The 144179-nt window shown below is 47.5% G+C and overlaps 2 protein-coding genes across 2 annotated transcripts; one reads left to right on the top strand and one right to left on the bottom strand.

Moving 5' to 3' along the window:
• Positions 1-4318: 4318 nt before the first annotated feature.
• On the bottom strand, positions 4319-97686 carry SUSD6 (sushi domain containing 6). The gene is made up of 6 exons (XM_060095933.1): positions 97401-97686; positions 54510-54715; positions 15163-15360; positions 14028-14166; positions 10369-10787; positions 4319-8411 (listed from the first exon to the last, which is right to left on the bottom strand). The coding sequence occupies exons 2-6, from the start codon at positions 54628-54630 to the stop codon at positions 8386-8388; spliced, it is 903 nt and encodes a 300-aa protein (XP_059951916.1). The 5' UTR covers positions 54631-54715; positions 97401-97686; the 3' UTR covers positions 4319-8385.
• Positions 97687-137640: 39954 nt separating this feature from the next.
• On the top strand, positions 137641-139734 carry CCDC177 (coiled-coil domain containing 177). Its single transcript, XM_060095201.1, has one exon. It carries the CDS (start codon positions 137641-137643, stop codon positions 139732-139734), a length of 2094 nt encoding a protein of 697 aa, XP_059951184.1.
• The last annotated feature ends 4445 nt before the right edge of the window (positions 139735-144179 follow it).

A 144179-nucleotide genomic window follows, 5' to 3' on the forward strand; every position in this document is an offset into this window, starting at 1 on the left:
TGTGTGTGTGTGTACATGCATACATGCATTACATCTATATTTCTATATCTATTTATGTAGATTGAAACCATGAAAACCTACCATTCCAATCTGACACTGCAGGGTTCATTGTGTTTGTTCTGTTTCCCATTCTGATATATGCAACTCTGCCCCGACTTAATGGCATTAGAATTGTTCAGTAAGAGAAGGGAAGAGGAGCTGCACTGTAATTTGATGGTTGTTGCCAAATTGCTCTCCACAGAGAATGTACCAATTTACACTCCCAGGTCTCTACAGTCTGGAGAGTCCTCTTCTTCATACTTCCCACCCCACAGCTCCTTGGGTTGTTTGTTTGTTTGTTGTTGTTGTTTTTTAATATTTAAAAAAATTGAACTATAGTTGATTTACAATGTTATGTTAATTTCTGCTATACAGCAAAGTAATTCAGTTATACATATGTACATTCTTTTTTTCATATTCTTTTCCATTATGGTTTATCATAGGACATTGAATATAGTTCCCTGTGTTATACAGGAGGACCTTGTTGTTTCCACAGCTCCTTGTTGACTTACTCCCCTACCTGTAGTGTTAAAACACAATTCATCCTTCACGATGCAAAGCAAATGGCACCTTCCCTAGGGAGTGTCTGCTCGCCCCCCAAAGAAATGAACTCTTCCCTCTTCACTCCCCAGGCACTTGGCTGGTGCTCCATTAGATTTCTTTCTTTAAGTTCTGCCTTAAGTTTCAGGCAGCTATTTAATCTCTTTTCTCCCCTGTTAGTCTGCAAACTCTTAGAGGGCAAAGACTGAGTCTTAGTCACTGCTGTGCCCCTGGAATCTAGTATCAGACTTTGTGTAAAGCGAATCCTAAAAAAAAAAAAAAAAAAATTTTTTTGGTTGACTTAATTAGCAAATGAATGAATGAACAAATGATTAGAGCAGGAGTGGGAATGGCCATCCCATAGAAAGGCTACAGCACCAAAGTCTCTAAAAGTCTTTGGAGCCGATGCTGAAGGGCTTCAAGAGGCCACCCCAGAAGCCACAGCAGCCTCCATGCTTGGTGTGTTTGTGTGGAGCCGAAGTCCTTCCTTTACACACCCCAAATCACCCCAGATGTTCAGCCCCAGCCAGCAGGCTGAACCTGCAAGCAGGCTGCCTTTGTTGGAGGCTGGACTACCTGCTCCCACAGGAAGCTCTGCCGTGGGGAAGTCCACACTTGCCAAAACCTCCTCAATTTTCTGCCAAGTTGGGAATCGTCTGCCACCCCAGGCTCAGGGACAGTTCAAGCTGCCCCAGATGGGCTGCTCAGGACATTCCTCTGTTGTGAAATTTCCTTTTCTGGGGGCCGTAGGGCATCATGGGAAATCTGAAATGCCAAACAGCTGTTCACCTCTGGGCGTGGGACGGGATGGTCCCCAAGCCCTGTGATCCTCCTCTACCACCGCAGAGCTTAGAGCAGCAACCCGGGCCTGTCTTGGGAACGTGTCATGTCTTGCCCAGGTTCAGATTAATTCTTTTCCTCAGGAATTTATCTATCATCCATCTTTTTCTCTATATATAATGCATTATTTAATTTAGAAGAGGAATCGCGGTTTTGATATTTCATCTCAAACATGGATGCCTCGGACGTCAAACTTGGACAGTTTTCAATATATGTCTTTGTTACAAAGAGTAAGCCAATTATATTTTAAAATTCAACTTCAGGAATAATGATACAAGTGTGAATCAAAGCACCATTTTCTGTCAACTGGCATATTTTTAAAAATGATAACTCCCCATGCTGGTGAGGTTGTTTAGGAAAATGAACACTGCCAATGACAACATAATTTGGAATAACTTCCTTGGTGGGCAATTTGAAATATATCAAAAGACTCTAAAATGTGTTTCTTCTGATCTAGCAGTTTCATCTCCAGTAGTTTATGCCAGAGAAATAATTTAAAATACTATCAAACCACTGGTTATAAGAATTAAAAAAAAATTTTGGCAACCTAAAAGTCCAAATTACCAATACGACAGAAAACTATACAACCATTAAAAATGAAGTCAATGAAATTTTATGAGATTAGAACAACATTGCCAGCAAGAGGTGGAATTCTGGGTGATTGTAATGTCCTTTTTAAATTTTCTCAAATGCCTATGTGTTACTTTGGCATACTGCAAGATATTTTAAGTAGTCTGAGAAAGCCCTGCCCTGGAGACTGTTACTACTTTTGTTCTTGTCTAGGGGTCTCCACTTTCCAAATTGGGAGGCAGGGGTTCAGCAGCAGGGCAGGAAATTCTTCTGCTCTCCTCCCATCCACTTTCCAACCTGAGGCAACCACTTCAAAGACAGCCCTTCCCCCAGCAGCTCTGCAGGTTTTGCGGGCTGTTGCCTTTGTCCCCCTCATCTGTCATCAAGAGAAAGGCCGCAAGCCTGCGGTTGACCCCGTTTTGACAAGACTACCCAGCATACCTTACCTGATGGGACGTGTTTCTGCACCTATTTCCCAACGACAGAGACGACTTACCTCTCACTGAAACAAGCAATCTTTCCTGGGGTTTTCTTGTAGAGGAACAACTCCCACCGCTTTGTGAATTTATGTCTTATCACATTTCTGCATAGCTTAAATGCCTCCTCCCGACACCGTGATGGGTACGTCCCATCCTTTGAGATGAGAGTAGTTTATTATCCTCGTGAACAGTGTGCCATTTCCCTGCCCCCAAATTAGTGTTTTTCCTCTACCTGAAGCTCACTGGTGAGACAGAGACTCTGAAAGACAGAAAGAAGGGGGTGAGGTCCTGGAGAGGCAGGCAAGAGCCTGATGGGGTAGCAACGGGCCAGGGCAGGGGATCGCTCCAGCAGGGGCATCTGGGTTTGAATTCAATCCTGGCTCCGCTTTGGGCGAGTTAGTTCACCTCTTTAGGCCTCACTTTCATTCTATATCGTCTGGGGCTCTGGGCAGGGATGGTACCCGCCTTGTAGAGCTGCTGTGTGGGTTCCATGAGTTTATACACACGGAGTACTTAGAAGCCTGCCTGGTACAGAGGAAGTGCTTTTTAACGGTCAGCTTTTATCACCATTACTCTTATTGGTACAATACTCTTCTCTTCCTCTCCTTGCAATTAATGTCAGTGATGTCTGTGCGGACCCTTCTGAGGACTGGTGCTCTGAGGCTGAGACTGGGTGTTTGGCACAGATGCCCCTAGAATGTTTTCCCACCTGACACTGTTAGAGAAACACATCCTGACCATTACCCCGAGGGCAAATTTAAGGGTGGCCTGGTTTTCAATCCCAAAGTACCCTGTACATCTCTCTACTCACACCCTTTACTTTACTACCTGTTGCAACTGCTCGGGTACTGTCGGCCTCTCCTACCTGGCAATGATGACCTCTTCACCTCTATGTCCCCTGCCCTTTCATCTCTAGATCTCCATCATTTCCCCTCCCCAAACTGTGCCTTCCATTTCCCCATCTCAGAGGATGGTGTTGCTGTTCACCTAGCTGCTCAAACTGCCTTATTTCCCACAAGACCAACAACTTCTTACACGGTCTCCAGGTACTTGTTATATCCCCCTAAATTCATTCTTCTTAAGAGACGGAGATAGCTTCCAAGAAATTTTTTAAAATTAAAAAAATAAATAAAAATAAAAAAAACAGAGCTTACTAAGTCATTCTATTACTTAAAACCATTAAGGCACTTGTTGCCCTTAGGATGAAGTGAAACTTCTCAGCTTGGCTGGCCGGGGCCTCCTACCACTGGCCTCTGCTTACCTCGCTCAGCCCGTCCTGAGCCACTCTGCCCTCAGCCCTGCCTGCGGCGGCCCTAGACTCCTTTCAGTTTCTCAAACTAAATGTGCTTTTCTGCTGCCTTCACACACACACACATATCGTGTCCTGCTCCGCAGCCTCACTCTTCCGGGCCTTCGCATCTCAGCTCACGTGGCATTTCATCCAAAAGGTGTTTCTGACTGTCCCCCAACATAACTTCGGTGATCACAGCCATCACTGCATAGTGTTGTGACTGTCTGCTTCCCTGAGACGTTAGGAATTCCATGCAGGCCCCAAACTCACGGTCTTGCTCACTGCCAAATCCCAGCTTGAGCACAGTGAGGGGCACACTAAGAGCACTACAAAAAAGAGAGAAATGATGTATTTCCACTTATGTTTGTGGTCTCCCTTCCCTGTACCTTCATCCTGTCTCCTCTTACCAGGTACCTCTCTCCCCAGAGCTAGCGCTTCATCCCTTCACGAGCTCCTGCCCATAGGAGGGCTGCTGCAAAAACTTTCTGGAAGGATGACATCTCTCACAACTGCCTTCATAAGAACTTTTTTTTAATTATTATTATTTAGAAATGCAGTTATATACATAGAACAATTAAAATTAAATTAAACTTTGTACAAATATTAAAATACTATCTTCACACCCACTGCAATGTACAGGATACCAAAAAATATATATATAAAATAAAATAAAGCAAACCCAAACTGATTGACATCCTGCACAGTCAATGATGCGTGTGTCATGTGAAACCATTGCAGAGATTCCATAGTGGTGTGATGAGAAGCCTGGGCAGGGTGTGGTGGGCTGCCAGGCGACCCTCCTCGTCCCTCTCTCCTCCCTGCTTGGCCATCTGAGTGCTTTGCCCCTGCATCTTCCCCAGCTCCTAGCAGAGGGCTCAGCCTTGGGGTTCTCATTCAAAATTCTACTAGATTTCCAACTGGTGGTTAAGAGGGGTCGCTTCCCAGGAAAGCTGAGCCTGCCTTTCCCTCTCCGGGGAACTGGCTACTCTACCACTCGGTGCACCCATCTGTCAGACAAAATCCTCTCGGAGCCCCTCACCGGACACCAGTAACGACAGGCCCTATGCCGAGAGCCAGGAGCCCTAGCAGGCTCCATGAGAGACGCTCCCAGCCTCTATCCTCAGCAAGCACATCTGGAATTAAGCTGTCAAGCCTGTGTCCCTTCCCTCCTGGGCCCGTTATTCTCAAGGTGGGGGGCGGGTGGGGGGGAACAGGCAAGGATCTAGAAATATTTGCAGCATTTTCCATTCTCTATGTAAAGACGTTCCCTGGGAATGGAAGTGACATTGTTATGTAGAAAGCAAGTGGTTTGAGCTCCTCTGGGATGGGGAGGGGAAAGGCCGAGTGCTAGGATTCCTGTGCCACCACTAACTTAGCAGGAAAAGTGTACCTTTGTCTGTCTTGCCATCCAGCTTCTCCAGAGCTTTAAAGCTGGGGGAGGGCCTCCCTGGTGGCGCAAGTGGTTGAGAGTCCGCCTGCCGATGCAGGGGATACGGGTTCGTGCCCCGGTCTGGGAGGATCCCATATGCCGCGGAGCGGCTGGGCCCGTGAGCCATGGCCGCTGAGCCTGCGCGTCCGGAGCCTGTGCTCTGCAACGGGGGAGGCCACAACAGTGAGAGGCCCGCATACCGGAAAAAAAAAAAAAAAAAAAAAAGCTGGGGGAGGGGGAGAGGAGGAGGGCAGGAAGAATGGGGATGACAACATGAGTTCTGTTTGCAAATGGAGTGTTAGTAGGATGTACATTGAAATACCTTATAAAACCAAAAGAACTCACAAAGTGGCCAGGACTCGGCCCATTTCACGGTTCACACCCAGTGAAGTGGGAGCATAGCACACGAAACTCAAAAATGGCAAAAGATAGAGCCTACGTGCTGAACTAAGGCGTTGAAAGGGATGGAAATTTTAAGTAATTTTCACCATATACTGGCCCTTGAAAGTCACTGGAATGTGACTGCAAGTTGCCAGGATATAAAACCTGCACTGAGTCAGCTCATGTAGGCAAAACAAACAAACAAAACAAAACACCCCTTTTTAAATGTCCTTTGGTGCCAACTGTTCTCCTGGGCGAGTCCTCTGCTGGACTCCCCTGGAGGGGAGCCCGGGAAGCCAGACCATGGGCAGTTTTCCCCACCTGCTCCAGGCCCCCCCAGCACCACCTTGTCTCTCAGCCAGGCCCCACTCCAAGGCAGCTGTGGGGGGCCCTGATCCTTTGCAAGGGACAGAGGCCAGAAGCTCTAGAAACAGCAGCGCATGGCTGACGTGGGAGCAGAGAACTCGCTGTGGCAAGCCGTCGTGGGCGTCAGCAGCACTGAGGCTGGCTCTGCACCCACAGGCCAGGGGACTCCGGGAGGCCCCAGCAAAGCCAGTGACATGGGGAACGTGGAGGGGAGGTTCCTGACTTTTCTCTCTTCCCTACCGGGTGGCAAGTCTGGGCTTGTGATCCCCAGGGCGGGCAGGCAAAGTGGAAGAAGGGTTCAGAAGGCAGGCTTTTCTTTTTTCAAGGGCCAGGCCGGTCACCTCTGTGGCTGAATATACCGCAAACAAAAAGTGCAATCTCTTGGGTGAAAAACCCAGAGTAATTAGATAAAAAAAGGTAAGAGCTTCCATTTAAAGAAAGATTCTAGACTAGAATTCAGGTGTTGGAAGATTGGGAAACGAAAGCTGCAGGCTCAGCAATGAGACTTTGGATGCCTCCCCCCGGCCCCCACTGGTCCCTGATCTCCTTTGGAGGAAGACAAGGGCAGCCGGTGGGTGGAACAGAACCTGTGCAGGGTGAAGCGGCGGGGCCGGGGACCCTGCCCTCCAGATGGGCCCCATGCCAGCAACGGCCAGCAGGCACATCTCCGAAAACGGCCTCTTCTGAGGCCAAGGACAGCCCTGCTCCGTTCGGTCTCCCTCCCTCCGGCTCTCGGGCCAGGGCTGAGGGCACAGCATGCGAGGGCTCCCACGGGGAGGAGCCCGACGGCACGCAGGCGCTGCCCTCACCTGAGCCAGAGGGAAGACTACAGGGGCGGCGAGCCCCCGGCAGAGCCCGGAGTAAAGTGCGTGTGTGAGAGTGGAGGCGGGAGGCTGAGGGCGGGCCATTCGTTCCTCTCCTCTTGGAGGCCACCCGCAGCCGCCCCCGGAGCTACCCTGTTAGGTCAGGAACTGAAAACACATCGGGCTCTACTATTTTCACCACCCCAGACAGAGGCTGGGGGAAGGAGCGGAGGCGCGGTGCTTCCGAAACAAAACAGTAACACGCGCTCCGTGGTGCCACATCTCCTGAAGAAGCAGCAGCCCTGTCAGCAGGGGACACTCAGCCGAGGGAGCGGCCCCAGCAGGGCCCCGGAGCCAGGCTGCTTCCAAACCATCTCCACCAACAAGCTGGGGCGGGGGGCGGTGTGCCCACTGTGTCTTGGGCCCTCCCGGTGCCGGGAAGACCAGGGAGTCGTCTGCCAGCTGTGACGAGTGGAGGGGCGGCAGGGGAGGGCGGAACGAGGAGAAGCAGCAGCGAGGCAAGCAGCAGGATGCTTCCTGGGCACAGTTACTAAGGCACGTGACTGTGGTGAGGAGGACCCTCAGGACCGGGGCGGAGCTGCCTGCAGCTGCCTGGGGACACGGTCGGCCGGCGCCTCTCAGGCCTCCTTCCCTCACCAGGAACCCAGAACAGGGCAACTGGCCCCAACTGCCAGTGACCAGACGGGCATCCCATGGCATCTCAGCAACACTCCCGTCCCATGGATGATTCGCCTCAGGCCTCGGCCAGCAAGGAAGCCGGAGCTTCGCAGGATCAAACCCAGGAGGCCGCATGCAACTCCCCGCTATGCTCCAGGGAAAGAGAAAAGACGGAGGCCAGGAAGGCCAGATGCTGGAAGTAGGAAGTGAGAACTTGCATATGCGGAAGACGATCATTATCAGCCACCGTCCTCCCCTCCCTTGGGATCTTCTGGATGCTTCTTGGAAACTTGACAGGGCCAGGTGCTGGCACCTCTGCGCTACGGAGCCGGGCGCTGGGACGGCTCTGGCCTGACTTCACACGGCCTCCCTGCTCAGCCAAGCAACGCGCCCCCAGCGTCCACCAAGGGTAGGCCAAGGGAGCTACACTCTCGCCCCAACTCGAGCCACTCTCGGACCTGCTCCTGCTAAGGGCAGCGGTGGCAGCCCCCAAAGGAGACAGGCCAGACCCAGGCCCGGCCCCCTGTGCGGCAGAGTGCCGCCACCAAGGCTTGCAGGACAGCAACAAGCCCGCATGACAGGGACACTGGACGGGCGGGAGGAAGGCACAAGTAAACGCAGCGCTCTCGGGCCCACGGGGGCTGCCGCCCAAGCGCTCGCTCGCTGGAGCGGACCCGGAGGGCTCGGGGGAAGGAAGGGCTCAATCCAGCACATTCAACGATGTCCCCGACACAGCCGGGAAGGCTGGGCCAGGCAAAAAGCCAGCTCCTCCAGCTGTCCAGCAGGCAGATGGTGAGAATCTTCCTTGAGTTTCCAGCCAAGGTGGGCCTGCAGGCCCTCAGAGACACACAGATACACAGATACACAGGTGGCAGCTCAGGTATCCGGGCAGGGCAGCTGGAGTACGTGGTGCTCAAACCCACAGGGAGAGGGAGGGAGGGCAGAGAGGAGAGAAGCCAGCGGCAGCCCTCATGCTTCTTTCAACAGTGGGATATCTGCGGGCAGAGGAGGATGGAGAGCACAGTGGTTAGCCCGTGTGAGTGACTCTGCAGCGCACCTGACCCCGTCGCAGGGATCCCATGTTTAAAGAAATAAAATGCCCTACACACAGGCTTCTAGGTAGCCTAAATCCCTCGCCCTTTTCTAGGCCTTCCTTGCTCATCTCTCCCTCTGCCTGTGTGGCAAAATCTGAACATTCAGTCGGCTATTCAAACCCCTTCTGGTCCTACCACCTTGAACCTTCTTCTCTGCTTTAACACCGATGTTTTAGTTGCTTCTCTTTCTATCCTTATTCTTGCCCTATGAGGCTCCTGAGCCCTGGTAAGTCTCACCTCCTCCTTCAAGCCATCCTCCAGCTGTGTGATACTGAGTAAATCACTCCCCGTCTCTGGGTCTTAGTTGACTCATCTGTCACCCGACTTAGACTGACACCTTAAGGGCCTGGCTTCCTTCAGTACTGTCAGCCCCAGACAGCTCAGGCTTAGCCTGTAACCGACTCGATAACCTGTGTGTCTTGTTTTTTGCACTCCTCATTCTGACATGGACCCCACCATTCTTGGTTCCATTTTTTCTCAAGTATAGGCTCCATCTTCCCAACTGACTGACAATCCATGTGGGCAGAGAGCATGTTTCACAGTTCCTTCCATCCATCACACCTGAAACCTAATCCAGCACCTGGCACAAGACGGGCTCTGAAAAACGCTTGTTCAATACATGGAACAATCCAAGGGAGCAAGGAGGAGAAAGGAGAAGAGCTGGCACCACCTTGGCTCCTTAGGAGGGATAAGGGCTGAGGCTTGTGTCAATACGTGCAGACACACAATATGTAAAGCTGGCTGCCCAGGGGGTCACTGGCTTCCACCTTTAAACCCTGGCCACCTATTTAATGGCCCCTTCCTAGCTCTATATCCCACCAAGAAAAAAGGAGGCATGCTGCTGACAATGAGGAAACCCTACACCTGATCTGCACTTAAGAATTTCCAACTTCTTTGCTTTCAGATATTCTAAACCACACACATTAACTGTGCCCAGGACTCCCAGGAAACAGTTTTCTCTAAGGCTCCTTTGCGGGGGGGGGGGGGGTTGGTAAGTATAGAAGTCCTCACTTTCTAAAGGGAAACATCTAGATTCGGTCTGTATCCTGAACCACAGTGGGATTTTACATAAAGATGTTTTTTAAAGTGACAGAGTCAGTCCCAATGTTCGACTCTCCAGGCTCCGGTAAAGGCAGAGGTGTCAGGAGGGGGCAATTTTGTTCGCTGGCTGGTTTGCCACAAAGGACCTGGAGTGACCTGGGAGGCAGCATGGCACCATGGGGCTATAACGCAAGTTTGGGAGCAGATCCATCGGCTTCAAATCCCAGCTCAGCCACCTACCAATGGGCAAGTGACTTAACCTCTTTGAGCCTCAGTATCCCTATCTGTAAAATGGGGCTGGTAATAATACCCACTTCTCAGGATCACTGTGAGGTTTGACTGACACAGTGCAAGAAAACCAACTAGCACGGGACCTCGCATGCTCCTATTTAAAATGAAGCAGCTGGAATGCTCTGGGAGAGGCAGGCTCCAGTTTCCTCTGTCATAAGACCCCACACCTTCTTGTCATTCCTGTTCTTTCAGGAACATAAAAATTATGACAAGAGGACAGGCCCCACTCCACCTCCAACCGGCTGTCTACCCTTTGATTTAGCATATCCCTGAGGCCATGAATAGTTTCGGAGACTCCAAACCTATTAAAATTCACAGACAACAGTGAAAAGCCTCCCTGTACAGAGCCCAAAGGCCTACCTGGGGCTCCGAGGGTAAAATTCTGTTCTGTAGGATAATCCCCCAGGTATTATCTTTCTTTGCCGCCAGATACACCAATTATCAGAAAGGTTCGCAGTCCTTCCTCACTCCCAGCAAGGACCCTGAGCAGATAATAACTTACGATCGATCAGCACAGAGCACCTACCATCTGTGTAGTCCTCCGACGTGAGGCTTTGTATGTCACTGTTCTCTGAATCCGGGGCTTCTTTGTGTGCCACTCGGCTGTTCCCTGAGCCGGCCACCCAGGAAGAGGGGGCTGCCTGATGCACCATCACAGTCTCCGAGCCCCGAGAGCCCCGGGCTTCACACAGTCCAGACTGGCCCGGGGCCTCCTCCTCTCCGCCTGCGGAGGAGCAGGCCCCCTGGTCCTGCAGCTGCTGCTCCCTTGGCCCGCTCCTCCCACTGGGCCCAGACCCTTCTGACAGCACAATCTGCACTCTGGGGTCAGCGGGCGGCACACAGTGACCGGAACTTCCGTACACAGCCTCCTCATACGATGGCAGCGCAACCTGGACTCCATCCACCATGATGGACACCTGGTCCCCGGACACCCCCTGGTCACGCCTGCATCCGTAGGAAAGGACAAAGGAAGAATCAGAATACACACACAGGTAAATATCACAATATCAACAACACCAACCGTTTCTGACCACTTACTATGTACCCGGCATGGCACTAAGGGCTTTACACACTTTACCCCACTGAGTCCTCACCTGACTCCTTTCAGGTAGATTCACCAAGAATGCAGATGAGGCTCAGAGTAGTTAAGTAACCTACCCAGTCGCACAGCTGGTAAGGGACGAAGCTAGGATGTGAATCCATTCCACCTGCTTCCAAAGACTGTGTTCTTAACCTCTGGGTACACAGGCACCTAGCCCTCTGGTCCTGTGCAAAAACTAGGAAGCTAGAGACCCAGAAATAAAGCCATTCACTCAGCACAGCTAAGATAGGAAAGTGGGAGAATGATGGCTACAAATACCCGTGAATACACCCCTGCCTGCGCACTTCAAGCGGGTATACTGTATGGTATGTAAATGACATCTCCATAAAGCTCCTTTTAAAAAGAGGAGGAGGAAAAGAAGCACCGTGGTCTTGAAATGGGACACTAGACTCAAAAACTGAAGAATTTTATTCTTTTGACTCAGCCACTTTGCTTGCCTTTTATTTAATTTTTTTAACTTCGTAAACTTAAAAAATATGTGAATTATAACACAAATATTAGACAAACATCGAAAAATGTACAGCTGATTTATTCCAGAGGTAACCTGGCATACAAGCCCTAGCTGGGTCAAGAAACAGAACACTGCTGGCACCACCTACCCCACCCCCACCGTGTCTATTCCTATCGCCTCACCACCAAAAGTAACCACGATCCTGACTCTCATGAAAATCGTTCCTTTGACTTTTATTTTAGTAATTTTACTGCCTAAACATGAATCCTTCAGCACCAGTTAATTTCTGCGTATTTTTGATCTTTATATGAATGGGAAAGACAATAAGTGTGTGTGTGTGTGTGTGTGTGTGTGTGTGTGTGTGTCTGGCTTTGTATTTAACTCAACATTATAACATTACATTTGGGAGATTTATCCATGCAAATACTTCTTTTCTGGATTACTTTTATACACGTACTTTTTTTTTTTTTTTTTTTGCCACTGTGAGGCTTGCAGGATCTTAGTTCCCAGGCCACAGATTGAACCCAGGCCCCCGGCAGCGGAAGGGCAGAGTCCTAACCATTAGACCACCAGGGAATTCCTGAACCATTCTGAAAATAAGTTATTTCTTACTAATTAAGACAGTAGTTAGCACACACCTCCCAAGAACCTCTTTTCCTATGTAACCACAACAGTATTTACATCCTGGAAATAACATTGGTATAAATACCGTAATACAAATGTTCCCAACTACCCAAAAATATATCTGCTTCAGCTGCTGTCTTGTTTTCATCCACAATCCAATTATGGATCATGCATTGCACTTAGTTGTCCTGTCTCTTGCATCTCTTTTAATCTGGAACAGTCCACTATCATTTTCTTTCAGGACACTGATGTTTTTTATAAAGTCCAAGCCAGCTGTCTCCTAGAATGTTCCATGATTTGGACCTGTCTAATCATTTCCCTGGGGTTAGAGTCAGGCCAATCTTGGGGAAACTTTGATGGCAGGGTGGCATCCGAAAACAGAGTGCACTCTGGCATGTGCTTAACTTTTGTTATTCAAAATAACATTTTTTGTTTGTTTGTTTGTTTAAAAAGTAATAGATAGGGGCTTCCCTGGTGGCACAGTGGTTGAGAATCCGCCTGCCGAGGCAGGGGACACGGGTTCGTGCCCCGGTCCAGGAAGATCCCACATGCCGCAGAGCGGCTGGGCCCATGAGCCATGGCCGCTGAGCCTGCGCGTCCGGAGCCTGTGCTCCGCAACGGGAGAGGCCACAACAGTGAGGGGCCCACGTACCGCCAAAAAAAAAAAAAAAAAGTAATAGATGTACAAAATTTAAACAGGGTCTCTAATGAAACCCAAATCTCCCTTCCACTTAGGCAGAATCAGTTACTTTGAACACACTGACTAGTTAACTACCAGGGGAAAACGATCCCTAATTTGGATGAAATGAGGAACAGCTCGCGTTGACTGAACGTGGCAGTAGCCAATTCTTTCCAAAAAACAGTCCCTTCCAAATCTTCTCTAGTCTACTGATTAACTACCCTTAAAAATAGCTGCTACCCCCTGCCCCAAACAAAACAAAATAACAAGAAGAAAGAAGAATCACACACACGGTACACAGATATTAAACTGGTCCTCCAGACCAGGAGCATTTAACGCAGTTTAGTCTGTTCCTTCGTGCCAGTGCCTGACAACAGTCACTGAGGAAGGGGTGTGGATGGACATAAACTGTTTTCTTCGGAGGGACCGAGGAAGGGCCAGGGCAACCCAAGCAGGTAAGGGGGCCACGCCAGCCTGGGAGAGCCCACCTGAGGGACCCACCTGGGACCAGGTCCCCACCATTGGCCATCCCCACCCCAACCTCACCTATCCAGTCTGGGATGATTTGTGGCTGGTGCACTCACCTGGAAAAAGGAAAGTGACAAAGGTAGGCAGGAAAACCACTTCCTCGGTTTCTAGTGCGGTATAGTGCAGGGCTTGCCAATCCTAGCTGCACGTCAGAACCACGTGGGGAGCTTTTTAAAACACTAATGCCAGGCGCCCAGCCCAAACTAAATAAATCAGAACTCATGGGGATGGAGGCCCAGGTGCTGGCGTTTGTTTTTACTTTCCCACAGGTGCCTCTATGTGCATCCAGGAGAGGGGAACAGGGAGACAGGGCAGTGGCTCACAAACATGAGTCTGCATCAGAAACGCTTGGAGGGCCTGAGAAACAGAGTTTCTCATTCTGTTGGTCTGGGGTGGGGCCTGAAAAATCTGCATTCCTAACAAGCTCCCAGGTGATGCTGATACTGCTGGGACCACACTTTGGGAACCACTGATGTAGGGGAAATAACATGCCACTAGAGTTGGACAGACTGGGGTTTAAATCTCACCTCTGTCATCACCTAGAGGGAGGACCCTGAGTGAATGACTTAACCGCTCTGAGCCTCAGTTTCCTAATCTGCAACGATCCTGTGAGGACGAAGACAATGTATGCAAAGCAAAAGCACAGTGCCAGGCACATCTGGAAGTTTCACACACGGCAGGGCCCTCCCCTTTCCCTGGGTGCACACAGACCAGCAGAGGCCAGCAGGCCCACCAGCACCCCTCTGCCAGCCAAAGGCCAGCCTCCACCGTGACGCACGCCGCCCGCTGCCGCTGGCTCACCTGCTGTGATGGAACGACTTCAGCTTTGGCTGCAGCAGCACAAACAGCACCACGAGGAGGAGAATGAGCGCCACGGAGCTGGCGGTGGAAGCCACGATGGACAGCGTGGGGACCCCGAGCGACGTGTGGGCGTCTTTGTCTACGGGAACAAGCCATCGTCAGACGTGTTTTGTACCCTGACACACGGAACGTGAGCCCCACAGCTGACCTTGTCAAGGGCCCCCTGCACAGTGCCACGCTGAGACACGCTACGTATGGCCAGGGCCACTTTTGGAGTAACGGTGCAGAGTGGCTTTTACATCAGGGAAAGGGGACATTTCCCTATTCTGTTCCTGAATCTAAAATTCCCTTCACTTTGGACCTCTGAGGACCATCTAACACCTAAACTCACTTACCCCTAGAGATCTTACCTTTATAAACCCCATCTGACCCTGTCCTCAATAGCAGGCTGGAAGACATGAACCATCCAAATGCACACATCATTCCACCATCTGAAGTCCCACCCATGTGGCAGGAAAATTTATAAGAACAGGGCGGTAATAACAATCTGTTCTAAGATCCTGCAGCTTTAGTTGTAAACCTCAGGCCTGTCCCCACCCTTCTCTGGGGTGTCACGGTCTTGAAGCTCGAGTGAAAGCACAAAGATGGCTGCATGACACACTTTCCCGCAGGCAGCTGGATTTCCTGTCATGCATGACAGGAGGAGGTGGAGGGGGATAGGTCTTCTGGCCAGCTGGACTGCAGCTCCGTAACAAAACAGTCCACTTCCATTCAAGGAAAAATAATACAAAAGAGACACTACAGAAGGTGCTCGCACCGTGCTCATGGGTTAGCAGAACACAGTCAAAGGTCACCGGCACTGGGCTAGGCAAACAAGAGGTCCGGTGCATCAAAGGGACTTTACATAGCACAGCAGATGCCTCGGTGGCTCGGCTGAAATGCGCTGGGACACGCACCAGCAATCCAAATGTCTTTCACAGAGACCTGAAATCCCACAGGAAGGGAGGCTGCAGGGCATCAGAAGGGCCATGCTGCCCCACAGCACAGGGCGCTCCAGAGGGAGCAGGCACCACTTCCCGGGGGTCAGAAGCAAGCAGAAGCCCAGCAGCACCCCTCTCTCATCTGCCAAACTGACCCTCGTTGAGATGGCAGCTGATCTCCATGGCTGGCTTCCACTCGCCATTCTTACACGTCAGGTATTTGTAATCACCCTTCAACATGTAGCCTTCAGCACACAGGTACTCGATGACGCTGCCCGAGTTCAGGGGGTCTCTACAGGGCCGGGGGTGGCAGATGTAGCCACCATTCTCTGGCTCCGGGGGCAGGGAACACACTGCAAAGACAGAGAGAGCAGAGGTACAGTGGTGAGGTTTTCCAGCGAGACTGCCGTCAGCGACAAAGAGGGGCAGCTCTGAGGGCTTCGGCAGGAAACACACCAGGAGCAAAGAGCCGGCCCCTTGGAAGGGCAGCTGGCCAAACTCTGCAAGTTCAGGGTGCCAATGACAGAGGGAGGAGCCCTGGCAACAGGGGAAGCTTGGCCGCTTGCAGCACTTCCCCTCGCCCTCCCTCCCCAGCACTGCGCCTCAGGACAACTGCATCCATCACTGAACAGTAGACTTCGACAAAGCTGAACTTACAGAGATCTAGTGCATGTGGGGTTTTTTTTCAGCATTTTGTTTTTTTATGATTACAAATTGTGTATTCTTTTTTTTTTTTAACTCCCAGTCTATCCCTCCCCCTGCCACCCTTCCCCCCGGTAACCATAAGTGCATTCTCTAAGTCTGTGAGTCTGTTTCTGTTTTGTAGATAAGTTCATTTGTATCTTTTTTTTTTTAGATTCCGCATAAAAGTGATTTATATTTGTCTTTCTCTTTCTCTGACTTACTTCACTTAGTATGATAATCTCCAGGGCCATCCATGGTACATATGTACAATGGAATATTACTCAGCCAATAAAAAAGAATGAAATAATGCATTTGCATAATGTGGTTTTAATAAAACTTACTGAAATACACAACGAATCAGAGTGACAGGTGATAAAACACCGGTAACCTGCACAGGGGAAACATTAGCCTCGTTTCCAACAACAGTACCAGAAAGGATTCCTCCGCATAATAAAAATGTGACTTCTTGGCATCAGAGGGGATTTCTGATGCATTTCCTGGGAGGCTTCCCAAGCCCCCGTGCACCACCCATTCCCTGACTAGAGCGGTCACTGGCATCACTTGTCTCTATCCCACAGTAACGCCCATTATTTTTCATTCAGGTAGGACTGTTTAGTTTTAAAAGCGCCTTCACTGACCTCCTATCTTATTTATTCCTCTGACAACTCCGTGAGGTAGTTATCCTTTCTCCCTTTGAAGATGAGGACACTGGCCCACAGAAGTTAAATGACTTTTAGCCAAGTCAGGCAGACCTGAGAGCAGAGCCAGGGCTTCCGATTCTAACACCTGTGCTCTTCCCACCAGCAGACACGGCTTCCACCCCGGGAGTGAGCGGGCCTTTTTTTTTTTTTTTTTTTGCGGTATGCGGGCCTCTCACTGTTGTGGCCTCCCCCATTGCGGAGCACAGGCTCCGGACGCGCAGGCTCAGCGGCCATGGCTCACGGGCCCAGCCGCTCCGCGGCATATGGGATCCTCCCAGACCGGGGCACGAACCCGTATCCCCTGCATCGGCAGGTGGACTCTCAACCACTTGCGCCACCAGGGAGGCCCGAGCGGGCCTTTAAGGAGTGCGTATATGTCAAGGTTGCCGCCCCTCTGAACAGGTCAGTTAGGGAGATGGCAAGTGGTGCCTAAGTGTGGTGGGAACGCTGGTGTATAGGTAAGTTGCAGTCATACAGCAGAGGAGCCGGAAGGCCTGAGCAGCCCAGGGAGAAGGCAGCCTCCCCTTCTGAGCCTGGACAGACACTACAGAACTGAAGTCCCCGGGCAATGGATCATGGGGTATGCCTAGCAAAAATAGGAGGGGACAGGAGGGGCACTATGGGATCACTGTGAGGAAGGCTGGGCTGGGGGAGAAGACATGCTGACAGGTGGCCAGGCACCCACAAACTTCAACCTACCACAAGCCTTACCAAGGCAGGAAAGATGAAAGTCTCTAGAGGACATTGGATTTTGCTGACGAATACCCTGTCCCCATTGTGACTACCACAAGGACATCAGTATGAGAATAAGAACTGCTGGGTTTCTTTTCTTCACTTCCTCTAACAGACCTGGAGTCTCTGACTGTCTGAGATAAGGTGCTCTCCCTTCATGGGACCAGCCACCACTCTCTCACCAAATACCACTTCCCTTCAACCTGCTATTAAGCAAGATGACTGCCAGCCAGGCTGTGGGGTGGATACTAAGTCGAAAAAGAGATGGTGGCTCCCTGCCCTTGGGCTGCTGATCACTGAGACTGGGAGAAAAGACTCCATATTTAAAGTTATTAAAACCCTAGGGTAGGTCCACAGGGATCCAGAGAAGTCTGGGCAGCCTCTCTGAAACTGGCAGATGAGCCCCAGTAAGCCCCCTCAGTCCCCTCTAAGCACACACCTCCTCCTCCTCTAGGCTCTTCCCACACCACCCACCTCGCCCACCCACCAGGTCTTGGGCAGGAGGGAGACACAGGCATCACATTCCTTCTGGTGCCTCTCTAAACTCCGGCCAAGTAGTTCAAAGAGCTGCCCAGCTGGATTTCCAAAGGAACCTCAGCAGACTGCTTTGCCCTTTACACTTACCCTCTTTTGTTCAGGGCAACAAGCCTGCCACAGATGCTCCCGGCTCCCCTTGGGTTGTGTCTAATTGGTTCATTTCCTCGGGGTAATTAATGATGAGCACCCGGGGGGCAGCTCCCGAAAACAGGCAGGACCCACTTACAGGTCCAGGGTGCTGGGGAAGACAGTCCCAGGGGAAGGGCTGCTGATTCTAAAACCATTCCCGCTCTGCTGGGTACTTCTGCCCATAAAGCCCACATCTTCACGGAATCTCTGAGAGGGGCCCTGGACATCACCTGGTACCCATTTTGTATGTGCAAAAAATGAGGTCTACAGAGAGGCGACTAACAATTCTATTTCAATTCAACTAATATTTACTGATTACTGTGTAGGGATCACTGTGCTATGCTCTGAAAAAGATAAGCACTTCAGGTACTTGTAGCCAAATAGGGGTATGACAAGTAAGTCCACACATATATATTTTTTAATTAATGAATTAATTAGGTTGGTTGCAGCAGGTCTTAGTTGCAGTAGGTGGGCTCCTTAGTTGCGGCTCGCTGGCTCCTTAGTTGTGGCATGCGAACTCTTAGTTGCGGCACGCATGTGGGATCTAGTTCCCTGACCAGGGATCAAACCCGGGCCCCCCGCACTGGGAGCATGGAGTCTTGACCACTGCGTCACCAGGGAAGTCCCGACACATATATTGTAAAAGTGGTTTTCTTCATGGCTTCTGGGTTTTGTGTCTTGGGTAAGGACATTTTCCTAAACATACTCTCCAATATCTTCTTCTAACGTTTTATAGACTGGGTCCTTTGTTATGCAAATAATACCTTCATAGAAAAAAAAAAACATAGGAAATATATACATGGTACAAAATCCAAAAAGTAAGAGGGTGAATGTGGAAAGTAAGCCCTTCTCCTTTCCTAGTCAACTCAGTGCCTCTCTCCAAAGATACTCCACAAAGATTTATTCTAATGCACGTCAAAGAAAGGGATTAGTGTCACAAGAGAGGGAGCTCAGAGCAGGAGAGACCAACCTTGTGTGGGGAACGGCTGGGAACAGCTCGTGGAGGAAGTGGCGTTTCCAATGGGGTTTGATTTCAGCAGGAAAGGAGGTGGTGGTTTGAAGCTAATGCACCAAAGTAGGACAGTGTAGATTAAGCCCAGAGAGCATCAAGTAGCCTAGGTTAGCTTGGTTGCATAAGAAAATTTGGCCAAATAAATAAATAGATAAATAAAATACAATGATAACAGTAGTAGCAGTAATAATGATATCGTGGTGAAACCATCTTGTAGAGGGGCCTTGGCTGCCACAGGAGGTGTTTATACTATCTTCGATGGGCAGAATTACAAGAGGAGCTGCATTTGATAGAAGATGGACAGAAGAGGAGAGAGCTTTTAGAGTAGGTCAGCAGTAGAGCAACCCTTGCATGGTGAAATAAACTGGACAGAAGCTCTTTTATGTTTGTCTATGAGGATCATACAAAGGAAACAAACTAGAGTACATTAGGTTCAGCGTCACAAAGGGACTGCCCCAGGTCCGAGGAAGAAATAAGGAGGCCTTAGAAGGAAAAGTCAGAAAAAGGCAAGATTGTTTTAAGACGCCAAGAACATAAGGAAAAAAATACGGCCCTCTTGCCCAATCAAAGAGCACAGTGGGAGAGCCATGGCAAAGAACAGGTGTTGGAGAGGACCCTCTAAGTGACGCCTGGGGTTCACAGGAACGGGAAGAACATCAGGAAGAGCAAATAAACCATTCAGTGGCTTCCGGAAGCCCCTGTTCTGGGCAAGAGGCTGACCTAATCGGGCTTGCTCTCTGACAACCCCAGGTCCGCAGGGGGAGTTTCTAGCCCTGTTCCTAGCCCCAAGAAGACAATGAACTCATCTGATTTGGCAAAGCTGCGAAATTTTAAAAAGAGAAGGAGAAAGCCAGAAGCTGGAAATTTTACAGAAAAAAATCAATTAGCTCTCCTTAGCTTCCTTCTCCGCTTTCCGTTATCTCTTACACCCACTTAGGCCTCCAGTGAGAACAGGAAGCAGCGAGGTAATTCTCCAGGGGGCCCCTCAGAGTGCCTGGAGCACAGCAGTCATTGAGCGAGAGACCATGTGACCAGCTGGTGAGGGTGCAGACGGAGGAGATGCAAAGCGATCTGGCTGATACTTCTAACCCAGAGTCCCCACAGCCTAAAACCATTAGCAGAAACCAACAAGAACCCCCAGTCAGCACTTCTAAATGTGTTTTGCTTTTGCCGTTTTGGGGACCAGACTTTTAGCAGGAAGAGACAAATTAAAGACAAAACAAAGTCTTATAAGATTCCATAACAAGGGAATCAAAACAAGCTCCAGGAATGGCCCTGGGGTCAAAGTGTTCAGTTTAACAAACTGAACAAATACTTGAGCCCCTTTAAAATGAGGTGTGGGGCACAGGGAGTGTGAAGATCAGCTTGAGGAGAGGAAGCAGACATGTAAACACCTAGTGCAGTTAAAAAGACTCAACCTAAGAGGTGTCCATCTGATGTCACTTATCAAGAAAACACTATACTCCCACACACGGGGCCTGAGGGCTTAAGAAACTGTGTCAGTGTTCACTTGCAGGTTTGAAATAATGTCGTTTTACACCAAAACCAGTGCACTGGCATTGAGAACACAACTGAGCACAGAGAAATAGGTGCTCAGGGAAGGTGTTCAAAGGATGGCCAGAGAAAAGCTTCCCTGGGAACTCAGGGGAGAAGGAAGTGGTTCCCCCAAACCCAGCACACCAACACGGCAGCTGTGGTCATCAGGGACACGGCTGAGGCATTATCAGACGTGTCCCTGTGTGGCTGTAACTCCATCAAACAGTTAGAGCGAGCCTCTCCTCACAAGACGTTCTAGCAGGGCCACAGGAGTAAAGGAGACAGGACCATGCCCTCAGAAAGTTTACAGTCTACAGGACACAGACACATGCACAGCCAACTCTGATGTAAATGAAAGAAGGAAGTGTTCAAAGGTGAGCTCTTCTATTGGCCTGGGGTGACCTTCTGGGTAGGGACATCTTTTCTGTTCATCTGAGAACCGCTGGCGACCAGAGGAAGGTGAGAGCCCAGGCAAAGAGAAACGGGAGAAAGGGGAGGAAGGAATGGATGGCAAGCACACACCTAGCACAATACTGTCCAACAGAAATATGATGCGGCCACACAGGTGATTTTAAATTTTCTTTAGTGGCCACATTAAAAATGTACAACTGGTGAAATTCATTTTAATAATATATTTTATTTAAGCAATATATGCAAAGTACATTTTTGATAGCTCAATGCATAATCAATATAAAAATTTATTAATGCGATATTTTCTATTCTTTTCTTCATAGTAAGTCAACACTTACAGCACATCTCAAGCCACACTAATCGCATTTCAAGTTCTCAATAGCCACCTGGGGCTAGTGGCCATTATACAGGACAGCACAGATGCTAGGGATCTGAGAACAGTGGGAAGGGTTCAGACCACACAACTGAGTGTGAGACAGGAGGCTAACAGCAGATGAAGACACCATGGAGCACTGGGGGTCCCTTCAGGTTGTTTTTTATTTTATTTTATTTTTTAATTAATTTATTTATTTATTTATGGCTGTGTTGGGTCTTCGTTTCTGTGCGAGGGCTTTCTCTAGTTGTGGCAAGTGGGGGCCACTCTTCATCGCGGTACGCGGGCCTCTCACTATCGCGGCCTCTCTTGTTGTGGAGCACAGGCTCCAGACGCGCAGGCTCAGTAATTGTGGCTCACGGGCCCAGTTGCTCCGCGGCATGTGGGATCTTCCTAGACCAGGGCTCGAACCTGTGTCCCCTGCATTGGCAGGCAGATTCTCAACCACTGCGCCACCAGGGAAGCCCCCAGGTTGTTTTTTAAAGCACTGTTTATGTGCTTGCTCTCAAAGCCCTTTCTTGATATATGAAGGTCCAATTTCTACTTCTAGCCCTCAATGGTTTGCTAGGAACAGAGAGAGCCAGAGAAAAAGCAAGGCAAAAACAGGAAAAAAAAAAAAAAAAAAGGCATTCAAACGTGCAGATTTCTTTTTGCACATAAGACAAGGAAAATAATAATTGCAAACAGCGTTATTACATGTGCCAGGCACTCTTCTGAGCTCTCTCTTTACACGAAGCAGGTACTATATTTTCTCCATTTTCTAGATAAGAACAATGAGGCTTAGCTGAGTTGAGTCATTTGCTCCAAGCCACACATCTCTAAATGACTCAACAGGCCCTCTGGCTCCTGAGCTGCAGGCCTGACCACGAAGCCAAGGTGGGCCTGCAGAGGAGGGCAGGACACCAGGCTCCATTCTGTGGCTCCTCCCCCGATGGACTAGGCCTAGGGCCTTTGGAACATCTAGCCTCTCTGTGAAAGGTGTGAGCTTGCTAGTTCAAAGGGGAGATGATTCTCCTCAAGAAAGCCTCCCCAGAAAGCTGGTACTGGGCATTCCAGACAAATGCAAGGGGGGATGGGGTATCACATCTGACTACAGTCTAAAGGTTCCTTCTGAGGCCTCCTTTAGAAATCTCAGTAATTATAGCTCCTAGTCACTGACCATCGACTATATGCCAAGTACCAGTCTAAGCACTTTACATGTTTAACTCATTTAAGCTTCACAGAAACCCTGTAAGAAACATTATTGTAACATTATACAGGTAAGCAAATTGAGTGAGAGAGGTTAAGAAACTTGCTCAACGTCACCCAGCGGGTAAGAGGCGGAGTCAGGATTTGAAGCCGGGAGGGGTGGCGTCCCACTCCACGGCACTCCCTGGGCAGCAGCAGGGTGCTGAGCCCAGCTTCTCCTCCCACACCCGCATCTTGGAAAGGGAGCCACAGAGAGAGGAGCCCAGTGACAAAGACAAATCTGGGTGCTGCCCGTGGACACTGGTCTCTCTGGGACTCAGTTTCAGTACACGCATGCACTGAACCAGATGGCCTCCGAGTCTGCCATTGGCAAATCTGTGTAAGCTGGGTGGACGGCCAGCCTCCCCACCTCCCGAGATTCCTTCATAAAAGCCCTACAGCCACCGCAGTCTTGAACTGAGCACAGGGTGTGAGAGGCTCCAGGAAAAGCATCCTGTCTGTGCAGAGCTCCTGCATCCAGCATCAGGGCAGATTTCTACCTTGGGCACGTGGTGAGGTCAGAGAACCAGGCAGGCAGAGGTCAGTTAACTCAAGAGAGAACCAAGGGCTGCTTCCGTCCATGGCTTTCCCTGGCTTTCTGCCTTCCTGACCCCACTCAAATAGTCAAAAGTCTAAAACAGGCTGCAGCGAGAGGGAAGAGAGGATTTCTCATGCCATTTGCAACCTTCCTCTCCTCTAAGACAAGCCTTCCCAGCAGTCAGACAGGAAGCCCATTGTCCAGCCAGGATCCCTTTTCTCATGAGAACTTTCCACATGCCGGGAGGAGGGCCAGCTGCAGGGCGCTCAAGCCCTTCCCAGGGTGTGGCCCTGGAGCCGGGGTGGAGGCTCAGTGGCAGAAGCCACCACGGCTTAGGCTGTCCCCACAGCTCCTCGCAGGCCCCCAGCACCACCTGCCTGAGAGAGGCCCAGCCCAAGCCCTGCTCCGGGGGCCTGGCAGCTCACAAGTGGGTCCGGCTTCAGAGCCTGTCCCTCTCTTGTCTTAGGCCTGAGTCCCTCACTCCCCCCACCTCACAGGAGAGGGGACATGCCAGCCAGCAGGTCAGAGCCCACAAGAAGGAAGAACATTTTCTTTATTGAACCCTGCCCCAAACATAAAAACTCTTGTCACCTGCAAGTAGCCATCAAAGTCCCTAGTCATTCTGAAAGAAGAAGTGCTAATCCTCTGCCTGGAAACCCTGACCTGAAACTACAACGGGGTCAACTGAAACCCAGCCCATCTTTCAAGACTCAGTTCCAAGGTCGCCTGCTCCAGGACACTGTCCCAAAGAGAACTAAGCAGCACAGGGTAGAGATTACCAGCCTGCGCCTACAGTGAGAGCACCCGGGGTGTGTACCGCTCTGACAGTTTCCCACCACGTGGGCTCAGGCAGATCTTCCTACGCACCAGTTCCCTCATTTGTAAGATGGGGACACTAAAGGTATGTACCTCACAGGGGCGCTGTGCAGATCCATCACAATCATGCAGGTAAAGTACCCGGTAAAGGGCCTGTCACACTCCACGTGTCCAACAGACAGCAGCTTTATTCCTCCTCCTCTGTTTTCCCCTAACATCTTCACACCTCTCTATAAACATCACTGTATTGTTGTCTCTGCAATTATTTTCTCACAGGTCAGTCCTTCCCCCACCTCTCCATTAACCCACCCACCTACCCAAGCTGTAGGGCAAGCATGTGTTCTGCTTCCTGTTCTGATTCTTGTATTCCCAGAACTCGGCACAGAATCTGGCAGAGAGTAGACGCTTAGTAGAAAGCTGACTTGACTTGGAAATTTTTGCCCACATTTCAAGGCACTACCTTGTTTTTAAATGCAAAGGGTCACATGGTTTCCGATTTGAGATAAGTCAGGAGCAGGTAACAGCTGAAACAGGAGGGAAGGGGGTAGGGCACAACCTTTAAAAGAATGACATAGCCATAGGACAAGACAAAACTGGTTAGAACTAACCAGATCCACTAAGGCGGAAGATTCCACTTCCAGTGGACCTTGAGCCTCATTATACGCTCATTGTAATGCATTAGCTAAAAGGTACACCCACTAGCGCCATGACAGTTGAGGCCAACCATCATAGGTCAAAAAGTGGGCGGTGGCCCAATTCCTGGAAATCCCCGCCCCTTCCCCCAGAAATAGTTGGAATAATCCTCCCACTCATTAGCCTATGAAATTACCCCACCCATAAAAACTAACCACCCCATATTTCCGGAGCCTCTCGCCTTCTGAGATGGCCCACTGTCTGTGGAGTGTGTTTCTCTCTAGATAAACCCACTTCTTACCTATCACTTTGTCTCTCACTGAATTCTTTCTGCAACAAGACATCAAGAACCTGAGCTTCATTAAGTCCTGAAACCAGGTGTGTGATCTCAATTAAAAGACCTTGGGTTCAAGGCCCAATCTCGGTTTAGGCTGGGTTCGAGTCCTGGCACATGGGTTCAAGTCCCAATCTGAGCTGCACGGTTTCACAGCAAAGAGACTCCCTCTGCACAGCACATCTCATGTTCTCTAAGTTGGCATCTACTGGTGAAAATATTCTCCCAGCCAACCAGGACCAGGGGCCACAAAGAGTCAGAGCACGGTCTGATGGATGAATCTGGGTTTGACCTAGGGGCCTGCCCTGCAACCCTGTCCACTGCCTGAGCTCTTCTGAGCCCTACTCCTGGACAGCCAATACCCACCTCCGTAAAGTGTGTGAGGGGACAGATGAAACTGTGGACCTGAAACTGTCTTGCATCATGCCTGGCACACAGTAGGCACGGGTAAATTCTTCACATTTCTTTTCACATTGTAAACTAAATTCCTACCTCTGGCTTTTGGAATGGGGTAGGGCAAAGACTCTGGCAAAGAAAAGAAAAAGGACTGCTTCAGAAATTTCTGGTTATCTGGAGAGAGGACAGGCAGAGAGCAGAGAAGGATGAATACTCTGGAGGGGCTTGCTTTGCTCCCTCTGCCTCCAGCTCAGTAATATGCCAGCCCCTTCCCCACTTCTCAGCAGAGACCGGGCTGCTCTTGGCTGACAAATGGCCTCCATATGGCCTGTTGCCCCTTCACCCCCTCTTGTTCTCACAGCTCAGGGACTTGGGGGACATGCTGTCAGCTGGGACTGCACGCCCTACCCCACCCCTACACTGTATGACTGCTATAAAACGGGCAGGCAGGAGGACCACTCTCCTTCTCCTGCTGTTCCAGGCCTGGGCTGTACAGCATCTAAAGCCCGCCCCCCCGCAATGTAGTGACCTACAGGGTAGCGCCCACAATTGTCTGCCGCCCCGCCCCCAGGATGTTGGGACACAAGCAGAGGTAGGGAGCCAGGCCATTCCACAGGCATTAACAAATGATACTGTGTTCCCTTGAGAGTGGTGGTTAAAGGGTTAAAGGGTTAAGAGAAAGCAGATGTTTATTTTTTTCCTCATCAGCAATTGCTACTTCCTGGTCTCATCTCCTTCATCCTATCATCTAAGGAAGTTGCACATGAGTCGGCTCTCGCCCTCAGAATTCCTCACCTCCAGGAGGACGCAGGCTGGTCCTCTGGAGGAAGGCCCCAGTCAGCTGCTTAAGGCACTGTCCAACCTCAGAAGGATAACTGATGAGCGAGTGATAATTAACTTAGGAGTCGGGCTTGGAGTTTACAACAGGGTTGGACTCTTGGGTACAAAGCTCAGAGCTGTGGTTTCATTTCCAATCCTGCCATCTAATGGAAATGCTTCATGCCAAGTCTGGTGCCAGGCACACACAGTAGGCCTTCAAGAAACACAAATTTAAGTTTAAAATAAATTTAGAGATCTCTGTTGTCCAACAGGGTAGAAGTGACTAAGGGAATTAACACTTATCACCAGGCGCTACACTAGGCACTTAAAGTTGCCATCCTAATTAATTCTCCCGTCCTATGAGGAAGGAAAGTGAGGCTCTGAACAATTGAGTAGTGGCCTGAGGTTACAGAGCCACCCAGTAGTAGAGTCTGGATTCAAACTCTGGCTTGCCTTTCTCCCCATTATAGGGAAGCTCCCTGTCTACAGATGCCACCAGGAAAACTTAACGCCAAGACCTACAAAAGTATAGCATGGGGGTGGGGTCCATCTGACACATGTTATAGTAATTCCTGTTTGGAGAAGAATGTGGACTGGTGAGTTTGCTTGTGCCCAGAGGACTCAGCTCGTATCTCAAGTGGGGCCCCATTTTTTCCAGAGAAGTGGTGGGGGGAAGGCAAGACAGGGTCCTTCACTAAGCTCTGAGCATTACAAACAATGGAGCTATTTAAGGAGGACAGATCCCAAAGCTGCAAGTGGGAGAGGGTATGGGGGCATTTTCAGCTGGGGACACAAGCCTTCCAAGAGGGATATATGAGAGGAAGCTTGCCACTAAACGCAGAACAGGGACACGAGCTAGAGTAGACAGAGGGCTGCCCTCCTGCCAGCTGCCCGGAATACACAGAATCACTGGGCCAGCTCTGCCGAAGCCCAAAATAAACAGCCTCTGCCGTGTACCTCCAAACAGTGAGTCAGGCAGCGTCTTGCTTATGCCGGGTGCTCAACAAGCCACTGCTACTTACTGAGGCCCACACAACTGCAAAGAATGAAAGGAAACAATCAATAAACTCTACCCACGGACGGTGGCAGAAATCAGCTGAGGTGGCAGAAATCAGCTAGGGGGATGGCCTAAAACCAGCAGGCACCACACTTCTTTGAAAAACACTCACCAGTAACTGAGGGGTAAAGGCCTGAATAATCTTTCCTGAAAAAACAGATGTGACTGGGTCTCCCTGTGACAGACAAGGTGCAAGTAACAGACTACGAGTCTAAGGCAGGCCACGAAGTGAGCCCTGTATATTCTGTAGGGGCTTGTGTCAGGCTGATCCTACCACAAGACTAAAGGAAATATAAAAGGGAAAAGCTGTTTTTTTGGAAGGGGGTGGGTGGCATGGGGAATGAAGCGAGGGCTAGGGGTCTTGTCTTTATCACCTCTGAACCAACAAGTATAAGGAACACTGTGACAAATGGACCATGGGAAGATAAAGTCAAAAGTTACAAAGTCCACTCATCTGGAGAGTCTTCTCCGTCCTGTGGGGGATGGGATTCTCTTCTTTAAACACTTCATCTGTTTAAACCACCCTGTCTCACATAACCAGCACAGGAAAAGGAGCTTGTCAGGCCTTCTTGGTTTCCTCTGCATCTCCTAGAAGGGGAACTTATCAGCCTGCGCTATCATTAGCTGACCAAAGGCAGTGAGGAGTCAAATCCGCCCAGAGGTTTTTTTGTTCTTCCCTACTTTCAACTTGTGGATCTTTCTAAATTTCTGGACCAGATGGAGCCAGGGTACTCCTGGCAGATCCCTTTCCTCCCCACCAGGCAGCAAGGAAGACAGGAGAGCCTCTCACCTCCTGTGAATCCACTCAAACCCGCTGTTAGGTCCAAAGCAGGGCCCCTGGCCCCCAAGGTGCTTTCTCACACGTCTGGGACTGGCCTCCCCTTTGATTTTAGCCTGAGTATTTATTAGCCTGACTCTGACATATTGTCAAGACTCATTGATCATTAAACAGAGCCACCCCAAAAGAGATTGCGGAAGCTTTGGAGACAGAGTCTCAACCATGCTTTTATTTGTCACACTGAGGCCCACGCTCCTGTCACCTCCCCTGGTCTCTCTCGGTCTCTGGACCCCTGACCCTGGCAAGCCACTTTTGACCAGTCGAGATTCCTGGTCAGAGGACGCTGCCTGCTGTAGCCTCACCCATTCTGTGCCTCAGTAGATAATCTTTTGTTTCCAAAGAATGACTTTCACCCAGAAGAGAGGTAAAAAACATTTGCAAGCATTGATTCTTATTCTCTCTGGATTTCGCTCTCCTAATAGGAATGCCTTCCTCAATGTAACAAATAAATATCTATGAGCAACTACCAATGTGCCAGGTTGGTGCTAGAAATTCAAGAGCAAATAATACACAGTTCTGTCCCCGAGGAGACTTCAGACTCTTTGGGGAGATAGATGAGGAGCCCCAAGTACCTTATAATAATAGTAACATCTACGCTGTTTATCCCCCAGAGTTCACGTAGGGATTACATGTATCCATTCATTCTTTCAACAAGTTTTTACTAAGCACCAAAGCACTATAGCCGGCAGTGGGAGAAGGAGGGTTGGGAAGATGGCAAAGATATCGGCCCTACCCTCTGGGAGCTTACTGTCTAATCAATAATCACAATAGACACATGTTAGAAATCACTATGGGCTACAGTAAGAGGTTCTAAAGAAAGATTAATCCAATGAGGAAGAGATCAGAAAGGAAGAAAGAAATGATAACAGAACTCCAATTCTAGGGGAAAACTGGATTGTGACCATGGGATAAAAGACTGTGACTATGGGATCGTGACTGGGCTAAAGGAAGGGGGAAGAACACGCAAGGGGGAAGGTAAGGGCATATGGGCAGGAAAGGCAGAGGAGCAAGAAGAGGCGGGGTGTGTGTGTGTGTGTGTGTGTGTGTGTGTGTGTGTCTGTGTGTGGAAAGCAGCAGTTTTAGCAGGAGATAGCTGGAAATTGAGAAAATCAGGCTGGTGCCAGAACAGGGAGGGCCCTGACTACATAGCTAAGGAATGAAAAAGTCTTGGGTTCCTCTTGCATAAAATGAGATTTTTAGGACCTTTCCAGTCCCAAAATGCAAAGTCATGTTACTACGAAGAAAAAGAAAGCCTTCTCTATGATACTCATCCAGCTGAAGAAGCCAGCCATCTCAATCCCCCTGCCTACCCTGGCAACTATCTTTCAGTGGAGCTGGCTGATGCTGGTGTGGTGGAGCGGGCACAGGAGAAGAACGGAAGGGGAAACCACGCGAGTTTCCCAGTGCAGATGCATCATGCTTCTTAAGTTTGCCGAGGTGAAGGGGGCCAGGGAAAACTGGAGGGACTAGAGCGGAGAAAAGGAGTACAAAGACATCTTGTGGGCAATTTCTTTCCCAGCGTTCTCTCGCATGGCAGCAGATGGCCTATCCCTGAAGGCCTGGATCTCCGAAAGCGGCTGCTCCCAGGTCCTGGTCTAACAGCTGGGGTCACAGGACCTCTCTGCACAAGCTGAATGCCGGAAATCAATGGGTTCCATTGTGCCTGCACGCATGAACTCTCGGGTCCAGGCTCCTGCCCTATGCCTGTCTGGAGCAGAGGACGGGGACAAATAACACTACACGCTTTGAAAGACGGTACTTGCAAATTAATGCAAAGGTAGAGTATCCTAAAGCCCAATTTCATTTAAATTACCTTGACTTTGCTAGGAAACTATGGAGATGTTAATTATTTGAGAGATAAAGGACTCATCAGTGAGAGGGTCAAGGGGAGAGGGAGCAAAGGGACAGATCATCATCAGAGGAAAACCCCTAACTGCCTCCGGCCCTCCCCTCCTTCCTGCCCAACGCACGGCGGAGTCTGAGTCCACCGTACCAACCAAAGAGCGGGCTGGATGTTCCGTGTCCTGGAAAGGGGGATACAAACCCATAAAATGATGTGTGTGTACACAGAGGAGTGTAAGTGTATGATTACATAATTAGGCACATTAAAGTATTTATACTGCTGAGACTAAAAGCCCCTACTCAAAGGCATTCCACCGAAGTTGAAAGGGGAAAAAGAAAATAGAAAATAAAGCATCTAATTGCAATCTTCCACAAAGCCAGACATCCCCAGCTGGTGCCACAGCTGAATTCTCGTAATTAACATGTTGTAATGGCAAGTCTGAAAGACACTGGATGCTTATCAACTCCGTGCCGTGGCCAGCCGGGTGCGGGAGAAGCCCGCAGCACTGCTACAGTTAAAGGGATTTTTCTCTTTCCATTATAATGGTACCCTGGTGTGGGAGGTAGGCTATTTCTTCTTAAAAACTTAGTTGTTTAAAGCACACACATAATAAAACTCTATACCCGCAAAGTCAGGGACTGAGACTGGAGAATATGAAAAAGTTCACAGTCTAGGAGGTGGTTTATTTTTGGTGGTTGGTTTTCTCTTACCTCCCCAAACGTGGGGCTTTCCCAGTTAGAGAAGGCTAGCAGTGTTTGAGCAGCCTACCCTTTTAAATAAATAAAGCTCATCTGACAGCTTAAAAATCATAGGTTAAAAGTATCTAAATAGAAAAAAAAGATGACAGAAATTAGCATATAAATGAGTACAATGCAAGGGGAAAGGCTTTGATGCGTCAAGAGAGTAGATCAATATGGACTGTGTTCCAAAGGACACTCAGTCCCAGAAGGACCTTGCACATTTACAGAAAGGGTTTTGTGGGACTTCCTTGGTGGTCCAGTGGCTAAGACTCCACGCTCCCAATGCAGGGGGCCTGGGTTCAATCCCTGGTCAGGAAACTAGATCCTGTATGCATGCTTCAACTAAAGATTCTGCGTGCCACAACTAAGACCCAGTGCAGCCAAAATAAATAAATAAATAAATAAATAAATAAATAAAATATATATATATTTTTTAATTTAAAAAAAGGGTTTTGTTTTTGCACAATTCTTGGTCACTGCAGAACCTGGTTTTAGATAGTCCCCCCCATTTCCCTGAAAAGACCCCCTCACCAAAGTTAAATAACAGTTTTACATATTATAAGGAAGTTGTGTTCTCAGAAAGCCAAACAAGATGGTAAAATGCCTAATTACACTCTGCCTTTTACACTCTTGGACAACATAATTTGGGCATTTTTTTTACACTATTCTTTAACTGTGTTTCTTTCCTCTTCATAACTGAGCAAGGCTGTTGACTTAAGAATCAGCAAGCGTTCAACTGACACGAATGATTCCCTACTTCTGGCATGCTCATTGAGTTTCAAAATCTTTTCCTCTATTATATCAACTTTAGAAGTCCCACCCTTCTTCTAACTACCATCAGTGATGTCATTTTCCCATTTTCAACCACCCTTAGAGCATAAACATCCAAAAATTCAAGTTACTATTACAGCGTACACGGCTGCACAGGTGGAGTCAGCGAGGCTGCTCAGAGTGTGCTGCAGGCCGGCAGGCAGCCACACCGCAGACCCACCACCCAGAGGTTCCTTCTCAGCTGCTGCACCAAAATCCAGACGCATTACCCAAAGGTGAGCGGGGTGTCAATTTACAATGCGCCAAAGTACAGGTTGTTCCTAAGACAAATGTTTAAAAGCTGACTGCTCAGCACTGCTTCAGAACTACCTCACGAGGCATCCAATTTGGACCCCTCGCCCCTCACTCCCCCAGCCCCAAAGGCCAGGAATCATTTTGGTGAACCTGAAGAAACTACATTCTTAGGTAGGCCCCGATACAAATGAGGAATGTGTCCAAGTATCACGGGCACTCAGCAACACACGCACCTGCACTTCATAAAGAAGCCAGGACTACAGCCAGGGTGCAGAGGTTTGCACAGCACCAAGGGAAGTCAAGCTAGTCAGCACCTGCCACAGGCCTGTTACTCAGGATGACAGCTCATCCTGGGTTTCCCCGGCCTCTTTGCCTTGTTGATGGAAAAGGTCTTGTCACACGCACAATCAGGGACCCCGAGTCTTCGCAGATGCCTCCAGTCAGACCTCGCAGTGAAATAACGTTAGCAGAACAATAGTTCCTTCCCCACTGCCGGGAGCAACTTGGCCTATGGGAGACAGAACCCATGTGCTTCAAAGACTCCACAGAAGTGGGTGGGCAGTCCTTTGGGGCTACGCCATTTGTACTCGCAGCCCTTGTACAAAACCAAATGAAACCATACACCCCAAGACAGCATAGAAGTTGCAGAGCAACTGATTCTGGACTCTGGGCCTCCTTTCTCCCCAACAATCCCCTCAATTTTCCCAGCTAGCCTCACCCCTCAGAGGGACAGAGAAAAACAAACGCAAAGACAGCTGGGCCTTCTGCAAATGTGGGCCGAGCCACTAAAGTCAAACCTCGCTTTAGGGACCACCCTGTTACTCAACTGTAACAAAGTGATTACTCAGAATGGTTTTAGCAGTTTATCTAACCAGCAATCCAAACAGAGTATCTGGGGCCTTAGTTTTCACAAAAAGGGGAAGAAAGCACTGGTCTTTTACATGAGGTAAAAGCTGAAGTTTCAAGGCTCTAGGCTAAGCCCCAGCACCTCTCCTGCACCAGGGCCCCAAAGCCCTCAGTGGAGAGAGCCAAGGCTGGCAGTGGAGCCTCTGCCTGGCCTACACCCTGGCCTGGTGACAGGCTGGGATGATCCCCAAAGAGGAAATGCTCACTTCCCAGGGCTGCAAACTTGACATCAGCCCTGGCCATGCTGTGGGTCCATGCTGGGGAGCTTGGGGTGGGTCAGCTGGGAGTGGCAGGCCAGGCCCAGGCCCAGCAGCTGGTACGGAAACTGTGATTCCTTTTCTGACTTAGGCGAACTGGGCAGTACCTCTCTTGGCAATCATTTACTTTTCCCTCTTTCTACTGGAAATTAATAGATCTTGTGATATGCAAAACGTGTTTATACTTGTTTGTCCCCACTGATACAAACTTTCTCAACAAAAATTTATTTTCTCAATTTCCATTTTTCTCGAAGAGCAGCTACTAGACAGTCTATTAAGAAGAGCACTTTCTGGGCTTCCCTGGTGGCGCAGTGGTTAAGAATCCACCCACCAATGCGAGGGACACAGGTTCAAGCCCTGGTCCGGGAAGATCCCACATGCCGCGGAACAACTAAGCCCGTGCGCCACAACTACTGAGCCTGCGTGCCACAACTACCGAAGCCCGCGTGCCTAGAGCCCGTGCTCCGCAACAAGAGAAGCCACCGCAATGAGAAGCCCGCGCACCGCAACGAAGAGTAGCCCCCGCTCGCCGCAACTAGAGAAAGCCCACGCGCAGCAATGAAGACCCAGCGCAGCCAAAAATCAATAAATAAAATATTTTTTTTAAAAAAATAGCACTTTCTGACTGATACTCTTTGATATTATTTATAATCCAAAGTTACCCAAATTCCTTATTTAAAGTTGTTAAGGGGGTGCAAGGCACAGGGGATGGTAATAGTACTCAGCACTGGCAAGGATTGTGGAAACAGCACTCTTTTACTCCTGATTAGGCATGAGGTGACTTGTGTCACCTGGATCTGAGCAATCATCCCTGGTCAATCACATCCTAAAATGACCAGCTGGAGGGACGGAACTCACTGCACCTTGTGCTTGGCTCCACTGGGCACATCACACCTCCACAGTGGGCCTGGTCAAAGCTCAACTAGAGCTGGTACCTAATGGCTGGTCCTACTCAGCCAGCACTAACCTCATGGCCTGAGTTGCTGTGCCCTGCCAGGGAGAGCTGCAGGAGGCCAGAGGCCACAGGCACTGTGGGACCGTGCTCACTCAAGACAGAAGCCTTCTACCAGGCCACCCCTCCCTCCTAGGACCCAAGTACAACTTCCTTCCAAGAACTGTGGATGGAGCTGGGGTTCTCCTACTGCCCACCTGGAGGCATATTCTAACTCACCCTGATCAGCTAGTACTCCCCCAAACCACATTTTTCCTAATGATGCTCTCTTCTCAGAATCTTTGAAAGTCTGCCAATTTCTTTCTATATAAGTCTGTGTTTCTCTTGGATACGCCAGGCTCTCCACAATTCTGTCTGTCCCATTTCTCCAACGTCAAGTCCCACTAGGCTACCCGTACTGGCCTTATTCGCCCACACTCATGGCCTCAGATGGGCCTTCTGGCTCTTCCCCTCCTCTCAATATCCTTCCTTTCCCTCCATCAACTCAAACCCCTCCCATAGTGCAAGGCCTGGTCTTAGTGCTTTCTTCTACAGGAATTTCCTTTCTCTGAACTAAAGTGCCCAAGACTACACAAACTAGCCCACAGTTACATACCATTTTGTTCACCATGGCTACGTGGGAGTTGATCTTGCCTCTCCAGGGTACCGTGAGCAGCTCAAAAGAACAGAGAACCCACCTTCACCAGCCTGGGCACATTGAAGGCACTGAACAAATACCTGATGGAATTTGTGTCCAGAAGGGCTGATACCTCTCACAATGTGGACTGATTAAATGCTTAAAAAGTCCCTAGCTCTTGCTTCTCAGGGAGTCTCTCCTCCCCACACCCCACTCCTGGACCCAGTCCTGGCAGACTTGGAGACTTCTGCCTGCAGACAGCCAGCATTCCAGCTTGCATCAAAGCGTCAAATAAAGGATTTCACAATGCCCCCACCCCGCTTCAGGCTCCAAAGCTCTTCAAGGGCACCCTGTTTAAACAAGAGGTGCGGTATATTTTTGGGAAATGATGAAGCAACTTCCCATAAGAGAAAAGAAAAAATTCCCCAAGTGCAGAAGGCTTCTTGGAAAACAAACAGAACAGCTTCTCTTGCCAGGGCAGAGAGAAAGGATTTGACATCCAGGCTCCTCATCCTTGGCAAAGAAGCCTGCCGTGCGGGAACAGGGGAGACAAGCCACACGGGGGAAAAGGAGGCAAATCCTTATGGCCAGATGTAGAACACAGCAGTTTTCAGAGTTGGAGGCCCAACCTAATGCCTCATTTCACACTGCCCAAGGTGCCACTGGGGGCTCCACCATCTTCTCTTCCTCTTACACACCTTAAACAACAGACATGACCCTATGAAGTTGGGTGCTAATGCAGTATTTCACATACACCAGGAACACTTCTACTTAAAAACAACTGCACAGGGAATTCTCTGGTGTTCCAGAGTAGTCCAGGTTAGGACTCGGTGCTTTCACTGCCAGGGCTCAGGTTCAATTCCTGGTGGGGGAACTAAGATCCTGCAAGCCGTATGGTGCAAAACAACTGCACAGTGACTCTTCTGGTGGATGGTAAAATCCTTTTGCAGTAACCACACTCTTGGACTTCCCTGGTGGCGCAGTGGTTAAGAATCGGCCTGCCAATGCGGGGCACATGGATTCGAGCCCTGGTCCAGGAAGCTCCCGCATGCCGCGGAGCAACTAAGCCCGTGCGCCACAACTGCTTGGCCCGAGTGCCACAACTACTGAAGCCCGCGCACCTAGAGTCCGTGCTCCGCAACAAGAGAAGCCCCCGCAATGAGAAGCCCACACACCGCAACGAAGAGTAGCCCCCGTTCACCGCAACTAGAGAAAGCCCGCGCGCGGCAACGAAGACCCACCACAGCCAAAAATAAATAAAATAAATAAATATTAAAAAAAATAACCACACTTCTTTTTTTAATGGGTGTGTGGATTTTGTAATTCATACATTAGGTTTGATTATCAGGATGGTTTTCTCACATATTGCAGAGTGTCTGCGTTTCCGGGGAGGGGCCATGAGCAAACTGGGATAGAAGGAGACAATTCCTATCACTGTGCTTGATCTTCAAGGCTTAACTAACTTCTCCTCATACTTCATCTTCATAGCTACTACTAATCAAACAGTACAGCAACATTAGCAGTACTCTTCAAAAAAGAAGGAAGAAAAGCATCACCCACAAAGGAAACCTCTCAGGTCCATATCCATATAAAGACCTAATGTTTCCATACCTAGTAACCAGCATTTGTGTGTTCAGACCTCACTTCTTTGGCATAAGCCCCCTCTCCCTGAACTTGAGGGTTCATGTCCACCTGGACTGTTTACATGGACCAGAAGGCAGCGTGCAACACGTCAAGTCCTAGCTCTGCCCTGCTCATCAGCAACACAAGCCAAGGAACAACTCTTCCCCTCCTGCTGTCTTACTTTCCCAACCTCCCTAGTGACCACTCTCAAGAACCAATGAAAGGGCGTAAACAAGCTGCCAAAGAAAGTCAACTCTTTCAGACACAATAGCGACGTGAAGAAGGCTCCTGCAAGCTTACAGTCTCGGACTTGAATCCCTTCTCAGGTACCCACCCCAACCTCTTACAGCAGGCACGCAGGCCTGCAGTCTTTCCAGCAGGAGCCCCCTTTCTCCGTACCCATGTGGATTCCCGCTACAAAGCTCTTTCAGAAAATAAAAGTTAATCTACCTAATCTGCATCTCTAACAGATTTCGAGCGTTTGTGAAATTTTACTTTGTAAGCCGCTGAAGGGGAGGCAGGAGGCTGGGTGGGGCTGAATGGGGAAAACAGCGCCATCCAGAATTCCTTCCCTGAGCGGGGCCTTTCCGCTGGCAGCATTCATGCATACGTACAACTCATGCATCACTTTTAAAATATGCCAGTCAATTTAAAATACATGTCAATTTATTATTTTTCAAAATAAGCAGTAACTAAATTGTTGGTAGGGAAAGCGAGGGACTAGGTGCTCTCATGCGTCTGTTCAGCGCATTCCCTTCCTGCAGGCAAGATAGGCTGGAAGAAAATTTATTAGGATGTCTACCTCAGCTCCTGAACCACAAAAAAGAAAACCCCTTCTCTTGCAGCTACTGAAGAACTGGGATGCAAAATAACAACAGGAGTCAACCTGGTAAACAGAATTTATAGGGAAGGAACTTGTGGGGAAGGGATGGCGATGGAGCAGCTGTCCCCTAACGAAGCCACAAGTGAAACAAAGACTAAAAGAAATTAACTCCAAGTCTTCATTTTAATCGGAAACGCTGAGTCAGTGCGGAGACAAAGATGGAAAAGGGATCATCTTCTCAGGATTTATATTTGCGTTTTGCGGGGACTGAGAGTCAGACAAGCTCTCAGATGGGGAGCCACATGTGAGATGGAGGGAACGGCGTAAGTGAGGCACCGGGGGCGCACTGGATGGTGCGTTACGGGAATGAGAAAATGCCTGGTGATGTTCCAGGACGGAGCGCAGGCTAGGGAAGTGGCTGGAGAGAAAGCACAGGTGAGGGTTGCGTTGCTAGGGAGTACAGACCTTAAGAGCAGCCTTACAGCAAGACCTGAATTTGTTTTCGCTTGTTTTAAGGGGAGAAGTATCACGCCGAGTCTGAGATTTTAAGTTATTCTGGCAGCAAGGTGGAAGACAGATTTGAGGGGAGGGAGGTGGGGAATACACTGGAGACAGAGAAATCAGTAGGAGTCTGGTGAGAGGTGATGAGGCCTGGGATGTCAGTAGTGTTGTTTTTTTCTTGGAGGGGGCCACCACTATACCCCTCACTGTAGTTAACCTGGTGGCTGCCTGCCCACCCACTGCCCTCACCCCCCCAGCCCAGCCCAGCCCAGACACAACCAGGAAGAAGAAAGCTAGTGCTTCTCTAACAGGAACTCAAATGTCCGGGGCTTTAAAGAGGGGATGTGCTTCCAGAATCCCTGTCACTAGTGAATTCTGGTCCTCTGGACAGCAAGCTGGCAATGAACTAGTGATGAACACAAGGATCCAAAATGAGCATGTACAGCATCTCAAGGAGAGACTGCTGTATTCTGCAAAATGCTTGGCGACTATCTTGAACAAAGGGGTCTGGAAAAAGTGACTAAATCCCTGCCTATCCTTCCATCCCTTCCCACCCCCCCCACCCCCCCCCCCACCCCCCGCCAAAAAGAATTCTACTATAAAGGTAGATGTGGAAAACGTTCTATTCAGGCTATACAAATGTTTTGAGAAGGTGTAAAATTAAGCAGCTGACGGGCCTGGGAAATGGCAGATAGCACCCACAAAAGTACATTCCTAAACTTCTAGAAGAAAATATGAGCCCATCTTCATGAAATTTGGACAGAATTTCTTAAGCAAGTCGAAGAAAACATTCCACATAGACACACTACTATATAGAAAATAGATAACTACTAAGGACCTACTAGCAGAGGGAATTCTACTCAATACTCTGTAATGACCTATATGGGAACAGAATCTAAAAAAGAGTGGGTATGTGTGTATGTATAACTGATTCACTTTGCTGTACATCCGAAACACAACGTTGTAAATCAATTATACTCTAATAAAAATTAATTTTAAAAAAGAAAACATATTCCAGGAAGAAAAAAAAAATGAATAAAGTAGCAGTGGTTCTCAGACCCCTTGTTCGCAAGCCCCCCTTATACTATCGAAAATTACTGAGGACCCCCAAAGTTGTCTGTGTGTTACAGCTATCAATACATACCACAGTTGAAAATAAAGCTAATTTTTACTATTTATAAATTCATTTAAAAATAATAATAGGGCTTCCCTGGCGATGCAGTGATTAAGAATCCACCTGCCAATGCAGGGGACACAGGTTCGAGCCTGGGTCCAGGAAGATCACACATGCCGCACAGCAACTAAGCCTGCGTGCCACAACTACTGAGCCTGCGCTCTAGAGGCTGCAAGCCACAACTTCTGAGCCCGCGTGCCACAACTACTAAAGCCCGTGCACCTAAAGCCCGTGCTCCACAACAAGAGAAACCACTGCAATGAGAAGCCCACGCACCACAACAAAGAGTAGCCCCCACTCACTGCAACTAGTAAAAGCCCGCGCGCAGCAACGAAGACCCAATGCAGCCATAAACAAACAAATAAATAAAATTTTAAAAGTAAATAAAAATAAAAATAATAAACATCAGAGTGATTGTGTCAACACATGTCATGTAGCCTCTTGAACTCCACGACACACCTGTGAAAGAATGAGTGCAAAAAGGCAAATAGCATCTTAGTATTAATATGAGAATAGTTTCAACCTTGTCAGCCTCCTGAAAAGACCCCAACGACCCTTGAGAACCACTGCCATAGAGAAAGTTAAAATAATCTGCAAACTGGGAGAAGACAGTCAAGGAAAATACAAAATTCAAGCCACGGAAAGATTCCATTTTATATCCATCAGATTGGCAGAAATTAATAACTAACAATACCAGCTGTTGCAAAGCATGTGGAGAACTAAGAATTTTCTTATGTGTCACTAGTGGTGAAAACTCATACTCTGGAGAGCTACTTGGCAATATACAGAAAGCTGAAGTTGTACACTTCTAATAATCCAGCAACTCCACTGCTACGTGTATATGCCAGAGAAATCTTGTATACATATTTAGGACACATGTACAAGGATGTTCCTTGCAGTATGTTCCTAATGATGAAAAACTGAAGTCACCTGTATATCCATTAATGAGAGAATGGTTACAAATACTCTGGCATATTAACACAATGGAATAATGCTATACTGTAGGTAAAACAAATGTATCAACGTGGCTAAATTTCAAAAACAATGTTGAACAAAGAAAGGAGGCTACAGAAGATAACATGCATTTTAAAACATAAAATGATATCCTATATTGCTTAGGAATGCATGTATAAGTATGTAAAACTTGTACACGTCATATAAAAAATACAAAAAAATAAAACACACCCCACTAAAACTCAACCTCCACAGACTGAGGGCCCTTAAAAAAAATACATGTGTAAGTATGTAAAAACAGAGGCATGGTTGGAAGGATACACATTGATTTAGCATACTGGCTATATCTCTGGAGAAAAAGATCTAAAGCAAACATGGCAAAATATTAAATCTGGGTGGTAAGTACCCAGGTATGTTAGTCTCTGTATTTTTTTTTTTTTTTTTTTTTTGCGGTACGCGGGCCTCTCACTGTTGTGGCCTCTCCCGTTGTGAAGCACAGGCTCCGGACGCGGACGCGCAGGCTCAGCGGCCATGGCTCACGGGCCCAGCTGCTCCGCGGCATGTGGGATCTTCCCGGACCGGGGCACGAACCCGTGTCCCCTGCATCGGCAGGCGGACTCTCAACCGCTGCACCACCAGGGAAGCCCTGTATTTTTTTAATGTCTGAAAATTTTCATTGAAAAACTAAGAATGCGATAATAGATTTAAAGTGGTTACTACCTGAAACATATTGCACATTTACTATAGGTATTTCACAACACCCCAAAACTCAGGCACATCACTTCTTAACAGGTATTTAGTAAGTTGGTAAGTTTTCTAATTCTTTACAACCACCCATTTGGTCCCAAAATACAGACAGAAATCTTAAGATTCACCAAGACTGCCAACTCCTATGGAAGACACTGGATTACCTCTTCCAGGGCTCTCAATGTATATGACCCTCAATCCCAAAGAAGTTTCCTCCACCTACCCACTGACTGACCCCTGACTGCTCCCACCCCCAAAACTCATCTGAAAGCTAAGATACCAAACAGCATCTGTAAAAATGCTTTTCTTAAAAGTCAGAGGCACATGCAGTAACTCTGAGCATGTACTGTTTTGAAGGTCTTCAGCCTCAATGGCCCCACCACCTGCCTTCAAGTCAAGAGAGCAGCCAGACTGACCCAGCCACTGTCAGAGTCAACTTCACTTACATCATTTAATACCACTCCTCCCTTTCCTCCTTAGTTTATCCTAAACACTTAGTCCTCAGGAGTGGGCCCTCTATAGTGTCAAAACCCAGATCTCCAGCCCCTAATGCTTCCTGCAACATGGAGGGCATTTCCTTGGAATACAGTGTTTCTCAGAGGGTAGGCCACCCTCACGACCTGCAACAGTGCGTTAAATAGCTTCTGCCTCTGGAAGGGAACAAATGAAACCTGCACCCTTGCTTTCTTCTGTTCAGGAAAGACAACTGAAGGGCTGGGAGACTGATATTATTTTAAAACTTTTAAAGAATGCATATTGCTGGGCTGCACTCCAGACTGACTGAATGGTTCTTTGTGGGCATGGGGTATGCAAATCTGATTTTAAAAGCACAGTAAAGCTGGAAAAGCATCACCCCAGAGGATGTTAGTTCTCTAAGTCTGATGAAGGACTCACACCTCACCACCTTTTCTGTATCCCAGAGTCCTAGGCGGCCAAATACCAAACTCCCCTTTCCAGCTCTCCCTTGGTTTGGATCCTGCCTTCCCACCAGGCCCAGCGTTAAGTCTCAGCTCTCTGGAAGCCTTCCTGGATGACGTCAGGGTTAATTCTCTTCTTTCTAATAGCACTCAGTAGCTGTACCACTCAAGGTGTATTCTGTCTTATCTTTCTCCCCAATTAGACTATGAGGACCTCAGTTTCTGGCAGAGGGCCCAGTGCATACATAATAGCTTCTTAACACTTCAGTGGTTGAAATAATCCTAAAGACAATGGCATGGGAAAGTCAGTGTGAAACACACACACACACACACACACACACACACACACACACAATGTAGTACAAAAAGTATTTATTTCATTTGCAAAGGGAGGACCTGGGTTCAAATCCAGCTTTACCCTTTACTGGCTGTGATAAGTTATTGTGAAGACACCAGTATGACATGATACACAAGAAAGTGCTTTACATTCTGTCAACTGCCAACAGTAGTAAGCTGTTACAGCTATTGCTACCCAGTATTTCTCTGATCTCAGGAGGTGGTTCATATTATTTATTCCTCTTTACAGCCAAGAAAGGAAAAACACTGAAACAGGCATTCCTACCATAAAAACACACAGAGAAAGCCTTAGAGACAATTCCCACGGTCTGCCTGCTGGAACCTCAGCTACTCAGGCCTCTGTGCTTCCACCAGGGCAGGGAGGAGGGGCAGGGAAACACTCAGTAACTAGACCGTGCCTGGCACACCCAGGAGGTCTGTAAATGTTGAGTGATGAAAAGCCTGCATACAGAACTTGGGACAAGAGAGCATTCTCACAGTGACCCCTTCCCACCTGCACTCCAAGAACTAAGTAGAGTTTTATAGGAGCACGGTGAGCACGGTGAGTGAGCCTTAGGCCCCCAAGTGGGTGTAAACTGAAGAACAGCAACAGTCTCAGCTTCTGAAAGTACTGTCAAAGGCAGTCGTTAAAATCATCCTCAAACTGCTCTTCCAGTAAATGAAAAAGCAGCATGCAGTATCCAGCTGCCTCAGATTAAAGCAGGGGAGTGGGGGGAAATGAGAAACAGAGTCAGGATTTCCAATTACTGCTAACATGAGGGTATTCAAAAGGGAGGAAATTAATGGAATCATCAAAAGGCTGGTGATTTCACTTAAAATGAATTAAATCAACCTCAGTCTTCCCCTGTTTCAAAGCAGACCTCAGGCTACTCAGTGCTTGAGCTGCCTGAAAGCCACCCATGCAGGATCAGAGGGGCTAAGTGACAATTAGCCAAGGCTGGGATATCTTTCATTTGCCCCTTCAGACAGAGGCTGGAGAGACAGGGTCAGACAATGGTTCTGAGGCAGGATGTGCTAATTTTCTCCAGGCCAGGAGTCCTTTAGTCTGCCAATACAAACAGCAGGAAATAAAGGCTGTAAATGGGGTCAAATTCAATCTGAAGAACAGCAAACTCCCCTAGGATGGCAAAAACATTCTGTAACTCACGGCTACCCCAGACAAAGTGGGCAAAAGAGAGAAGGGAAGAGGAAAAAGACTGGGGAGCTCTGGATGTGCCCCTCACACAGATGGCGTATGTAGGGCCTTTGTGATCTCCCCAGGCACACCCCAACCGCTACACACACAACGTACAAACATCAACGGCTAGCTCTGTCAGAGCAGAGTAGTTAAAATGAGCACAGAGGAAGAGGAGAGAGGAGGGCAAAAGGACAATTACATGAAGTTAAGCAGGGAGAAATCAAAGGAAAGGAAAAGTGGCACATGGATACACATCCCTCTATTCCATCCACGAGCAAATATTTTCACAGGCCTACCATGAGCACTGTGCCAGGCAGTGGGGAATGTGGGAGCACCTGGAAATAAGAACTGATCAGACAGCCTGGGAAACACTGCAGTCGACAAGCGTGATGATCTGGAGTAAAGGGATCAGCACCCAACAAGGATGCTAAGTCATTCCTCTGCGGACAGTTTTATGGAAGCAGCATAACTGTAGAGCCCAGAGGCTCTCTAAAAAGAAAAGTTACTCCAATTTCCAAACTTCTCTAGTTTCACTTTCCAGATGGGATTCTGGTTCAGTACTGCGTGTCAATGGAAGTTCTCACACACATTAAAAACTAAAAAACAACAAGCAAGCAGAAGTTCCTGACCCTGCAGAGGAAGCTGTCAGGGAAGGCATTAAAGAATATCCGGTATCTAAGCTCAAAGGGCCCTGGAGAGCTGGTCCAACCCTTACCTCACTGCTGAGCAAAGTGAGGGGCCTTCAGTTACTGCTCATTAGAGGCAGTCCAGGGGCTGAGGCCCGGGACCCCAGCTCAGGGCCCTGCTCTTCATACAACAGATCCCAAGCTGGGGCAAGACTTTCTAAAATGCAGACTTTCGGAGCTCACCGCCGCCTAAGAGGGCAGAATAAGAAGTGGAGGGAGGAGATGCCCAAGGTGATGCCTCCAGGGCTTCACCAGGCCTGGTCCCTCCCTCTCTGCTGGGTAGTCGGCAAGGACCAGAACCAGACTGGTGAAGGTAAGAGGTCTGCCAGCACCTCCCTTAATCATTTAACCTTTTCTCAGTTGTCAAGTTAGGCTGGTCCACCTGCAGCATCCTATTTCTGAACTTCCTCTCCCCCCAGAGGTTCATGACCTCTCCAGCCCTCTGTCTCCACCTTATCAAATTTGCTCTGGAAGGGTTAAGTGGGCTTGTTCAGCCCCACTGTAAACTGGTGATTCTCAAAATGTGGTCCCCAGACCATCAGCAGTAGCCTGTAAGAACTCAGCAGAAATACTGATGCAAACTGGAGGTGGAGGCGGGGCCCAGCAATCTGGGCCCTCCAGGGGATGGTAACACACACTCAGATTTGACACCCAATGGTGCTTATAACGTACATGCTTCAGCCTGTTGCTTCTCTCACAAGTAGGTGACTTAACTGGCACAGCTGAATGACCTGAACTTCAAGCCCAAGAGCCCACGGAGCTGCCACTAGAGGCGGGAGGAGCTTCCCAACTCAGCATCCTCTTCCCCCGTTTCCAAGGTTCAAGGCCTTGTAAAAGAAGGTACACAAACTGTCCTTGAAGCTGTGACCAGAGGCTGGAAAGCACAGACTTGGGGAGAAAGATCTCGAGGACCCTGAAGGGCCTGACCTAGTAATGTGAACAAAACGGAGCCTCCCTTCGCCAGCTCTACACTGCTGAGGCCAGACTTCAGAAGGGACGACAGTGGGCCAAAGGGCCCAGGCCTCTTCCTGACTGGAGAGTTGACGTGACTCTGAGCCGCCCAGATGCCATCCTGCCCCACGGAGGCTGCGGTACTTGTTCTGCAGGAAAACTGGCCTCGCCTGACCCCGCCTCCATGGGGCGTTACCATGGGACCTGCAGGATACAACGGGCACCCGCTGTGGGTGCCCTGACACACTGGGTCACATCGGGGTGGTGAGTGGGTTTCCGCTGGTGTGTGCCAGGGAGCAGGGACCGTGGTGCAGAATCTGGTGCCTCAGGTATCGCCAACCACGGCCTACATAGAACAGGACCTGTGTCCAAACCTGCCGTAATTAGCCTTCTGCTTCTCTGGCTTATACCAGGCCCTCATTCCTAGTAGGGACTCTGGGGCTTCCCAGAGGAAAATGGATGTCAGATTTCTAGGCCTCTAAAATCCCTGACTACAACAGTGTTGTCTGACAGGACCATGTCTGTGAAAAAAAGACTTTTTTAAAGATCCATTTCTCCTCTCACCTTCTCTACTCTCAGGAGTGAGGCATTCTCCCATTTGGAGGTCCAAGCTTTAGAGTCCATAGATTCGGGCTCCAGACTCAAGATTTAGGGCTCTGTTGGAAACTTTAGTTTGATCTCCTGCACAAAGGGGGCTATCAAATGCCAGCCTCCTGCCCAGGGATGGATGAAGGATTAACTGGTTAGTGTTAACCAAGTGCTTTGAGCAATTCAGAAAAGAGATACTCTCTTTAAAAAAAAAAAAAAAAAAAAAAAAAAAAGCACTATAATAATCCTTTCCATTGGAATAGACTTTTATTATTTACCCAGAAATTTATCTCACCTAATCCTATCATTCACACTCTTAATTATTCCTGCAGGCCAGGGTCTGCCATTACTAGTAACAGAATTTCTGTTACTGAGACGGACTGCAAAGCTAAGAACAACAGCGTGGAGAACGGGTTCCTCTGCTGAAAGCCTCTCTCAAGAAACTCGAGACACTGGGACTTCCCTGGTGGTCCAGTGGTTAAGACTCCATGCTTCCACTGCAGGGGACACAGTTTTGATCCCTGGTGGAGGAAGTAAGATCCCCACGTGCTGCGTGGCCAAAATGGAGACACATCTCTGCTGGAAGGCACAGCGGTTCTCTGCACCCTGAACACATCAAATCACAAAGAGTCCTCACCTCAACAGCTCCAGTCACTCCAGCCTGACCCCAGCTGAGGGGCCCTGGACACCCGCGCATGCCCGTGGCCAGCTGCTGCTCCTCCTCTCTTCTCACTTCCTGAGCATTAGGAACTTCCCCATGGAATTCCCGACGCAGAGATCCACATGGGGACCCTGTGCAGTGCATCAGACTGGCTGCAATAAGCCATCCTTGTCACGCACGCTGGCCTGAGGTAAGAGGATGAAGGGCCTGTCCTGAGTGACGCCCTGGAGGGGCAGCCTCACTGGGCCAGTCGCTTCCTGTTCCCACAGGCAAATAGGAGCCCATTCTTCTCATCCCCATCTTCTCCACAACTTGTACCAAAATCAACACCCTCTGCCAGCCCTCCTTATTTCCCTGTTTAGACTCATTCAACCCTTAATCCATTAATTGGTGTTTGCTTTTTTCTTTAACCCTTTGATCTTTCACATCAAGCTTGTTCCTCCTCCACACCCCTACCCTTCCACAGCTCTGACAGCCAGCTACGAAGGGCACCTACCTGCCTCCACCAGCATCTTACCCCCTGGGAGCTTCCCCCAAACTGTGCTTCTGGTGATGTTCAGCCCCACGTCTGAACTCTGAGGCTAAGGATAGACTTCATTTTTCTTTTCTGAAACCCCAGCTTCCAAACATACTCCACCAGGGACATCCCTGGTGGCGCAGTGGTTAAGAATCTGCCTGCCAATGCAGGGGACACGGCTTTGAGCCCTGGACCCGGAAGATCCCACATGCCGCAGAGCAACTAAGCCCGTGCGCCACAACTACTGAAGCCCGCGTGCCTAGAGCCCGTGCACCACATCGAGGAGTAGCCCCCGCTCGCCGGAACTAGAGAAAGCCCGCGTGCAGCAACGAAGACCCAACGCAGCCGAAAATAAATAAATTAATAAATTTTTAAAAATATATATATATATACTGCACCAAAGTAGAAGAGACCACTCATTCATCCAGCAGGGTAAGAGGAAAACCAGTTTAGAGAACAGAGTATATTGTACTTCCAAAGTTTCAACAGAAGTGACACTGCAAGTTCCAAAGGAAGGAAGAGCCAAGGTGAGCACAGCAGACACGAAGCTAACTCTCTCCTTCTCCTCCCTCCAGACTGCCCCCAACATGCTGGCTGAGGTGATACAGAGTAACATAATGATGGTAACACCACAACCCTATATGGTAAGTATGTTATCCCAATCTCACACATATGAAAACTGAGGGACACTGAGAAACTTGCTCAAAATTAGACAACATGTTAGTGGCAGAATTAGGATTCAAACCAGCCTGCTTGGCCCAAGAGACTGCATTCTTTTTTTTTTTTTTTTTTTGCAGTATGCGGGCCTCTCACTGCTGTGGCCTCTCCCGTTGCAGAGCACAGGCTCCAGACGCACAGGTTCAGCGGTCATGGCTCACGGGCCCAGCCACTCTGTGGCACGTGGGATCTTCCCGGACCGGGGCAAGAACCCGTGTCCCCTGCATCGGCAGGCAGACTCTCAACCACTGCGCCACCACGGAAGCCCCAAGACTGCATTCTTAACCTTACTATGCCATCTTGTCCCCCTACTTGCCTCCAGGTCTCGGTGTACACTCCTCTCCTTCAGAGAGGCCTTCTACGACCACCCCTATCTGAATCAGGAGCCCCGCCCATGTGTACTCCAGAGCAGCAATGACTTCCCTGATCACAGCAAGTATCTCACAGAACTGGAGCTGGCACAGTCGCAGCACTCGGCAGGCGCTCAGCAAATAACTGTGGATAAATCAGAGTCTGAACCATCCCGTCTGCATCCCTCCTGGTATAAAGTACTGCTCCTGGCTGCAAGCGCCCACCTCTCACAGGCTGACTGTGAGGACCAACTAGACGTGATAACTTCCAACAAGAGCCAGTCCAGTACTCAGCCCCAGGAAGCCCCTTACGGCATGACCCATCTCCTGCCGTCCTCCCTGCCTGCCTTGTATCAACACACATTTGCTAAGCGAGCTGATGCGCTTATGAAAACACCAAACCCAATCTGTCCCAGAGCAACCCTGGCAACCCTGGTCATTAGGGTTTGGAACAAGTCCATATAGGGTTTGTGTGTCGTGATCTGCAGAACTGAGAGTTCAGGTTCCCCAAAGCTGAAGTCTTAATGAGCCGCCCAAACCCTTCAAATAATCAAAGACAGTTAAGATTCTAGGAGTTGGAATCCTGTTCATAGGAAAAACTCTCGGACATCCTCCCAAGAGAAAGGACTGAGACCAAAGAGCTCCTGCGAATTCCATTCAGCAAACACACACATAGACTACTCTCCTTCCTGCAGACCCTATTAATTCTAGTGGTAAGGGGATGCGTGGTGTCTCAGAGGAGGTAACTTTGAATTTGATCTTAAAGGATGAAGTGAAGTACAGGAGGGAGGGGAGGCTGGATTCCAGCCACAGGAATCTAGCCACTGACAGAACAGCGTGAGGATAGGCTTGACGGTGCTAATGTTCAGGAAAGGGGAGTAAGGAGTCCCCTTAGCCTTGACTTTAGGGACAGAGGTGGAGGGAGCTGTGGGTGGGGAAGGGAAGCCAAACCCATGCAAGCTGCCTTTCTCCCCCTCCAATGCCAGTAGAGTTTTAGAGCCAGCACAGCTCTCACATACATTCTTCCACATGACTTCACTCCCCGTAGGTAATGAAAGCCTTCCTTTCCTCCCTCTTCATCACCTGAAGGGACCCACGCTGGGTTCAAAGATCCTCACTCGGGCTGAAAGTTAGCGCACTCTGTGATGAACTCTTCTGGGCAGGCTGCCCAGTCCCGCTCCCTTCCTCTCAGGAGAGCCCCACCACCTGCATCCCCTGAGGCATGAAGACACTTTCACATCCTTCTCCACTCCCAAGAAGGCTGTGGACAGAATCTCATGGGGAACCACAGACCAGGCTGCTGCTGCTCGCAGGGCCGTGGACTCGTCCTGCTTATCCTCACGCACAGGATAGGCCACGATCCTGCACAATCCTGCCAGGAGTGACCCCCTCTGGGATGATCACTGGCCTGGTTATAACAAAGTACAAAGGACTTTGTCTCTGCCTTCAACGAGCTTATATGCAAACACTTACAAAACCAAGAACAAAGAACACGAACTAAGATCAAGTGGCTTGTGTACAGAAGACTCAAAGATCAGAGACTGACGGGGTCTACTGTGTGACAGGTATAAAGCAGAGGGCCACACGACCTACTGATGTCACCACCTAACTTCATGGACCATTAATTAGCAATTCGGGGCAACCGTGCATGGTCTTCAGGAGCCCGAGCAGGGCTGCACTGACTCAAGACACCACTGGGTCCTCTGCAATCCGGCCTCCAAAGTAATGAGACCAACCAGGAAGCAGAAACATCCAAGGCTTCTCTCCTGTCGGCCCCCGCACCTTGCTGTGCCAAGATCAGTGCTCGGCAAATACTGACAGGTGGCTCCCCACGCCCACTCAGTCCTTGTCTGGTGTGTGACAATCCCAGCGACATTCTCTTGAGCCTCCCACCATTGCCAGAGTCAACAAGGTTGAGCTGTCAGAACTCCAGCCAGTGACAATAAACACACAGGTCCCGCCCTCTCCCAGGGAGACATGTGTCCACTGCACGTGAAGAACTGATCGTCAGGCCCATTGTATTTCATAAAGTGTCACTAGTTACTCAGGATAACAAAGGCTAGAGCAGAATTATTTTATAATCCTGTGGGAGTACTTGGCCATAACTTCCTGAAACACATTTCCCCTCCTTGGTCGAAACACCTAAAATACTTTTGTGAATTTGAAAAAGAAAAAACACTTTGCAAAGAATAAACCTTGATGGGGATCTGTTTGTGTTCCCTGCATTACTTCCCAGAATTTTGAATGATTAAACAGCTGTACTTTTAAAAGATCTGGCTACTGGCAAAGCTAACAAGTTAAAGAAGTTAAATAAGGGGAAAACCTTGTCTCTGGGGAAGCAAGTGAATCTAGGAAGGAAAAAGCTTCTTACAAGAAGAAATGCTCTCAAATATAGCTAAGTAGGAGGAGGCAAAAGGACTACCAAAATGGAGAGATGAGAAGAGAGCTCTTATTTTTTAATTCTAATGTTGATTCTCACGGATGTGTTTAGGAATTCTTTAAAATGTAATCCTTCAATCATACATCACTGTGCTGATGAAATGAAATACCTCTTTAAAAGAACAGACCCTTGGCATTCTCAAATTTTTAAGGTTTCAAAAAAACTGAAAGTTCCTAACAAATAGCACCTTTGAGGAATCCCAGCTCTGAGATGCCAACAAGACAGCCTCACTGAAGGGAAGGGCTGACTGTGAGATGTCCTAGCTGACCCCTCAGCACAAATATCGCAAAGGGCCACGGCCCCTCTTTTCTGCTTGGCTTCATGCGTGAGATGCCAACATGTGGCATTTGAGAATTAGGAACCTGTGAACTATGAAGAACTCATGCAGTACGTATCTAACTCTGCTCAGGATGTACCGAACTGAATCCAGGAGAATCCAAGACACACGGAAGAAACAAGGAGCTCCTTCCAACCCGAGCTCATCAGCTTTGGTGTCAGAAGTGTAGACTGGTATCAGCTGGTGCTAGAATCTGGTCTTCAAACCTAGGAATTACTTCTTTGTATGCCAGTCAATGTCCTAAGTACTTTATATATACTATCTTATTTAATCCTCGCAACAGTGTATTAAGTAAGATTATCTAGTGTCTTCCCTGTTCTAGGGAACATCGACAATGATGTCTGCAAGATTATCCAAGGTAACACAGGCAGCTAGGCGTAGAGGCAGTGTTCACCCTCATCTTCCAGTGAATTCAGAGTTCACGCTTCAGGTTGGCTGAAGGTACGCTGGGTGAACACGGCTGGGAGAAACCAGCGGCCAGCGCCCCCCTCAGTCACACCACACCATGGCAAAGTTGTCTCTAAACACTGTTGTCCCTCCGGGCCCCAGAGCTAAACACGAGGCGGGCCAAGGTCACTCCTGATCTGGCCCCAGTCCAGGCAGCCAGCTACACCAGTACGAGCCACCTGGAATGGGAGGGCTGCTCACATCCTCGCAGGCTCATGCTGCTGGGGTGACGCAGAAGAAAGGAACCTCCAGTGGGTAAGAGGTGGTCAAATAATTCATCTGAAAACCTACCTAGAATAATTAAAGACTCTGAGCACTAACCCTAGTTGTTTTTTTTTAAGCACCCTGTGACCCCCTTTTGTGGAAAGAGTTGGGCAGGTAAGGATAACCTCTAAGCTTGCAATTAAGGATAGGGTAGTGGGGCACCTTTGTTTGGTAGGTGGAATCTGTGTCTAATGAGGGCTTTCACCCAGATGAGAGCCACTGAGGTGTTCAGTCTGGTGGACTCCTGGCTTCTTTTGTTCGAAAGTTACAGTGCAAAGCTCGTACCATGCGTTGGCAATGTTCTAAACATGGCACAATAATCAGCCTGCAGAGGGTAATTTCTCAATGTCTTTTCATGACGGCAGGGTTCAGCAAGCTCTGTAATGACCCATCCAGCCTCCTACCACAATCCCCAAGTCTTTTTATAGTCACAGGTAATTACACCATGGAGAGATTACATCACGTCGCCAGGGTTTGCAGCTGACAGGAAGATGCTCTGCGGATGTTTTGGGAACTACAGCCACATTTAGCAAACAATTTGCTGTGGTCCCTATTGTTCCTTTCCAAGAATAGAACTGCCTTGGCAAACCTTGTGCCTAAACTGGGACCCAAACCACCAAGGGCCACTGTAGATAAGAACAGAAACAACCACAGAGGTAAACACGGTAAGCCAGAGATGACTCCTGCATCCTATATCCATGGAAGAAAACAGATGGTGCCTCTCTTCCTCTGTCAAAATTACCCTCTGAAGGGTGATCTGAGTGCTCCAACAAAAGTAACACAAGAAACAGGTCTCAGAGAAGCCTGCCACTCAGCACAGGCAGTACAGTTCTCAGCAGAGCATGGGCAACGCAGTCAGACGTACTGCACGCAAATCCAAGCCCGCTTCCCCACCTACGACTGAGTGTCTCTGACCAAGTTCCCTAACTTCACTCTGTCAAACAGTTACATGACCATCTAGCTCACAGGCACTCTGAGAACTTTACATGTGATGACACAGAGCCCGACACACAAGTGATGCTCCATACGCATCGTTTCCCTACCTGTTCTCTCTTCCCAGTTCAGTGTATGTTACCTCTGACTCCAGGTCCCTTCAGGGACCGTGAGGTGAGCCAGGCCACCTGCCAACATCTCTCTGCCATAGCAGTGCTAACGGCCAAAGCCACATCATCCCCTGAGAGCCTAGCTCTCCACATTTTCCATCTTCAGTGAGCACTAACTGCCTGGCTTTCTCCCTCTGCCACACGGAAATGCAAATGGCTGCCTTCTCTGCCTAGGTGCTTGTGTGATGTTTAACATGGCCGCTAAGTGCTGTGGCAACATCTTAAAGGAAAAAACAAATCAGAAACAAGTAAAATACTAAGTTTTTTTCAATAAATATGCTCAGAACAGGGAGAGAATGGAAATTAAAAGCTTTCTACATGAGCTAGGCTGAGACCATCAAACTATGCAAACATGGAAGGCAAAAGGGATTCCGGAAGTAATCAATCCTTCCTCAACTGGTCAAGTTTGACATCTCCTCCCAACCCCTCATCCCCAACCCAAAAAGTGACTCTGCATCTCCAGCTTCGTTTTTTAAAGACAGCAGAGGACGTCATCCACAGGAAGTCTCTTGCCCAACATGACTCAACAGGAGGTCAAATACCGCCCCTGCTGCTGTTGTTATTTAGGAATTACGCTGAGCATTTTTATATGTCAAGTGCCTTCCAATCATTTTTATTACACAATACCAACCTAACATCCTTAAGTATCTTGTTCCTGTTTTACCGGGCACAAAAAGAGGTCAAGTGATTTACCTAAGGTCAAACACACAGCAACTTTCTTAAGGTCACAGGTAAAGAGATCTGTGACCTTAAGATCTCTTAAGGAGAGAGATCTGGGAGAGGCTGCTACACAGTTGGGATCCTAATTCCTCTCTAGCCCAAGAAAAGCAAGTTGGGTAGCATGAGCACAGATCTTATTTTTACATCTGGTCTTCCCCTGCAGGCTGTGACCAGGTGTGAAGAATAAGATATGCTTCCTTTTGCCACCCTGAAAAAGGGAACTTTATCAATAACTCTCTCCATCTCTGCTACAGGCATGGCCAAGGGGCAAGCTGAACCCGACGCCTCCGTAACCACTTCTCTGTTATAACTCCAAATCTCCAGCTGCAGATAAGACGAACCAGGATGGAAAACTGAACTTTGAACATGACATACGTAACTTTTCCCAGAACTTTACCCCAGAACTCTCAAGTGCCTCTTCATACATGATTCTTTTCTCTAAACCTAAGCAATTATGGCCAAGACTAGAGGTGCCTGTGGGACTTATGACCAGAGACTGCGCAGGCCAACGCCCCACCGAGGGTGCCCACTGGCCTCTGTCCCGTGGGATTCTCACCGTCGCGAATGTGCCGGGACACACGAGCATATCTACTAGAGCTCACTGGGTAACAAGTGCCTCATTTCAAAAGGCCTCTGGAATGGGTATTCAGGGGAAGCTACAGGAGCAGATAAGAAATGCAGGAAAAGGAAGAGGAGACCTTGCCTGACCTGAATTGCCTTTCCTCGACTTCAGAGTATGTGAGAGCCTTGGTTTCTTGGCAAGCTTGCTCAGCACGTTGCTCAGGTGTGCTCTGGGTCTCAGGCCAAGGAGTGGGCCCCTCCTTCCCCCAGAAGCCACTCCAGAGAGAGGGAACAACATCGTAACTTGATGCACTGGATCGAAGTAATGATGAAACCCTTCCCCTGCCTGCACCCTGCTCTGTGCCAGTACGTTTGTTTTATGGAGAGTAAAAAAGATCGGGCAGAGGGAGTGGGGTGGCAGGGGAGGAAGGATTCTTTGCAGATGGGGGAGGGAAAGAAAACAACTGAGCCAACTTTCCCAACCTGGTCTGAGCCCACACTACAGATACATTTTTCCATACTGGAGAATAATAATCCCTTTATTCAGCCAGTCTGGAAGCATCGATCCCTGATAATTGATTTCAGACCTTGCATGGAAAGTTGGGAAGGTGTGGGTAGCTGGAAAATGGGGTGGGGAATGGGAGGAGGAAGAGGGGAAGCCCATAAAAGAGAGAGTGGCAGTACAGGGGATGGCTTAATGGAGCTAAAGAGGCTGAAGGCATCAGACACCGAAGGCAGATGCTCTGCCCTCATACTGCCAGGTAACATAGCAGGACCGCTTCCCCAGCAGAGCCCCGGAAGAGGATGGTGGTGGTAGCGCACCAGGCACTAGGCGAGGTTGTGGTCCAGGCACTGCCCTAAGGCCCTGGGCCAGTGCACAGCCTCTGAGGTCCGACCTAGCTCTGCCCAGTCAGTCCTTCCTTCCTTCCTACTCTGACAGCCACTCCATTCATAGGTATTCTTACTGAGCACCGTGTGTTCTGGGCTGGGGGTAAGGTGGCAAACCTCTGCTATAAAGGGTCAAACTTTTTTTTTTTTTTTTTTTGCTATACGCGGGCCTCTCACTCCTGTGACCTCTCCCGTTGTGGAGCACAGGCTCCGGATGCGCAGGTCCAGCAGCCATGGCTCACGGGCCCAGCCGCTCCGCGGCATGTGGGATCTTCCCGGACCGGGGCACAAACCCATGTCCCCTGCATCAGCAGGCGGACTCTCAACCACTGCGCCACCAGGGAAGCCCAAGGGTCAAACATTTTAAAGCGTACATATTTCAGGCTTTGGGGGCCACATGGTCTATGTCACAATTACTCAACTCTGCCATCTAACACAGGTGAGGGAACTGAGGCTTACGGAAGTAGAGACTCGCTCTCGGTCACAGAGCCAGCAAGTAGCAGGACTGCGCTCTGAAAACAGACAGTGGATTCCAAAGCCGGCACCCGTACCTGCACATCGCACCCTGAATCCTACACCTCCGTCCCACCCGTGACTACAGCCGGGGGAGGGGAGTGGTCACGTCATCCCCGCAGGCTCCTACACCCCGCCCCCCGCTGGCTCACTAGGCACCTCAGCCACCAGTCCCACGCCCTCAACTGGCCCCCTGCTGTACCAACAGAACGGAAGCCCTCACCCTCTGCTCCCCTGCTAACGGCTCCACAGAGAATCCCTTCTCCCAGCCTTCAGGAGAAACAATGTATTGAGTCTGCTCCCTCCCACACACAGGAGGCAGGCTGGGGCTCACCTGAGGCGAGTCCGTCTCCAAGGAGGGTGCTAAGAATCACCAGCAGAAGGAACACTCCATGTCCCACGGAGGCCACGGCAAACAATGAGGTGCTCTTTGGTGCTATCCTGCCATGGCACATCTTTCATCCGTCCAAGTTATTTTAAAAAGAAAAAAATTTAAAAACCAGAAGTAAAAACACTGAAGTCAGCCCTGGGTAGATTCACCTATAAAAAACAAACCAAAAACAAGGACATAAGTGAAAACTTTAGCCATGTTAGTTACAATAGGCACTTTACGGTAAGGAAGCCATAATCACATACAAAGTTGAAGGAATTCTAGCAACTGAATCCCTACTGCCAGGAGAAGAGACAAGCACATAAGCGGTTTTCCAACTCCTCCCTGGGGAAATGCCAAGGCCCCAAGCAAGCTGCCATCGGCATCAGCATCCGGGCGCCAGATCCTTGCGACAGGACAAGGAGACAAGCGCCGGCTCACCTGGAGCTCTGTCAGGCTCGGCAGAGCTTTCAGAAACTGCTGTGGCTCTGCCCTGCTGCCTGCCTTGGAGGCTCGAGCAAAGAGGAGGAGAGAGGTGGCTGTTGACTCAGAGCTGCTACACCAGACTCTGGCTTTGCCTTTGCCACCGGACTCAGAGCAAGTTCAACTAACCGAAGAGAAAAAAGAAAAGAAAAGAAAAAAAAAAAAAAAGAGAACACATGTCTTAAAGGGAGAAATACACCGCCTAGAGAGAAGGAATGCAGCAGCGGGAGTTAAGGGCCCGGGGCTTGGGTGGATGAGCCCCTGAGGATCTGGCTCTGACTCAACAGCCACGAATCTCAAAAATGGACTAATTAATCAAGGCTCACCCAACACACCTGTGACCCCAGAGCCCACATTTGTTGGCTACACTTGACAATGATTGAGCGGAGAACGGGTTGTAACTCTTAATTAGCCCCACCATCCACTCTAGCTCAGACAAAGACGTAAGAAGAATAGGAACCAGTACCTTAAAAAAATAATAATAAAATCAGGGATTAAGACTTTTCAGGATTTTTTTCTACTTGCCTTCAGGGAAGCAGAAGGATTGATGATACATTATGATATAGGCCTATTATATTTTAGTTAACCCATGGGATTTCATTTATCCTAGTTTATAACAGGTATTCCAAATAAGAAGGTTACACTTCCTTTTTAAATTCCATATACACCTCCTTCTCCAACAAGGCTTTATGTAAATAGATAAAGGAGTCTGCCATCTACAACCCTAATAAAGGATGCCCCTGAGGGATAACACCCAGACCTGACTTTAATCCATGTATGAAGCCTTGACTCAAGCCTATGCACCCCTTCTGAAGAGAGTTACTTCAAACAGCAATAAGAATTGTCTCAGTCCAAAGGAAAAGCAGCTATGAGGGTCTTCAATGAGAATGAGCCGGGGTTCAAGAAGAGAGCTAGCCACCGGGTCTTTACCCACTACCCCCAAATAGTTGGGACTGTAGCAGTCCTCGGTCCCCAGTTTTTACCCAGATTCCAACTTGAGCCTTTATGGCTGTAGAACAGGGGTGGTTCATGGAGAGGTCTAGGGGTGGAGTCTGTGACTGACCCAAAACAGTACACAAAACCATGTGTAAATGTGTGGAATGTGTAAACAGTTTTGTGGCTAAGAATGCTAGAGTCAGAATGCCAGAATTCAAATCTATTTCCTTTATTATGACCTTGTGGCCAAATTACTCTCTTAGCCTCAGTTTTCTCATCTGTAAAATGGAGACAGTGACCATACCATCATCTTCACAGGGCTGACGTAAGGAGTAGGATCAAAGTGCTCAACACAGTGCCTGGCACTGAGCAAGTCCTCAGTAAACACCAGCGGCTGTTGCTATCGTAATTATTAATAAGATCTGAGAGTCGAGGACCTTGGAGGTCATCAGGCTTCACCTCCTCTTTTGACAGAGGCCAAAACCAAGGTCCAAAAAGTTAAAGGATATGCCCAGGGCCACCAGCCAGTTAGCAATGGGTCCTTGGTGCTGCCCTTGTACATGCAGCCACAGCAGGTAACCCTACCAGGCAGTCATCATCCCCTCCAGGCAAGAACCAACGGATCATCAAGGATGACACCTGCCCGTGCCACAGCACAGCACGTGCACAACAAATACTTCTGCAGTGAATGGATGAGGCTGGATCAGGGTGACGCTTAGTGTTCCGTGCCTGACTGGAGGACTGAGGAAAGATGACCCACAGGAGGGGATGCTAAACAGATTGCTAAAGGATGTGTCTGCTGGAAAAGGAAATGGAGACACCAAGTACAAGTGGCTCAGAGCAACGGAACCCAGCGCTCCCGGCAGATGCTAGAGGCAGGGGCTAGGCTAAGTTTAAACTTTATCCTGAAGACCACATGAAGCTTATGAGGATTATAAACAGGGAAGTTACAACACCAAGTTCATTTAGGAAGATCACTCTGGCAAGGATTTTAGAGGACTGGCGCAGTGGGGGGCTTACCAAGTGGTAAAGAATCTTACATTTCGTATTTTATAATTAATATAGAGCTCTGTGGAGAACTGTGTGACAATATCTGTCCCCAAAATGCACACATTCTCTGACCTATCAATTCTACTTCTATCATCTGTCCTGAGAAATCACGTGTGCAATGATATATATGCAGGATATTCAGTGCATTATTTGTACTAGCACAAGACTGAAGGGTGACTAGTTAAATAAGTTGTCATACACCCACATAATAGAATACCACGCAGTGGTTTAAAAAGAACTGGGCAGTTCAGTCTGTACTAATATGGAATGACTTCCAAAATTAGTATGTGAAGAAAACTATGTGTGTGTATGCATGTAGTTTTAAAGGACACACACACACACACACACACACACACACACACACACACACCTGTATGCACTGGAAGTCTCTCTCTGGAATTGATGCACAAGAAACTGGTAGCTACCAAGTGCTGTCAGTGAGGGAATCTAGTGGTTAACAGGGAAGAAAGCTTATTTTTCACTGTATGTATTCCCTTTTCACCTTCTTGAGTGTTGTACTTTGTGTATGCATTACCTCTTCAGACAGATAAAATACAGAATAAAATTAATGTAGCAAGGCATTCCTGTAAGCCACCTGTCACCTCCCTCAACAAACTGACTGACACTCCAATAAACCTGACTGCTCTCTCTGCCAGGAATACAGTCAGTGTCAGGGCTCAGCACAAGGGTCATCTCCTGGAGGAATTCTTTTCTGACACGTCACACCCGCCTCCAGTAGAACTAACCCCCTCCTTACTCCCAAAGTGCCCTGAGCACCCTACTCTGACTGTACCTCTATCAAGTTATTATATCTGTTTATCTGTCTCACCTCACTAGGCTCAAAGTTCCTTGAAGGCAGGGACTGTGAATTACTCAACTTGTAATCTTCATAAGCCAGCACAGGGCCTGGCACCTGACAGGCGGGCAGCAAACGTCTGCCAAACTCATGAACACTGTGGGGGATGAGCCAGTATGGGGCTGGGGAGGAGATGCACACAAATGAGCCCATGTTCTGTTTTGTTTTCTAGAAACAGCCGGTTCCTCCCTTACTGCTTAAGCAGCTACCTGGGCCAAGGGACCGATTCCACCATGAAGCCTAAGACCTGATCAAGTGCAAAACAAATGGGGTGATGGAAACGGGGGCTCTGCAAAGAGAAGAGAAAAGATGAACAGAGGAGAGTCAAGGAATGTTTATATGCAAGGCTGAGCCAAGGGTTAGTGCTTCAGAAATAGTACAGAGAAAAGTGAATCCCCACAGCCCCAGGATATCACCCAAAATGGGAAAACCCAGCTACTATGAAGAAAGGGTCTCACGACATCTAATCATTTTCAGAAAGAATTCACTTAGAACACAGAATTTTAAAAAAACAAAATAAAGCCTGCCCTTGAATCATGGCTTTAGACCAAGTGAAAAGAAGAACACTTAGAACAAATTAAGACTAAGTATTCATTATTATCCCTAGAGAAACACAGAGACGAAAACGTAGTTAAAAAAAAAAAAAAAAGAATTCATTTCGCTTCAGTATTCCGCTGGTGTGTTAGTGACCACTTCCCCTGATTTAAAAAAATTATAATTTACAGATAAAGTAAAATGGTGGATGTCAGGGGCTAAGGGGAGGGGGGAATGGGGAGTTAGTGTTTAATGCGTATAGCGTTTCCGTTTTGCCAGATGAAAAGAGTTATGGAGACGGATGGTGGTGATGGCTGCTCAACATTATAAATTCACTTCATACCACTCTTCTCTGGCTTCCGTTTTCACACCTCAAAACAGCTCAAAGGTCTCTCTCAATCACAGAATTCTCCAGAGCATCCACGCTTCTCTTTGTATAACCTATCTCTTCCTCCAGCTTTTCCAAAACACGGGGTGGGGCAGTGTCACGGGAAGTCTGCGTTCACCCTTCTGACTTTCCTTCTTGGGACCAACGCTGCTGCTTCAACAGCCTGTGGCAAGGGGAGACCCCCAGGAGCTAGACTGCCAGCCCCTTCAGGTCAGGATCTGGCCTTTCCCCACCTCTGTGAACCCAAAACATCAAAAGCTGAGTGACTGCTCTGCTGAATGTGATGTCACGAACACTCGTCTCCTGTCCAGAGTGATCCTCCAAGAGGAAGGACACTGCCCTTAAGCCACAGCTCTGAACTTGGGGAAGAACCGTCCCACATCTCTGCCTCTGTTTCCTCATCTGTAAAATGGAGGTGTTGCTTGCTTTGAATATCTCACCAGTGAATATCTCACCAGTCTATAGTGAGGTTCAAAAGGGACAAAATATAAAAGACTGCTTGCTGGGCTTCCCTGGTGGCACAGTGGTTGAGAGTCCGCCTGCCGATGCAGGGGACGTGGGTTCATGCCCCGGTCCGGGAAGATCCCACATGCCACGTAGTGGCTGGGCCCGTGAGCCATGAACGCTGAGCCTGTGTGTCCGGAGCCTGTGCTCCGCAAAGGGAGAGGCCACAACAGTGAGAGGCCGGTGTACCGCCAAAAAAAAAAAAAAAAAAAAAGACTGCTTGCTCTGTAAACTGGTAAGAAGACTCAGGTCCTCCTATTTACAGTCTTAGCCTATAAGCCAAGACAGCAGAGGGTGAGCTGAGGAACCGCTCATAAAAACGATGATGATATAAGCATGGCAGGCTTCTGGTGTTGAGAAGAACCTGTAACACGAGCTCAAAGTTCACACAATTTGCTTACTTCTTGTTGCCACAGATGCTTCCAGATTAACCAAAAAGCCTGCCTAAGGTGAAATGTATCCTTAGAGTCACCTTGAAAAATGGCTCATAGCTTAGGGAGGCAGCGGCAGCTGGGGGAGGGGCTGCGGGTGGGGAGCCACGGAACAGCCCGGGCACCCAGTCCCCAGACACGCAGGGCAGGGCCCACATCTCCACAGCTCATGCGTCTGGGTTGCCCTGGGGCCCCATCCCTGCGGGTGGAGAGTGTCACAGTCCTGCTGAGGCACAGTCATGTCACACTCTACTGAGCGCTCCTCTGTGAAGGCAAAGGGTCCTGACTCAGCCACACTTGGCGCCCAGGGGCTAGGTGAGTTTCTCTACATCTCTGTGAGCTCAGCTTCCGTTTACATGTCATACTCAGGACAGATTATTTCCTAAACCATGGCCATCTCTCCATTAGTTACAAGAGGGAATTGGACAGGTACAACCAACATAAAACCTTTTCTTGCCTCAGACTAGTCTGGAAAGGGGATGGTTGTGGTGGGAGAATCTAGAATAAGAGTCTGTTCCTTTGATTAATACTACCATGTGATGGGGGGGAGACAAAGAACAGTTCGTGAAGTTGGAACAGAACTTAACCATTACATTTCAGACTGTAAAGGTAAGAAGTGCTAACTCTGGAGTCCAAAGTTCCCCAGAGGGTGTAATAAGACAAGGGAATAAGGTGCTGGGAGGCCCTCCCTTACCTCTCTCTTTCTCCCTGCAGCGTCCGCCCTCTTCACTCCCACTCACCCTGAAATGGCTGGACCACAGCAGCAAAAGGTATCCAAATGTGTATCAGATCTTAGTGCCTCCCACTCCTCCCCCACAAAATGACAAAACTGTATTACTTCTAGATGTCTTCAGTTTACTTTTTTCCTCCCTGGGGATAAATGGCTCCTTCCAATCTTCCTAACCTCTGTATCTTCCCCTTTCTTTTGTGCCACCCGCAGCTGAGTACTTCAATAGGCACGAAGTTGTCTATCGGACTTTGAGATCCTTGAGAGCCATAAGTTCCTTTATCCATTTCCTTTTCATCTCCAGCTCCAAAGCCCAAAGGACACAAACATCAAACTCTTGTTAAAATTTGCCTCCTACAGGGATTTCCCTGGTGGCACAGTGGTTAAGACTCCACGCTCCCAATGCAGGGCGCCTGGGCTTGATCCCTGGTCAGGGAACTAGATCTCACATGCATGCCGCAACTAAGGAGCCAGTGAGCCACAACTAAGGAGCCTGCAGCAACTAAGACCTGGCGCAACTAAATAAAATAAATAAATAAGTAAATAAATAAAATTCCTAAAAAAAAAAAATTTACCCCCCACAAATCACAAAAATAACCCTCAGCTTTTCTCAGAAACCACTGAAGCCAGGGTAGGGTAGGTGTTTGAGGCTTTTTTGAATTGCTTTAATATTCCTTGTATTCTTGTCTTACTCCCCAGAACGGCTCACTACATCCTCTTGTTGTCCCAGTTTTCCCCTACGCTACTGCTCAGGCTTCAGGCAGCAGGGACACCAGCAGACACACTAAACCTTCTCCTCAATAGTTTCCAGCATCTCTTTTCTAGAACCTAGCATCAGGATGACTGCAGCATGTATCTGAATGCAGGAGACAGCCCTTAAGTCCCAGCTCCACCAACCAACAGCGGATTGGCCTCAGGCAAGCCAATCATTCTTCCTGGTCCTCACGGGGTAGGTCTGGATGATCCCCAAATGCCCTCTGAGTTCTAAGAAATCTGGAATGTCTTCTAGGGAAAAGGAGAAGCCCAGAAGTATTTCTCCTGAAAACATAGGTCAACAAAAGTTCTGACTAGAAGGAAGAAATGTTAAATCCACCCTCCTTTTTCCGCAGAGCAGTCCTTTCCCCCTGCATCTCCCCAGACCTATCCTAGAATCTATCTCCCTCTGCACTGCAGCAAACTCAGGAGACTCCAACTTTTCCATTTAGAGCCTAATCAATCCATCAGCACATTTGTATAGGCCATCCGTACACAGTGTTCCTGAAGTGCTTTCCAAAAATAACAAACATCTGACAAAAAAAAACCTAGCCTACACACACACACACACACACACGGATCACTACAGAGCTGTAGGGGCCCAGAGAAAGAGAAAATGCAAGAGAGAAGGACACAAGAGAACAAAACAAGACAAGCTCAAGACAGGACAGAAAAAAGGAGAGAAAAGGCAGAGTGCCTGCTCACAGGCACTTGGCTCAGGCCATAAATTTCCAACAGTGAAGGCAGGAAACCACTTCTTCTCTAGACTGATGGGCTAAACTAGAACCAATCAGTTCGCCTCTTGATGCCTCTGTTTACTCGTCAGTAAAACGAAACAATTCAAGTACTTCTCTCTCAGAGAGCCTGGATCCGTGGAAAGATTCTGGCAGGCTGTGCCAGAATCTCTGGTCTGCTTGGATATTATTAGTTAGGTGGCCTAGGGCAAGTTATTTTCAGTTCCCATCTACAAACTGGATAAATAATACCCACCTTGTTGGGCCGCCGTGAAGTGGAAATGGGATCAACGTGAAGGATCAGGACAGTGTCTGGAACACTGGGCCCTCAAATCAGTGCTGTTGAAGGCCCCTTCCTGCTCTAACAGGATGTTACTGAGTCCCCACTAGACCCCCGAAGGGCACTGTTTCAGCTGGGCTGAAAACACATGCCCCCAGACTAGGCTCGAAACACAGTCAGTTTAGATGAAAGAAGAGCCAAGAGGTTAAACAAATGAACCTCCAAAGGTCTCTCCCATGAAGTTCTGAAAATATATATTTTTAAGGAACTTAACATTCCCTCCCCCAAAATTAAATAATCATGTATGTGACTATACTGAAGTGATATTTGTGTCTAGAGGGACCAAGGAGGTTTTCTAGCCTGAATGTGCTACAGGAGAGGATAAGGGCACAGAGCTTACATGTCTGAGATACACACACACACACACACACACTCATTACCTCATTATATACGTGCCATTATGCCTATTTTACAGATAAATGGAATCAAAGGGGCCTAGAAGTCTTTACTCCTCTTGCTTTCCTACTGCAAAGGACTCCCTGTTCTTTTTTTCCAAATACAAGGTCAAGCTTATTTGCATCTCCTCTGGGAAAACTCTTCAATTGAGCCCACAAGCATGGAAGGCTCTTCTGAACCCACAGCATCACTGCCTGGAAGACTGGGAGAACCAATCATGTCCTCCCCCAGGGCCCACTCACAGTGACTGAACTGTTGTATGCTACATTTACTGCAGGTGGTAAATTCCTGCAGAGGACCAACCCCGCCGCTTTCTGTGCCCCAAAGTGCTCAACAGTTATTTGTTCAGGAAGGGGGAAAAAAAAGATAAACCCCAAACCCATAATTTGTATAGGAAATACAAGATGGCAAAGTAGCAGCAGATATAAAACAGGAGGGGAAAAGGGTATATAAATCCTGAAGTTTTGCCAGGTAGCAAAACAGATGCTTGGCAGAAGTGGCTGTAACTGGTTCCTAGACCCAGAGCTACATCTATGTGTCATCACACCCCTCTGCTTGGTTCCTATCAGAGCTGGGTGGAGCAGGCTTCAATACCCACTTGGCAAATAAAGACTGGGAAGCTGATTTGCTAAACCTGATTTCTTAGGGCTCGGTGTTTGTAGTGACTCTACTGCAATTCAGCAAATATTTACTGGCTGTCTTCAGTGCAAGACTTGGGTGATCACAGAGATGAAGTGGGGCATAGTTCTTATTCTCAAGGAATTCACGATCTACCTGAGAGGAATTACATGTTTATCCACATAAAACACTGTAAAACTGTTACAAGGGTTTGTGTTTTTGCTTTCTGTTTTGTTTTTTAATTTTAAAAAGTGCTATGAGAACACAGAGGAGATAAGAACAAAGCCTTCTGGTTGGGGGTAGGGGGAGGTGACAGAGAAAGCTTTGAGCTGGACCTTGAAGATCACACACAGATTTAGTGCGCTCCCAGGGCAGTTCTCCATGCACAGTGCTAATTATAAAGAGAGAGAGAGAGAGAGAGAGAGAGAGAGAGAGAGAGAAAAAGAAATGGAAGAACAATTCACCAAAAGGATGGCAGAGGGAGAGAGGAAAAATGAAGTGATAATTTTGTCTGCCAAGAGTCACTGAATGCTGCTGTCTGGTAACAGGAAATAAATATCTGTCTATATACCTTCACTCAAGGGGATGTTTCAGTGCTAGATTTTGGTTTTCAAAGTATGTACTCATAGCTGTGTAGGAAACACCTCCTCCAGGTCAAAAATAGCAAACCCAAGAAAACTGGTTGAAGCAGTTGTGTTTACTTTTTACTGTCTCTGTGGATCGCTTTCCAAAGGCTCCCAAGTGGAAGGGTATAAACAGGTCTGTGTCACTTCCTGGTTCTCAGGCCTTCTGCTACATTCCCAGTCAGTCTGGGAATGCTGCCTATTTAAAAATAAACTGTAAAAACTCACCAAAAACCCCAACTCTACTTTTCCCTCTACTTCATTCAATTTCACTGTAATTAAAAGGGGCTGAGCGAGAGATGAGACAAAAATGACCACAGAGAATGAATTCTCAGGTGAAAACAAAAATGTAGGCTTACTGAGTTCAAGGTCAGGGGATTTGGATTCTACTCATGTTCTGCCTCTAACTGGAAAACCGGACCTTGAAAAAGCAAGATGCTTCATCTCTCTGCACAATAGCTGCTTCAGCATCCTCTTAACCCCAATACAGTTCTCCAGTCTTTCTGGACCTCAGTTTCCTTATCTATAAAATAGCACTAATAACAGCTACCTCACAGGGCTATTGTAAGTATCATATGGGAAATATATATAAAGCACTTAGTATAGTGTCTGGCACCCAGTAAGTCATCAAAAATGGTGTGATAGTTATCACCATCTATCGTTACTGTCATCATCATCTGAACACGGGAGGGCTGAGCTAGATGACCACTACTTGAAGAACTTCTCTGGCTCCCAAATCCTATGATTCTTTCAGTCACTTTCTCCTTTTCTTTATTTTTTTTCCCTTATTTTCTTTTCTATTTTTTTTTTTTTAGGGGGGTGAGATGGAAAGGAAGGGAGATCAACTTGGAGAAGCATGACAGTTACTGACACATCCTCCATGTTTATGTTAGAAACACCAGAATACAATTAAGGAAATCCATCAATGAGCGTGAAGGGGGCATGTTACCCTCCCCAAGGGAAACGTCCATCTAGGACTCACATTAAAGCCACAGCACATGGCAAGTGCACCCACAACTGCTGCCACTCCTCCCGTGGTCATGAAGGACAACACCCTCCTGGGCCAGCGCAATCCGACTGCATCCACCTCATCTTTAACTGTGAGCAGCTCCTTAGGGAGCCCGAAAACACAGCGTGTGGCTCATCCACCCACTTCTAATAATAACTAATCCCCCCACAAGGTATTCCTGTTTTAAACAAAAAAGTGCCTTCTCCTTAATATAATTTGAATGTGGTCAAAAATCAAATGCCCCTCCCCAAAAGTTACGAGTGTCATCAGAGATGTCTGGATTTATCAAAGCCAAAGCGCTAAACCGTAGTTAAATTCAGATGAAATTAATAAGCGTTTTCTTTTATTCATTCAGGGTCCATAATGTGCCAAAGGCTGTAGAAGATGCCAGAAACTAATAGGATGGGATGAGTGAAAACGATAAAGGACGACACCTAGGGTTTTGGCCTGTGACTGTGTGAATGGTAGAAGCTACCACAGGAGGGAAACAACGCAGGTGTAGACAAGCAGGTTTTGGTGAAGAATATGATGAATGTAGTTCAGGTTATTTGGGGGTGGGTTGAATTGTAGGTACTTGAAGGATATCCAGGTAGAAAAGTCTAGCAGGCAAGTTAGAAATGAGTATCAAAATCTGCAAAGTGCTCCGAACTTGGGGTATTGCCCTGGAGTGATTAGCCTGAAAGTGATGGCTGAAACCATGCAAAATAGACGATGAGCTCACCTAGGTGAGAGAGATGAGTGAGGACAGAGTCAAGCCAGAATCCTGGGGAGAACACTAACTTTTTAAAGTGGCGTATCAAGGAAGGAGAGACCATGAAAGACACTCCAAAAAGCACAAGGAAACCAGAAGCCTGTGCATCACAGCTGCCAAGGGAGGGACTGAGTGATTCAAGGAGGATGTGAGGGGGCACAGTGGCAGATGCAGCAAAGGTCCAGTAACTAAGAACTAAAAAACACCCACTGCATCTGGCCACTAGGATATCACTAGGGACCTCCTCAAGAGCACATTTATTAGAGTGGTGAGGGCAGATCATGCTGACTTTAACATGAATTCAAAGTGAGAAAGCAGATACAATAAGGGCAAAACAATTGGGGGTGGGCGGAGCTGGAAGAGAAGGGAGAAGAAACACTGGATGGTGGCTTCTGGCTCCAAATATATTACGAGTTGTACTTTCTCAGTTAACCCAAGGGTTTCAGTTAAAGCTTCTGGAACTGCCCAGATAGCTCCGAGACACCCTCCCCCCAAACCCAATGGAGAGTCCCTCCGAATGGGCACCCAGACATACACACTATGGTTGCCAAAGCTGTGGAGACGCTGGGGATGAATATTTAAGACCTGCCTGCTTCCTTAATGTTCAACAACAACAAAAGCCTCTCCACCCCATCACCCCTTTTCCAAAACTACTACCTCTTCTGTAGGATTCATGAGTGAGAAGAAACAGTCAACCTAATGGCAGGGCCAGAGAAGTGGACTTAGTGTCTCTCAGGACTCAAGGTGCTCCATAAATATGGTCTCGGTTTCTGCCATTTCCCTCCTTTCTACTCAAATTTCAGCCGAGTATTTTCCCTTAAGGTTCAGGATTCCAGAGGCATATTCTTCACCTCCATCTACTGAAGCTTAACAGCCCCAGTGAGGTACACATTTAGAACAAACAAGACACTGCCTTCTGGCTCCAAATTGTTCTCCATCTTGTATAAGTTCCAAGAAGCCTCCTAATTTATAACCAAACCATGACTCTTCCCGTCCTCCTCCTCACAAATTACCCAAACTTCCTGTAAGTTGTCAAGGTTGGACTGCAAGGCCCCAAGCAAAAATGAGAAGCAGGAACTTGCCTACTGTTCCTTCCCCTTTGATTAGTCCCACGCCCCAGCACCACCTCTGCCCTTACATGACCCTCTCATTGTACAGAGCCCCTCCACCAATGCCTGCATGCTCTAGGTCTAGCTCCAACCATATCTCCAGTTCTCTCCACGTGGGGTTCTAAGTCAGGACCAGAGGAGAAAGGAATCTGGTTAACTCACAAGAAGGAATACTCCCTTAAATCTCCAAATACAGACTCAAAAGTTATCTCAAATTAGTCAAAGTTCAGGCAGAGGTATCAAATGAAGAACTTCATAAAGTCCAGGTATCATCTTAGAAGACGTTAAGAGAGATTGTGATAAACACAGCAGATAAGAAAGAAACAGCAGACTATACTACAAACCTACAGTAATCAAGACAGTATGGTACTAGCACAAAAGCAGAAATACAGATCAATGGAACAGGATAGAAAGACCAGAGATAAACCCACGCACATATGGTCATCTTATTTTTGACAAAGGAGGCAAGAGTAGTATACAGTGGAGAAAAGACAGCCTCGTAAATAAGTGGTGATGGGAAAACTGGACAGCTACATGTAAAAGAATGAAATTAGAACACTTCCTAGCACCATATACAAAAATAAACTCAAAATAGATTAAAGACCTAAAGGTAAGGCCAGACACTATAAAACTCTTAGAGGAAAACATAGGAAGAATGCTCTGTGACATAAATCACAGCAAGATCCTTTTTGACCCACCTCCTAGAGAAATGGAAATAAAAACAAAAATAAACAAATGGGAACTAACGAAACTTAAAAGCTTTTGCACAGCAAAGGAAACCATAAACAGGACAAAAAGACAACCCTCAGAATGGGAGAAAATATTTGCAATGAAGCAACTGACAAAGGATTAATCTCCAAAATATACAAGCAGCTCAGGCAGCTCAATATCAAAAAAACAAACAACCCAATCCAAAAGTGGGCAGACCTAGATAGACATTTCTCCAAAGAAGATATACAGATTGCCAACAAACACATGAAAAGATGCTCAACATCACTAATCATTAGAGAAATGCAAATCAAACCTACAATGAGGTATCACCTTGCACCAGTCAGAATGGTCATCGTCAAAAAATCTACAAACAATAAATGCTGGAGAGGGTGTGGACAGAAGGGAACCCTCTTCCACTGTTGGTGGCAATGTAAATTGATGCAGCCACTATGGAGAACAGTATGGAGGTTCCCTAAAAAACTACAAATAGAACTACCATACGACCCAGCAATCCCACTATTGGGCATATACCCTGAGAAAACCATAATTCAAAAAGAGTCATGTACCACAATGTTCACTGAAGCACTATTTACAATGGCCAGGACATGGAAGCAACCTAAGTGTCCATCGACAGATGAATGGATAAAGATGATGCGGCACATACATACAATGGAATATTACTCAGCCATAAAAAGAAACAAAACAGAGTTATTTGTAGTGAGGTGGATGGACCTAGAGTCTGTCATACAGAGTGAAGTAAGTCAAAAAGAAAAAAACAAATACCATAACATATGTATATGGAATCTAAAAAAAAAAATGGTTCTGAAGAACCTAGGGGCAGGACAGGAATAAAGACACAGATGCAGAGAATGGACTTGAGGACACGGGGAGGGGGAAGGGTAAGCTGGGATGAAGTAAGAGAGTAGCACTGACATATATACACTACCAAATGGAAAATAGACAGCTAGTGGGAAGCAGCTGAATGGCACAGGGAGATCAGCTCAGTGCTTTGTGTCCACCTAGAGGGGTGGGATAAGGAGGGTGGGAGGGAGATGCAAGAGGGAGGGGATATGGGGATATATATATATGCATATAGCTGATTCACTTTGTTCTACAGCAGAAGCTAACACAACACTGTAAAGCAATTATACTCCAATAAAGATGTTAAAAAATAAAAAAGAAAAGAAAAGAAACAGCATAACTTAATAAGGAAATCTGATATCTCCCTCATTCCCAACACACATGTTTCTTAAGAAGCTTACCGACTTCGTTCAACACATATAGTGAGCACCTACTTACCCTAGCTTCACACGAAAGGTACAAAGATGGGGGAAAGCTCATACCTTTAAAGAGTTTATAGTCTACTGGGGGAGATAAGATACATACACGAATAACTATAATGAGGTAAAAAAGTGAAAACACATTGGAGATATATAGCCAAAGTGTCAAGGACAAAACAGGGAAATAAGCTGGAGCCAGAAGAGGGAAATGAAACGGTTAATTACAGAATCAATCACAATGTGAGTTTTAGTGTCATACAAAAGGGAATTCAAATCCTGATTCTGCCTCTTGCTTCTTAGGGGTGCTAGGTGTACTGTTTTACCTGCTGTGAGCCTCTGTTTCCTTATATATGAAATTGGGGTAGCAGACATTCAACAATAGGCAGCATAGGGCAGTGATGCTTGAAAAAAGGGGAAGAAATGCAGTGAGTCCTACTAGTGCCGCAGCCAATCCCCTAAAGGAGTCTTCAGGTCACAGAGTAGGGAGAAAAAACCTGAAAGTGTTCAACAATTTCAATGAGTTGAAGAGACAGAGTTGGGAATCTGGGGAAGCCAAGGTAGCTAGAATGTGCAGGGCAAAGTCATTGAAAGGAGGGAGCTGTAAAGAGAAAAAAGTGCAGAGACCTGCAGAGGCTCAGTATGCTGATCTGTGCAGGTGTTTGAGGAAACTAGGAAGGCTGAGGAAAGAACCAAAGGAAAGAAATAGGCAGCATAACCCCCAGCACTCACACAGAGCCAGAAATTTACATGTTCCCACCGGCCAAAGTGGAAAACATCTCCTAATCCACAGGGCATTGGAAGGAATCTTCAGAAGGGTTTGGCCGCAGCAGTGGGACCATCCTAGCCCTAGACTAAAGGCTGTTCTGGACCCACCCTAACAAACTGAAAAGCAAGCCTTGAAAGGATCAAACCAATTCTAAGTACTAACTGAATTGCTTCTGAAAACAAAGCTGAAGAGTTTTTAAAGGAATACAAAAAGTTCCAGCACCCACCAACACACAACTATGTCTAGCTTCAAATCAAAAATTAACAGGCAGGGCTTCCCTAGTGGCGCAGTGGCTGAGGATCCGCCTGCCCATGCAGGGGACACAGGTTTGAGCCCGGGTCTGGGAAGATCCCACTTGCCGCGGAGCCACTAAGCCCGTGCGTCACAACTACTGAGCCTGCGCTCTAGAGCCCGCGAGCCACAGCTACCGAAGCCCGCGCACCTAGAGCCCGTGCTCCGCAACAAGAGAAGCCACCGCAGTGAGAAGCCCGCGCACCGCAACGAAGAGTAGCCCCCGCTCGCCGCAACTAGAGAGAGCCCGTGCGCAGCAACAAACCCAATGCAGCCAAAAATAAATAAATAAATAAATAAATAATTTTAAAAAAAATTTAACAGGCATGCAAAGAGGCAGGAAATTATAACCATGACGTATGGTCACATGAGGAGAATAATCAAACAATAGAAACGGACAAGGAAATGATACAGCTGACAGAGTTAGTGGACGAAGGTACGCAGATCTCTACGACAAATATACTCTGTGTGTTCAAGAGAGAGCAGGAAGGCGTGGGCATGATGAGGAAAGAAATGGAAGACAGAGAGAAGGCTCAAACTGAACTTCTAGAGGGAAAAATACAAATATCTGAAATGAAAAATACACCGGACGGGATTAACAGATTAGACACTGAAGAAGAAAAAAATTGATGAACTTGAAAGCACAGCAATAGAAACTGTCCAAAGTGACACACACAGAACATCAGTCAGAAGTGTTGACAGTATCAAGCAGCCTGACATATATATAACTGGGGCACGGGGAGGGCATATGGGTAGGCACAAAAATTGTTTTTTAACAATGGCTGCAATTTTTCTAAATTGGATGAAAACTATAAACCCACAGATTCAAGAAGCTCATCAAATCCCAAGAAGCAGCACAAAAAGAAAACACAAGGTACACTGTAATCAAAAGGATGAAAATTAGCATTAGAGAACATATTAAAAGCAGCCATGAGGGGGTAGGAGGAGAGACAGTGCATTCAGAGGAACAAAGAATTACAGCAAGTCTTTTGTTATAAACAACACAACCCAGGAGGCAATGGAGCATCATGTTCAAAGCATTGGGGAAAAAATTCAGTCTGACACTGGTTAAGGAAAAGTTGACAAGAACTATGAAGTTCCCAGCATGAATGCTTTTTGTGCTCTGCAGTAATATTTTTCAGGGAGGCCTGTGCTGAGCACAAGATGGAAGCTCAGTGGCCTTATAAACATTTGCAAGTACAGTACCCTATGAAGAGCAAAAAGGGGTAAAGACTCTTAGGTTCATACAGAGCCATGTTTTACCCATATTTTATACCTATGTACTCAGAACATTACAGACTATAGCTCTTATGTAGTCATATTCCTTAACACAATGGAAAAGAGACAAGAAAGGTCTATCAGAGGATTCATCCCATAGCAGAAGAAAATCAAGAAATAAAAAAGTAAATCTCATGAAGGAAAGAATTAGCTCACCAGCATCAGGCCTGACGAGGCCTCCCTCTCCTCAGGTGTACACTTCTATTGGTTAATGTGTCTGACTGGCCTTTACAGATTCAGATAAAAGGGTTTTTTCAGAATGGAAGAATGCTCCTTGAGAAGTAGGTAAGAGTAACTCAAGAGCTGAATGAGTTACTCGATTCTTAGCTATGCGATCCAGCCCAGGCTAGCACAGTCTCCTCCTCATTAAGCACCTGGGCTGGCATCCCATTCTTCAGAGTCCAGCCTGGGGTTTTACCCTGGAGGGACCATTAAAATGGCAATTTATCTGTTCTGGGCATTGGTTGGTCTGGTCTCCCCACTAAACTATAAGGTCCTGAGAAAGCTGGGGCCCCATCTGTTTTTTATGTTTTCTTTGTTAACTCTGAGACCACCACACTCTCAAAAAAAACCCAGTATAGGTGTCTCCAAGTGGGACCATCCTTCCCAAAATACTTGACTGCCTGAACTAGCGGTTTTCAACTGGGGACACTTTTACACTCCACCCCAGTCCCAGGGTTTCTGGCAACATTTGGAGGCATTTTGATGGTCATAACTTGGGGGGTGCTATTGGCATCTAGAGGGTAGAGGTCAGGGATGCCACTAAATATCCCACAATGCACAGGACAGCCCCCAGAACAAAGAATTTGGCTCCAAATGTCAACCGTGCTGCAGCTGAGAACCCTGGCCTGAGTGGATCAGTGCTGAGCTGCAGCAGACGCCAGTAGATGTGCATGTCTTGCAAATTCCCTCACACCACTGGAAAGCCTCTAGTCCTACCACCTGTCCCCCGATCCTCCCGCTGTCCCTAACGCAGGCTTACAGGCCCTCGAGAGAGGAGCTTAAGGGTTCAGACTTCTGGGTTTTCACCCCATCTCTGCCACTAGCTGTTTGATACTGGCTGGACATGTCACAAAACTATTCTGGGCCCATTTCCTCCTCTGTAAAATAGAGAGGTTGGAAAAGATGACTTAAGCGTTCTTCCAGCTCTATTTGAAATGCTAGCTTTGGCCTTATCGTGAGCCAAAGAGAAAGGGGAAGGATCCAGCTTAGTCGTGAGTATGCACATCCACCCGCTGAAGGACAGAGGTTCTTCTATTGTGGAAACTGAACCCAGCCAAGGGGAGGTCCAGACAAGCCTGGAGCTCAGGTATGAGTGACCCAGAAAGGGCTCTGCAAACACTGGCTGCAAGTCCAGCCCAGGCCCTCAGGTTTAAAATATGAAAGTCCTTACTAGCTTCCCTCCTGCCTTTCCCGTGGCAATCTTTTTCACCAGTGTTTGCAGGAGGAGCAAGAGGCTAGGGCCACTGAAGAGTAGCACCGGCATCGCCTGGGAGTTTATCAGGGATGCTGAATCTCAGCCTTCATCCCTGATCTACTGAACTAGAATCTGCATTTTAATAAGATTCCCCAGGCGACGCCTATGCTAAAGTTTGAGAAGTCCTGGTTTCGGGTATACGGCCCTTCTATTCTCTGCTTTGTCATCTCCTCACTTGTAAAGATGACTTTCAAGACTCTGTCCACATTCTATCCTAACCCCACCTCCTTGCACACCCTGTGCACATGTACACACACGCGTGCACGCGCGCACACACACACACACACCAGTTCAGAACTTCCAAATCCAGAGTCACCAAGAGTCATGGGGACAGGTTCCTTCCTCCTTGCCTCTTTCCTACATCCACACAAGGGGAGAAAGGAGCTAGGCTTGAAGCACAGGCCAAATTAGAGCTTTTCTGAGAGTGATTCAGCCCACCCCTGCTGTTCAAAGATTCCCCAGGAGGAGGGATGGAAAAAGGGAAGGTGAACCCAAAGGTACAAACTCTGATGGGAAGAGATTCATCATGTGCATCTGAACAGAGACCAACAGGGGTCCAAAGTTTCATTTCTAAAGTTTTTTTTTTTTTTGCTGCTGCTGCTGTCTTACGTTACAGAAAGATTCTTGGGGCACGGGCTAAAGGGCAAAGCACACACACAGAGTAAACAAAGACGCAGCAAGGGTTCTCCTGGGGGTGGGGGCAGCTGGAACAAAGCAAGACCATGCTGAAGGGTAGCACGACAGAGCGCTGGAACAGAGGAGAGAATGTGGGGGGCAGGGGGGCTGGACTCCGCTGAGAAGTCAGTGTAGTGGAGGAGATTAGGCTGCTGCTCGCCCCTCACCCCACCCGCTGGCGTAAGCAGCAGATGGCCCGGCCCCAGGCAGCTGGCAGAGACAGCCATCTGCACGTGCCTGCCCGCCCCTCCCCCACGGCTGAAGATGGGGAGGAGCAGGGCAAGGTCCAGGCCCAAACCCAGGTGGACGCATCCTCTGGAAAACGCACCCTGGGGGTGGGGTAGCAACGTCACCCAATGCTCTGCCACAGTGGGATGAGCCTCAAAACCAACTCTAGCATTATCCAAGGTTCTCTTGCACCCACCTTTGCTGCCTCTGGTCACCTTCTTTACAAGGAGCAGACTCATGGGTCTGTCTTGGGGTCCTAACACAGTACAGCCTAAAGTCCAACCTATCCGTGTTAAGAGGGAAAAACTGAGGCCTAGAGCCGAATTATGACTTGCCCCGGGGACAAAGGGCTTGTTAGTGGCTGAACCAAACTAAGTTCTCCCAACTCTCACTAACAAACAAGGCTCCCCAAATATCTCCCGATCAGAGTCTAACCACTGAGCCCCCTCAGACTGAGTGCCAGCCCCAGCACTGTTCACTGTGCTTGTCCATTCTGAGCCCCCAAGGAATGGCTGCTGCCCATTCGTAATTCTGCCAGATTAGGAAGTCCAGCGTTAGTCTCCAAGAAGAGAGAGAGAGAGAGAGAGAGAGAGTGAGTGAGTGAGTGAGTGAGTGAGTGAGTGTGTGTGTGTGTGTGTGTTTGGAAGCGAAAAAGGGCTGTTCTGAGAGCTGAAGGGAATTATCAGCCAACACAGAAACGGAGGCGAGTCTGAGTTACTGCCAAACCAGACTGGCTTAATTAAGACCCTCCCACCCTCTTCCCCAGGAAACCCACCCTCTCCTCTGGCTGGTCACGCTAACCTAGCTGTAAGAAGCAGTCATTGCAGGGAAGCCGAAGCCCTCTCAGTTGACCCAGCCCTGGGGACGGGCCATCAGCCAGGGAGCCAGGCCACTGGCGCTTCGGCACACCAGCTGCCCTTACTGTCACCTCAGTATCCACCTTCAACAGCACTTGCTCCGTAAAGGTCCCCCAGCCTCCAGCCCACTCTGGATCAGTGTGCGCACACAGTGGAAGAAAACACTCATTAGCTTTTCAAATGTAACCCTCTACAGAACCTAAATAGAAGACACAGTTACGCAACTGCAAAGCAGAATTCCTCTTCTTATAAAACAAAGATGCATGTCCACAACCAGCTATCTGGTACAAACTGGGTGGAAAGAGGCTAAGGGGCATTGAGGTCAAGCTGATTGACTAACCTCATCTAGATGCCTGGCAAACGCCAGCTTCAAGGCCCTGAAGCACTGGTATAATGAAAGCATCCTAATGATCAGAAATCTTTCCTGCCCTGAACGCCCTCAGATGCTGCTTCTGACCCTACAGTCCAGTGCTATCACCATAGGCTCATCCTGGCCTTTAGGGCCAACTCCAGCCCAGGACCCTGGACATGGATACTCAGGGCCAGAAAGTAGCCTGCCTGAAAAACTGACTTACTCGGGAGCTGAAAAGCAATGTTTGGTCCAGTACAACAAAGGGCCATAATGGGCACCTTGTACCCCAAACTCCTTCACAGCCGCCACAAGGAAGCTCTGGGTAGAGGAGCGTGGGGTGTGCAGTAAGGGTAGGGAACGGGGACACTACTTCCTTTACTTCCGCCCAAACCACACCCCTTTAGAACCTGCCCTCCTGAAAGGCAAATGCAGTTCTGACTTCCAGACCTCACTGTTTCGGAGAACTTCTGGTCTTCTCTCTTCGCTTTTTAAAACAGACGACTGCTCCCCTAGGGAGAAAAAGCAGCTGTAAACCCAGGAGAGGGCAGACAAAGAACCCTGCTAGGAGTTCCAGAGGAACAATTATACTACTGTTAAAAGGCTTCTCAGAAGAAGCAACACAGCCCATTCCAAACAGAAAAACACAACTTCCTTCAAAGTACTTGTCTAAAGGGTAACCCGTGGGCAGATGATTTCCCTACACTCCACTATGCTGCCTCCCCTACTCAACACTAAGACCTTGACATGTAAAGTGAGGGAGTGATTTTCTTCCTGGGAACCTTAAAAGAAGCAGTTCACAACTCAGTCTACCTGCTACTGTCTATTGTTATCATCATCATCATAATCATTAAAGGGCTAAACTTCATTACCAAACTGCTACAAACGTTTAAACAAATTTAAGCCACTATGTTCTTAGGCAGACTGAAGCCACAGTAGTGACTAGTGGAGAGAGAATGGGGAGAGGCTATAAATCTGAGAGGCGCAGCCTGGCTTCTGCACTTCTTACTTCCCAAAAGGAACAGCAGTTTTCAAAGGCTCAGGATTCTGGGAAATCACCCACTGGCTCATTATACAGCTCCATCACAAGTAATGAGGCTGCCACCCCAAAACCCATTTGCCAAAAATAAAAGATCTAAAGAAGCGTTTCAGAGAAAGTTTGTGAGAAGAGAATTCAAGCTGGTTTTATTTTCATACACGCTACAATTAAATGGCTTTGCCTCCGTAACCACACTTCCTACCTAGAATTCCAGGAAGTTTAGGTGTGCCCCTCAGATTTAGACTGGATTACAGGGAATTTAGCTGGCTGAAACTGGTCCCAGCCCATAAATGTTACTAACCTGTTTTCACAGTCCTAGTTGGATCTGAGAAATAAAGGGGAGTGGGGGAAGGAGGGCAGGGAGTCAGTGCTACACTTATAATTCTGCCCAAGTCAGAAGAGGAAGACACTGCTTTTAATTTCATGCAAGAGGCTATTATTAGAAGGAAAAATGCAACATAAGCCATAAGCCCCATCAGTGTCAAAGCAAAGAAAAAAACATATTTACAGAATATATTTAAATCCCTAAACTTCCCAGAGGACTCAGTACAAACGCCATTAATACAAATAAATCAAATCATGTCTGCTCACCGTTGCCCCTAATGGTCTGTTCCCTTAAGCTACAAGCTTCCCTGTGGCCAGGCACCTTTCACGCCCTCCTTTTGAGAGGGTTTGTCACACGTGCATCTGGCCTCACCACAATTCCCCAAGAACACCGGCCAACTTCTAGGATGAACACATTTTCCATGTGAGCCAGGTTTTCAGGAGAATCTCAGAGTGAGACAAGCTCCTGGGGGACAAGCCTGACTCCTTCTGACATTTCCGTTTTCTCAGGTCTTGGGTGTCCAGAGCCCTACAAGTCCTCGATGGTCTTCCAGCCTCCAGCCCATGCTCTGCGCCAGGCCATCCAGAATTCCGCTAGGAACCCCACCCCCAGGCACTGTCAGATCACCTTTCACCTCTGTCCACTCTGTGAAGCATCATTTCCTGACGGTCCTCTATATAAAGCTTGCAAAACGTACAGAAAGCACAGGGCCTGGCCCACCAGGAACTTTCAGTGGAGCTGGAGAAGCTGCCTACCCTGACAGCAAACAATCAAGGCACACAATAAGGCAAGGGTAGCTATTTCAGTAGTCTATGTGGGTGCAATAAAACACTAAGTCGGGACTTCCCTGGTGGCCCAGTGGTTAAGACTCCACACTTCCACTGCAGGCGGCATGGGTTCGATCCCTGGTCTGGGAACTAAGATCCCACATGCTGCGCAGTGCAGCCAAACACACACACACACACACACACACACACACACACACACACACATAACCACTAATTCGTGAGGTATGAATTTTAGAAAATAAGGAAGAACAGCAACTACTTGAGAGTTATGGACAGAATCATGGAAAGAAAAAAAGATACAGAAATGGATCTGAACCAAGACAATTAAAGAGGGCCGTAAAAAGGAAGGAAGGGAGATCTGACCTGAAAGCCTTGAGTGCTGAATAAGTATGGAGATAGAAAGAGAGAACTTCTGGGGCTGGAAGGCTTAAGTAAGCATGATAAATTAGGAAGGTAGGGGTGGGGAAAGAAGTCAAGAATCAGGGAAGAATAGAAAAAAAAAAAATCCATCTGAGACCGTCCAGGGCAAGGCACAATTCTTACGGTTTTCCTGGTATCTATCACATAGCAGACTCTGGTTATTCCGCGAAGTATTAAGTATTCAACTGAATACTTACAATAAGGCCAGGTTGTACAACTATGAGAAACAAGCAGAGAAATTCAGCTTTGGATCAGTAGGTAGTGGGGAGCCAATGAACGTTCTCGAGCAGGAAACATGACCTAATCTAATTCAACGGGCATTTACTAAAGGCCTACTATGTGAGAGGGACCAGAATACTCGGTCCTCGCCCTCAAGGAGCACGGCCACCATGGAAAGGGATGGTAATATGACCTCCCACACACATAGGGCTGCATTCTCTTACCTAGTCTCACTTGAGATAAGAACAATGTTAACCGGACATGAACCTGGCAAGAGAGACTAAAGTAGCCTGGGAGGCCAGACAGGATGATAAGGTCTGGGCCAGAGTGGTGATGACAGACACCTACAGAAGAAAGAAATGGCAGGAGCTGGTTACTGACTAGACGGGAGGGGCTCATAAGAGGGGAGTCACGATGACACAAAGTCAGAGAGCAGGACGACTCGGATTTCAGTTCCCAGATGGTGACATACCTTCAGCCCATGCTTTGGCCTAATGCTAAGGTCAGTCGGCTCCACCATTCTGCCCATTTCTGGGATGAGGGTCACACACTCCATCCTTCCCATCCACACACCGTTCTTCATGCTAGTTGTGATTTCCTGTAATTCCCATTTGCAAGGGGGGTAAAGGAGATCGATGAGGAGTTGACAATTCCTTTGTCCATCACAACAGTAATAAACACATCTCAATAATCCTGCCCTAAAGTTTTATTGGCAGCTCTTATTCTGGGAAGAGGAGAAAAGGGGGAGGAAGCATTACATTTTAAAAGCCTTGAGGCAGTGTTCTCCCTACCCAGTGAGTTTTCCTCCTAGGCAGAGCCTCCCCAGCGACATTTAGCAAGGCAGAGGCAAGAGATGGAAAAGTATCAACCTTGAGAGCCAGTACCAGTTCCTACAGAGAAAAGAGGCCCAAGATCCCACCCCACCTGGCTACGTGAAAAATGAGCACACAGTCAGGACGGCAGAATCAGCATGAAGCAGGCCCCAAACACATGGAGTAACCAGAATCGATGGAAACAAGTAGCTGGCCTTCCACAGTAACTGCTCTCTAGGGGAGACGACACTTGAGGACGGGCCAAGTGCTCATCCCAAAGTAGAGCTGCCCAGTGCAAGGCTCTGAGCCACAGGAAGGCCAGCTTGGCTCCCAAAAAGGTGGCCCCTCCTCAGAACCCTGACACCCTGCCAGCCACTGCCATCCCTGATCATCCTAGACAAAAGCAGCACAGTAACAGGTGAACAGTGGTGACCTCTGGAAGGAAAAATCACGGCTGATTTTCTCCCTCCGTGATTGCAAGTAACCTGTATTTCCTATTCTTTCTTCAAGAGACAAGTAGAACTTGTGATTTCTTAAATTTTTTGAAAACAAGTACGTTGATGGCGGAAATGAATTTGACATGTGTACCATGACAAAGAGCAAGTGCAACTTAGCCCTCTTTCCTAACCATTAAACAAGAATAAGAGGGAAAAAAGAGTGCAGACTGAATGAAGAACAGTTATTGGTTAAGACAACTTGGTGGATTCTCTGACATTTTCTAAACAAGTGCTTCCCTCCCACCTGTGACATATCCTGACTGCCTGAGAACAGTCACCCACACCCTTCACACAGGGGCTCGGAGAACTAAAACTGGGATGCTGAGAATATGTTATCACAAAGCTTTTTCCCAGTGCTTGGTTTAGGCTTCCTATGGTTGGCAAAAGGCCTTTCATAAGCCAGTGGCTTGTGTCAGTGGGAGAGGGATGTTTAGTTACCCTGCAGGACTCTACTCTGTAACTGGGGTGGCCATACTCCCAGTAACATGAAACCTCAGGATAATAAAAACAACAACAATAACAACAACATTGTTATTACTACCTGGAACCTGCCTGTCTAATCACTGTACAGGAATCTAAGCATTTTCCATCTAATATCTGATTTAATCTTCACAAGAACCTTAAAAGGTAGGTACTACTACTCTCTCCATTTCTGGACAGTGGTTAAATAACTTGTCCAAGGTCACAGAGATAGCAAGTTTACAAACTAAGCAGTCTGACCCCAAAGCATATAATCTCGCTAGAGGTTCAAATCAATTCCATGTTAGATAATGTAATTCATTTTAAATATCAAAATTATCCTGGATATGTTACAGAATAAGAGGCAAAGCTTCCATTCACTCTAAAAAGAAAACAGGAAGCTTTGAAGATGGTTCATACTGCTGCTTGCAGCTCTACATCCTCTTGAGTGGGCTTGGACTTGGCTTCCCAGCTCTACTTCAGAACCTAAGCAGAGGGAAGTATTTTAACATGCAGACCAACTCTAGGGCCCCAACAAGGGAAGGATTCCTGAGGTAGAGGGTGGATCAGGTGATTCTGAAGCACATATTGAGAAACACTGCTTTGGGGTATTCTAGGAAACTTTTTTTTTTTTGATTTATTTATTTTTTTGGCTGCGTTGGGTCCTCGTTGCTGCGCGTGGGCTTTCTCTACTTGTGGTGAGCGGGGGCTACTCTTCGTTGTGGTGCGCAGGCTTCTCATTGTGACGGCTTCTCTTGTTGCAGAGCACGGGCTCTAGGCACACAGGCTTCAGTAGTTGTGGCACACGGGCTCCAGCAGTTGTGGCTCACGGGCTCTAGAGCGCAGGCTCAGTAGTTGTGGCACATGGGCTTAGTTGCTCTGCAGCACGTGGCAATCTCTCCGGACCAGGGCTTGAACCAGTGTCCAGGCGGGTTCTTAACTGCTGCAACACCAGGGAAGCCCCTCTAGGAAACTTCTGAAGCCACTGCAGGATTTGAGAACTAGGTCATTAGATGTTGATGGCTAATTCCCCTGAACCGCTAATGAGACAGATAATCACTTTCAGTCATAGGCACCGCATGTGAAGAAAGCTGTTGATAGAATGGAGTGGAGGGAAGCAGGAATTCAGAGACTTCAATTCCCAAAGCTCTCTTTACAGACCTGCATCATCTGAGGAAGCCATGTGCCCCTAATCTTCCACATCTGAAATAACCTGGCTAGAAGCTGCCCCCCAAAATGAGATTGATTCCTCTGAAAAATAACTGCCAAAGATGCAGTTAACATTGCATATTAATGACCAAATTCAGATATCCTTAATAGAAACTTCAACACCAAAAGGCTGAGTGGGGAAGAGTTATTTTTTTTAATGTGTGATTTTTCGAAGTCCCAACACAAAGCTTGTTGCCTAGGTCTTTGCACTCATTTGTAAACTGAATAAAGATGCACTCGCTTTAAGGTTTCGCCTCTCTGTGTTTTAGTCAGTTAGTAAGTGTCCATCCACACATGTGAGCTCACCAGTTTTGTCCTTCCTCTGGCTTAAATTATCTATGTCAATTGCATTACTATCCAAGAAAGATGGCTCCAAGTTCGGAAACGGTTTTGGTAATTTGATTAAGTTGTACAGAAATGCTAGTGCTTTCTTGGGCACCAGTGACCTTTCCCTGATCCTTTCTGGTCTCTGAGGGTAAGTCCTGGCTGTTGCCTCCCCTTGAGGTGGGACCCCCTCTATTCTCTGATTTCCTCAGCCTCTTCACAGGGGCCACACAGTCCAGCCAAGACTTCAGATTGTCTGCTTCTGCTGCTGCCTACCAGCTGTGCCATCCTAGAAAGTGTTTTTTTACCCTCTTTTGGCATCAATTCTCACAACTGTAAAATGGGTATAATATAAGCAACCTACTCCGAAGTTGCTGTGAAGATTAAACAAACTAATATATATAAATCACTTGGAACAATGCCTGGCACACAGAAAGCACTCAATACGTGTTATCTTTTATCATGCCTCCACCTTGCAATACTAAGAAAGTTTTGCATGAATCTAGAGTTTTATATTTTTGAAGCAGTCTCAATTCATTATTACTACAATCAGCCCTCACAATAACCATTTAAGCGAGGCAGGACTTAAAGTTTATGGATGCTTCCTGCTATAAGGAAAAGGAACTGACCTGGCCTGTTCCTCATGAGCTGTTTGCTCATTAGTCCCAGTCACTGGGTCAGAGACCCATCTCCGTCATCTTTGGATACCACTCCCCACACACATGCCAGCAGGCGTCAGTAAATCAAGGCTGAACTGCACTGAAGGTTTACAGCAAGGGCTAGCCGTGCTATAAACAGAGCAACCCCAGCCTTAAGGCAAGGAGCGGGGGAACAAGTCAGAGTCCCTGTTCTAGGGAATTCCTGGCTACCCTGAATACAGAGACAAGAGGGCTAATTTCCTAGTCCTGACTCCCACCTCATCCCCGAGAGGAAAAGGAGCAGCTGCAGGAGAGGGAGCAGCCAGAGGTCACTTAGAGGGAAATGGCAGAACTGTCCCTGCACAACCTCGAAGGCAGCAGGGAATCAGGATAATACAACACGGCGTTACCCAGCCCCTCCCGCCGGGCCAAATGGGGATCCATAAATGCGGTGTTTCAAAGGCGAATAATGCTGCCTTCACTAACTGAAATGGGAGTTGCTTTTGAGTAGAGTACAGGCCAGTCTATAAACACCAGGGATTAAAAGGCTTCCTGTGGGGCCCGACTGCCACCGGCCTAAAGACGGAGTCTATCTGGCCCTCCAGACCCCAAACAAACTCCATGGCACTTCCTTCAGGGAAGAGCTGCCATCATCCAATGGTACACCCCCTCAAAGTGATACCGTAACCCTTTTTTTCTTCTTCTTTTTTTCCACTTCAGATCACTTTGCTAAGCAACCTCCCCTTTCCGCATCCTGCACCCAGCACCACTCACTCCCCAGCGGCCCCCCAGCAGCTCCCCACCTGACCCTGTCCTCCGCTCTCCAGGCATTTGTTTTCTGCCTCCCTCACCACCTCATCCTCCATGCCAACAACTTCCTAATGCACATGTATTTTATCTGCCATGAAAACAACACAGGCTTCAGAATCCTCCCAACCTTGGTTCGGGCTGCACACAGTTACTTACAGTACTTAACTTTTCAGAGCTTGGTTTTCTGATCCATGAAGTGGAGACAGGCCCTCCTAGGTACAAGGCCTAGCACAGGGCCTGGCACAGAGCGTGCACTCAATACTTACTGCCTTGTCCCACTCCCCACGGGATTCTTCTTCTTCCTTCTTTCCTGGGCTCTGTGACCCTGATACAGTCACTCTTTCTAGGTATCACACCTGCTACATCCAAAGGTCTCAACTCAAAGGAGTGACTCAAATGAGGAACATTTTAGTCCCCGATGTTATCTGTGTAGCAGGCACATTCTGGGCACATGGTCCCATCAGCAACCTTCAAATTACAATAAAGAGAGGACTGGTCACCTTCTATCCCCCCACCACAAATGACCCATTTAATGAGAAAAGTAACCAGAGCGGATGGGAGGACACGGAGTTGAGAGTCACTTGTGGCAGAAGCAGGAGATAAATAAAGGCCTCTGTAAGGTAAGGGTAGCATTTCCACATGCAACTAAAAACCCCAAAAGGAAAATTCCCATAATTCCACATTTACATGTAAAATTTTTAAATCAATTCTGACAGCAAGAACATCTGCCAGATTTGCTAGAAACACCATCTGGTTCATTTCTGATAAGCCCCAGGCACAACTTCACACAGGCCAGGAACTGCCTACAGTTTGGTTCCCAAAAGGTGGCATCCTCCATGACAGCTCCAAGGCAGTGGCCACCCCTCCCTCCCTGGGGCCCGAAGGCTGCTCCTGCTAGTTCATGATTAGACTTGAAATTAGCCCGGAGCTTGACTCTTCTGTAAGTACCTCCTCCAAAACTTCCAGGCATCACCCTTATAACCAGAATTAATTGAAGCAAGTCTGTCTTCAAAAACCCGATAAATACTACAGAAACATGACAAACAGCAGGAACAACTTGTGTTTCAGAGGGGCTTTCATAAACCAGGTGGGAGGGCAGCTTCTCCACTGAAGAGTCTTATTTTTCAATTAGCTAAGAGTAAGAGGGTCCCCTCCACGAGGTCTTTAAGCTCCTCCAAGTACCTTCCTTTTGCCAAGCCAAGAGGAAACACTTTGATGCACTTCGTGGAGGTCTTCAGGCCACCATAAATAAGGAAAAGAAAGCAGCCTGGGAGTCAGAGCAGACTTGTCTCAAGGTGCAATGACTTGGTTCGTGGTGCCTCAACAGCAGGCCTATCCTTCAGATCCTGATGGGGAATTAAGCATAAAATGTGAACCCAACACCTACAGCAAGAATATACCCCAAAGAAAAATGGACTACAAGGTTCACCAGCCACCACTAAACACAAATGGAAAAAGGTGTATTTGAAACACACGAAAACAGGATAAAAACTATCATGTGCAAGAGCCTGTACAAATATGCACACCCCTGGGACTTCCCTGGTGGTCCAGTGGTCAACGACCCGCCTTCCAACGCAGGGGACGCGGATTGGATCCCTGGTCAGGGAACTAAGATCCCACATGCCGTGGGGCAACTAAGCCCGCCTGCTGCAACTACTGAGACCATGCACTCTGGAGCCCGCACGCCACAACTAGAGAGCCCACGTGCTGCAACTACTGAGCCTGCGCACTCTGGAGTCTGCGCACCACAACTAGAGAGATGCCCACACGTCGCAACGAAAGATCTCACATGCCACAACAAAGATCCTGCGTGCCACAACTAAGACCCGATGCAGCCAAATAAATAAATAAATATTCAAATAGGCACACTCCTTCTTCTAGTCCACTAAGCAAACCTGGGTTGGTAAAACTTTAAACACTGTATTGCCTGTATTGTTCACCAATGTTTGGTATTTCATGACCCTTGTGAAGACGGAGCAAGGCAAATGTGGTAAAGAGAGAACTGAGAAGGCAAGGGTGAGAAGCATGCAGTACAAACCGAAGGTGAGAAACTGGGGCATAATCAGCTCTGGCCTCACAACTGGGTTTGGGGATGAGAATCTCTCACTCTCTGAAAACAATGCTGGGCAGAAATCACTCAGCGTTTTTTCTTCGCAAAATGTGAATACACAGAACAGGAGCCCACAGCGAAGCTCAAAACTGATTTCCCACCAAGTGTGGCTTCTACTCACCCATTCAGCCGCACAGACAGGCAGCTAGCTGAGGAGCAGGTAGGAAGCCACCAGCAGTACCAAAGTGGTGTGGAAACAGGCCTACCCCAGAGAAGCTGGGCGTCCTTGTGCTGGCCTTCCAGGACAGAAGGAGGAGGGCTGGGAGGCTGTGGGCGTGGACTCCAGCAGCAGGGCAGTTTAACAGAGAAGGCCAGACTGGAGGAGCTGAGAAAACTGAACCCACAACAAGGGCAGTGGTCAGGAGTCCACCACCTGACAAGCCAGGAGGATGTGAAAGAAAAGCAAGAGGAAACAAGCCCCTCCCTTTTGTCAATCTGGATGCGGTCCATCTGCCTTAGAAAGGCGAGGAAGGATGTGGCCCTAAACTGGACTCTCCCCTTCTCGGACGCTCAATAATCTCCGCTGTCCAGACCAGCAGCATGTTTCACATCCAGCACCTGGCTGGTGCTTCGTGTTTGCCCATCGGTGAGACCTCCCTGGTTTGCTACCTGGGCCAACAGGCCACACAAGCATCAGCATCACCATTTCTGCTGCTAACTCAGCCCTTGGCCTTAAGACAGGACACTTGTCCTAAACTACTCTGTGCCTCACATTCTGTAACTTTAAAGTGGGCGTCACTCCCACCTCACTTCCAGGGTAACTGAGAGGATAATAGCCAATAACAGATAATATTTACTGAGCACTTACTATGGGCCAGGTACCAGGCTAGTTGCTTTCCATGTCTCCTCCAAACCCCCCTATGTAGTAGATACTGATGTTAACCCCCATTTTCAGTTTAAGAACTGGGGCTTAACAAAGAAACTTATCCAAAGTACACAAGCCAGACAGAAAATCTAACACTACTAAAAGCAAGGGTCAAATACTAATTAATACCACTTCTTCCCCAAATAAACTGCCATGAGTATCTTTTACTTGTCAGACACTGAACCTAGTGTTTTAATTATCCCATTTTATTTGATTTTCATAACAATCCCATGAGGGGTTACTTTTCAACATAATTTTAATTATTTAAGTTATACATGCCAATAGTGAAAATTCAAATGAAACAAAAAGAAAGTTTAAGAAGTTATAGTTTCCTGTTACCCTTTATCACCCCAGAATTCCCACCCCAGGTAATCATTAATATTCTGGTAGCTATCCCTCTAGAGACAGGTAGCGGTAATATTATCATCTCCATTTTACAAGTGATAGAACTGAGCATCTGAGAGGTTAAATTTGCTCAAGGTCATACAGCTGGGAAGTGGCTGAGCTGAGACGGGAAGCAAGGCGAGTCTGATCCCAAGGCCCGCTCTCCTCCACCGCCTCCCACTCAGGACCCACTCCTTGAAACAATCGTCCATTTTCATTCACCATAGGAGAGGGGGAAGCTCTGCTTGGCCCACAGCCAGCCTCACTTCTCCACTTTCCCAACCAAATGGAAAAAGCAGACAGGCTGTCCGAGCACACCCTGCCCCAGGAACATTGGCACTGCTTTGTGTTTTTCAAATCTAAGCTGTCCTGGATGAGGCAGGACCTTCACCTCCAACCTCCTCACTGCCCAGACAGGCTCATCTTCTGCCTCTGAAAGTAAGGGCAGGACAATGGGGAAGAGGAGGTCAAGCCAGGCCTACAGGAGACCTTGGATCCCCCTGTCAGCAAAAAAGGACACTCTTCAGGAGCTCTTAGGAGTACTGAAGCGAAGACAGTCCGCCTTTGGAAACAGCTGTGGGGGGCATCTCAGGAAGGCCCCGACCCACAGTTGGTGCCTAGAGTCAGAACACACCTGCAGAAAGACAGAACAAGACTGCAACGATACCGATACAGACTGCAGAGCCCTCAAAATCCCCATCACAGGGCCCTGAGAACCCAAGGAACTTAGAAGTTCTGCTCTGGCTCACCCCCAAATGGACCTCTAATAACCTGGAAACTGCATGGGTTTCTAGATACCAGGGTTTTGCCCCTGTGGCCTCCCAGCTCCTCCAAAAAATAAAAGTAAAAACCTTCTCAGACTATATGGCAATGCTTTTTCCTTAGTTAGGAGATGAAATTTGCCCTTTCTAATTGCCCTTTCTAATTACACACACTTTCACATCTCTGTCCCATCAGTACACAAAAACATACCGACCTTTAGAGTACCTATGCTGAGATGGGGGTAGGGACGAGGAAAGGGGTTGTTACATTGCTTTCCACGCACAAGTTAAAATTTATCAAGTCTGCAATTCCAAGAACTTCCCTATTTCCCAGCAGGATACCAATGTTTGATTCAGCCTCAGCCATGGCTGACTCAGCATCCCTATTTACAAGCACAGTGGATGCTAAATGTCCACTGGTTACCAAAGGCCTTGGCTTTCCCATTTGTAAAATGGGACTGAAACCTTTCTCACAGTAATTATCTGATTTCTTATGTGAAAGCACTTTGTAAAATAAATAAATCTTTATTGCTGTTAATATGAATGCCCAACCTACATAAGTAAATGAAGAGGAAACTTAAACCACCCCTTCCCTCCCCAAGGGGTTTGACATCTATGAGGGGAAAAGATTAACCAAAACACAGGAGAACAATTCAAAACCTTGGTTATACTGTGCTGCAAAGAATCCCTGTGGGGAGATGATTATATGGGAAAGAGCATCCAATACTTGTTCTATTAATAAATGAGTTCAGATGCACTGCTTAACAAACATCTACTTGTTACCATCCACAGAAAGTTTTACCAACACCAAAGGCTCTGGAATCTGTTCATTCACTGTCACTCACACACACATCCCAAGAAAAACTGTCAGTGTTTGCAGGGAGCAGCCCTTCTTTCAAAGATGTGATTTTTCAAAAGCATTCACAGACCTTCAAATGAGATGACCCACACAATTATATTTTGTAATTCCAGGAGCAAAGGAACCGCCCCCAGAAGAGTTCAGTTCTGGAGAACAAACAGAAACAAGCCATCCTGTGTTAACTACTTCCTTGCCTGCAACCAGATTCACAGTGGATAACATACATATATGTAAAAAAGGCCAAACCAGTAGATGCACACATGTAAATTGGCTTTAGGGTATGACTGATGCCTCCTGAGGCTTTTAAAAGAATGACAGAGTTTTCCAGAAACAAAGACCTGTGCTTGAAAATTAGAAGGGGTGACTCTCTGGTCTCGGATCAAAATTCATAAGGGTTCCTATAGATTGTTTTTGACTGGCCTTGCTAAAACATTTTGGACAACAGCCAATACCCTCTCTTTCCTTCTCCTCCTCCCACCTCCCACCTCCATGGTTCCTGAGCTGTCTTCTTTTCCTGCCACCAGTCAGAGTAAACTTGGTGAATGTTAACAGCTTTTATCACCTTGTTTATATTTGTTTTTCACTCAAACCAAGCCTCCCTCCAAATGTTTCTTTTTAGAATTTCATCAATAATACCACTCTTACATTCCTTGTCATCAAGGCTTATGGACTCAAGGTCACCTTGCCCTCTCACCCTTTTTACTTTAATCCTCTATACCGGGTCAATCCTTCTCAACCAGTCAATTAATCCAGGAGCTGAGTATAAAGAAGTGGACAAGACAGTCACTGACCTCAGGGAACTTCCAGTCTCAGCCTAGAACCTGAGCCTACACGGAGATGGCTTACCCACAGAGGTAAAACATACGGGGATGTGCTTTTATTGGGACCCTTATTTGTGCCCGTAGTGTACTAGGTCCTTTACTGCCTCCAGCAAGTTATAAAGCCAGATATATCAGGAAGAGACACAAATTAACATATCTAAAATTGAGGCTTGAAGGAAACGGACAAAAAAAGATTCCCTAAGGAACTCACACCACTGATCCTACCTATTTCCCTTCTCCCAATTTCTCACTGTTGAATTCACACCCGCTTTTCTCTCTAAACTAAAAACAAACCCCCCCCCAAAAAAAACACTTCAGGGTCAGAAAACATTCCCACATTAAAAACTGGCTAGTTAAGTAAAGCTGGAAAACTGGAATCCTCACACCAAACTCCTAGACCGAGCTTGCTCTACAGAGAAAGGCAATTTGCTCTCTTGCTAGGGAGGCCAGGAGGAATTCTCCAAGGGTATTTTTCAAGTCCTCCTCCTTTCCAGGGTGGCTGCTGGTTTGGAGCACAAATGTCCCTAAAAAAGCCAGAGTCACTCCTTCAGAGTAGCCAAGCTGAAAGCCTGCTTTACACAACAGATTCCTCCAACACTACTGTCAAATTAAATAAGCCGTTGAGTATTCCCCCAGACTGTTAACTTCATGAGGGCAAGTGCTGTGTGCGTTTTGTTCTTGTTCACAACTGCATACCTAGCACTTAACCACCACGGGCATTCACTAAATACCTGCTACACAAATGACCTGACTTCCTTCCTTCCTCTTGGTTGCTGCAGCAACCCTCTACCCACCTCCCACCAGCCTGACATCACAGCCCAACCAGATTTTCAGCTCACAAATTATGAGAACTTGAAGGTGCGTGTAAAGGGGAAAATAAGATGGACCAATGAAATCTTACGCAACCCAGAGCCTGTTCTTCTTACCATCCTGCTGTGTAACAAGCAAAATTCTCACAGGACTGAAACGAGGAGGTAGATGGCCTTCCCGTGGCAGAGTGTCTGCCCGGGAGTGGATGAGAATCAAGGATTGATAAAAGTGTGCACCAGCCAACATACCATTTGTTAATTCTCTAAAAATGTCCTGAGCATGCCAACTGAAAGAACAACACCCACTGAACACCAAACTGCTCACTGGTTTTCTGGGATGGAGAAAGCTAGCATATATGACACCTCAACCCAAGAAGTCTATTTCCTTCCTGGCTGGTTAGAGACACAGTTAGAGACGTGTGTTCACACTGCATTTGGAAGGGTGGCTGACCCACATGAAATAAACCTGAGGATATCAGAACCACAGTTGTGAAGGGTTTCAGTCTGCTAGGAGGGAGGGGCCACCAGCCGTCCTAGACAGCATGTTCTCAAATACTGGGCAGTCCTACTACACCTAGGATGCCACCAGCACCTACCTGCCACTGTCCCACCTGGGTGAGCAAGACACAAAGGGGAAAATGACTCAGGAACCACATCCCATTGGCCTGGAGTCAGGTGGTGTTTTCTAAATTGTAAGGAAGCACAGTACAGAGATAAAAGAGTTAAGCAGGCCCAGCCTAAGCACAACTCCCATTTTAAGAACAGTTCTTCTTAAGAACTGAATTTAAAGACTCATTCCCTTTTGTAATTTCACTATTAGACTCAAAACCACAATCACAGAAGGGATAGGAGTTTGTTCCTAACAATATGAACCACATACCCTTCTGGGCTCCAATCCCCTTTCCTGGAACAGGCCCAGAGAAGAGAAGTTGATCACACTAGGATAGAAAAAGTACCAGACTAGGAATCTGCAGCCCTGGCTTCTCCCCTGGCCCTGTCATCACTTAGGAAAATGAGCTCTGAGCAACCATTTCCCATTTTTCTATTCTATAAAGTGAGGCTGTAAAATGAGACCATCCTCGGAGTCCCATCCTCCCAACCCTAGCATTTCATGAGCTCTCTCTGGTCACATGCTTGGCTTGCTGTGCAAGAAGTTTTGGTAACATCTGGATACTACAGTCAAGCATTCAAATCTTCAGATAAGAGTCCTGTCTCCTTACTCAGCCTTTTGAGACTCCTAGCACTTGGGAACAGAATTTGTATTAACAGGTAGAGCCCACTCCAAATCTAAAACTTTTGGCAGTGAACAGTGGCAGGGAAGTTATGGCTGCATTCATACACATTTACACACACACACACACACACACACACACACACACGAGGGAACTTTCTGGAAAAACTGGTACTTGGACTTGCTCCAGGTGAAGGAACCTGAAACAGGTACAGGGGAAGACGATTCAACTTCCTAGTTTTTGTCTGGCTTGTTGGACAAAGGGCATGAGCCCTGTGTCCCGTGTGTTTCTGAGGTAGAACTATCTTGACTCTCTGACCCTTAGGTGGCCTACACATGCACACTTTCAAGAGCTTCTGGGAGGGATCTAGGAGCAGGAAAAGCAAGACCAGCTATTGGTTCCAAATGCTAGGAATTCCAATTAGAACAAGAGTGAAAGGAGGCACTGCACTATTTCAGTACTGAGGCTGCTACGATGTAAAACCACCCAGGGGTAGATTAATCTGTAGAGGAAGTGACACTCCCAGCAGCACCGTCCGTTCCTCTTTGTGTCTGGCCTGGTCTGTATTTTAAACCTCGGGTGCAACTAAGGTCCACCAGTAAGAGCCCGTAGGAGCCGTTCTAAAGAACATTCTTTCTCAGGCCTGCGTTTAAACCACACTCACAGCCCCTCTCCCTCCCCCCCTCACGGGCTGGCTCTCTATTCAGCAAGCATGCCACTCCCCAGTCTAGCAGCAGCCTCCAAGCAGGTGCACAGAACCCTCGCATGGAATTTTTCATAAGGAAAGGGAAAACTTCCGAGAACTATAAGTTACATTGATAAGGAAGGCTCTGTGGGGTTCATGGTAACACTCTCTCCAAAAGACACAACTGAGGCTTCATGCTGAAACCACACCCCCCCTTTTTTTAAAGAAGCAGTACATGTGCACTGAATCCAGGCACTAATGTATCTGTCAGCTCTCACTACTGTTTAAAGTTCCACACCAAAGATTTGGAAACAACGCTACTGGAGAGTTCAAACCTCTTAAACACTATATATATATATATACACACACACACACACACACACACACGTGTATATATATACATACACACACACACACATATATATATATATATATATATATATATGTGTGTGTGTGTGTGTGTATGTATGTATATGTGTATGTAGCACCTTTTCTTAATTCAGGGCAATACCCTCAACACCACAGGACCAAGAGATTTCGCTATACTGTTCTTGCCCAAACAAACTACATAACCAAGTAGAACGTTAACTCCAAAGTAGAAATATGGATGCAGCTTTTAAAATATCTCCCTGAGAAATGAGAACATATGTCTACATGAAACCCATGGGTTCATGGCAGCATTATCCAAAATAACCAAAAAACACAAACAACCCAAATGATCATCAGCTGATGAATGGATAAACAAAATACAGTAATATATCTAAACAACAGATTATTCAGCAATAAAGCAGAATGAAGTAGCGATATATGCTGCAACATGGATAAACCTCAGCAACATCAGGCTAAGTTAAAGAAGCCAATCATTAAAGACCGCATATTGTATGATTCTATTCAAACGAAATGTCCAAACAGGTAAACTATAGAGAGCGGATGAGTGGTACCCCTGGGCTAGGGGGATTATAGAGGAATAGGGACTGACTATAATGGAGTTTCTTTTGGGGGTGATGAAACTGTTCTAAGATTAGAGTAGGTAAGATTATGGTGATCGCTGGACAACTCTGTAAATATACTAAAATCCACTGCTTGTACACTTTAAATGGATGACCTTTATGATATATAAATTATGTCTTAAAGCTGTTTTTAAAAAATGTCATATGACAAAATAAAATCACCCCTCCAAAAAAATAATCTCCTTGAGAAAACTTAGAAATAATCTAGATGTATGAGAGAGGGTATTTAAATCACAGCTGATCTATTTGATGGAATTTTAGAAAGCCACTAAAAATAATTATAAAGGCTATGTGTTATTATAGGAAAATGTTTATGCTATAACGTTAAATGAAAAAAAAAAAAAGAAATACAAAATTGAATGTTACAAGGACTACCAACTAAAAGAAAAAGTATGGGGCCTCCCTGGTGGCGCAAGTGGTTGAGAGTCCGCCTGCCGATGCAGGGGATGCGGGTTCGTGCCCCGGTCTGGGAGGATCCCATATGCCGCGGAGCGGCTGGGCCCGTGAGCCATGGCCGCTGGGCCTGCGCGTCCGGAGCCTGTGCTCCGCAACGGGGGAGGCCACAACAGTGAGAGGCCCGCATACTGAAAAAAAAAAAAAAAAAAAAAAAGTAGAATACATGGAAATGATGTTTGTGTTAGGTTGGTAGAATCATAGTGGTTCCCCCGCTCCATTTCCCAAGCTTTCCGTAATCTTGTCCCAGTGTATTGACGATTAAAAACAAAACAAAACCAAACCCTCAGTCTTCCCTCAGTTTGCCTTGACTGCAACTTAAAATGCAAAATAAGCAAAACCACCTTGTTCTCTTTTTCAAGTTCCCTTTTTTAAACTTCCATCCACTTAGTTATTGAGATCAACTAAGAACAACTCAAAGAACGAAGAGTGGGATAAACACTCCCCTTCTCCTATTCCCAGAAGCTAGTTTCATTTTCCTGGCTTTGTCAGAAACCAAAGCCTAGTCTAGCCAAAATTTCAGCAAGGAGAGTCTACACACAGGGCAACTCATGTTCTGTTCTTGAACTTGTGTGGGTGAAGGCAAGTCACTGCTGGCAGGAGGCTGGATTTGGAAAGATTAGACTTTCCCCCTCCTTAAAAAAGGACAGAAAGAAAGGGGAAGTTGGGAAAAGCCCCTGTTTGTGTCTGTCCTCTGAGGTTTTGTGTCCAATCTCCAACTACAGGAGGAAAGAATCCTGAGTCATTTAATCTTTCACCACAGAAGATCCTCTTCTGAGTAATAAAGAATTGTCAGTCACCACCTCTGCCGTCTGCAAACCCACTGAGAACCTATTACTATCATCAGGAATCCCAGGCTACCTGTCCCCAAATCAAGCAATGGGGCTCTGCCAAAAAAAAAAATAATAATAATGGTACGTGTGTGGGGGAAGGGAGAATACATTTAAGGGCACACTGCTATCAGGTAATTTTAAGGGTCCACCAACACTGGAGACAGAAACAGGGAGCTACATCTGTTTCTGCTTGAGAAAAATGCTTCAGTAATATCCTGTCTCTGGAGTACTGCGTGAATTCTTGGCACGCGGCTTCAGATGCTTCAAGTGTGGCTATTTTCCTTTTTTGAGATGTAAGAGCCAGGGAGGGAGAATACATCACAGGCAACACGAGAGTCTGTGAAACCCGTTCAGTTCTCACCACAATCACTGCATTTTCTGCTATTGCATTTTCTGCTCCGTGAGTCTCTCACGGAGACTCAACTGTCCCCTAGCCCTGACAGCAGCACAGGTGGCCTTTCACAGCTGAAGTGACCCAACTCGGCACCACCGAGAGGCCTACCAACAGAGTGGAGACTTCCACACTCGGGTAAGAACCAGAGGATGAGAGAGCAAATAGAGGAATCCTGCTGGCTTCTAGGCCAAAGAACTAAAAGGGAAAGAAAAGGAACAGCATCACAGACACAGGTGAGCACAAGAAAAAGGAAGCATCCACAGGTGCCCGACAGGCTCTGCCACTAAAACCTAACCCTTGTAAGAGGTGCCTCTTTCCCCAGTACCTCTACTTTTTCAGATAAAGGTTTCACACGGATACATGGAACTTACAGCCATCTAAGGGAACAACGGCTGCTGCCCTGAATCCTAGCCGGGGCAGGAGTGAACACATCTTGATGCTCAAGGACGGTCACCCCCATGCTGTCCTGAAACTGTCATTGGTCTCAGATCCACAGCTGTTAGCACCTTCAAATACTCATCACACACACACACACACCCCCAGCCCCAACCCTGAGCTGCAACCTTCATTCCCACCAATGGGGAAACAGCCCTACCACATTACAGGTATCATTTCTCACTGCTCTAGTTTCCAAGTTTCCTGCAATGTGGCAACATAACTTAAAAATACTAATGTTTTAAAAACCATTCCCATTAAGTGAAGCCTCACCACGGTGGGATATGTGGGTGGCCCCTAGACTTAAGCCATCTTGAGGAGAAACCAGGGGAAACAGTCTCTATTATCATACAAGCAGGTGTCCTAATCCTCAACACTCAAGTCTGCACCACAGCAATATTTGCTTTCAAAGTTTAAAAAAAATAAATAAATAAAAGGCACTGGGCTTCTTCCTCTCCTTGTTCCTTCCCATCTTTCTCCTACTGCTTGAGGGAATGCACTCTACACAAGACTTCCTTACTGTCTAGGTGGATGAAAAGAGGGAAAACGAATCCTGCTTGGAAGCTTTCGCTAGATCACATGTCACATTTAGGAGCTCAGTAAAACGCTTCATGCATGGCAATTACACAACTGGGCCTAGTGGGTCTGCAGACATTCAGGCCTCCAAGTAGGCATTTCAGGCCTGTAAGCAGAAATCACATCCCTGTTGCTGCCTCTCAGTGAATCGTCCCTGAGGAAATGGGGAACTAGAGGGGAAGACAAGCACATGTGCTCTCTGGCCTTCCTTCCCTGCCTGCAAGAGGCTCTGCTAAAGACATTCTCCCCAGTTCACTTGTTTTGGTACGGAAACGAGGAAGATTACGTGGCTCACTAATTTTTAAAGAAATACTGTAATTCTCTGAGCCCACAGACAGATACCAGTAGTTACCTGGCTATCAGAAGAGCTAAGAATGCGGAAAGAGAGTACTAGGAAAGATTTAAAACATAAGGCAAGTTTTTTTCTGGAGGATGTAAAAGCATAGAGGAAGTGAAACAACGCTGAGGAGCAATAAAGTTGAAATAAGTTCTTACTTTTAAGAAGCCAGATGAATGATTCCCTTTGGACGGGGCATATGTGTGTGTATGGAGGGGGAAGGTAGCTATAGGAATTGCTGCCCTGGGAACGGCAAGGAGGAAACCCCCTGCTAGGAGATGCACCATTACATAAGAGCACAAGTTCAGTCACCACATAATGGAGACCTGCCAGGAAAGCAGACAAAGTGCTGAGGTCTCTTCATCTGCCAGCCTGCATCTGTAAAACCTCATTCTACCTTTCTTCCTCTTCTTTCTATCTGCCCACATTCTGGGCTTTGAGAAGGCAAGCCTCAGCAAATAAGTTGAACTGCCATGTGACAGTGGGTTTGCTCTTCGGGTTTAAGCACTGCAGGGCAGAGGAGAGGCAGGTCCTAGTCTGAGCGCTCAAGGACCTGTCCCCGTCTAGCTGTAGGTAAGGTTTGGTTTCATATGCCATTTCTACTACAGTACCCAAAAGACCACCCTGTGGTCAGGGAGTTCTATTTATCAGGACTGGTATCAGTATTGTTCTCTATTTAACGCACTGGTCAGGACTTCCTTAAGCAGCAAAGGGCCACCAATGAAAATTAACAACATAAACCAAAATAAATTGACTTAAAAACCATGAACTCCGTAAGAAATGGCAGGGTTCTGTCCTGTTCACTGCAGTAACCCCAATACCTAGCACAGTGCCCGGCATATATTCTGTATCACAAATACTTGTGAGTACCAAATAAAAAAAAAAGAATGAATGAACACACGAATGTTGTGCAAACATACCATAAATGTGTACCTTGGAGAAAGAAATAAGGATGCACATGATCTGAGAAAGCCTGAGCAAGTAGTGCTTTGGAAAGAGTCTAGAAAGACTCCAGTTTCAATTTTACCAAATGGTAAGCAAACTAGAAATTAACAGTATAATCTAGTAGTTCAGGGTGAGGGCTCTACTATGAGATACCTTTGTGACCTTGGGCAAGTTATTTGTTTGGCTTTGCTCTCATCTGAAAGAATGAGAATAATGGCAAAATCTACCACAAAAGTTTGTTGTTTATTAAATGAGATCAAGAAAGTAAAGTTCTTGGCACAAAACTCAGTTCACAGTAAGTCCTCAAGAACTTTCCCCTGTTATTGCTATTATTTTTTCATTATTAAGTATCTCCTCTACTGAGGGGAAGGTAGATGTACTCCCCACGCCCCAAACTCTGAAAATTTTCATTTCTGGTTGAATATGCATCGAGCTAAAAATGGAAAGCCCAGAAAATTCAAAACTCAATGCCAAGCACATGTCTCTACTAGCCTCCACTAGATGGTGACAATTTGGGTGTGGAATTCCCAAAACAGAAAAGGTGCATGTATGCATTCACCCCATTCATACATATTTTTTAAATCAGAGCAATGAAAAGAACAGAAGTGAATTAAACAGTGTAAAGGATGGAAAGACACTCGTCACCTCTGCAGACCTAGAAAGGGTGTAAAATACCTACGGTTTAATTGAACTGGGTAGTTTCACTGCACCTCTGTACAGAGCACACACAAGCCCAGTTAGCAAGAGCAGTAATGCCCAGCGAGCCGCCTGCCACCAGGGGACATTCTATGGGAACAGCAGCATCAGGCCTCACTGCTGAACTTCCCTCAAACCAGCTGGAGATTTGTTCTCGACGCCTCTTTTCTCCTGGGTCTTACAGTCCCCAAAACCACCTCCCCCTCCTGACCTCCTTACAGGTAACTTCTCCCACTTCAGCAGCCCCACGGTCACAACCCTGTGGGAGGGTCAGACCGACACCAGTATTTGTCTCTAAAACCCAGAAGTGAAAAAAGAAAGTCTACATACATAAACAGGAAGTGGTTTCGGTGCGTCTCGGCCCGGATACTAAGAAAAGTTTTTGAGATTAAAGACCAGACGAGGCGCGGGGGCTCCAGAAAGCTCTGGCGCTCGCACACCCGGGCTCCAAGGTGCCCTCGGAAGTCCACCATCGCTAAGCCGACCCTGCCCCAGCACAGGACCCACAGCTTTAGTTGCCTTGACGGAAAAGCAGTAACAGAATTAAAGACAGCCAGCCTGTGACTACCTCCCAGCGACCTGCAAAATGTGGTCTCCACCGTGAATTCCGAGCCGGAGCGCGACGCCGCACGTCCGGCGAGGCCCGGGCGGCGCGCCCCGATTCCGGCCACCAAGCTCCCGGCCGCAAGCCGGCCGGCCAGTCTTCCTCCCGGCCTCGGCACAGCTCCCCGCCGCCGCCCTCCCGGCCCACGCCGGCACCGGGCTCGCCGCCGGGCGTCGGGGTGACAGCCGGGCCGGCGCAGGAAGCGCGGAGAGCAGCCGACGCGGGGCGGCCGTCCGGGCTCCCCAACGTCCCTCCCGGGCGGTGCGCCGGTCCTGCGCCCCTGACAGCCGGCCGAGGGCGCCGGTGACACAATGCCCGGCCCCTCCGCCCCACGGCCGCGGTGACAACTCACCCGGGGAACGGCGCGGCGACCTCCGGGAGGCGGACGCTCGCAGCTTCCGCGGCGCAGGGATCCGCTCCGCCGCCCGCGCGCGCCCGCAGCCCTCTTGGGTCTTGGCGAGACCCCGTGTGCCCTTGTCTGGCTGGAGCTGCGGGAGGAGGAGGCGGGAGGCAGGGGACGAGGATGTCGCCGGCTTAGGAGAATGGAACACGGCGGTCGTAGCAGAGGCAACGGCAGCAGTACGCGAGTCACCGGCCCAGCTGTACCGCGCGGGCGGGGGAGGCCCGCGGAGGGGGAGGGGAAGGGGAGGGCGAGGGGCGGGGCCAGGCGCGCACGCAACCAGCGCCGGCGTCGCGCTGCCGCGACCGCCCCGCTGGGAAGCCCCGCCGGTCGACGGCTGGAAGCACGCAAGCGCCGCCGGTCGGCCCGCACGCCCCGCGGGAGGCGAGACTGGGTGGGCGGGGGGTGTTCTTAAAGGCACCGTCACGCCAGCGCTGCTAGAGTGGACCGGGTGGTGGTACAGATTCAGACTGAGATGCCTTTGCGCTGCACTCTCCAGTTCTTTTACTATTATTATTGTATTATTATTTGGATTATTCGGATATTATTTGGATTACTATTATTTGCAAAGAATTGGTTTGCTCTCCGGTCGACAAGGCGCTTTCATTCCTGTTGCCTTCTTAGCTCAGGAATCCCTCGCCAGGCCTGTCGCTAAGCGGTACTTCTCCCTATTAAGCGGTACTCCTCAAACTAGGTTGCAAAGCCTACCAACCTCAAAATTGTTCCGGGGTGCAGGTGTAAAAATGCAGATTTAGAGTCCCACGTCCCACCATTCTGATTCGAAAAAGCTACGATTGGACTCTGGAATCTATCTCAAAAAGCATTCCTAAGGGATTCCTCAGCACACTAAAAGCACGCGACGGATCTCAAGGTTCAGAAAACTGAAGTTCAGAGTGCGGACTGGCAGAGTCCGGGCTAGAACCCCGCCACACGCCTAACTTTATTTCCCATCCTGAGCCTTGCCTCCTGGGGCTATTTTCCAACATATGCTAGTTTGTGGACTTTATAGCTACAGCATCTATAAGTGATCCCACTGCGGCCCTAGGAGATACGTCCTCTGTATGTGTTTACAGGGCTTGTGACCCCTTAATGACAACGGTTTTGACTTTGTGGCCCAGGGCCTTGAACAGTGCCTGTCTCAGAGGAGCTCCATTAATGTTGAGGCGTTCCTACTTGAGAATCAGTGCCAGAGTCTGCGCTCGGACCCAGAGACTTAAGCCTCTGCTGCGGATTGGGTAAGGCAGGCTCTCCTTTCTGATGCCCTTTGGACACCCTCTCAGGGCCTCTCACATAGCCTAGTTCTAGCAGGTTCTCTGGAAGAGTGCTGTGAATTGAACTGAATTTTTGGTTGAATTTTTGAGGTAGCTCAAACAAAGCAAGCAGGGTGTCACGCCGACCCCCGCCCCGCCCGACCCCACCACCATGCACACACACCCATCCGAAGAAAACCCTCCCATTCTGGGGCCCACAGGACCTATGGCTGTCGCTGCCTCTTCCATAAGCCTGTCTTTGTTCTGCCTTCTTTCCTCCTTGAGTTCTGTTAAAGAGAAAACCCACAGGCCCAAAATGGCGTCACTTGTGCTAAAGCCCGTGATACCAAACCTAGATTTACTACCTAACCTAATTGCAGTTTGGGCCTTCACCATAAATGTAATCTTAACCAGTTTGGAATCTTCTGGTCAGCACCAATGAGGTGCTGTCACATGGACCCTCTCCGTTCCCCAGAGGAAGAAGAGGCAATTTGCATAATAGAACCCTTGGCAGTTCTCTTCCTCCCCCACCAAAAAAAAAGAAGACCTTCGGGCCTAAAAATTATCCTTTCTTTTCTTTTAATAATAGCTTCCTTGCCCCAGCCTTCTTCCTATAAAAATCCTTCTATTTTGTACAACTCCTCTGAGCACCCTTCTAGTTGCTAGATGGGATGCTCCCTGGGCCTAAAAATTATCCTTTCTTTTCTTTTAATAATAGCTCCCTTGCCCCAGCCTTCTTCCTATAAAATCCTTCCATTTTGTACAACTCCTCTGAGCACCCTTCTAGTTGCTAGATGGGATGCTCCCTGATTCCTGAATCATTGAATAAAGCCAATTAGATCTTCAAATTTACTTGGTTGAATTTTGTTTTCTAACATCTCCTAGGTCCAGACTCACTGCAGAAGCTGGACACCTTTCCTTCCTGCTCATTTCCTCCTCCACTGGGGCCTCACTGCCCAGACCACTAAGGGGGTTGAAAGCAAACATTAGATCTGCCTGGATCTGCAACAGAGTTCACCAACCTGCTGTTGGCTGCAGGAACACCCCAGGCGGACCCAAGGGCCAGGAAAGCAACAAGGGGGTTGGAAGCAAAGGAAGGGCTAGGGAGGAGTTAGAGAAGACAGATGAGAGAAGAAGAAAAGGAAAGCGGGCAAATCATCCTAGAAGGCAGCTTGGCATGATGGAAGATGGGTTAGGCCAGGCATTGGAGCCCCTAGTTTTGCAGTCAGTTTGCAGTCAGTTTGGCCACTAACTGATCGGTGACTTCATGCAAGACCCTCTACCTCACATTGTAAAATGGCGTCTGAGACCCTATGCAAATCTGTTACTATCTAAAAATCGTATCCTGGACATCCCAGTGTCCACAGAACAAAATCAAACTTGGAGTATGTCTTGGACTGTCTTGTGCGCCCTACAGTCTGGCCCAGATCCTCTCCATCCCTCCACACACCCACGCTCCAGCCTCCCCACACCACCTGCATGCCTCTAACAAGCCACCTACTTTCACACTTCAGAGCCCATGCCCACACTGTTTCCTCTGCCTGGAATGCCCTCCCCAGTCACCTTTTGCAACCTTTCTAGAGCTTCCCTTCTGCTCTTCTGTGGCATTTTGGATGATCCTCAGTTTAGCACATATTTCCTTCTGCTTTATATTGCCAGGGTCAGGGGTGAATCTCTTTTCTCCCTTTGTAAATGCTGGCTCCCCAGCCTCTCCTCTCCCGCCACATCCCCTCCTGCCAGGTTCCACTGGCCTCCTCTATAGAGCTGAGCAAAAGCCCCTGTTACATTCTGCCTCTGGGCCTTGCTCGTCTCACCTGCAAAATGGGGATGGTACTCCCTGGCGGAGGTTAAATATTTTTAGGTCATTAAAGAGATAATTCCCAAGATGAGAGTTAAGAATAATTTAAGTTTAGAGATTCTCAAGTGGGAGGAACAGTTGATTTTTTTTTCAATTTAAAAAATTGTTTTAAAATTTGTAAATATTTTTGAAAATTTAACAGCTTTACTGAGATACAATTCACACACCATACTACTCACAGTTTAAATATATAATTGTATATTTGAAATGTACAACTCAATGGTTTTCAGTATATTTACAGAGCTGTACAACCATTACCACAATCAATTTTAGCACATTTTCATGATTCCCACAAGAAACTGTATACTCATTAGCTATCACTCTCCATTTCCTCCCACTCCAACCCCTGCCCTAGGCAACCAATAATCTACTTTCTGTTTCCATAGATTGGCTTATACTGGACATTTTGTATATGGAATCCTACAAGATGTGGTCTTCATAATTGATTTTTTTGTATCTTACACCTAGCATAATAAATTTTAAGGCCAGAGCTATTTTTTTAATTTTCACTTATTTATATAGCCCCTTCCTTGTACTAAAAGGGCTTAAGATGGTTCTTCAAGCTAATATTCCTAGGTCCATCCAGATTTCCAGTACAAATCTTTTTTTTTTTTTTTTTTTGCGGTACGAGAGCCTCTCACTGTTGTGGCCTCTCCCGTTGCAGAGCACAGGCTCCGGACACGCAGGCTCAGCGGCCATGGCTCACGGGCCCAGCCGCTGTGCGGCATGTGGGATCTTCCCGGACCGGGGCACAAACCCGTGTCCCCTGCATTGGCAGGCGAACTCTCAACCACTGCGCCACCAGGGAAGCCCCCAGTACAAATCTTTATACTCTAAATCTAGGTACTGGAAAATGGCTTGGTGGCTAGACCCAGGTCGATGGTGAGTAGAGTGATCAATCATGCCAGTTTGCCTGGGGCAAAGGGCGTTCCAGGGACATGGACTTCAGTGCTAAAACTAGTACAGTCCTGGGCAAAACAGGAAGAATCAGTCACTCCCATGGAATGAGTCAGAGGGCACGGTATTCCTTCTCCCTCTCCCAGGAATCTAGGAGCTTGTGCCTCTACCACTTAGAGGGCAGGAAAGAGGAGCATGGCTCCCTGAAAGCTAAAGCGAGAAAAGGTTCAGAATTTGTACCTTGACCCTTGAACAGGGTGGGGTTAGGGGAACCAACCTCTCTGCAGTCAGAAATCCGCTTGTAACTTAGTCAATCCACCTTTATGCAGTTCCTCTGCATCCACGGTTTGACATCCCTGTGTTCAACCAATGGGGATCATATAGTACTGTAATGTTTACTGGAAAAAATCCACATGTAAGTGGACCCAAGCGGTGCAAACCCGTGTTGTTCGAGGGTCAGTTGTACTTGGTATCTCTGTTGTTATCACTATTACATATAACAGCAGGAATGACAGCTACTATTTATTGTGCACTTACTGTGTACCAGATACTTGGTAGGGACTTTATACATGTAACCACTAATTTTGACAACACCCTCAAGTTAAATATTGTCAACACCACTTTACACGTGAGGAAAGAGTCTCTGAGAGACTTCTGTGACATCAGAAACTACATAGCATTGCAAAACCAGAATCCACTCGTCTGTTCCAAAAGTCACACTTTTTCGGGACTTCCCTGGTGGTCCAGTGGGTAAGACTTTGCGCTCCCAATGCAGGGGGCCCAGGTTTGATACCTGGTCAGGGAACTAGATCCCGCATGTCGCAACTAAGAGTTTGCATGCCGCAACTAAGGAGTCCGCATGCCGCAACTAAAGATCCTGCATGCTGCAACGAAGATCCTGCATGCCGCAACTAAGACCTGGTGCAGCCTAAATAAATAAATAAATAGTAAAAGGAAAAAAAAAAATAACCAGACCTCATAAGAAAAAGAAATGTGAAGCCCTAATTTGTTAATTTGTTGGGCAGATACTACTAGGTCCCAGGTTTAAAAAAAAAAAAAAGTCACACTTTTTCAAATAAATCATATGCCTTCTCCTGTCCCCAATTTTTAAAAAGAGCAAATAATGACCCAAATGGTCTTTACATATTTCTTTTTTTTTTTTTTTTTTTTTTTTTTTTTTGCGCGGTACGCGGGCCTCTCACTGTTGTGGCCTCTCCCGTTGCGGAGCACAGGCTCTGGACACACAGGCTCAGCGACCATGGCTCACAGGCCTAGCCGCTCTGCGGCATGTGGGATCTTCCCGGACCGCGGCACGAACCCGTGTCCCCTGCATCGGCAGGCAGACTCTCAACCACTGCGCCACCAGGGAAGCCCTTTACATATTTCTTGATCTTTTTGAAAGGACTTTCTCGCACACCAGCTCATTTTATCCACACATCCTCCCCATAAAGTGAGACATTATCATCCTCCAGTTTTACCTGTAAGGAAGTTGAGGCATTCAGCAGACTTCTGGCTTGCCTAACCTGAGGCGGGAATTAGCATGGGGTTTCTTGTTTTGATTAAAGATTCCTTGGGCAGGGCCTCCCTGGTGGCGCAGTGGTTGAGAGTCCGCCTGCCGATGCAGGGGATACGGGTTCGTGCCCCGGTCTGGGAGGATCCCATATGCCGCGGAGCGGCTGGGCCCGTGAGCCATGGCCGCTGGGCCTGCGCGTCCGGAGCCTGTGCTCCGCAGTGGGGGAGGCCACAGCAGTGAGAGGCCTGCATACCGCAAAAAAAAAAAAGATTCCTTGGGCAGCCTTCAAAGTAAACAAGTAAACCCATCTGACCCCAGGGGAGGTGGAGGTATTCAAGCCACCGTCACCACAGCAAGTCAGCATCCAAGGTGGGTGGGCTAGCAAGGCTGGGCACGCAGAGATGAAGGGCAGGTACCACTGCAGGGGAGGAAGACCCTGAGCTCAGGTGGGCGTGCGCCAACCGTGGCACCTGTCCCCAAGCGTGTCAGGAACCTGTGAGAGTCAGGCTTGGTGGCTCAGTCTGTGTTGGCCACCGATCTCCGGGGGCTTTGCAGAGGTCAGAGGTCAGAGCGGGGCTTCCCAGAGTGGCAACTGTGATTCCCTGCTCACCCCAACCGTGAGCCCAGCCCTGGAAAAAGTATACCTGAGGCTGCCCGGTCAGCAGGCGTGTGTAAGGGGATGAGCCAACCCCTCCTGTTGTTCTGAAGCACTGACAAGTCTTTGATGACATCCGTATCTCTGACACAGACCAGGTAAGCAGGGTAAAAGTATCAGCCCCATTTTACACTCAAGATAAGCCAAGGCAGCAAAGAGAGCATCTACCTGCTGTGTCTTCAGATGGGAACTGCCAAGATGCTGCCTGCACAGGTGCCAGCCATCCTGATTCCCTGGCCTTGGCCCGAGGGCTGGGCAGCGGCACTTGGGGGCTGGCAGCAGGGAAGGAGGAAGGCCCTGGGGGCAGTGGTGTCCTGAGGTCCTTCCAGACACAAGTGGCCCTCCACCCTTGCTGCTCCTGGTCACTTGACACCCATTCCCTTTCTTTCTCAAGTCTGTCCTGACCATTCATTTTCAAGTGATTTAATGGTGGGAAGGCTGGTGGTGTGATTGGCTTTGCTACCTCTGACAGCAGGTGGATGAGGATGGAGTGGCCCCCTCCCTTCAGATGGGCCTGGGAGGCAGAGGCAGGGCTGTGAAGCTCTGGTGCCACTGCCGATTTACTAAGTACCCCATACTGTCTGCCAGGCACCGTGCTAATGGCTTTACCTACGTGATCTCATTTAATCCCCGCAGTAACCTGTGAAGTTAGTATTAATACTGTTATCCGCATTTCGTAGAAGGAAACTGAGGTACTGAGAGGTTAAAGATAAGGCCAAGGCTACAGTCACTAAGTAGCAGGGCCAGGCCTGCTTACCTCCTACAGTATGCAACTGCAACGTGCACTGCAAAAGACAAATGTGATTTTTTTTTTTTTTTGGTGGGGATATTTTTTTTGGCTTCGCCGTGCGGGATCTTAGTTCCCTGACCAGGGATCAAACCCGTGCCCCCTGCATTGGGAGCACAGAGTCTTAACCACTGGACTGCCAGGGAAGTCCCCCAAATGTGATTTTTTTAAAGGGAGACCAGAGCCAGTTACCTGCAGTGTTGTGCTGGAGCCTGCTCATGCTGTCTCTCAAGAACCAACTATAAAATTCCCAAGATGTTTGTGCCCCAGTTGTTAAACATGGCCTTTATTAAAAATTAAGTTATATATGTAAAACGAAATAAATTTTAGCTTTGGGAGAATGTAAATTGGTGCAGGAAAACAGTATGGAGATTTCTCAAAAAACTGAAAACAGAACTACCATATGACCCAGGAATCCCACTCCTAGGTATTTATCTGAAGAAAAAAATGAAAATACTAATTCAAAAAGATACATGCACCCCAATGTTCAGAGCAGCATTATTTACAACAGCCAAGATATGGAAGCAACCTAAGTATTCCTCAACAGTTGAATGTATAAAGAAGATATGGTACTTTTTTTTCTAGAGGTGGATTTATTTTTTATTGAGGTATAATTGACATATAACTTTATATTAGTTTCAAGTGTACAACATAATGATTTGATATTTGTGTACACTGCACAATGATCATCGCAATAAGTCTAATTACCATTTGTCACCATACAAAGTTACAAAAATTTTTTTCTCATGATGAGAACTTTTAAGATTTACTCTCTTAGAACTTTAAAATATGCAATACAATATTATTAACTACAGTCACCATGCTATACATTATATTCCCATGACATACTTATTTTATAACTAGAAGTTTGTTCCTCTTGACCCTCTAAGAAGATGTGGTATTTAAATACAATGGATTCCTTCTCAGCCATAGAAAAGAATGAAATTTTTCCATTTGCAACAATGTGGATAGACTTGGAGGGTATTATGCTTAGTGAAAAAAGGTCAGACAAATACTGTATGATATCACTTATATATGGAATCTAAAAAATAAAGCTAACTAGTGACTATAACAAAAAAAAGAAACAGACTCACAGATATAGAGAACAAATTAGAGATTACCAGTGGGGAGAGGGAAGGAGAGAGAGGCAATATAGGCATAGGGGATTAAGAGATACAAACTACTATGTATAAAATAAATAGGCTACAAGGATATATTGTAGAGCACAGGGATTATAGCCAATACTTTTTTGTTTGTTTGTTTGTTTGTTTTTGTTTGTTTGTTTGCGGTACACGGGCCTCTCACTGTTGTGGCCTCTCCCGTTGCGGAGCACAGGCTGCGGACGCACAGGCTCAGCAGCCATGGCTCACGGGCCCAGCCGCTCCGCAGCATGTGGGATCTTCCCGGACCGGGGCACGAACCCGTGTCCCCTGCATCGGCAGGCGGACACTCAACCAGTGCGCCACCAGGGAAGCCCGCCAATACTTTATAATAACTATAAATAGAGTATAATCTTTAAAAATTGTGAATCATTTTGTTGTACACCTGAAATTTATATAATATTGTAATACATCAACTATACTTCAATAAAAATAAATAAATAAATAATGGCATTAACATTACACTAAAAAAATTATGTTTTAAAGTAATAAATACCCAAACTTATCAGTTCCTAACTGTACTACATTGTGCTTTTACCTATGCTTTCAAGTCTATTTACATCTATTGTGTACGTATGGTGGAAATACTGTGTAATATTATATTACTTAGAATCTCTTCCCAATTCCAGGTTCAACAACATCTCATTAAAACCTTGAAATTAGACATGGTGGAAGTACTTACACCACAGAACTTAGCAAACACTACAAATCAACCCTGACTCCCAGAACAAGTTGTTAAACATTTACCAGCACGTGTGTCTGCAGAAGCTGCCGTGTAGGAACACTGAACCCAGCATAGGTGGCCTAGGGTTAGATACACTCAACAGTAAAGCCAGTAGGTGAATGAGGGCAGAGAATATGTGGGGTACCCCTAAGAGACAGCCAGACCCTAGAGACTCTCCATTTACCAGGGAATGTGTGTGAAAAAGATTTGATGCCCCCAAAGTACGTCAGTTCCATCACCTCCCCTGAGGTGCACTATGAATATTTCTTTTAATTTCCCCTGGTAATAGACAGCAACACAATAATAGTAGGGGACTTTAACACCCCACTTTCACCAATGGACAGATCATCCAAAATGAAAATAAATAAGGAAACACAAGCTTTAAATGACACATTAAACAAGATGGGCTTAATTGATATTTATACGACATTCCATCCATAAAAAACAGAATACACTTTCTTCTCAAGTGCTGATGGAATATTCTCCAGGATAGATCATATCTTGGGTCACAAATCAAGCCTTGGTAAATTTAAGAACATTGAAATCGTATCAAGTATCTTTTCCTACCACAATGCTATGAGACTAAATATCAATTACAGGAAAAAATCTGTAAAAAATACAAACACATGGAGGCTAAACAATACACTACTAAATAACCAAGAGATCACTGAAGAAATCAAAGAGGAAATCAAAAAATAACTAGAAACAAATAACAATGAAAACACAATGACCCAAAACCCATGGGATGCAGCAAAAGCAGTTCTAAGAGGGAAGTTTATAGCAATACAATCCTACCTCAAGAAACAAGAAACATCTCAAATAAACAACCCAGCCCTACACCTAAAGCAGTAAGAGAAAGAAGAACAAAAACCCCCCAAAGTTAGCAGAAGGAAAGAAATCATAAAGATCAGATCAAAAACAAATGAAAAAGAAATGAAGTAAATGATAGCAAAGATCAATAAAACTAATAGCTGGTTCCTTGAGAAGATAAATGAAATTGATAAACCATTAGCCAGACTCATCAGGAAAAAAAGGGAGAAGACTCAAATCAGCAGAATTAGAAATGAAAAAGAGAAGTAACAACTGATACTGAAGAAACACAAAGAATCATGAGAGATTACTACAAGCAAAAATATGCCAGTAAAATGGACAACCTGGAAGAAATGGACAAATTCTTAGAAAAGCACAACCTTCTGAGATTGAACCAGGAAAAGATAGAAAATATAAACAGACCAATCACAAGCACTGAAATTGAAACTGTGATTTAAGATCTTCCAACAGGGACTTCCCTGGTGGCACAGTGGTTAAGAATCCGCCTGCCAATGCAGGAGACAAAGGTTCGAGCCCTGGTCCAGGAATATCCCACATGCCCCAGAGCAACTAAGCCCGTGCACCACAATTACTGACCCTGCGCTCTAGAGCCCATGAACCACAACTACTGAGCCCATGAACCACAACTGCTGAGCCCATGTGCCACAACTACTGAAGCCCACATGTCTAGAGCCCATGCTCTACAACAAGAGAAGCCACTGCAATGAAGAGTAGCCCCTGCTTGCTGCCACTAAAGAAAGCCCACACACAGCAACAAAGACCAAATGCAGCCAAAAATTAATTAATTAATTAATTTTTAAAAAATCTTCCAACAAACAAAACCCCAAGACCACATGGCTTCACAGGCGAATTCTATCAAACATTTAGAGAAGAGCTAACACCTAACCTTCTTAAACTCTTCCAAAATATAGTAGAGGGAGGAACACCCCCAAACTCATTCTACAAGGCCACCATCACCCTGACACCAAAAGACATTCAAAGATGTCACAAAAAAAGAAAACTACAGGCCAATATCACTGATGAACATAGATGCAAAAACCCTCAACAAAATACTAGCAAACAGAATCCAATAGTACATTAAAAGGATCATACACCATGATCAAATGGGGTTTATCCTAGGAATGCAAGGATTCTTCAATATATGCAAATCAATCAATGTGATAAACCATATTAACAAATTGAAGGAGAAAATCCATATGATCATCTCAATAGATGCAGAGAAAGCTTTCGACAAAATTCAACACCCATTTATGATAAAAACCCTCCAGAAAGGAGGCATAGAGGGAACTTTCCTCAACATAATAAAGGCCATATATGACAAACCCACAGCCAACATTGTTCTCAATGGTGAAAAACTGAAAGCATTTCCACTAAGATCAGGAACAAGACAAGGTTGCCCACTCTCACCACTATTATTCAACATAGTTTTGGAAGTTTTAGCCACAGCAATCAGAGAAGAAAAAGAAATAAAAGGAATCCAAATTGGAAAAGAAGAAGTAAAACTGTCACTGTTTGCAGATGACATGATACTATACATAGAGAATCCTAAAGATGCTACTAGAAAACTACTAGAGCTAATCAGTAAATTTGGTAAAGTAGCAGGATACAAAATTAATGCACAGAAATCTCTTGCATTCTTATACACTAATGATGAAAAATCTGAAAGAGAAATTAAGGAAACACTCCCATTTACCATTGCAACAGAAAGAATAAAATACCTAGGAATAAACCTACCTAAGGAGACAAAAGACCTGTATGCACAAAACTATAAGACACTAGTGAAAGAAATTAATGATGATACAAACAGATGGAGAGATATACCATGTTCTTGGATTGGAAGAATCAACACTGTGAAAATGACTATAATACCCAAAGCAATCTACAGATTCAGTGCAATCCCTATCAAACTACCAATGGCATTTTTCACAGAACTAGAACAAAAAATTTCACAATTTGTATGGAAACACAAAAGACCCCGAATAGCCAAAGCAATCCTGAGAAAGAAAAACAGAGCTGGAGGAATCAGGCTGCCTGACTTCAGACTATACTACAAAGCTACAGTAATCAAGATAGTATGGTACTGGCACAAAAACAGAAATACAGATCAATGGAACAGGATAGAAAGCCCAGAGATAAACCGATGCACATATGGTCACCATATCTTTGAAAAAGGAGGCAGTAATATACAATGGAGAAAAGACCGCCTCTTCAATAAGTGGTGCTGGGAAAACTGGACAGCTACATGTAAAAGAATGAAATTAAGGGCCTCCCTGGTGGCGCAGTGGTTGAGAGTCCGCCTGCCGATGCAGGGGATACGGGTTCGTGCCCCGGTCTGGGAGGATCCCATATGCCGCGGAGCGGCTGGGCCCGTGAGCCATGGCCGCTGGGCCTGCGCGTCCGGAGCCTGTGCTCCGCAACGGGGGAGGCCACAACAGTGAGAGGCCCGCATACCGCAAAAAAAAAGAAAAAAAAAAAAAAAGAATGAAATTAGAACACTCCCTAACACCATGCACAAAAATAACCTCAAAATGGATTAAAGACCTAAATGTAAGACTGGACACTATAAAACTCTTAGACGAAAACATAGGAAGAACACTCTATGACATAAATCACAGCAAGATCCTTTTTGACCCACCTCCTAGAGAAATGGAAATAAAAACAAAAATAAACAAATGGGAACTAATGAAACGTAAAAGCTTTTGCACAGCAAAGGAAACCATAACAAGACGAAAAGACAACCCTCAGAATGGGAGAAAATATTTGCAATGAAGCAACTGACAAAGGATTAATCTCCAAAATATACAAGCAGCTCAGGCAGCTCAGTGTCAAAAAAACAAACAACCCAATCCAAAAATGGGCAGAAGACCTAAATAGACATTTCTCCAAGGAAGATACACAGATTGCCAACAAACACATGAAAGAATGCTCAACATCACTAATCATTAGAGAAATGCAAATCAAAACTACAATGAGGTATCACCTCACACCAGTCAGAATGGCCATCATCAAAAAATCTACAAACGATAAATGCTGGAGTGGGTGTGGAGAAAAGGGAACCCTCTTCCACTGTTGGTGGCAATGTAAATTGATACAGCTACTATGGAGAACAGTATGGAGGTTCCTTAAAAAACTAATAATAGAACTACCATACGACCCAGCAATCCCGCTACTGGGCATATACCCTGAGAAAACCATAATTCAAAAAGAGTCATGTACCACAATGTTCATTGCAGCTCTATTTACAATAGCCAGGACATGGAAACAACCTAAATGCCCATTGACAGATGAATGGATAAAGAAGATGTGGCACATATATACAATGGAATGTTAATCAGCCATAAAAAGAAATGAAATTGAGTTATTTGTAGTGAGGTGGATGGACCTAGAGTCTGTCATACAGAGTGAAGTAATTCAGAGAGAGAAAAACAAATACTGTATGCTAACACATATATATGGAATCTAAAAACAAAGAAACAATGGTCATGAAGAACCTAGGGGCAGGATGGGAATAAAGATGCAGACCTAGTAGAGAATGGACTTGAAGACACGGGAGGGGAATGGTAAGCTGTGATGAAGTGAGAGAGTGGCATGTGCATATATACACTACCAAATGTAAAATAGATAGCTAGTGGGAAGCAGCCGCATAGCACAGGGAGATCAGCTCGGTGCTTTGTGACCACCTAGAGGGGTGGGATAGGGAGGGTGGGAGGGAGGGAGATGCAAGAGGGAAGAGATATGGGGGTATATGTATATGTATAGCTGATTCACTTTGTTATAAAGCAGAAACTAACACACGATTGTAAAGCAATTATACTCCAATAAAAATGTTAAAAAAAAAAGAGTCATGTACCACAATGTTCATTGCAGCTCTATTTACAATAGCCAGGACATGGAAACAACCTAAGTGTCCATTGACAGATGAATGGATAAAGAAGGTGTGGCACATATATACAATGGAATATTACTCAGCCATAAAAAGAAACAAGATTGAGTTATTTGTAGTGACGTGGATGGACCTAGAGTCTGTCATACAGAGTGAAGTAAGTCAGAAACAGAAAAACAAATACCGTATGCTAATACATATATATGGAGTCTTAAAAAAAATGGTTATGAAGAACCTAGGGGAGAACCTACCAAATGTAAAATAGATAGCTAGGGGGAAGCAGCCACATAGCACAGGGAGATCAGCTCGGTGATTTGTGACCACCTAGAGGGGTGGGATAGGGAAGGTGGGAGGGAGACGCAAGAGGGAGGAGATATGGGGATATATGTATATGTATAGCTGATTCACTATGTTATAAAGCAGAACCTAACACACCATTGTAAAGCAATTATATTCCAATAAAGATGTTAAAAAAAAAGAGTATTAACAGAACCGTTATTTGCAATAGCCAAAAACTGGAACACCCCAAAAGTCCACCTACAGCAGAAGGCATAAACACGTGTGGTATGTTCATACAATGAATACTATGCAGTGACAAGAATGAACAAACTTCCAAGTCACACAACATGTGGCTGAATCTCACGGATATAATCTTTTATTTTATTTTTATTTTTTTTGCGGTAGGCGGGCCTCTCACTGTTGTGGCCTCTCCCCGTTGCGGAGCACAGGCTCCGGACGCGCAGGCTCAACGGCCATAGCTCACGAGCCCAGCTGCTCCGAGGCATGTGGGATCTTCCCAGACCAGGGCACGAACCCGTGTCCCCTGCATCGGCAGGCGGACTCTCAACCACTGCGCCACCAGGGAAGCCCTCACGGACATAATCTTGACTGAAAGAAGCCAGACACAGAAGAAGTATACACTACATGATTCCATTTATATAAAGTTCAAAGATAAATAGGCAAAATGAATGGAAGGTGTTAGAAGTCAGGATGGTAGTTACCTTTAGGGGGGCATTGTGAGTAGAAGAGAGTACGAGGGGACTTCCAGGGTGCTGAGAACGTTCTGTTTCTTGACCTGAGTCCTGGTTACACAAGTGCTCATTTTGCAAAAGTTCATAAGGTATATTCTTATGATTTGTTCACTTCTTTGAAGTATGTAGTTAGTTAATAAAAAATTTACTAAAAAAAACAAAAAAAATCAATCCAATGCTTGCACCTAGAATCACCATGACTTTGGTAACTATAAACACAGATGGATGTAGGTATGTAGTTTTAGTGACTCAAATGCCTTGAGTGTTGTTGCCACCTGTTGCATGATTTTTCTGAAATGGTGAGCTCTTGGTAAAGTGCTGAAAAATAAAGCACACTCTTCCTGCAATTGTTGTGATTGTTGTATTTCTGATTGTTATACAAAGGGGCTTTTTTTCCTGCATAAACATCCAGTGGGGCAAACAAGAAGCTGTGCAACACAGGGTGGTTCTTGGACGTGCAGGGCTGTCCTGTCCATTGCAGACCTACTGGCATCCCCCCACCCACCCTGCCGTCTGTGGAATGGGTATGATAGCAGTACCTAGCTTGTAAGACTGTTGTAAAGATTAAATAAGTTCTTTTCAATAAAGTGCTTGGAAGAGAGCCTGGCACACAGTGAGCACAAAGTAAGTGTTTAAATATTATTTTTGTCCTTTTGACCACTCCTACCCATTAAATGCCAATGGTGCTGTTAAGCGTCGTAACAACCAAAAATACCCTCACAGGTGTCTAAACAACCCCTAGGAAGTGACACTGCCCATAATGAACCATGGCTTTAAACCCACCGGATGACCAGGGCTCACAAGAAGTAGCACAAGAAGTAGCAGCAGCATCCACTGATTCATTCATTCATTCGTTCACTCACCAGATATGTGTTATGGACTACTTTCTTCCAGGTCCCACCCTCAAGTTGCCACCAGGCTGAGTGGGAAGACAAAAATGTCCACAGATAATGACAACGTAGGATGCTAAGTGTTCACATAGACTAGCAAATTGTCTATCGGAGATTCTAGCCTCCTGTAGAGGGGTGTGGTCAGCCTTCAGTTTGTTTTAATTTTTTATTTAGTCACCGGTATTGGAAAAGGAGAAGATTTCACATAAAAAGCAAGACTTCCTGCTTCTCTTTAAAAGTCCAAAGCTTTGTACATGCTGGGCCTGCATGTGTTTGTCTGGTCGGGGGCTCTGCGTATACCACAGTCTCCAGCTGGCCCTCATTTACCTTCCCTGTCTTGAAGACCCTGGAGCTTGGGGCCACTGTCACAGATCTGTCTGCTGGTAGCTATGGGGACCCTGAGGAAAACGGAAAGCCTCCAGGATGGGCAGGTGAGTGAGCCTTGAACCCTTGGCGGGAGGCAAATAAAGAGGGAAAGGACCTGTCACTGGAGGAAGAAACGGTGCTCTGAAAGCAGGGGCATGCCTGCAGACCAGTCGCTAAGACATGGAGGCATGGGGCAGAGCCCTCGGGCCCACTGCAGCAGAGGGAGGCCTGGGACCAGCTGGAGTCAGGTCAGCACTTGAAAGTTCTGAGGTCTGAGACCAGCCTGCTGTCTTTCTCTGCGTACTTGTTTGACAGAGGTACGAGGTCAAGATCCGAATGAGTGCCTGGGCTGAGGTGCCGCCAGACGCTGCTCATGGTGTCCTTGCACCTGGGCCTACCCGTCACACGTCTGGGGTTGGGGCTTGGGAGATGAACAAGAAGCATGAAGAAAGTGGCAGCAACAGTGTGGTCCTTAGGGTCTCTGCAGGGCTGGCCTGACCTGGCATGACTGAAGCGTCAGAGACAGCTCCTCCCACATGTCTAAAATACACCGTTAGAGATTCACAGCCCCTAGCTCGGCGCTTCTCAAACTTTTCTGTGCACACCAATCACCTGGGGGAGCTTGTGAAAATGCAGATTCTGATTTAGCAGGTCTGAGGTGGAGCCTGAGAGTTTGCCTTTCAAACAACCCACCAGGGATGCTGTTCTGCTGGTCCAGAATCACACTTGGAGACTGGATCAGGGTTTCTCAACAGCCCCACTATTGATATTGTGGGCTGGGAAACTCCTTGTTGTGGGCCTGTCCTGTACATTGTAGGATGCTGAGCAGCATCCCTGGCCTCCACCCACTAGATGCCAGTACCAGCCCCCTAGTTTTGATGACAAAAAAACGTCTCCAGATACTGCCACATGTCCCCTGCGTGAGGGACAAAATCGCCCTTGGTTGAAAACCACTGCTCTGGAGTCTGGAGAAACTCTTAAAATGTAAGAGTTGGGCTTCCCTGGTGGCGCAATGGTTGAGAGTCCGCCTGCCGATGCAGGGGACACGGGTTCGTGCCCCGGTCCAGGAAGATCCCACGTGCCGCGGAGTGGCTGGGCCCGTGAGCCATGGCCGCTGAGCCTGCATGTCCGGAGCCTGTGCTCCGCAATGGGAGAGGCCACAACAGTGAGAGGCCCGCGAACTGCAAAAAAAGAAAAAAAAAATGTAAGAGTTTATATGTCTGTGGGTTTTGCTGGAATTTAGAGAGCCTTCAAGGTACCGAGCAGGGCAGACTGCATAATCTGTGGGTCCAGTACAAAATTAAAATGTGGGAGCCCCTGTTCAAAGAGCAGGAAAAATGTGCCACTAAAGGCACTAGAATATAAAGGTTTTGCCTTTGAAATATTTTTATTACTTGTAGAATCTACGAGGGGTAATAGAGATACATGAGTAACAACATAAACACACAAATTGTAAAAATGTATTTTTGGTAACTTATTTTACATAATTCAGTATATAATAATACTTCATTAGTGTTAGATCTTGATTGATTATAAAAATTTTCTGGCTTGCTTTTCTGCAAATTCATTTATTAGGTCATAAAACTGTAAAATTTTAGCAACTTTATGTTCAATCAGTATAGTGGAGAGTGATGTTAGTTGCTCTTGGCAAATGTAAGATTGCAATATTTTCAATAAGTTTTTTATTTTGAGAAGGAGCTTTCTGCTGATGCAACTGTTACTGAAGCTGTTAAGAGTATTTTATGGGCTGTGAATACATTTCTGATAAATAATTTCAAAATATAAATTTTAGTACATTTAGAGCCGAAGATTCTCATGGAAAAATTTTTCTAGGCAGATTTAATTCTTCACACAAATCAGTTTCATGCAAGTCTGAATTTGATTTTAAATGTAAACTTACACAATGGCCTTTTAATGTTTCTTCTGACATTTCCTGTATCTTGAGGTCATATAAGAAACTGAAAGTGGCTTCATCTTTTGCATATAATTTAAAACACCTATTTCTTCATTCTTTCATTGTCTCTTCAATTACAAGAAACATTAATTTTGAAATTGTCTTGCTTGTTAATGATTGGTTTAATCCAAGCTTCATATGAATACAGTGTTCTTTTTCATTGAATGAGACAATTCGATTTAAATCTAATTCTTCTTTCTAAGCCTGTGAATACTTGCTTTGCAATTTTTCAGTAGTCTTTAAAGATTCTAAACTCCTTGAAGAATTTTAATAATTCCCTGATATGCTCTATTACAAGGTCTATATATATGTTTTTATTTTGTAATAATTTACTGACAAGATCTACTGCCTGAAGGCCAGGAATTCCTGTCTGGGAGCTCAGATCCAAGAGTTAACTTTTGTACAGACACTGCAAGGATGGGCTCCAGGGACACAAGTAGGCCTCCCAGTGGGGTATCCAGTGCTGCCTTCCTGTAGAGCCCCTCCCTCCCCAGTCCTGTGGTTGTTGCTGCCACCACTATCACTGCCACCAATCTGAGCCCAGGTCTGGCCCAGCGACATTGGAGCCCAGTGGTGCCCCAGACTGTGCCAGGCATGCATGTGCACGTGGGGCCACTAAGCCCACTGTTCTGTGTTCCTGTTGCCTACCCCATCTGTTGTCTTGTCACATGTGTGCTCCATTGATCCATTGGATTTCACTTACAAAACAGTTATCTAATTCAAAGGATAACTTATTAAGAATTTCAAGTTGGAGACAGAAGAAGAGCATTAACCAAGGCAGATTTTGGGAGTTCCCTGGTGGTCTAGTGGTTAGGATTCCAGGCTTTCACCACTGGGGCCTGCGTTCAGTCCCTGGCTGGGGAACTGAGATCCTGCAAGCTGCACGGCACGGCCAAAAAACAAAAAACCAAGGCAGATTTAATGCTCTTTGGAGCATAGGACCTGGTATAACCACACAGGTGGCACACCCAGGAAGCCTAGCCCACAAAGGGTAGTGATAGGTGGTGAATGAAAGGGGGCTTAGTGAGAGCAGTTACCAGCAGAATCCATGGGCCTCTCAGAGGCAGCAGGAGGGCATATGGAAAGGAGAGCTAGAAGACCCTGAGGGCAAATGAGATGTTTTGTTTTGTGTCTTTTTAACTTATTTTATTTTTGGCTTAGTTGGGTCTTCGTTGCTGCAGGCAGGCTTTCTCTAGTTGCCGTGAGCAGGGGTTACTCTTTATTGTGTTGTGCGGGCTTCTCATTGTGGTGGCTTCTCTTGTTGCGGAGCATGGGCTCTAGGTGCACGGGCTTCAGAAGTTGTGGCACATGGGCTCAGTAGTTGTGACTTGCAGGCTCTAGAGCGCAGGCTCAGTAGTTGTGGCGTATGGGCTTAGTTGCTCCTCAGCGTGTGGGGTCTTCCCGGACCAGGACTCAAACCCGGGTCCCCTGCACTGGCAGGTGGATTCTTAACCACCGCGCCACCAGAGAAGTCCTGAGATGTTGATTTTAGAATCTACACATAAGCATCCCCTGCACAGCTCCATGCAAGCAGGCTGCTCTGGTGGGGACAGGAGTCCCTGGGAGAAAGCATGTCCATGGGGACTGCTGGTTCCCACAGTTACTCAGGGAGAGACCCTCCAGGTTCAAGGCCCCCTTCCTCTGCCCTCTGACTTCCTGCACTTTCTCTATTTGCTGCTCTCACACCATTCCTTTTCCCGACTTCACTCCAACTTTTCTCCAGCTCTTCCTTCTCTGTCCTGTTCTCCTTTGCAAATGTGTCTGGGGGCAGGCCTCGATCTTCCTTGGAAGTAAGAAATACTTCCAGAGAAAGATTAATTTCAGAAAGATGAAAACCTTTTCCCTAAGGCTGAAAATAAATGGAAAAAATATGACAAAGGGAAACCAGCTTCAAAATGTAAATACCTTTTAAGGCTTTGGTGAAATCCAAGCTGCCGGCCTCTCAACAGCTTGCAGGGAATGTCACCACAGCTTCTGTAGTAACCGCCCCAGAACAAGCAGGGGTCTTGGGCTGGGAAGAACAATCACAGCAGAGAGAATCTCCTTGGCTAACAGAATGTCCTGGCACCAGCAATGCCAGTGACACTTCGGGGCTGCCACTGCTAATAAATTACACGTGTGCTCAAGGTCTCAGTAAGAGAGCGTGTTCACAATCACAAGCCTGTGAGGCAGAAATCAATACCCTGCTTTAGCGATGGGAAATGGGGAATCAGAGAAGTCAAGTAACAAGTTCAAAGTCACCCAGCCAGTAATTGTCAAAAGCAGGATTCAAACTATGGTTTACCTGACTCCAAGTCCAATGCACACGGTTGAAAAATACGTCTTTGTCCCAAAGCTGCCCTTAAGCAGATTAGCACAGTCAGCAAAGTGTATCTTCCACCACATCTTTTTAGGCCTCCTGGCCTCACCTTTTGGGTCGTTGTTGACCCACTTCTTCCGACTGGCAGTGGTAGAATTTCAGGCATGATAACATGCCCATGGAGAGAGATGTCCTCCGGTTAGCATACCTCTCTGGTCCCTCATTCACTTATTCCAAAGGGCAAGATCAGTTTTGTCTGAGGCTCTGGGCTCCGTGTACAAAACACATGGTTTATGGATATGGTGCCTACATTATTCCTACTGTTTCTCAAAGCCTGACTCCTTTGCTGAAAGCAAAATTCAGGCATTAAGTTGTTCCCATTTTCCAAATGGGGAGGCTGAGTGTAAAGCTGCGAGAAGGAGGAATATCCATGGAGTAGTACCGTGTGGGCATGGTATCGGGGAGGTGCTCATAGGAATGCCTGTTCTGTGCCCTTTCTTTCTGTCTGAAATGAGTCACTGCAATTCCAGTCTCTTGAGGCACTGAGCGGGGCTCTCCTGGGGACCCTGACAGCTGACCCTCCCTCGGCCTGTCCATTGGAACAGTGTCTCCAGGGCTTTGCTCAACAGTTTTGTGAGCCGGCCAAATCCCCATCCACGCCTACCTCCCGCTCAGCTCTCTGAATGCTGGCGATCCACAGGCAACATCTGCTCCAGAGGCTTAATCCAGCCTTTGGAAGGTTTCCCTTCCGAAATCTCTGGCCTGGCACCACTCCCAGCCCCAGTCATCAAAGAGCTGCTGCATTGCTGTGGCTTTTCCAGCAATGGCTTTGTATGGCCGAGGGAGCAGCTTTGATCTCCGTGGAGCTGGGAAGCGCTGGGGATGGAGGAAGGAGGCCAGAGATGAGAAGGCAGGAAGGCCTGCATACACTTGCTCAGGACCTTCCACCCAGCACCTGCAGGCTCTGTACAACCCCGAGGAGTCAACAGATGTGACTTACACTTTCACCATTCAACTTTGATACTAACCTTCAGGCATAAACAGTTGTCAGTTCTAGCAGTATAGCGTGGAATTTGGAGTTACGAAGGATGTCTCTGAATGCACCGTTTTATCTTTCGGAGTTAAGAAGCATCTATGAATGCACTTTTTCATCCAGTTATGGGACATTTCAACATTTTGTAATCATATTAACAAAGACACTCTGTCTACAGTACTGCTCTCTGGGTTCCCCAGCTTCACAGATTATTCTAAAGTATTGCTCTGTACTAAGGCTTGGAAGAGGACAAGGCTTTTGTGACAAGTGATGACATAGATACTCAAAAACAAGAAGTTAATTGGACAGAAGTCACAGAAATTTTGCAGAGAAAACCACATCATGAACAATCCAATGACCTCAAACAATTAACTAAGGCAGGGTCCCAGCATCCCCATGGTCTCTCTGGTCTCAGAGCCCTGCAGAAGGTCCTCTAGACCCCTCTACCCAGTCCCAGCACCAAGAGCCCTCCTGTCCTTTCCCAGTGGGCCCCTCGGTAGCCTTTGTGGAAGCAATGAGTGTTCACTTTGTGAACCATGTCTTAGGCTTCCCCGGACCATAGCAGTCCTGCAGCGTGCCTCAGGCTCCACCCTCTGACTCTAGCCTTCCAGACGTGCAGTCCTCCCCAGAACCACTCAGAGACAAGGCTCTCGCAACCCCCAACCCTCACCCCACCCTAACCCTCGTAAGACTGACCCTCTCAGGACTTGTTGGGTTCAGGAATAGGATTAGATGAAAGCCCATCACCACTGACTGATCATTTTCTGCAAGTCCTCCAGGGGGCCAAGGGCCCCTCCTGGGCTCTTATACTCCCACCCTAGAGGCCTCATCCTTCTCTCCCTGAAACTATCATCATTGGTTGGAAAATTGAACACCAATAAGATTCCTGAGTGCTTCTTTCCCATGGCAGGAACTCAGGCTCAAATGGAAGCTGAGGGGATACCAGCTCACTCCTTCCTTTGGGCTGTCCTTAACATCATCAGAACATCTCCATGGGTACCACATCTCTTCTTTTGTGCTCTTATGGACTTTCTTGACACTTATAAGCCTTCAGACTTTTTATTAGGCCATTGCTTCAGTTAGTATTACCTTTAAAATATATCAAACTGTAGCTTAAACACACTCAAGATGGCTGCTGTAGCTCCAGCCATCCCATCCATATTCAGGCAGTAAGAAGATGGACTAGGACATATACCTGGAGAAAACTATAATTTGAAAAGATTCATGCACCTCAATGTTCATAGCAGCACTTTTTACAATACCCAAGACATGGAAGCAACCTAAGTGTCCATCAACAGATGAATGGATAAAGAAGATGTGGTACATATACACAGTGGAATATTACTCAGCCATAAAAAAGAATGAAATAATGCCATTTGCAGCAGCATGGATGGACACAGAGATTATCATATTAAGTAAGTCAGAAAGAGAAAGACAAATACCATATGATATCACTTATATATGTGGAATCTAAAAAATGACACAAATGAACTTATTTATGAAACAGAAACAGACCCACAGACATGAAAAACACACTTATGGTTACCAAAGGGGAAAGAGGTAGGGGAGGGATAAATTAGGAGTTTGGGATTAGCAGATACAAACTACTATATATAAAATAAACAAGGTCCTACTGTATAACACTGGGAACTATGAATCCTGTAATAAACCATAATGGAAAAGTATATGAAAAAGAATAGATACATATATGCATAATTGAATCACTTTGCTGTACACCAGAAAGTAACACAACATTGTAAATCAACTATTCTTCAATAAATAAATAAATAAGAAGACGGGCCAGGAGAAAAGAGGTGTTTTCCTGGAAGCCCCACCCAACCACTTCCAATTACATCTCATTGCCCACTTTTATTTGCAAGGAAGACTGGAAAGCAGTACTTTAGCTGGGCACATTTCTATGCTTAATAAAATCAATCCGGGTTCTATATTAAGCAAGACGATAAGAATGGATATTGGGTAAGCAATTAGCAATATCTGCCCTGCTATTTTTATACATTATCTTTCTTGTCACTGTTGGGCTAGATGTGTTTTGGAAGTCAGAATTCCTTGGATTTTATAAAGGTGATATGGAGCTTATACTGCGTGTTATAGAATACCCCCACTGGGGGTCTGGTACAGCACTATGTAGCCCACACATTAACTTTTCCATAGTGAAATGTTTGAGTCACATTAAGTGTGATAAATAAAACTATAAATGGCCTCACATCAGCCCAGGTCAGATTTCATCACCTAACCAGTTTTTATAGCCAAACTTAGGGGAAAATTCAATCTTTAGAATTTCTGGGATTTTGCAGTTATGAATGAGGAATTGTGGCTCTGTATCCTTATTTTACTTAGGGAGAGAGCAAGGCTCTTCTTCCTTAGAGAAGTTAAGTAACTCGCTCAAGGTCACACAGCTGTAAGTGCGATAGCCAAAACTGGAATATGGGTTTTCTAACTCTAAGGTGAGCACATAGGGAAAAGAGGCCTATGGGAAGCTGACTTTTTATGATGATGCCCGGAGCCACGTTGAAACGACACAGGAGTGCCTGCTTAGATCGAGGTCTGCTTCGGGGAGGTTATATTTAAAGCAAAGGTTTATAAACACATTTTAAGCACACTGTGGATGAGCTTAATTTAAAAAGAAACCACATGTTATATACTCCAAACAGTCCAAATGACAAGACTTCTAATTTATTTCTTATAAAGTTCAAAAAGCCTACTCTTTACTATTATTTATATAAAATAATACATTTTTTATGTTACATGTACATGGTACAAAATTCAAAAGGTACCAAGGTGAGAAGTAAAACCGGTCTCCCACCACTTCTTCGCAGAGACAATTGCAGTGACTTTTGTATATCTTTCCAGAGATAGCTCCTAATTTAGAAATTACCAAATATTATCAGTGGTTGCCTCTGAATCATGGGATTAGAAGTGATTCCTGTTCCTTGTTTGTTATACTTTTATACTGTTGAGATTTTGTGCCAATTATTTAACCCCATGGAGCCTCAGTTTCATCCTTGGTAAAAGAGATGTAATATTGTCTGTACAGTGCATGTTTCAATATAATGCGCTTATCCCAGAGTCCAGCCCAGAGCAGGCACCCAAGCCCTTTCCCTTCAGGTTTTGGATCAGACCAAAACACAGCCAGGCTCAGACCCTGAGTGCATCGGTGTGTGCTGGCTGCTGACCACATTTTTCCCCTGGGTACCTCACCTTTGTGGAGAGGTGAAGAAAGCGGGTGAGATTTCAGGGCGAGCAGGGCACAAAACCTTTCCAGGGTTCTTGTCCACCTCCTCCCGCCCTCTTCCCCCTTTATCTCCAGGCAAAGCACTCTTGTGCTCACAACTCTGCTCCAAGACAGGAGGCCTAGGAGCCTTCCAGGAAGATCCAGGGTCTTGCCTTTGCAGGGTTAAGGCAGCCAAAAATTGTGTCACCACTCTCCTATAAATGAGAGGGACAGGATTGGCTACATAATTTGCAGGGCCCAGAGCAAAGATAAAAATCTGGGGGCCCTTGGTCAAAAATTAAGAATTTCAAGTTGAAAACAGTAAACCATTAAACTAAGGGCAGAGCTATACTAAATGTGGGACCCTGGGAGACTGCACAGGCCTCATGCCCAGGAAGCTGGCCCTGGATGGGACCGAGATAGGCTCTGTCCCTCCAGGAATGTCCTCTGTAGGCCACTCTCCCTGCCACTTGGGGAAGGCATTCACCAGCATTGCTTCCTCTCCATTCTACACCTGAGAGGATTTGCAAGAAGACTCAGACCTCAGAAAAGATACTCAGGGTTCTGATGGAGGTCACGTCCACCTACCCAGACAGCCAGCCACATGCCCACACAGAGCTTGCTGTTTTTGCTCTGTTTTGCAGTTTGATCTCTTTGCCACCTTGAAGGTCTCAAGCTGACGTTGCTCAACATAGTCTATACATGTGTTTGAACATGAGTGCCTTTAGTTAGAGCTAGCCCGTTCTCACACAGCCACGGGCCCTCCGCTCTGCATTGCAAGCACCTGCTCTAAGGATTCAATTATCTGGATGGTATCCGAACATTTTTTTTTTTTTTAAACGGAAGGCCTTACATCTCATGAGTCGTTTTCAGTCAGATCTTCTCTGGGAGGCATGAGGAAGGCATTCTCCCACAACTGGTTCCCTCTCCAGGACTGTTAGTCTTTGAACATCTTTGCAGAGATAGCATGGCTTTGAGGTGATTTGGATTTTAATTCTGGTTCCACTAATTAGCCGGGGTTATAGGACTTCTCTCTTGTAAACCAGAGCTCACTTCTGCTGATTCATTGATATGCATCAAATACCTTTAAAACACCCATATCCCTAGTTAAATTATTGTCTATGCTTAACAAGAAATACTATGCAACTATTAATATGAATGAGGAAGTTCTTTATGTAATGATAGAAAACATCTCTAAGTTATACTATGTAAAAAGGGCAAGATGTGTTTGTAGTATACCAATTTTAGTTTTCTAAAAAAATGTGGGTTATATAGACATATATCTGATGTTACACTCATCATCTCTGGAAACATGCACAAGAAAGCAATTTTGGTGCCACTGAGTGGGAAACTGGGAGACAGGAGTCTCAGGTAGACCTCCTTCTCACTGTATATTCTTATACCGTCTGAATTTTTTTTTTTACTACTTGTACATCTTCCCGTCTAAAAATAAAAAATTTAATACAATAAAAAGTAAAAAACCCCAAAAAGTCCACATCTTTTATCCCAGTAATTCCACTTCTGTAACTCTATCCAAATGAACTAACTGAAAATATAGACCAAATGATTGGCACAATCACTGGCACATTTATAAATAGTGAAACATTAGAGATAAACGATGTCTAACAGGGGAACGTTTAAATAAAAGATGGTAAAAATAAGTGATGGAATTTTTTTTTTTTTTTTTTTTTGCGGTACGCGGGCCTCTCACTGCTGTGGCCTCTCCCGTTGCGGAGCACAGGCTCCGGACGTGCAGGCTCAGCGGCCATGGCTCACGGGCCCAGCCGCTCCGCGGCATGTGGGATCTTCCCAGACCAGGGCACGAACCTGTGTCCCCTGCATCGGCAGGCGGACTCTCAACCACTGTGCCACCAGGGAAGCCCAAGTGATAGAATTTTATTCAGACGGTAAATGTTTACATAAAACATCTGATGCCAGTGTATAGTGTTTATGACATAAGTTTAAACAAAAGAAGGGTGGTGTTTATTTATCAAACATTATGTAACTTTGGTATGTGCTGGCACTCTTTTTAGTGTATACAAGTAATTAGCTAGTTTACACCTCAAACAACTCTATGTGGCAAATACTAATATTATCCTCATCTTACAAATGAGGTAACAGGGATAAGAGGTGGAGTGCTTTGCTCACGGTCAGACATCAGATGAGGGGCGGAGCCAGGATTCAAGCCCGGGCCGAGGGCCCCAGAGTCCACCCTCTGACCACTCCGCTTCACTGCTCTCTAGACGTGTATACACACACAAACACGCACACACAGACACACGCGCGCATCAACAAAATTGTGTGTCTGCACAGTAGGCACTCACTACATCTTGTAAAGCCTAGAAAAAGTGTTACAAGGAGTTATGGCAAATGTTATCGATGATTACCTCTGGATAATGGAATTAAAAGTGTTTTTTTTTTCCTTCTTTATACTTGTTTTCTACTTTAGGGAATGTCTGCACAGATTCATTTTATCAGCAGAAAAGAAAAGAGAAAAAGAAATCGGATTCCCTTAAAACTCCTTCTCATGGACCCCAGGTTTTTCTGGAAACAGCTCTTATGCCGCCCCAGACATCTCCACCTGGGATAAATGGTTTTTCTGGCCCATCCTGCTCACTGCCCCAGTGTGGCCATCATCGAGGTAAGACAATCTAGTTTGTCTGTGAGGGTCCAGGCAGGGTCTGACCAGTGCCAAGAGCAGAAGGCCCATCCCCCGACTCTACCCCTCTTTCCTCAGAGCAACTTCAGATTATGTTGACTCTACCAGATCAGCTGAGACTCCAGCCTCTCTCATGCCAGCCCAGTTTAGACAGTCTCCCGGACTTAGGCAGCTGCTGTGCTGAGTCCAGGTACGAGACTCTACACGTATCCTAATCAATTTCTTGAAACTCAGTCCAGAATCACAGCTCCCTTGGTACCCAGTAAAGTCTGGTGCTGTTTCTCAAAGGTGCCAAACCCGCTCCGCCTTGGAGTCTTCCCCCAGGTCCTCCCCACCATGGTTCCTTTTTGCACAGATGTCACTTCCTCAGAGACACCTGCCCTGACCATTCAACCTGAAGTGGCCCTCTCCTTTTATCCCACTTCATTTTTTTATAGCACTTCTGTGAAATCATCTTTTTAATTTGTTTACTCCTTTATGCCCGTTCTCTCCACTAGGATGTAAGCTCCAAGAGAGCGGGATCTTGTCTGCTTTACCTCACATACTGCACGTGGAAGGACCTCGATAAATGTATGTTCAATGGATGGATGGATGGATGAATGAACAAATGAATGAATGCAGTTTGTCAGTGCTGATGTGAGCTTTAAAGGGTTTTCCAAGCCCATCTCACCACTTGCTAGCTGTGTGACCTTGGGCATTTTGCTTAGCCCCTCTAAAACTGCTTCCTCATCTGCCTACTGGGGACTGTAATAATCCCCACTTCTCCAGGACTATGACCATTAACTAAAAAGTAAAAATTATGTGACAGGGTGAAAAGTTCCTGGCATATAAATCTAGTTAGTTATTTTTTATTATTTCTCTGCTCAGATTAGTGTCATCTTTGATCACCCCGTCTACAACCAAGTTGTGGATAAAACCCTTGAACAGCATTCGGGAGGGCACTGCCACTAGAGATGGCAGCAGAAGGCTGGAGTCTGACCGGGAACACGCTTCCCCATCCCATCCACAAAGGATGTCCAGGACCTTGCCTTTGATTGCCAATGTTGCCCTGATCGGCCAACCTAGTCAAGAAAAGGAAATGAAAGCAGCCTGGTTCTGTTCTTGGTGATCTTTCTTTTCCTTTTGAGGCTCACAGACCATTTGTTGGCTGACCTCACCCAGGGCTGATGTCAAGTTCACCTTTTGCCCTGGGCTGGGCCGGGTCGTGTTGTCTGGCAACAGAACACCTGCGTGTCCTAGCCTGATCCCCTGGGCTGCCCAGGACTCTGACCTCTGGCTGTACCAAAGCAAGGAAGACAGGCTCCGGGGGTTGCTGGGTTGCTCTGGGGCGGGGAGTGGGGGGAAGCTAAGGGGTGCAGTGATGGAGAGAAGGAGAGAGAGGAGGGAAGCCACTTATGATTTCCCAAAACACTGGGCAGGAAGTGCCTGAGATGCTCAGTATTTGGAATCTGTTCTTTAAAAACAGTTCCTCTGTATGCCTCCTTGAGTGGACGGCAAGTGCTCCTTGAATGGACATGTTCTCAGCTGTCATCTTAGGGAGACTTCCTTGGGGAGAAGGAGACTCTAGTTCCTGCAGCCACTTGAGAAGAGGGTCACAGGGGCTGAGCCAGGAGGTTTGGGAGGTGAGTCTCAAGTAGAGCTGTGTGACAGGGAGCTCTGGCGGGGGGGGTGGTATCCACCTGGAGTGCCTCACAAGTGGATGGGGAGAGTAGATAAGCTAGGGGTGGAAGAAGGGAAAGGTTCTCTTCTCCCTACACACTTGGGCCTGGCTCACTCCCATTCATCTTTTTTGTTTTAATTTATTTTTTATTGAAGTATAGTTGAATTACAATGTTGTGTTAATTACTGCTATACAGCAAAGTGACTCAGTTATACATATATATATATATTTTTTTATATTCTTTTCCATTATGGTTTATCCCAGGATGTTGAATTTAGTTCCCTGTGCTATACAGTAGGTCCATGTTGTTTATCCATTCTGTATACACCAGATTGCATCTGCTAATCCCAAACTCCCACTCCTGCCCTCTCCCACCCCCCTCCCCCTTGGCAACCACCAGTCTATTCAAATGTCCCTGATTTTGTTTCTGTTCCATAGATAGGTTCATTTGTGTCATATTTTAGATTCCACACATAAGTGATATCATATGGTATTTGTCTCTTTCTGACTTACTTCACTTAGTATGATAATCTCTAGTTGCATCCATGTTGCTGCAAATGGCATTATTTTGTTCTTTTTTATGGCTGAGTAGTATTCCATTCATCTTTTATGTCTCTGTTTCAACGTCACTTTCTCAGGGAAGCCTCCCCTTCCCCCAGACTAGGGTAGATCCCTCTGCTCTTCCCTCTCATAGCCCAAACTCTTTATTCACCGCCCTTATCCCTTGTTGCAATGTGCACCTGTCTCTCCCTCCACCCCAGCCACGAACACCGTAAGCTCTGTGAGGGCAGCGGCCACCTCTGCCTGTTCACTGCCAGTCCCAGCACCTCACCCCGTGCCTGCACACGGAAGGCACTCAAGAGCATGGAGCATCAGATGAAGGAGTAAACGAAGGGAAGAAGGGACAAACAGAACAGGAGGGCACTTGCAGAGGCCCTGCTGCCCTGGTCATTTGCCTCAGCCTGCCTGGCCTCCCCGGTCAGATACAGAGGGCTTGGGAACGCAGGCAGGCTGACGTTCTGTTTCCTATGCCCGGGCAGGGGAAACCAGTGTTTCCCAAAGATTCGTGTGGTCACTGCTGCACCTGCATAATGAATAACAGCCACTCTTCCCCAAGGATGAAGTCATTTCCCTGGGATCAACATCAAACCCACAGGAAGGAAACTAGCATTCATTGCACACCTACGGTGTGCCAAGCCGTTGGGTATCTTACTTGACTCTCAAAACAGCTCTGCAAAGCAAACAATTTCCGTTTTAACCGAGGCTCAGAGATGTTCAATAATTTGTCATGTTCATAAAAAAAAGATCTGAAGTTTGGACAGTTGTGTGCGTGGCCCTGAAGCCCATACCAAGCCTCGGTGGAGGATGGTGTCATGGCGAGCCTTAGCCCCGAGTGCTGCTGGGAGTACCCGTGGCTGCCTCTCCCTGCTTGCCTCTCAAAGACCAAGGCGATGATGGGGAGAGCCTCCCCAAAAAGGAGGAAAGAGGGGGCAGAGTATGAATAGAGAAATGAGACCAAATATGCATCGTGTCCATTTATTCCTCAAACCTTTTGAGTATCGCTGTCAGGCACAGGGGTTTGGGGACAAAATGTCATAAAATACAGACCCCCTCCTCACAGAGGTCATTATCTAGTGGGTAAACCAAATAAGAAAATCAGACATTACACTTTAGCAAAATTGATGTTATTGGATCACTCATTCTAATTTTTAAAATACTTGAAGTTCTCTACACTAAAATGTTTAAAAAATACATATTGTAGCTCCATTCAAATGCAGTGCTCAGGGTGTGGAGAAAGCCCGGTAGAGGGGTGTCCAACCCAGACTGAAGGGCCAATCAGGGAAGGTGTCATTGAGGAGAGGACATCTGAGCTGAGTTTTGCTAGACAAGAAGGAATTCGTGAGGCGAAGGGGCAAGAAACAAGCATTGCTGGCAAAGGGCACATGCAGAGAGACGCCGAAGCATGAAATGGCATGGCCTGCTGAGAGAATTGTAGGTACCAGTCAATTCCTATGGCCAAAATGAGGAAGACATTTTCTTCAAGTTCCCTTGTAGAACTATCCCTCAAGTGCATTTGACACCCCTCGGGTTTTAGGGGTTTGGTGTGGTGTTTTTGGTCCTGGTCTCTCACTTTAGAGGACAGCACCAGAACCACCAGCAGGGACTTCCCTGACGGCGCAGTGGTTAAGAATCTGCCTGCCAACGCAGGGGACACGGGTTGGATTCCTGGTCTGGGAAGATGCCACATGCCACAGAGCAACTAAGCCCGTGCGCCACAACTACTGAGCCTGTGTGCCACAACTACTGAAGCCCACGCACCTAGAGCCTGTACCGCACTGAGAAGCCCGCGCACCACAACGAAGAGTAGCCCCCGCTCGCCAGAGACAGCCCACCCGCAGCAACGAAGACCCACAGCCAAAAAAAAAAAAAAAAAAAAAATCACCAGCAGATGAACAGAGGAGGGGCACCACCTGGTGGCCAGAGTGTGGAGCGTTCCAGCCTCAAAACTTGCCTTCAGTAAACAAAACAATCCTGCCTGCCATCAGCTCTATTAAAGAGCTGAGCATCAGGGAAATCCTCCGATCTCCAGGAACAAAAGGCAAAATAAGTAGAGGGCAATGTTTCCAAATGGAGCCGAGGAACTGAAATCCAAGTTAGAGGCATAAAGGAAATTAGCCAAAAGAAAGCTTGGATTTGCTTGTCATTTCATCCAAATTTAGTAACCATATAGTGATATTATATTTGTGGAGTGGTTTTTTTTAAAAATATTTTCTGCTTTTCTGGCCTTTAAACTTATTTTTTTAATTAAAAAAAATTTTTTTTGGCTGCACCGCTCATCATGTGGGATCTTAGTTCCCAACCAGGGACTGAACCCGCATCCCCTGCGTTAGAAGTGTGGAGTCCCAACCACTGGACCACCAGGGAAGTCCCTATTTGTGGAGTGTTTACCATGTGCCAGCGACATGGGTACGCTGTGCTATGTGCTGAACATATTTCCTCTCATTTAATTCTCAGCAACAACCTTATAAGGGAGATACTACTATACCTATTTTATAGTGAACAAAGGGCAGTTCAGAGAGGTTGACTAACTCTCCCAGGATCACAAAGCCAGGACACAGACAAGCTGGGATTTGAACCCAGGTTTGTGGACTCAGAAGCTCATGCTCTCAACCACTGGGTTAGACACCTGAGGGATATGGCCATTAAACAGGTCCAAAGAAGAACTCATCATATTGGCCCCAAACTTCTTCTCTTCCTCCTGCATTCCCCATCCCAGCAAATGGCACTACCCTCTGCCCATCCAGTTGCCTAAGTCAGCATCCCGAGAGTTTTGACCCCACACCTAATCACTCTCCAATTTATGATGTCATAAATATATTTAACATTTTTCTATTCTCTCTGTCTTCACCGCTGCTGCCTTAGTCCAGGCCAGGGTCATCTCTTGCCTGATTTGATGTTCTCCCAGCAGTCTCTCTCCTTCCCACCAGTCTATAATCATCTCTCCCATTATAGACTCCATGACAATAGGGCTCCACCACTATAATCCCAGTGCATAGCACACAGTAGGGAACTCAGTCAATAGTTGAATGACTGAAGATAGCCTGGAATCGTTATTTCCATTTCACCAATGTTACGGGCTGAATTGTGTCCCCTCAAAACTCATATACTGCAGTCCGAACCCCCAGGACTTCAGAATGTGACTGGAAATTGGACCTTTAAAGAGGTCATTAAGTTAAAGTGGGGTCATTAGGGTGGGCCCTAATACAGTATGACTGGAGTCCTCATAAGAAGAGAATAGTCCACAGAAAACCCAGACAGAGGTATGACCATGTGAGGACACAGCAAAAAGGCAGTTGTCTACAAGCTGAGGAGAGAGACCTCAGAGGAAACCAAATCTGCTGACACCCTGATCTTGGTCTTCTAGCCTCCAGAGTGTGAGACAATAAAGTTCTGTTGTTTAAGCCATCCACTCTGTGGTATTTTGTATAGCAGCCCAAGCAAACTAATATAGTCAAGAAAGGAAATCATTCTCAGAGAGGTAGAAGGACTTAGCAAACACTGGAAGGTAAGTAGTAATAACTAACTAGTAATACACTCAATAGTAATCCATTCATCACATTCTGTCTTGTGATCACTCTTTTTTTTTTTTTTTTTTTTTGGTACGCGGACGCACAGGCTCACGGGCCCAGCCGCTTCGCGGCATGTGGGATCTTCCCGGACCAGGGCACAAACCCGTGTCCCCTGCGTCGGCAGGCGGCTCTCAACCACTGCGCCACCAGGGAAGCCCGTTGTGATCACTCTTTTATGTTGTTTACCAACTCTTATAACTGACTGAACTCTTGTATTATTTAACTTCTTGAGTATTTGGGTACTGTTACTAAAACTGGCACCCAGGACCAGGACGGTGTTACCCTTCTCAGTATTCCCAGACTTCCTAGCTCAGCTTGGTGCTTTTTAACAATAACTTTTCAATGCATTCTTTGTTCTGTGTGATTGATTGCCACATTTGGATGGGCAACAAGGAGCCTGGTGGAAGATTCCTGATCCTCAAGAGAAACATGCAAAAAAGGGGCCACCATTTCCAGGAATGGACTATGACTCCTCTCTGAATCTCCAAATACAAACATCAGGATGACTGTCTAAGACACTGTGGAAGGCAGGGATGCAAAATGTTTGGTGTTAGAATTTCCGTCTTTTAAAAAAGAAGTGTGTGTGTGTGTGTGTGTGTGTGTGTGTGTGTGTGTGTGTGTGTTGCCAGATAGTGGGGGGAAAGGCCTGTGGAAACAGGAGCTATACCTTCAGAGTAGCGCCTCTGAAAACAGAAGGGGGCCTAAAGCACTGTGCAGGCAGGTGGCTTCATGCCAGAGACAGACGATCCAGCAAGAGAGGCAGAGACTGAAGACAAGTCTGGCTCCTGAGCAGTAGCCCCTCTTTTGAGTAGACCTATAAACATTTCATAGTCAAAATGCCCAGGGGGCCCCCAGGGCCTGGCCATACTCAGGAATGAGGACACTTCTCCAGTATCATACAAAATGGAATGAGTATGGCCCTTCCAGAAGTGAGAGAAAACCCCACTAAGACTCCCTCTAGATTTCCTTGCTGACGCACCTCCATGGTTTAGTGCAGGTTGGGGTCTCCTGTCCCACAGGACAGTCCTCAAACATGAACATCACCTGCTTAAGATACTTAACTCTAAAGATTCATCCAAGTGGCCTAGTAGCTCAAAATATCTTGACAAGGCCAGTTTCATGGGACACACAGTGGGCAAAGTAGCACCAATTAGACCCCGTTCCCTCTCGTTGATGCATTCAGCAGGAGGGCCCACAATGTACCAGGCCCTAAGCAGTTGTGAGCAGCAACAGACATGGACCTGTCCTCCCATAACTTATAAGTCCCTGCCACCTACACACCAAGCTGTGTAACTGAGCTGGTGGGCTTTGGGTGATTATTTAACTACAGGTAATTTTTTTCCTTCTTATTTTTTAATTTCCCACTCTGATGAACATATATTATGTCAATAAAGTATGAAAGAGGGCACTTTATGTTCAATAAATATTACCTGTACCTGCTGGCTTGTTTCATAAATTTCTTCTTAAGGCCTTAGTCTCAAGCATTGGGAACGGTTACACTTTACACTGTGTGTTACCCTGTGTCTAATCAGGAGACAGAAACCACGCAGTAATTTAAACAGAGGAAGCTTAATATAAAAAGTTACTAAGCCATGGGGGCTTCCCTGGTGGCGCAGTGGTTGAGAGTCCGCCTGCCGATGCAGGGGACACGGGTTCGAGCCCCGGTCCGGGAAGATCCCATATGCCGCGGAGCGGCTGGGCCCGTGAGCCATGGCCGCTGAGCCTGCGCGTCCGGAGCCTGTGCTCCACAACGGGAGAGGCCACAGCGGTGAGAGGCCCGCGTACCGCAAAAAAAAAAAAAAAAAAAAAAAAAGTTACTAAGCTATGAAAAGGGAGTAAATAAAAAGATATAAAGAGAACACTCAAAGGTTCCCTAAGGCTGAGGGAGAGTCCTCAAGGAAGGGCAACTTGGAAGGGGAGGCCCTGCCTCATTGGAGAGGGTGTGGTTCCAGCCCACTGGGTTGCAGAGAAGTCTGGGGCAGAGCTGCTTTGCAGTTGTTGGGTGAACACGAAACAATCGTCATGGGCACAGGTGTACAGAGGCTGGTGACAGGGAGTAGAGGGACAGTACAGGCTCAAGGCTCAGAGCACACGGTGTCCGCCTCAGGAAGGCATGGGAAAGTGGTCAGCAGGCCTGGGCCAGGGCTGCGAGGTTGCCAAGGGACTGCTCTGAGTATGCAGCTGCAGTAGGGGGGCCACAGGATAGTCCCACACACCTGCACCACTCACTCTGGAGCAGGAGGAAGAAAAAGCAAAAAGCACAGCACACAGGAACCAAGAAGAGAAGCCTCCTTCCTCCGGCGAGGACCCTGCAGCTCGCTCTGCTGGCAAACCTTAGCTCTGTGCTCACTGTCAAGTAGAAAATGCTTATAGACCATTATCCCAGAGCAAGTACTGATGGGTGAATGTGGAGGTATAAGGCAATAAATTCATAGCCGGCACAAGCTGTTATCAGTAATTAGAATAAGGGTTGCCAAGCTTTTTCTATAAAGAGCCTGATAGTAAATATTTTAAGCTTTCTGAGTCATATGATCTGTCAAAGCTGTTCAATTCTGTCATTGTTGCATGAAAAACAGCAAAGACAATAAGTCAACAAATAAGCCTGGCTTGTTGCAATAAAACTTGATTTACAAAAATACTCAGTGGTTTTGACCCACAGATCATCATTTACCAACTCCTGATTTAGAACTGTAGATTGAATCATCTCTGTTCTGTGAATGGGATTACACTGAAAGGAAGGGGGATGAATGCACAGAGCTGAGGTGGGTGGTGGAGACTAAGAAAAGGGAATTTAAATGGAGATAATGTCTATGTTGTATTTTTTTGGTCCCAATTAGATGAGTGCTAGGTACTGAGTGTTTGTGTTCCCCCCACCCCCCGCCAAATTCATATGTTGAAACCCTAACCCCCAATGTGATGATGTTTGGAGATGGGGCCTGTGGGAGGTAATGAGGTCATGAGGACAGAGCCCTCATGGTGGGATTAGTGTCCTTATAGGAAAAGACAGGAGAGAGCTTGCCCTCCCCTGTGTGAAGATACACCAAGATGGTCATCTGGAAACCAGGAAGTGGGTCCTTACCAGACACTTGATCTTCCCAGTCTCCAGAATTGTGAGAAATAAATGTCTGTTTTTTAAACCACTCAGTCTATGGTAATTTGTTATAGCAGCCCAAACTGACTAAGACAGTGAGCTATTATATTAAAGGATCTAACGGGGTACTTAATAAATTATTATCTCTAAGGGTCTTTGCAAGACAAAATAACAGTCCATATTGTGCCTTCTTTTCAGGAAGCTGAGACTCAGAGAGGTTAAGACACTTGCCTCAAATCACAGAGCCTGGCTGAGCCAGAATTTGAATGATTAATCTGTTTGACTCTTAAACGCACCATGCCCACTACCCCACTCATAAGGGACAGGTGGGTGTTCCCAAACTGGGCTGCTTTAATAAAGTTGGATTGAACACCCTTGATCTTTGGCAGGCTGGGATTCCCGATCTGGAGGAAATCAATGCTTAACCTGTGTGAAGCCCATCTCCTGAAATGTCCAAGGCACGTAGAGATGAGAGGTGAGAGATATCTGGCTGTTCAATGGCACCCAATGGATTGCCAAGTCAGTTTTGCTGAATTGGCTGGCTAGGTCACTGTCCTATTTTAGGGCCCCCTTCCCATGACCGCTGCTTCCACGACCCTCCCAGATGAAGAATCGTTTCTTAATCAAGGATGGAACATTTGTTGGGCTTTCCCTTAAAATCTTGCAGACACTACACGTGTCCTTATTCTGATCACACCTAGTAGATGAGCTTTATCAAAATAAATAGTAACAATCTTATCACTGTTTACTGAAATGTGTTGGTCTAGGTACTTCGCATATAGTCTTTCCAGTTCTGACAACAACCCTTAAAGGTACCTAATACTGTCTCTATTTAATGACAAAGATGACATTTACATAGCAGACATTATTAATCCTTGAGGTTAGGCAATTTAGTGGGATCTTCTGTAAAGAAGGGAAAACCGGAGTAAAGAGGTTTGAAGAGCTTGACTTGCCCACCCCACTTATCTCCATCTGAATCCACATCTCTCCAGATGTTCAGTTTGGTGTAGAAATATAATACATGGGACCCACTTCAGGGTTAGACAGAGCCAGGTCCAAATCCCAGCCCCATTTCTTACTGGCCATCTGACCAATCGCTCCTTTTCTCTATTGAAAGCAATTCATGGCATTTTTGCATGTCTTGTAAAGGCTTTTATTCTGGACTACTTTTCAAGGATGTTTGTGCAGCAAACGTCCTTGGAAGACAGAGATAGAGTCTCCCTCCAGGTCAGGGGAAAATTTGTTTTCTCCCAGGATAATAAAGATAATGCCTCCCTCTGGGGCAAAGTTTAAACAGGTTTGCTAGCAGTCCCCTTTAAAAGGGTAGGATCTACTAAGCTTAGGGTCACTCAGCTGTGACACAAACCCATTATATGTAAAATATCTATCTCAGCCCACCTCTCCATTGCCCCACGGGACTTGGGGAGCAAGGGGGACCAACAAGAACATAAACCTCATGCTGCCTGCTGCACCATGAGTAACAAAGTCCTTTGTTTCTGACCCACAAGTTTCATGTCTTCTGCCAGCATCAGTGAACCGGTGGCAGGCTAACTTGTTAGCATGTAAGTAGGATAAAATCTCAAGCCCTTCACAGTCTTTAACACCCTCATCCAAATGTCAAAAGAGTCAGTAACTCTCACTTTCTCATCTCCCGCTGCACCGCAGCCTCCTGTGGTTTGGCATCAGCTCCTAGGACAATACTGAAACTATTTTTGCCGACGTCACCAAAGACCCTCTCACTGCCAGTTTCAGTGGGTATTTGATTCTGGCAAAATCTTTCTGGACCTCTGCAGCCTTAACACTAGGGGCACACCCTCCTTCTGAAGTACTCTACCATTAGATCCCACGAGACCACACTTGCCTGCCTGTCCTTAGTCGTCCTTTTCATGGGCTCCTCTTCCTTTAGCAGCCCCATCAATGCCCTGCCCACCTCCCTATTGCTCCGCCTGCCCTCCCTGGATGATCTCACTCACGCTCCTGGTCTTAGGAACCTCAGATATGTGATGATGTGCTAAACTCTAGCTCCAGTCCAGACCTATGACACAACTTACCCAGCCACCTGCTGAGGGGCTCCACCTCAAACTCAAGGGATCCTAAAAGGAACCCATCCTTCCTTGGCCCTCCACACCACCCGATCCTCCTTCTTGGACCCACACTCAAAGTTTGTGGTACACCCAGCCACCTCATTGCTCCAGGAAGCCACCCTTGCCCCTTCACCACTCCTCACACCCCAGAGCCAAGCTCCCTTTGAGTATTGCTTCTTCTACTCTGTATTTCAGGAATCTGTTCACCCTTACCTCCCAGCAGACCCAGGCCTCCTACTGCTGTTCCCCCTCAGGTCCCAATCCTTCCTGCCTTGGGTTACTGTAGTGTCCAGCTAACTGGGTTTCCTGCCCCCCTTTGGCCCTCCTATAGCCCTCACCCCATGGATGCCAGAGTTAGGTTCCTATAGGATAAGCCAAATCATGTCATTTCCCTGCTTTAAGCCTTTCACTTGCTCCTGGCTGCCTATCTGACAATGTCAAGGCTATTAAGGACAGAGTTCACAGTGCTCTCTAAATGTTATGTCCCACCCACGCTCCAACCCCCTCCCTTAAATATTCCTTCCATCTGTCTGCTGTGGCCACTACCACTCAAACTGGAAGAGGTGGGGAGGAGGTATCTCAAAATAGCACTCATTAAATGGTACTGACTGGTTTTAATTTGTATTGTCTGGAACCAGGAAGTCCTAAAATGTTGCATGAAACAGTAGGCACACATCTTCTGCTTGCCTCAAACCTATCTGAATGTGTTTGGTTGGTTTTTCTTAAAAAAATAAAGTCGTGGTTTGGATCAGGAGCCAGAGAGTTCTACCAAATTATTGCTATCAAGTTTGTTTGCTTCTCAGGGTCGCCTTGAGAAGGAATGAGCTATTCCTTCATTCTACCTAGTTAAGGTGCTGCTAGAACAGGGTTTGTTGATGAAGGAGAATATATATACATCCCCCCCCAACTTCTCCTTTGCCCTATAAGCAAGCAAATCAACACCCTTGAGCGTCCACCAGGAGGCGCCGGTGGGGGGGGCCGTCGAAAGACCTGCGGTACCTTCACGATTGGAGAGGCGGCGGTGGATGCAGCAGCGATGGAACCCGGCTTGCTTCCTTTTTTAAGAATCAGTGTGAGGGAAGGGAGCAGAGCTGCGTTATTTTAGGGAGACCTTGTCGCACTCCCCCTCCCGCGGGTAGGTAGCGTCTGGGGTGTGCGCGGGCCCCATGGAGAGACGCTGGCGTTGGCTGCGGTGGCAGCTGGGGCTTCTATCGCGGCTGCGGCCGGCAGTAATCCGACCCCGCCGACGCAGGGACTGAAGAGGCGCAAGGAAAGCGGCAAGCTGCGAACAAAAGCCCGCCGCGCGGGACGTGCGGTAAGCTAACCGGCCGGGGGACCCGCGAGCGGACGGGCTCGCTGAGCTCCAGTAACCCAGCTGGATACAGTGGGGGGACTCGGAGGACATCTGGGGGCAGGTGTCCGAACCTAGACTGAGGTGGATGGCGCTTTTAGCATGGACTTAGAGAGGATTAGGTGCATACGGGAGGACCCAAGCTCCTTCACCATCCCTGGCAAACACCCGGTGGCGGGGGGGGGGGGACGGGGGAAGGAGGGCACAGCTCCTAGCAAGCCCTGTCCAAGAGGCAAGAGCAAGAATCGATCACCCGTCCCAGGGAGGTCCTTTCGGACTGAGGTATTTCTCTGCGCCCTTCCGTCACCCCTGGGCCCCGCGCCTGGGTCTCCTTTGGCAAATGGAAATCAACCATAAACTTCTTCCCTAGGCAAATGGGGTCTTCACAGCAGTGCACTCTGGGGATGAACAGACCTCTTCCTTTTTGTTCCTGCAAAGCTGCATCCCCGGTCGCCCGCCTAAGCTACAAACAAATACGCTAATCCTCCCGGGAATCCTCCAGAGCCTCTCTGGTCGGCTACTGCCTGCTCCTCGATCTTTTCATTTTAACTCGCAACAGGGAGGAGATGCATCTAACGGGCCAGACGCCCAGGGGAGCCTGACCACAGGCCTCCGCCCAGCACTCCGGCGCTGAGGGAGACTGAGGCTGCTCTCTGTGCACCCTCCCGCCCGCTGGGGTTTCAGGGCATCGGTATTATGATTTACATTCCACCGGGCCTCTGAGCCTAATCCCAAAGCGGATTAAGTTTGGGGGGGGTGAATATGAACGGGGAGGAGGAAACTGCTTTCAAATGTATTCTTCGATGTCCTCCCTTGTCATCCGCAGAGCCTCCACAAAGGGACAGGGCTCAGCCATGGTGGATCCCGTGCCTGAAGAGAAGGCGGGAGCCGAGCCCGGAGGCTCCGGAGGGGACGAAGCCGCCGCGTCCGTGCCCCCTGACTCCCAGGGAGCCCCGCAGCCCGCGGCGTCTGCGGCCTCGGCCTCCGCCGCGCCGCCCCGTAAGGCTGAAGTCCCGTGCGCAGCAGAAGGCGGGCAGCGGGAGCAGTCCCCGCTGTTGCACCTCGACCTCTTCAACTTCGACTGTCCGGAGGCCGAGGGCAGCCGCTACGTGCTGACCAGCCCCCGCTCGCTAGAGGCCTGCGCCCGCTGCGCCGTTAAACCTGTAGAGCTGCTGCCACGGGCCCTGGCGGACCTGGTGCGCGAGGCCCCCGGCCGCTCTATGCGAGTGGCCACTGGCCTGTACGAGGCTTACGAGGCGGAGCGAAGCGCCAAACTGCAGCAATGCCGGGCAGAGCGCGAGCGCATCGTGCGCGAGGAGAAGCGGCGCCTCTTCACGCCTTTGGGCCCTGCGGCCGCCGCGGCCTCGGCCCCTAGTGCGGGCAGCAGCAGCAGCTGCAGCAGCACCAGCCTCCCGGCCTCGCCCGCACCGCGCGCCGCCCGCAAGGCCTCCTCCAGCCCGGCCTCGGCCCGGCCCCAACCTACGCCCGCGGGGTCGCGGCCAGGTAGGAAGAGCCACTCACTAGACTCCCTGTCCCGCCGGCGGGAGGGCGCCCTGAGCTCCGAGTCAGGCGCGTCGTCGTCGTCCTACAGCGGTGAGAGCCTGCGGGAGCTGCACTGGCCGCCGCGGGCCTCGGCCAGGAACAGCTGCCCGGCGGGGTCGGCGTCCTCTGCTCCCAACCCTCTGGGCCGCCCATCCGCCCTGGCCCTGGTTCCCCTCACCGGCCGCAGCTTCAGCCTCGGCGACCTGAGCCACTCACCACAGACGGCTCAGCACGTGGAACGCATCGTGCGCCAAGTGCGCGCCGAGCGGGGTCTGCGCGCGGTGCCGGAGCGCGACCGGAAGATCGCGGCACTGATGCTGGCGCGGCACCAGGAGGAGCGCCTGTTGCTGGAGCAGCGCGCCGCGGCCCACGGCCAGTGGGAGCAGCAGCGCGTCCGCACCGAGCAGCGGCGGGAACGCGAGGAGCGCGAGAAGCAGCGCGCCCTGGAGCAGGGCCGCCGAGCCTGGGCCGCGCAGGTGGAGGAGCGGCGCGGCCGCCGGGGCCGCGAGGAGCGCGAGGAGGCGCGGCGGCGGCAGCGGCAGTGCGAGCGCAGCGAGGAGCGGCGGCGGGAGCTGGCCGAGCGCCAGGGACTGCTGCGGCGGGAGCGGGCGGAGCGCACGGCCCGGGAGGACCGACTCCGCAAGCTGCAGCAGGAACAGAACCTGAAGCAGCGGGAGGAGGGGCTGCAGGAAGTGCGCGAGCGGGCCGAGCAGGTGCGCAGGGAGCGCGCTCAGCGCGCGGCCCGCGCCAAGCAGAGTCAGGAGGGCCAGTTGCAACGAGAGAAGCGGGAGCTAAGCCGGGTGGAGCGGGCGCGCCACGAGGCGTTGCTGCAAGGCCGGGCCCGGCTGGAGCGCCAGGAGCGCGAGGGCCTGCGGAGCTCCCTGGAGGCCAGCTTGGGCCGCGCGCAGGAGAACTACGAGCAGTTGGTGGAGCAGCGCACCCGGGAGCTGCGCGAGCGGGCCCGGCGGGAGGAGCTGCAGGGCCGGCGGGCCAAGGAGGCGGCCGAGCGCAAAGAGCGGGAGCATCAGGCACACCTGGAGGCTCTGGCCCGGGTGGGCGAGCGGCGGCTGCAACACGCGGCGCAGGCGGCCGAGGAGGCGGTGCAGCAGAAGGCGCGGCGCGTGGGCCAGAGCCGGATGGAGAAGGAGCGGGCCCAGCGGGCCAACAAGGAGAAGGTGGAGAGGGACGAAGACTGCCGCCGGCGGGAGCTGCTCCAAGCCATCGGTCGCAAGCTGGAGCGCAGCGAGCAGCTGTCTCGGGACCGGCGCAGCGCGCTGGAGAGCGCCCGCTCCACAGCCCGGGCCTCCTTCCACGTGCGCGAGAAGGTACGCCAGGAGACCAACACGCGCTCCTTCGATCGCATGGTTCGCGAGGCCCAGCTGCACGCCAGCCTGGACCGTAAATGACCGCCGCCGTGCGCTGGCCGGAGTGCCACGCTCAGCCCCGCGGGGCTTCTTTTGGCCATTTTGACCGGACCGTGGGAGTCCCCGGTCTGGGCGCGGCACCGCAGCGTCGCCAGGCTTCTGACCAATGAGAGGACCGACGTATGAGACCTTTCAGTCCACCGCCTTTGTTTTTAAAAACTGACTTCGTTTGGAAATGACATAGCACAGTCTTTGACCACATCCAACCTTGGTGGCTCCCGCACCTGTCCTTGCCAAGGTTCCCATTGTGTCTGTTGAGTTGGAAAAGAAAAGAGCTGGAAGAAAGGGGCTGGGTCGAGGCTGGGGGAGGGGAGGGCAAGGAGACAGTGCAGAGGTGACTGCTCCCTCCTGCAGTAGTCACCCCAGGCATCTTTCACATACTGGTGTCTGAGGCGACTGCGGGAACTGCAGTGGACGAGGCATCTCCTTGGCTTCCCTCCCTCTTTTAACATATGGCAAGTTGCACAAAGCTCGGAGGCCTTGCAGAAAAGCACAGCTCTTCCAAGGTATTAGGCCACACTCAATAGACCCCAAAGCTATTGATTTTTGTGTGCTAGACTTTTAATCTGCCTCTTGCGCAAATTCTGGTCTTACTTCTGATAGGTTTTCCCTTGATTCTGCTAGGTTTTCTAGTTAGACAATCATCTGCAAATAATGATCAGTTTGGTTTTTTTCCCCCTCATTCTCCCAAGTGACACAAGAAATCAGTTGGTTTGGTGATGCTGTTTAGCTTTAGTGGGAGCCTCCAGCCCCTCGGGGGAGGCGGATTCCTTAGGCAGCAGTGTTTCCCCCGATTGAGCTTTCCTGTAGGGTATTTTCAGGGGAGGCAGTGTCTGATGGCCACCTCCCAATGTGGAGCCCACTCCTCGCAGACAGCAGCCATGCCTTAAGAAGCAGAGCTACCTTATGTGCCTGCCCAGGCCAATTCTGCCTCAATCTCCAGCCCTGGATGCAGTCCTAAGAGTGGGCCCCAGAGTCTGGGGTGTCGGATTCCCTCTGTGAAGGAATCATCACAACTGCTCTGAGGGCAATTACTTTACTGTGGTGACAGAAGAGCTGGAATTGCCTCTTTGCTGTGAGAGTCGTGCTCACTACGGTTGGCAGTGTATCTTCCTCTCCTCTCCTTCCCCATGTGAGGAAAAAGAGAATCTCCCTCTGACATTCCTGCGTCCCTCTCCCCTACTAAATACTGAAAGTATTTAGTCAGTCTCTCCGTGCCTCACCTTTCCTATGGGCCAGATGGGGCCATCAGTACTCTTCTCCTGGTACCTCAAGATCTCCCGGATCCAAAGCACCGCCTTGGTATTATTTGTTGCTCTTCTTTGTGCCTTTCTTGACCTGGAGTTGGGAGGCAGGAGGGCTGCTGTTGGCCTAGTTTGTTTCTGGGAATATGGATTCCTGGCGTAGGAAGGGGCAGTGCGTCACGGACAGATGGTCATTCAGCCTCGGGGGGAAAATGCACACAAGACCAGGCCACTTTCTGGTCCAAAAAGTCCCATTCAGTTGTCTTCCGGCAACTTTCACCTCTAGAGTGCTTCCCTTCCAGGAAGCCGAAATCAGCCCCCAGCCATGTCCACCCAAAGACTCTACCTTCATCAAGGAAGGTGGGAAGTAAGACATTTCTTTTTACATTAAGTCAAGATCAAGAAGTAACAGTTGCCAAAAAAAAAGAAGAAGAAGAAGAATCAGCATAGAGAACTACTCTGCTAGACATATTTCATGTATATTCTGTTGGGCAGAATTGTCCCTAAAGTGTCTGGTGTTACAAACACACACACACACACACACACATTCTGTTAGCCCCTCCCCCCACCCCCCACCCGAAATCAAATGCCAGCAGGTACAGGAGTATTGTGTAGAAGGAAGCAGTGCTTAGGTGTTACACTTCAGATGATGTGAAACCAGAAAAGGAGCTGTGCCAATGCTTACTTCTTGAATGGGTGAATTTTTCCTTAAATTTTCATTGCGGTAACCAGGTTGTCAGTGATCTATAATAATCGGCCTTTCTGTGAGTCAGGGGCATTTAACTAAAAATGTTAATGTGATACTGGTTCTTACCTTGTGGTTCCTGATTTGATAGAGGGGCCTTTGAGGCCTTAATAGAAAGTTCCACCTAAAACTACTTCCTTCCAAAGTATATGCGTTCATTTGAGAAGGACACAGTCTGCTTTTTCGGATAAGGCACTGAAAGGTACGTAGGTGATCTTCCTCGGCCCTTTAGTCAGTTTGTTTTCTGACTTCTGGATGACTTTGGGTAGATCACCTCTGTGTGCCTTGGTTTCCCCACCTGTAGAATGGGGATCATGATTTCTGCCCTCCTCACACAAACACTGTGAGGATGAATCAGGATCAAAGTGGTGCTCTCAGTTCTAAGACTTTGGAACAGCAGGTGCAATCACTGTAAACAGGAAGGATCATGCGACTGCACTATGCCTAGAGTGTAAAGTACCATCGTGACCTAGTGCAGAAAGGAATGCTCTCGAAAAGCACAGTGTGGATCATAATGCCACATGTGATGCAAAGGCCCAGGTCTGAACGTCACCAAATTAGATGTTTGCACTTAGAGAAAAACACAGTGTAAAGGAAAAAAACTTTGGGATCCTTTAAATATACGTATATAGCTAAGTAGAATTCAAGCAAAAACAGAAGGCAAACTTGGTAATAATAAAGAAAGCTTCTTCCAAGTGTCACACCATCTTCTAGAATGTAGAGCATCTCTGTATTCTAGGATAAGTGGTCTTGAGGAGAAGCAATTTCCAGGATCCTTTTTCGTGCCCTTTATTTATAGTCTTCTCTTTGAAGTGATGCCAGAGAGGAGGAGTGTTTCTTATTCTGAAATGCAGCGAGAGAAAATCAGAGGGGTGGAGGGCGGTGGGGATGAAGGACGGAGAAAGCCTTACTTCTCCTGACGTGAACATTCTCACCAGTGCCCAGAATTTGTCTCCGCGCACCATGCTGGAACTTCTTACTATCCAGGAAAAGGCAGCCTTGACATGACCCCAGGCCTTCACGTTTGCCCCTTGGAACATCCCCTTGCTCAGAACAGAGGGAACGTGAGGTGGGATGAGGAGGAATGGAAAGGGTTGGAAAAAGCTTTAGTTTGGTGCGTTACCGAGGAAACAAGCAGGACAAAACCATGTCAGATGGAATCATTGGTGAAGCTAGCCCAGTGTCCTGCTCGGGCAATGACCAGGGCCTACACCACATCTGGACAGGAAGATGGAAGTTTCCTTTCAGAAGCACACAGACTGTGAGTCTTCAGTGGAAGCAGTAAGCAGGATTTTCCTAAGGCAAAGAGTCTGTAGGGGCGTGAAGGCACGTGAGAATGCTGTCTGTGTTCAGGCCATTCTGTAAAGCCTACCGCTTATCATCCGCCTTCCTTTAAAAAGTCCACTGAAACAGAGGAGTGATCAACTCTACACAAGGGCCTGTATCTTATTTACCACTGAATTCCCTGCAGCCCATGGTTTAGCACCTCGTATGTGGTAAGCACATAAATACTGGATGGAGAGGGATAGACGATGGACGGATGATGGACAAAGAATGGTAACCAGAGGACATCTCTATAGAATGGATTGAATGGAGGCCTCCATTCATTTGTCAAATTAGTATTGAGCTGTATGCCAGGCATTGCTCTTGGTGCTGGGGAGACAGAGTCCCTCTGATCCTTGACCCTGGAGAACATCTGTGCTGCAATGTCATGAGATGAGCAGACCCCTCTGTTTCCCCACTGGGCTAAACTACCTTCCCATCCTGGTATCCAACCACAGGCAAACCTGATGGTCCTTCAAGCACTAATTTCAAGGCTTTTCAGTTTCCCGGGGACATGCAATCTGCCAACCCACCATCATCCAGTCACTGTTGTTCTCTTTCCCTCAGAGGAGCCTTGATTAATCAGGTCAAATTCATAAGGTCATGTACTTAATCAGCTTTAAATTACAGTAAAAAGAGAGAGATTAATTACCTTCAAGGGCATTATCTGTGTTGCCTTTAACAGAGGCAGCGTAAATAATGATCGTCAACATAGAGAACCAAGCCTCAGGCTGTGCAGAGTCCCAGATCACCAAAACAGGGTACCACCTCCATCATTCGACTGTTCTCGCTGAGACAAGCACCTCCACACTTCAGGAGCATTTCCAGCTTTAAAGTCCCGACAGAAAGAGATTTCTGATGAGTACTAAATTGATAAGAACGTTTAGTGAACCAGAATATCCCACTTCCTAAAGCTTCCAGGTGATTGCGCTTACCCCCAGGTTGCTCCGTAGACTTGTCTTTTTCCACCGTTTGACTGAATCTCTACCCTGCATGTCCCAGGAAAACATTAGGCAGAGGAGCATAAGGAAATCTGGCATTTCTCGACACAGCCTGGAGAGGGGCTGTCAGAGACCCAGCAGGCAAGTCTCTGTTCTAGAAACGTTATTTAGGCC

This window comes from Mesoplodon densirostris, chromosome 4 (assembly GCF_025265405.1).
Source record: "Mesoplodon densirostris isolate mMesDen1 chromosome 4, mMesDen1 primary haplotype, whole genome shotgun sequence".
Lineage (NCBI taxonomy): Eukaryota > Metazoa > Chordata > Mammalia > Artiodactyla > Ziphiidae > Mesoplodon > Mesoplodon densirostris.

Excerpts from the sequence above, each read along its gene's own strand:
- CCDC177 (XM_060095201.1), top strand. The coding sequence starts at position 137,641 with ATGGTGGATCCCGTGCCTGAAGAGAAGGCGGGAGCCGAGCCCGGAGGC.
- SUSD6 (XM_060095933.1), bottom strand. The coding sequence starts at position 54,630 with ATGTGCCATGGCAGGATAGCACCAAAGAGCACCTCATTGTTTGCCGTG. Across the intron at positions 15,361-54,509 it reads TGGAGACGGACTCGCCTCAG|TGTGTTCCCTGCCCCCGGAG; the intron begins GTGAGCCCCAGC and ends CTGTCTTTGCAG. Across the intron at positions 14,167-15,162 it reads CAGCTGCCATCTCAACGAGG|ACAAAGACGCCCACACGTCG; the intron begins GTCAGTTTGGCA and ends TTGTTCCCGTAG.